Below are 143,836 nucleotides of genomic sequence, written 5' to 3'. Positions count from 1 at the left end.
TAACCTAACCTAACCTAACCTAACCTAACCTAACCTAACCTAACCTAACCTAACCTAACCTAACCTAACCTAACCTAACCTAACCTAACCTAACCTAACCTAACCTAACCTAACCTAACCTAACCTAACCTAACCTAACCTAACCTAACCTAACCTAACCTAACCTAACCTAACCTAACCTAACCTAACCTAACCTAACCTAACCTAACCTAACCTAACCTAACCTAACCTAACCTAACCTAACCTAACCTAACCTAACCTAACCTAACCTAACCTAACCTAACCTAACCTAACCTAACCTAACCTAACCTAACCTAACCTAACCTAACCTAACCTAACCTAACCTAACCTAACCTAACCTAACCTAACCTAACCTAACCTAACCTAACCTAACCTAACCTAACCTAACCTAACCTAACCTAACCTAACCTAACCTAACCTAACCTAACCTAACCTAACCTAACCTAACCTAACCTAACCTAACCTAACCTAACCTAACCTAACCTAACCTAACCTAACCTAACCTAACCTAACCTAACCTAACCTAACCTAACCTAACCTAACCTAACCTAACCTAACCTAACCTAACCTAACCTAACCTAACCTAACCTAACCTAACCTAACCTAACCTAACCTAACCTAACCTAACCTAACCTAACCTAACCTAACCTAACCTAACCTAACCTAACCTAACCTAACCTAACCTAACCTAACCTAACCTAACCTAACCTAACCTAACCTAACCTAACCTAACCTAACCTAACCTAACCTAACCTAACCTAACCTAACCTAACCTAACCTAACCTAACCTAACCTAACCTAACCTAACCTAACCTAACCTAACCTAACCTAACCTAACCTAACCTAACCTAACCTAACCTAACCTAACCTAACCTAACCTAACCTAACCTAACCTAACCTAACCTAACCTAACCTAACCTAACCTAACCTAACCTAACCTAACCTAACCTAACCTAACCTAACCTAACCTAACCTAACCTAACCTAACCTAACCTAACCTAACCTAACCTAACCTAACCTAACCTAACCTAACCTAACCTAACCTAACCTAACCTAACCTAACCTAACCTAACCTAACCTAACCTAACCTAACCTAACCTAACCTAACCTAACCTAACCTAACCTAACCTAACCTAACCTAACCTAACCTAACCTAACCTAACCTAACCTAACCTAACCTAACCTAACCTAACCTAACCTAACCTAACCTAACCTAACCTAACCTAACCTAACCTAACCTAACCTAACCTAACCTAACCTAACCTAACCTAACCTAACCTAACCTAACCTAACCTAACCTAACCTAACCTAACCTAACCTAACCTAACCTAACCTAACCTAACCTAACCTAACCTAACCTAACCTAACCTAACCTAACCTAACCTAACCTAACCTAACCTAACCTAACCTAACCTAACCTAACCTAACCTAACCTAACCTAACCTAACCTAACCTAACCTAACCTAACCTAACCTAACCTAACCTAACCTAACCTAACCTAACCTAACCTAACCTAACCTAACCTAACCTAACCTAACCTAACCTAACCTAACCTAACCTAACCTAACCTAACCTAACCTAACCTAACCTAACCTAACCTAACCTAACCTAACCTAACCTAACCTAACCTAACCTAACCTAACCTAACCTAACCTAACCTAACCTAACCTAACCTAACCTAACCTAACCTAACCTAACCTAACCTAACCTAACCTAACCTAACCTAACCTAACCTAACCTAACCTAACCTAACCTAACCTAACCTAACCTAACCTAACCTAACCTAACCTAACCTAACCTAACCTAACCTAACCTAACCTAACCTAACCTAACCTAACCTAACCTAACCTAACCTAACCTAACCTAACCTAACCTAACCTAACCTAACCTAACCTAACCTAACCTAACCTAACCTAACCTAACCTAACCTAACCTAACCTAACCTAACCTAACCTAACCTAACCTAACCTAACCTAACCTAACCTAACCTAACCTAACCTAACCTAACCTAACCTAACCTAACCTAACCTAACCTAACCTAACCTAACCTAACCTAACCTAACCTAACCTAACCTAACCTAACCTAACCTAACCTAACCTAACCTAACCTAACCTAACCTAACCTAACCTAACCTAACCTAACCTAACCTAACCTAACCTAACCTAACCTAACCTAACCTAACCTAACCTAACCTAACCTAACCTAACCTAACCTAACCTAACCTAACCTAACCTAACCTAACCTAACCTAACCTAACCTAACCTAACCTAACCTAACCTAACCTAACCTAACCTAACCTAACCTAACCTAACCTAACCTAACCTAACCTAACCTAACCTAACCTAACCTAACCTAACCTAACCTAACCTAACCTAACCTAACCTAACCTAACCTAACCTAACCTAACCTAACCTAACCTAACCCAACCCAACCTAACCTAACCTAACCTAACCCAACCCAACCTAACCTAACCTAACCTAACCTAACCTAACCTAACCTAACCTAACCTAACCTAACCTAACCTAACCTAACCTAACCTAACCTAACCTAACCTAACCTAACCTAACATAACCTAACCTAACCTAGCCTAACCTAACCTAACCTAACCTAACCCAACCCAACCCACCCCAACCTAACCTAACCTAACCTGACATAATCCACAATGTATAGAGTCATAGTTACTTCTGCCGTTTACCACATCTTTTTTTAATTTTTTTACATTGACATTTAGAGCACTGGGCAGAAATCACATTGCGTCAGCACCGACCAGAGGCGGTCGCAATACTTTGGTTTAATTAGACAGTCGGATTCTCCCTGTCCGTACCAGTTCTGAGTCGGCTGTTTTGTGCCGGCTGAAGCAAGAACCTCCGGGCGCGAAGCCCATGGAAACAAGCACAGCTGTGGCTTTCCACAGGAAGGTCCCGACGCTGGTCCAGGCTCGGCCGCACCGCCTCTCGAGTTATGGTTACGCCTGTCGTTTACCACCGCTTTTTTTAATTTCTTTACGTTGACATTCAGAGCACTGAGAGAAATCATATTGCGTCAGCACCGACCTAACCTAACCTAACCTAACCCAACCTAACCTAACCTAACCTAACCTAAAATAACCTAACATAACCTAACCTAACCTAGCCTAACCTAACCTAACCTAACCCAACCCAACCTAACCTAACCTAACCTAACATAATGCACAGCATATAGAGTCATAGTTACTTCTGCCGTTTACCAGATCTTTTTTTAATTTCTTTAACGTTGACATTCAGAGCACTGGGCAGAAATCACATTACGTCAGCACCGACCAGAGGCAATCGCAATGCTTTGTTTTAATTAGACAGTCGGATTCCCCCTGTCCGTGCCTGTTCTGAGTCGGCTGTTTTGTGCCGGCTGAAGCAAGAACCTCCGGGCGCGAAGCCCATGGAAACAAGCACAGCTGTGGCTTTCCACATGAAGGTCCCGACGCTGGTCCAGGCTCGGCCACACCGCCTCTAGAGTTATGGTTACGCCTGTCGTTTACCACCGCTTTTTTTAATTTCTTTACGTTGACATTCAGAGCACTGAGAGAAATCATATTGCGTCAGCACCGACCTAACCTAACCTAACCTAACCTAACCTAACCTAACCCAACCTAACCTAACCTAACCTAACATAACCTAACCTAACATAGCCTAACCTAACCTAACCTAACCCAACCCAACCTAACCTAACCTAACCTAACATAATGCACAGCATATAGAGTCATAGTTACTTCTGCCGTTTACCAGATCTTTTTTTAATTTCTTCAACGTTGACATTCATAGCACTGGGAGAAATCATATTGCGTCAGCACCGACCTTACCTAACCTAACCTATCCTAACCTAACCTAACCCAACTTAACCTAACCTAACCTAACCTAACCTAACCTAACATAACCTAACCTAACCTAGCCTAACCTAACCTAACCTAACCTAACCCAACCCAACCCAACCCAACCTAACCTAACCTAACCTGACATAATGCACAATGTATAGAGTCATAGTTACTTCTGCCGTTTACCACCTCTTTTTTTAATTTTTTTACATTGACAATTTAGAGCACTGGGCAGAAATCACATTACGTCAGCACCGACCAGAGGCAGTCGCAATGCTTTGTTTTAATTAGACAGTCGGATTCCCCCGGTCCGTGCCTGTTCTGAGTCGGCTGTTTTGTGCCGGCTGAAGCAAGAACCTCCGGGCGCGAAGCCCATGGAAACAAGCACAGCTGTGGCTTTCCACATGAAGGTCCCGACGCTGGTCCAGGCTCGGCCGCACCGCCTCTAGAGTTATGGTTACGCCTGTCGTTTACCACCGCTTTTTTTAATTTCTTTACGTTGACATTCAGAGCACTGAGAGAAATCATATTACGTCAGCACCGACCTAACCTAACCTAACCCAACCTAACCTAACCTAACCTAACCTAACCTAAAATAACCTAGCCTAACCTAACCTAACCTAACCCAACCCAACCTAACCTAACCTAACATAATGCACAGCATATAGAGTCATAGCTACTTCTGCCGTTTACCAGATCTTTTTTTAATTTTGTTAACGTTGACATTCAGATCACTGGGAGAAATCATATTGCGTCAGCACCGACCTAACCTAACCTAACTTAACCTAACCTAACCCAACTTAACCTAACCTAACCTAACCTAACCTAACCTAACATAACCTAACCTAACCTAGCCTAACCTAACCTAACCTAACCTAACCCAACCCAACCCACCCCAACCTAACCTAACCTAACCTGACATAATCCACAATGTATAGAGTCATAGTTACTTCTGCCGTTTACCACATCTTTTTTTAATTTTTTTACATTGACATTTAGAGCACTGGGCAGAAATCACATTGCGTCAGCACCGACCAGAGGCGGTCGCAATACTTTGGTTTAATTAGACAGTCGGATTCTCCCTGTCCGTACCAGTTCTGAGTCGGCTGTTTTGTGCCGGCTGAAGCAAGAACCTCCGGGCGCGAAGCCCATGGAAATAAGCACAGCTGTGGCTTTCCACAGGAAGGTCCCGACGCTGGTCCAGGCTCGGCCGCACCGCCTCTCGAGTTATGGTTACGCCTGTCGTTTACCACCGCTTTTTTTAATTTCTTTACGTTGACATTCAGAGCACTGAGAGAAATCATATTGCGTCAGCACCGACCTAACCTAACCTAACCTAACCCAACCTAACCTAACCTAACCTAACCTAAAATAACCTAACATAACCTAACCTAACCTAGCCTAACCTAACCTAACCTAACCCAACCCAACCTAACCTAACCTAACCTAACATAATGCACAGCATATAGAGTCATAGTTACTTCTGCCGTTTACCAGATCTTTTTTTAATTTCTTTAACGTTGACATTCAGAGCACTGGGCAGAAATCACATTACGTCAGCACCGACCAGAGGCAATCGCAATGCTTTGTTTTAATTAGACAGTCGGATTCCCCCTGTCCGTGCCTGTTCTGAGTCGGCTGTTTTGTGCCGGCTGAAGCAAGAACCTCCGGGCGCGAAGCCCATGGAAACAAGCACAGCTGTGGCTTTCCACATGAAGGTCCCGACGCTGGTCCAGGCTCGGCCACACCGCCTCTAGAGTTATGGTTACGCCTGTCGTTTACCACCGCTTTTTTTAATTTCTTTACGTTGACATTCAGAGCACTGAGAGAAATCATATTGCGTCAGCACCGACCTAACCTAACCTAACCTAACCTAACCTAACCTAACCCAACCTAACCTAACCTAACCTAACATAACCTAACCTAACATAGCCTAACCTAACCTAACCTAACCCAACCCAACCTAACCTAACCTAACCTAACATAATGCACAGCATATAGAGTCATAGTTACTTCTGCCGTTTACCAGATCTTTTTTTAATTTCTTCAACGTTGACATTCATAGCACTGGGAGAAATCATATTGCGTCAGCACCGACCTTACCTAACCTAACCTATCCTAACCTAACCTAACCCAACTTAACCTAACCTAACCTAACCTAACCTAACCTAACATAACCTAACCTAACCTAGCCTAACCTAACCTAACCTAACCTAACCCAACCCAACCCAACCCAACCTAACCTAACCTAACCTGACATAATGCACAATGTATAGAGTCATAGTTACTTCTGCCGTTTACCACCTCTTTTTTTAATTTTTTTACATTGACATTTAGAGCACTGGGCAGAAATCACATTGCGTCAGCACCGACCAGAGGCGGTAGCAATACTTTTGTTTAATTAGACAGTCGGATTCCCCCTGTCCGTACCAGTTCTGAGTCGGCTGTTTTGTGCCGGCTGAAGCAAGAACCTCCGGGCGCGAAGCCCATGGAAACAAGCACAGCTGTGGCTTTCCACAGGAAGGTCCCGACGCTGGTCCAGGCTCGGCCGCACCGCCTCTAGAGTTATGGTTACGCCTGTCGTTTACCACCGCTTTTTTTAATTTCTTTACGTTGACATTCAGAGCACTGAGAGAAATCATATTGCGTCAGCACCGACCTAACCTAACCTAACCCAACCTAACCTAACCTAACCTAACCTAAAATAACCTAACATAACCTAACCTAACCTAGCCTAACCTAACCTAACCTAACCCAACCCAACCTAACCTAACCTAACATAATGCACAGCATATAGAGTCATAGTTACTTCTGCCGTTTAGCAAATCTTTTTTTAATTTCTTTAACGTTGACATTCAGAGCACTGGGCAGAAATCACATTACGTCAGCACCGACCAGAGGCAGTCGCAATGCTTTGTTTTAATTAGACAGTCGGATTCCCCCTGTCCGTGCCTGTTCTGAGTCGGCTGTTTTGTGCCGGCTGAAGCAAGAACCTCCGGGCGCGAGGCCCATGGAAACAAGCACAGCTGTGGCTTTCCACATGAAGGTCCCGACGCTGGTCCAGGCTCGGCCACACCGCCTCTAGAGTTATGGTTACGCCTGTCGTTTACCACCGCTTTTTTTAATTTCTTTACGTTGACATTCAGAGCACTGAGAGAAATCATATTGCATCAGCACCGACCTAACCTAACCTAACCTAACCTAACCTAACCCAACCTAACCTAATCTAACCTAACCTAACCTAAAATAACCTAACATAACCTAACCTAACCTAGCCTAACCTAACCTAACCTAACCCAACCCAACCTAACCTAACCTAACCTAACCTAACATAATGCACAGCATATAGAGTCATAGTTACTTCTGCCGTTTACCAGATCTTTTTTTAATTTCTTTAACGTTGACATTCAGAGCACTGGGAGAAATCAGATTGCATCAGCACCGACCTAACCTAACCTAACCGATCCTAACCTAACCTAACCCAACTTATCCTAACCTAATCTAACCTAACCTAACCTAGCCTAACATAACCTAACCTAATCTAGCCTAACCTAACCTAACCTAACCTAACCCAACCCAACCCAACCCAACCTAACCTAACCTGACATAACACAACGTATAGAGTCATAGTTACTTCTGCCGTTTACCACCGGTTATTTTAATATTTTTACGTTGACATTTAGAGCACTGGGCAGAAATCACATTGCGTCAGCACCGACCAGAGGCGGTCGCAATACTTTGGTTTAATTAGACAGTCGGATTCCCCCTGTCCGTACCAGTTCTGAGTCGGCTGTTTTGTGCCGGCTGAAGCAAGAACCTCCGGGCGCGAAGCCCATGGAAACAAGCACAGCTGTGGCTTTCCACAGGAAGGTCCCGACGCTGGTCCAGGCTCGGCCGCACCGCCTCTAGAGTTATGGTTACGCCTGTCGTTTACCACTGCTTTTTTTAATTTCTTTACGTTGACATTCAGAGCACTGGGAGAAATCATATTGCGTCAGCACCGACCTAACCTAACCTAACGTAACCTAACCTAACCTAACCCAACCCAACCTAACCTAACCTAACATAACCTAACCTAACATAGCCTAACCTAACCTAACCTAACCTAACCTAACCCAACCTAACCTAACCTAACATAATGCACAGCATATAGAGTCATAGTTACTTCTGCCGTTTACCATATCTTTTTTTTAATTTCTTTAACGTTGACATTCATAGCACTGGGAGAAATCACATTGCGTCAGCACCGACCTAACCTAACATAACCTATCCTAACCTAACCTAACCCAACTTAACCTAACCTAACCTAACATAACCTAACCTAACCTAGCCTAACCTAACCTAACCTAACCTAACCCAACCCAACCCAACCCAACCCAACCCAACCCAACCTAACCTAACCTAACCTGACATAATGCACAATGTATAGAGTCATAGTTACTTCTGCCGTTTACCACCTTTTTTTAATTTTTTTACATTGACAATTTAGAGCACTGGGCAGAAATCACATTACGTCAGCACCGACCAGAGGCAGTCGCAATGCTTTGTTTTAATTAGACAGTCGGATTCCCCCGGTCCGTGCCTGTTCTGAGTCGGCTGTTTTGTGCCGGCTGAAGCAAGAACCTCCGGGCGCGAAGCCCATGGAAACAAGCACAGCTGTGGCTTTCCACATGAAGGTCCCGACGCTGGTCCAGGCTCGGCCGCACCGCCTCTAGAGTTATGGTTACGCCTGTCGTTTACCACCGCTTTTTTTAATTTCTTTACGTTGACATTCAGAGCACTGAGAGAAATCATATTGCGTCAGCACCGACCTAACCTAACCTAACCTAACCTAACCTAACCCAACCTAACCTAACCTAACCTAACCTAACCTAAAATAACCTAACCTAACCTAGCCTAACCTAACCTAACCTAACCCAACCCAACCTAACCTAACCTAACATAATGCACAGCATATAGAGTCATAGCTACTTCTGCCGTTTACCAGATCTTTTTTTAATTTCTTTAACGTTGACATTCAGAGCACTGGGAGAAATCATATTGCGTCAGCACCGACCTAACCTAACCTAACCGATCCTAACCTAACCTAACCCAACTTATCCTAACCTAACCTAACCTAACATAACCTAACCTAATCTAGCCTAACCTAACCTAACCTAACCCAACCCAACCCAACCTAACCTAACCTGACATAACACACAACGTATAGAGTCATAGTTACTTCTGCCGTTTACCACCGGTTATTTTAATTTTTTTACGTTGACATTTAGAGCACTGGGAAGAAATCACATTGCGTCAGCACCGACCAGAGGCGGTCGCAATACTTTGGTTTAATTAGACAGTCGGATTCCCCCTGTCCGTACCAGTTCTGAGTCGGCTGTTTTGGGCCGGCTGAAGCAAGAACCTCCGGGCGCGAAGCCCATGGAAACAAGCACAGCTGTGGCTTTCCACAGGAAGGTCCCGACGCTGGTCCAGGCTCGGCCGCACCGCCTCTGGAGTTATGGTTACGCCTGTCGTTTACCACTGCTTTTTTTAATTTCTTTACGTTGACATTCAGAGCACTGGGAGAAATCATATTGCGTCAGCACCGACCTAACCTAACCTAACCTAACCTAACCTAACCCAACCCAACCTAACCTAACCTAACCTAACATAACCTAACCTAACATAGCCTAACCTAACCTAACCTAACCTAACCCAACCCAACCTAACCTAACCTAACATAATGCACATCATATAGAGTCATAGTTACTTCTGCCGTTTACCAGATCTTTTTTTAATTTCTTCAACGTTGACATTCATAGCACTGGGAGAAATCATATTGCGTCAGCACCGACCTTACCTTACCTAACCTAACCTATCCTAACCTAACCTAACCCAACTTAACCTAACCTAACCTAACCTAACCTAACATAACCTAACCTAGCCTAACCCAACCCAACCCAACCCAACCTAACCTAACCTAACCTGACATAATGCACAATGTATAGAGTCATAGTTACTTCTGCCGTTTACCACCTCTTTTTTTAATTTTTTTACATTGACATTTAGAGCACTGGGCAGAAATCACATTGCGTCAGCACCGACCAGAGGCGGTCGCAATACTTTGGTTTAATTAGACAGTCGGATTCCCCCTGTCCGTACCAGTTCTGAGTCGGCTGTTTTGTGCCAGCTGAAGCAAGAACCTCCAGGCGCGAAGCCCATGGAAACAAGCACAGCTGTGGCTTTCCACAGGAAGGTCCCGACGCTGGTCCAGGCTCGGCCGCACCGCCTCTAGAGTTATGGTTACGCCTGTCGTTTACCACTGCTTTTTTAATTTCTTTACGTTGACATTCAGAGCACTGGGAGAAATCATATTGCGTCAGCACCGACCTAACCTAACCTAACCTAACCTAACCCAACCTAACCTAACCTAACCTAACATAACCTAACCTAACATAGCCTAACCTAACCTAACCTAACCCAACCCAACCTAACCTAACCTAACCTAACCTAACATAATGCACAGCATATAGAGTCATAGTTACTTCTGCCGTTTACCAGATCTTTTTTTAATTTCTTTAACGTTGACATTCATAGCACTGGGAGAAATCATATACCGTCAGCACCGACCTAACCTAACCTAACCTATCCTAACCTAACCCAACTTAACCTAACCTAACCTAACCTAACCTAACATAACCTAACCTAGCCTAACCTAACCTAACCTAACCTAACCCAACCCAACCCAACCCAACCTAACCTAACCTAACCTGACATAATGCACAATGTATAGAGTCATAGTTACTTTTGCCGTTTACCACCTCTTTTTTTAATTTTTTTACATTGACATTTAGAGCACTGGGCAGAAATCACATTACGTCAGCACCGACCAGAGGCAGTCGCAATGCTTTGTTTTAATTAGACAGTCGGATTCCCCCTGTCCGTGCCTGTTCTGAGTCGGCTGTTTTGTGCCGGCTGAAGCAAGAACCTCCGGGCGCGAAGCCCATGGAAACAAGCACAGCTGTGGCTTTCCACATGAAGGTCCCGACGCTGGTCCAGGCTCGGCCGCACCGCCTCTAGAGTTTTGGTTACGCCTGTCGTTTACCACCGCTTTTTTTAATTTCTTTACGTTGACATTCAGAGCACTGAGAGAAATCATATTGCGTCAGCACCGACCTAACCTAACCTAACCTAACCTAACCTAACCCAACCTAACCTAACCTAACCTAACCTAACCTAACCTAAAATAACCTAACATAACCTAACCTAACCTAGCCTAACCTAACCTAACCCAACCCAACCTAACCTAACCTAACCTAACATAATGCACAGCATATAGAGTCATAGTTACTTCTGCCGTTTACCAGATCTTTTTTTAATTTCTTTAACGTTGACATTCAGAGCACTGGGAGAAATCATATTGCGTCAGCACCGACCTAACCTAACCTAACCGATCCTAACCTAACCTAACCCAACTTATCCTAACCTAACCTAACCTAACCTAACATAACCTAACCTAATCTAGCCTAACCTAACCTAGCCTAACCTAACCCAACCCAACCTAACCTAACCTGACATAACACACAACGTATAGAGTCATAGTTACTTCCGCCGTTTACCACCGTTTATTTTAATTTTTTTACGTTGACATTTAGAGCACTGGGCAGAAATCACATTGCGTCAGCACCGACCAGAGGCGGTCGCAATACTTTGGTTTAATTAGACAGTCGGATTCCCCCTGTCCGTACCAGTTCTGAGTCGGCTGTTTTGTGCCGGCTGAAGCAAGAACCTCCGGGCGCGAAGCCCATGGAAACAAGCACAGCTGTGGCTTTCCACAGGAAGGTCCCGACGCTGGTCCAGGCTCGGCCGCACCGCCTCTAGAGTTATGGTTACGCCTGTCGTTTACCACTGCTTTTTTTAATTTCTTTACGTTGACATTCAGAGCACTGGGAGAAATCATATTGCGTCAGCACCGACCTAACCTAACCTAACCTAACCTAACCTAACCCAACCCAACCTAACCTAACCTAACCTAACATAACCTAACATAGCCTAACCTAACCTAACCTAACCCAACCCAACCCAACCTAACCTAACCTAACATAATGCACAGCATATAGAGTCATAGTTACTTCTGCCGTTTACCAGATCTTTTTTTAATTTCTTTAACGTTGACATTCATAGCACTGGGAGAAAACATATTGCGTCAGCACCGACCTAACCTAACCTAACCTATCCTAACCTAACCTAACCCAACTTAACCTAACCTAACCTAACCTAACCTAACTTAACCTAACCTAACCTAACCTAGCCTAACCTAACCTAACCTAACCTAACCCAACCCAACCCAACCCAACCTAACCTGACATAATGCACAAAGTATAGAGTCATAGTTACTTCTGCCGTTTACCACCTCTTTTTTTAATTTTTTTACATTGACATTTAGAGCACTGGGCAGAAATCACATTGCGTCAGCACCGACCAGAGGCGGTCGCAATACTTTGGTTTAATTAGACAGTCGGATTCCCCCTGTCCGTACCAGTTCTGAGTCGGCTGTTTTGTGCCGGCTGAAGCAAGAACCTCCGGGCGCGAAGCCCGGAGGTTCTTTTTTTTTCGCAACAGGTTTCGAAAAAACGCGTCCACTCGTCTTCAGTTGGCGCTGCTGGCTCTGCAAGAGCTTTCGGCTCAGAATTAGCACTGGCATCAGCACCTAAACGTCGTTTTTTCATAGTCGATGACGCGAAATCCATGGCAGAGATGGGCCTCACATCCACTTTCTTGATGTGCGTCGGCAGCCACGAGTTGGCGCCGTCTGTGCAAGAACGCTCTTGCCGCACGCGCACGCCGTACTCAATGTAAAAAAGCAGCGCCGCGACATGGGAGCATGCCTCGCCGTTCCCAGCCATGCAGGTACAGTGCGCGGCAACAACTTCACCGTCACTCTTGCATAGGACCCATGAATCGACAGGTGGCTTGTTGAGGCTCTGCGAGTGGTTGACCTGGGCAAAAAAGCTAACATTACATTCTGTTAGAAGAATAAAACACTGTAACGTACCTTTGTCTTGAGAACCACGGAGTGCGATGAAACTTCCTTTACCCATGGCTCGCGCACCCAACCGCTGGTCACGAAATTGTGGCCTTCTAATGCCTTTCGTGCCTTCAGTTGCTGGCGGGTGATGAAGCTGGTCCTCAAGACAAGGAACTCGCTGATGTCTGCGGCGTCGACTCGCGGCCACAGGTTGACGTCTCTTACGCAGTCGCTTTCGCTGAGCTCAAACGGGTCCACACCGCACAGGACAACTTTTTCACTGTAGCGCGCCTGGTCTTTCAGGCAGAGCGTCGCTGCATAAACCGTTTCATTTTGTGCCATTTTCCAGCAAAACAATGCTGCATTCTTGCACACGGACGCCAAACTGCATGCACGCGGATCAACTGGCTATGCTTTCCTTGTGAACGTTGTCTGCTTGTTATTGCTTCAAAATGGCGGATTACCCAGAGTGCACAGCGAGACTTGCCTGCATGTCGCTGTCGATGCCGCTCATGAATACACCCTATAGCGTGATTGCGCAATGGATGCTGGCGCGGATTAAAAATTTCTCGGTGCTTAACAAAATCATCGCAAAAGCACATATATTCCCGATGAACAGTAGAAGCTCTACAGGCGAATTTCAAAATGTATCTGGAACAGCTCCGCTGCTGCTACTGCCACTGCACAGTGTGCAGGAAACAAAAGCACATGCTTGCAGAGCGGATACACGAACACAGTGCCACTCCGCCTTGGTCGGTAGGAAAACCATAAGGTAAGCGGCGATGCGTTTGGGCATACGAAACATGCTCGCTCAGGCGTCGAGCACACCGTGATGCGTAAATAAAAAGCAAAAAAGAAGCGAACACATCAAGTCACGCAGTAAATCCTTTGACGATGAAATGGACGATCGCAGGTTCGGAAAGTTGGGCTGGGAATCTCGCACGGTTTCTCAGCACCTCACAATACAACGGCTTATGAAGCACATGGCGCACTTTCATCATAGTCACCACCACCCACACAACCCAGCGAGGGGTTATGTGGTAGCACAGCTCAGCGAAACTTTACGGCGCAGCAGCTACAGCATAGCACAGCTTGTTAATCGCACACAGTGCGCGACATTTTTCTTCGCTCAGCGGATCGGCTAGACTAGAGCGTGCAATGGATTCGAAAATTTTTCGGCGCTTAACGTAATCATCTCAAAAGCGCATGTGTTCCCGTTTACAGTTTAGAAGTTCTACAGGTAAATCGTCAAATTTATTTGGGGCTGCTCCGTTGCTGCTACTGCCACTGCAAAGCGTGCAGCGGATGTGACGGCGGCACGCCGTCGACGTCAGAGATGTCAGCGGCCCCGAAGGCCACGCCCCCGTTGGAAAGTAGACGAAACGTAATAGCGCGGCCGGGCCGCCGCGCGCCGGCCCCTGAAACGCCTGAAACCGACGCTCGCCCAACTTTCGCGCCTGCCGCCAGTCGCTCGGCAATGGCACCAGGCGCGAAAGTTGGACGAGCGGCGGCGATGACTCGAAATAGCCGCCGCCCGTCGTTTGTGATGTGAGCGGTAACGTGTTTAATATTTGAACGAAGAAAACATGTAAGTAATAGTATGTTTTCTGGTGTCGAATTGTTGTCTTTGTGGCGATAATAATTGGAGTGTTGCACAAACATTCTTTTTGCTTTGCGTTTATTCAAAATTCATATGAGGACGTCTTTGATTCGAAGTCATGAAAACACATGTACTACACTCGTATATTGCACATACATTTTATGTACACAGTATTGGACTAAGCAAAAATATGACATATGCAAATTTAGGCATGCAATATCGTACAATAGGAAAAAAACGTGCTACATACACATTTACAATAACACGGTTAGGTGGGCTAGTTGGTATTCTGAATTCATGGCTGTAACTTTTGCGCAACTTTACACGGAGACAGATACAGGCATTTGTGTCCCTTTTTGTATCTGTCTCCTTCTAAAGTTGCGCAAACGTTACAGCCATGAATACACATTTAGGTACACAATACTTGATTACAAAAGAAGAACTCCGAAAGTTCTAGTCCCTGCACAGATTTTTTTTTCGCGCACACCTCGGCCGGAGAAGAAAAGAACTTGAAAGTTCCACTCAATGTATACTTATTTCTTCGGCTCACCTCGAGACACGAATGTTCCTTAGACATTAAAAAAGTTGTTTCAGTTTAGAGACACAATAATTGGGAACCTATATGTTAAAAGAAAGCACGCACACGCATGCTTCAAGCCCTGACTTTCGGGCGAGTTAACTCAAACTCTGAAAGAAAGCGTTGACCCGCCAACTAACCTGCCTACACTTCCGGGAAATCATGTTCACACCGACAAAATGCAGCCATAAAAAACTGTTGCAACACAATGACCGCAATGTAGACACTCATTGCTGGATTATATCTACGTACAAAAACAATGCGCAACCATGTGCACGTCGTAGAACACAGAACACAAATCGAACGCACCCGTCTTTTCTTTTAATGGCGCGTGAATTAAGTCTGCTTACCGGGGGTGGGAGGGAAGGCGAGGGGGGAGAAGACACCCAGAAAAAAAAAGGCTTTCCTGTATTGTAAGCCACAGATAACGGCCAGGTTGGAACAAGCTACCCTCTAGCTTATGTCTGGGCAGCGCCTCTTATCTCATCCTGTCCGATACGGCAGGATGAACTATGGAACACCAAACCCACTCCACTACCGATAAGATGACATAGCGCGGGCGCGCATTTTAGATTGAACAGCAAAGCCGTTAATGCTACTTGGTTTTATTTATTTATTTTTTATTGAGCGAAACGCTTGCAATGGCGGCTGCAGACAACGCATGTATTTCGGTTTGGCCTTCCACTGCTTCATGTGAAAATCGACTCGCATTAAACACCACGGTGTTACGTCAGATTTTTCGGAGCACTGAAGCAACGCTTGGCAGTAGTTTCGCCGCAAATATACGTTTTGGAGCAAGACGGCGGAGGAAAAAATGCTTAGGGCGCAGCACCTCCACGCCACCAAACGCATTGGTAGTAGGTACGCCGTGAAAGGCAAGAAGCGCGTACAGTTGAGCTTGCCTTCTTTGTGAGCAGGTGCGTCGTGATGACATTGGATGGACTGAGGAGAGTCACCGGAGGAAGCGTCCAATGAAGTCGCAAACCGTCCTCGACTTGGGGCCCAAACCTAGACTCATACCTGCTGCACGAAACAACAAAAAACCTTGATAAGTATACTGAATCGACGTTCCAACAGTTACTAAGACAATCAAAAAACGGCAATTCCACCACAAATTGATCTTGCGAGCAAGAGTGTGCGTGCCAAAGACGCGGTTACTTCTACTAAATCTTTGCGTACCTGCACAGCTGGGATATACTTGCACTTAGTTTCCACTCCAAGACGAGTGGCATGTCTCATTAACTTCACGTTACATGCGCGAATTATTTTGAAAACAGAAGAGTGCAATCGGTCGGCTTTTAAGGAATTCACTATAACTTGTACAAAGCTAATTTGCTTACCTGTCGTCTTTGGAGAAGGCGAGAAACTTGGCCGAACTGTAGCGCCCTGTGTTGCTGCACCACAGAGCTGCGCAGGAGTGGTAACGCTCCTTCCTCCGCTGCCCCATATATAGAATACATTCGAATGTATTTTATAATGCAGCGAAACTTTCAGCCCGTGGACGCGTTTAGGCAACCCGCGCAACCCTTCGCACGCCGGATCGCTCACGCACGTACCGAACTGTCCCGCCGTGCGCTTCCAGAGAAAGAAAAAAAAAATACTGGCGCCGGTGAGCTGTTGCGCATGCGTTAGGAGGCGCGGAAGCGTTGACGGTGTGGAAAGAAAGAAACGCTGAGAGAAAGGGAAGGGCCACGCCACAGCACCATGCCGCTAGGATCGCCACAATTTCGGAAACCGAAACTAGCCAAAGTCGCCGACCAGTGAGGTCAGCGTCAACTTGCAGGCGCGCAAGAAGAGCGCGGAGAGATCAGGGGCTCAGGTACAAAAGGTTAACTTCTACCACATGTGCGTCAGCTTCCCCAGCGCCGCAGGCCAGCCCCGCCCACGGAGCGAAACCATCGGCCGCCCGCAAAGCAGCCGAAACGAGGCGAGGGGGAAAAAAGAAAAAAATCACCTCGCATCAAGTGACATCACTGTGCTGCGTCCAAGGAGGTTAAGAATTACAATTTTTTAACCTCATTGGCTGCGCTGCTGCCTAGGGGGTGTGGTCAGACACACCCGGGGAGGCGGTTCTGCGCGCTTCTTGGCTGCTCTTGCGGGCGTCGGCGACGGCCACAGCCGCACGTATCACCACTGTCACCTTCAAACACGCCAGCTCAAGCGAATTCTATTTATTCTCGCCTCGTTTACACCTGATATTGGCACCGTAAGAGGTTGGTTCGTTTTGCAGCGCAGACAACAAATGTATGTTTTGCTTCAAATATGTTCGCCGTGGAAAAATATGCTTCGGAGATGTGATAACCCAATAGCTGACAATAACTTGTGCCTTTTATGGGAATATAAGCCACACGAAAATGTTAAGTAGACTCAAAGGCTGTGCGTTGTTAAATATGTGCCCACTCACGCCTTATATATAGCAATAACCAAGGTATAAGTTAATGAAACCACGGAAAAATGAATGGTCTGCGCAAGTCAGACATAAATAGAATGGTCGTACGGGAATGAAAGAAAACTAAGTGCAGCTTCGGAAATACTAAAGACGTTTGTTTAAGCAAGGTAGTATTCACCAGACCACCTAGATGCGAAATGCACTCATATTTCGCAAGACATGGGGGAGGGGGGGGGGTGAGGAGGGGGACGCTCAACTATCGTTGTTTACAAATGCAGAGCGAAATCAACGAATGAACGTTTTAGTAATCACACACACAAGCTGAGTGTTCACTTTCCGTTTGTTCTTCGCCTTAAACGAACGGCTGATCACTCGGCGGACGCATTTTTTGAAGAATACAAAGATGGCACCGCAAGCGATACGAGGTGTCGTTGGAAGAGTTGATTGGTTGATTGTATACGGTTTAACGCGGCGACGCAACGGACGCAATGAGGCGCTCCGTAGTGGAGGGCTCCATATTAATTTTGACCACCTGGGGATCGTTAACGTGCGCCGAAGTAAGCGTGTGGTATCTGATTAGGCCTTCTGCTTTCGGTTTATGCTGGATTATGCAGTCCCCAGTGTCATATGACGGTGTTTCGAAGAAGAGTTCAGTCGCGGACGCGGATTACTCTATAAGGCCGTCTCCGCGGTTCTCGTGGAGGATAAATGTAACACGTGAATCTTTGCGAGCGCTCACCTCGCGACAAGACGACCTAGCATTAAATTTGTCGTCGTGTGCTGACTCCCGAGTATAATTTTGCATTATCCATCGTGCTTCTTTCATAGAATGTTTGTGAAATTTATGCCGCATTGGCTTGTCCAGGGCAGTGACCAATATCTCATATGTGATATTGGCAAGCGTAACTTGCGTGCTGTCAGGTATGAGTGCTCCGGTAGATTATGTAAGCGCACAAAGCCGATTTACATCATAGTGTATGGCCGCAACATGACCATCGGAGGAAACACTGCTTACGGAGACACTGCCACAAAATTTCAGGGCAGCGGAAAACCAATCAGCTGCATGCATATGCCTGCTTCGGGACGCCGGCCTGGGGCACACACCTGGCGCTCATACAGACCGAATGTACCACACTAAGATCACGTCATAAACGTTTATGCTCTCGTAAACACTACACGCTTGCAAGCAGAGTGCCTGCTCCACATTATTCTGTATTTCGAACGCGTACAAACGGTAAATCGCAGTCTTGAACGAGCCCCAAAAGCAACGGCGACAGGGGGGAGCCGGCCGGAGACTCCCGCGGCTGCTTTCGAAACGGGCCGCTAGGGGGATTTCAGTGGCGCCCCTACAGGCCGCCCTCGAGGCGTATAGGGCTGCCCTTTTGCTTCCACCAAATGCCCCTACCGACCGCCTCCTTCAGCTTGGCGTGCATGACACCACGTCTGAAATCATCGAAGCCCACCGCACGGCCCAAATCCACAGTGTGGCCCGCACCCACAATGGGCGTTCCATACTCGCTCGACTCTCCATCTCAACCCCTATACTGCCCCCATCCTACGTCCCCATCCCCCGAGAATTTCGCCAACTCATAAGAATTAAAGGGACCCCGAAAAGCTTTGTGAAGGTGGCAATCAAATGCATTCAGGTGGTAGAATACATAACGGGGGATTTTTGAGCCAAGTGTGAGCCCCATACGTTGTACAGATACTTTGTAAACAATTTTTGAAGATCGCCTTTCTCAGCCGATGAGCGCGACGCCGCAGCGAGCCGACCGCGGCTGACGCAACGGCAACCGCGGGTGACGCAACGGCGATCGCTGCTGACGCAACGGCGAAGGCGCCCCCTGATTCGCCCAATCGCCGGCAAGGTCGGCCGCCGGCGGCGTCACTGCCATTGGCTTCCGGCTGCTCTTCCTCCTTCCTGCGCGATCCCGAGGCAAAGGCGGCAAAGGCGGGTCCGCAGTGATTGACGCGAGCCTAGGCGCAGGAATGTAGCTAGCTGCTTTTGAAGGAGGCAGAGATGGAGGAGGAGTCGATCGGTAAGTGGGGAGAGGTGCATTTAATTGCTTCTGGCGCAGCTAATACTGAATGTAGATCAATAATTCCAACGGCATTGCATCGCTATATTGGTGCTACGTGACAATGCAGGCCTTTTGTAACTTTTACAGAAGGCTTTTCTGGGTCCCTTTAAGCCACTACCTCGCAACTCTCACCCCACATTACATGCGGCCAGACGTGCTGCACGCGCAGCGAACCTGCAACGCCTGCACCCACCCTCACCTCATACCATCTACGTAGGCGCTGCTAGCTACCCCTCCCCAGCTGCATTCTCCATAGTAGCGCTCTCCGAGGATAGCACACCTCAGGAATCCCTCACTGTCCTCACGAGTTCAGCCACAGCGGCGGATCCGAGGAGGCCATATCCCTCGCCCTAGCCCAAGACCCCCGTCCAGAGACCATCCTGTCAGATTCACTATCCGCAATCAGAAATTTCCCAGCTGGCCGGATATCCAAAATTGTCCTCCAAATTCTATCCCGAAAACCACCTCCCCACCCCGTGGTCTTGTTGTGGGTCCGCGCCCATGCGGGAATAGGTGCCAACGAGGCGGCCATCCTAGAAGCTTGAGCTATGTCTACCCGAGCAGGCCCTTCGTTGGAGACCAACCACGACCTTCCCAGCTCCCGGGACATTCTCATATCGTACCGGGAGATCACACAACATTACCGCCGCCACTATCCCCCACCCACCCGCACCCAAGCCTCACACAGGAGGAGGCCAGAACCTGGCGCCTCCTCCAAACGCACTCCTTCCCCTGCAGAGCCTCCCTCTCCCACTCACACCCTTCCCTGTTCCCCTCACCCCTCTGCCCACTCTGCGGCGCCCGGGACTCTCAACTACACTCTTTCTGTGACTGCCCGCGCTCCCATTATCCCCATTGCCCCACACCCACCCACTGGGAGCAGGCCCTGCGGAGCTCGACCCTGGAGACCCAGGCCACCCTCGTCTCCAGGGCCCAACAGGTCGCGGAGACCCTCTGGGCCCCCGCCACCTCCTCCCCCTGACCCGGCCGCAAAATAAAGTGGTTCTCTCTCTCTCTCGGGGATTGCTGCGTGGTGGTACTTTGCATGGTGGTTCTTGAATTGGGTCCTGTTGAGGTAACTGGTTAGTGATGAGCTGCATCATGGCCGCTGTCTGTGACGTATGGCTTTCAAGAAGAGCGCGAATTTCGCCAATGTCTTCTCGACGGGCTGCACATTCTTCTTGAATGTCCGATCGGATAACTGAAGGCAGTTGCACGAGTTCCGGGTCAAGCTGGGTTTGGGACGTGGGCGTATGCTTGATGCTTGGGCTACGGCAGTGTCTAGTCGAGTTGTTGGGGCTGGAGGACTGATTGTGGGGTGGGGGTGTTGGTTGTGTTTTCTCTGTGAGTGCCTTCTTGAGTTCTTGATTCTCTTTATATGTTCAAGTTCTTTGTAATATATAGAAGCCAATTGGGCGAGAATGCTCGCGCTGACTGCTTCGGCTGACGTCGATGGTTGGCGATGTCGTTTAGGGGCTCCGTTGGGTGCTGTTATGTTAGTCTCTCTGGCGTGGTTTGCTGAGTGCGCCACTATGTCGGCCCATGAAATGCCCTGAGCCGCGTCCTTACTCGGCGTATTGGAGGGCGTTGGAATGCGACTGGGGCATTGCGAATTTGCGGGCTAACTGTATGTGGCCAATCTCCTTACATGCAGCACAGTAGACTAGCTGTTGGGCCACATTCCTGTTTCATCATGGATTCTGCCGCATTTGCGACAGACGGTTTTGTGCGGACAGTATTTTGCCATGTGGCCAATGTGGTGGCAGTTGTAGCACACCATGCGTTTTGGGTGATAGCCAGTTTTACTATTGCCATATAATATTTGAGGCAGAGATAATTAGAAGGATCAGAATGGGGTGGGGTGTATACGGCAGACATTCTCAGATAATGAATAGCAGCCTACCATTGTCGCTGAAGAAGAAAGTGTATGACAGCTGCATCTTACCGGTACTCATCTACGGGGCAGAAACTTGGAGGCTCACTAAGAGGGTTCAACTTAAATTGAGAACGACTCAGCGGGCAATGGAGCGGAAAATGATAGGTATAACATTAAAGGGACCCAGAAAAGCCTTCTGTAAAAGTTACAAAAGGCCTGTGTTGTCGCGTAGCACCAATATAGCGATGCAATGCCGTTGGAATTATTGATCTACATTCAGTATTAGCTGCGCCAGAAGCAATTAAATGCACCTCTCCCCACTTGCCGATCGACTCCTCCTCCCTCTCTTCCTCCTTCAAAGCAGCTAGCTACGTTCCTGCGCCTAGGCTCGCGTCAATCACTGCGGACCCGCCTTTGCCGCCTTTGCCTCGGGATCGCGCAGGAAGGAGGAAGAGCAGCCGGAAGCCAATGGCAGTGACGCCGCCGGCGGCCGACCTTGCCGGCGATTGGGCGAATCAGGGGGCGCCTTCGCCGTTGCGTCAGCAGCGATCGCCGTTGCGTCACCCGCGGTCGCCGTTGCGTCAGCCGCGGTCGGCTCGCTGCGGCGTCGCGCTCATCGGCTGAGAAAGGCGATCTTCAAAAATTGTTTACAAATTATCTGTACAACGTATGGGGCTCACACTTGGCTCAAAAATCCCCCGTTGTGTGTTCTACCACCTGAATGCATTTGATTGCCACCTTCACAAAGCTTTTCGGGGTCCCTTTAAGAGACAAGAAGAGAGCGGAGTGGGTCAGGGAGCAAACTGGTGTTAAAGACATATTAGTAGAAATTAAGAAGAAGAAATGGACGTGGGCAGGGCATGTAATGCGAAGGCAAGATAACCGCTGGTCATTAAGGGTAACAGAGTGGATCCCTAGAGAAGGCAAGCGTTGCAGGGGGCGGCAGAAAGTTAGATGGGCAGATGAGATCAAGAAGTTTGCGGGGATAAATTGGTCACAGTTGGCACAGGACCGAGATAATTGGAGAATGGGAGAGGCCTTTGCCCTGCAGTGGGCATAGATAGGCTGGTGATGATGATGATGATGATGATATTTGACCTTTGGGAGTGTTGGGGAGTCAAAGGTAACGACCACCCTATTTGTCTTTCCAATTCTCTGCACATTGAGGACTTCAGCCTGTTCGCAGCGCAGCCATTTCCGGATTTCTTCATTCGACTCATGGGGTTCAACATCAATGACTCCACGTGTCGTGTTGGGACGGTGATGGGAACTCTTGATCTCAACAGGAATCGTGGTTACGTTGCCGTTTTGCCTTGCTTGTATGGTTGTTGTTTGAGCTATTCGCTTAGCATGTTCGTTGTCGCATATCGTGATGTGTATGCAGTTGCCTGCTATATCATATCTGTGGGAAGCTATTTCTGAGAGGTATGTTTGAGTGCCGTAATGCCAATGAGATGTGCGAACGAGCTTTTCTGTATGTCGCAGATGTTAGTCTTAGTAAGTGGTCTGAGCGTGAGCACCGAACGAGGCCGACTTACCCAGCCTGTCTTTGTGATTCTTGCTGCTGCGGCTGTTTGATTCCGTTGCCACGTTGGAAGGGGGTCACCACCTGGTTATCCATTTGATGTGGTATGCTCGTCTTGCTGGTCGTAGTCCATTATATCTTTCTGTCCAAGGCCTGGTAGTCTTTACTCCGATCCGTGGTAGAGGGTTCTCTGGAAGTCTGGGGTTATTGCTTGTGAACCGATTTGCGGCGCTTCGAGGCTGCATTGAGGCATAGGTGCGGGAGCTTGGAGGGATATTGTAGCGGCCGCCTCTTGTTGTGATCCCTGCTGCAGCCCCAACATGGCGGACCGCAGCAGCAGAGGATGGAGCAACGGCGTGGTGCTGGTAAGGCTTACTTCACCTGAGAAATTTCTTTGCTCACAATAAGTTCCCCAGGAGGTCTATTAAGGTCGGACTTACACCAGGGTGTAGCTCAGCACTTCACAAACACGATGATGCAACTCGCGGGTCACTGGCGGTAAAAGAACTGCACTTATTGAGGTCGAAAGGCGAAACCGATGTGGGAGCCATCCGCACCGTTCAAAGCGCCGTCTATGACGAACAGCAACTTCTGTATTCCGATTGTGACTTTAACGTGCCCAAGCTACACAGGCGATGACGCGCGCCGTAGTGGAGGGCTCCGGTTTAATTTTGACCACCTGGGAATCTTTAACGTGCGCCGAACCCTCGAACACGTGCGTTTTCGCTTTACGCCTCCATCAGAAAAGCGGCCGCCTCGGCCGGGAATCGAATCCATGTCCTTGGGCTCAGCGGCACAACGCCATAGCCACTGAGCCACCGCGGCGGGTTAACTTCTTGAACTTCGGTATTTCATCTCTTTGTGCGCGTGTGTGGGTGGGGTGGAACTGTATATGTGAGCATATGAAATACTCTGTGGAAATTTTATACTCAACTGACTTTACCAAGAATGTATGAAAATTATACTGACCGTCGTGTTGATTTTCATGACGATTGTTTCGTGGGTCTTTTTGTGGGACACTTCCCCCGAGCCCTGGTTTTTGTGTATTTCAACGTCGAACCACGCAAGCCTCACGTCGTCTCGTTAAACAAAACACAGTGCCTGGTTTTCCACCCCGTCGGGAAGGTCTTGCCACAAGGTGCTTTTTTTTTGTAAATACAATTTTTGAGCCATAATATTTGAATTTCTGAGCCAAATTAACTTGCACGGCCAAAGAGCTTGAACCTCTAGGCAACTCAAATGACATTGGTCAAGCTTAAAATACGCATGTTTTTAAATTGCGATTAAGGGGAGCTTCAAATAATTCAGCGTAATAAATGCCAGCAGCCACAGTTTCATTTCAGATCATACACTTAAAAAATTTTTTAAACCCAATTCACATTGCAACAGGCTGCACAGCCGTTCTCCTAAACACCGTGTGGCGTCATCGCAGCCGTCTTAAACCACAATTACCATTTACTGACGGCATTCCATGAGATCACGTTTTTAGAGAATGAAGAGTCGTCTTTCCGGTCACTGGTAATAGTATTACTTTTCTAATACGCCAGACATTACATTAGTTGAAACCACTTTCATGAGCGATGATCCCGGCAACTCCGAAGGCGCTCCTAAGCGGGAGCCAGGTGCGCCGTCACCGATGTGTGGCACCCCCGCCGAAAGTAGCGGCCGCAACTGGAAACTCCGCAGTCACGCGCTCGCCCATTGCGGACGTGCGATTCGGCAGGCCAGACTTTGTTTCCATCGAGCGGCCGTGGCTTCTCTACTTGGAAAACCCGTATCAGCAACTGCAATCTTCGTGAGAAACTTCAAAAGGGGGCCCCAATAGATTCCTGGTGTACCCTTCAAGAGGCAGGGCCTTCACTCACAAATAGTCGACGAATTTTGGACATGTTCGAAAGCACTTGAACCACTGACGCTAAGGGAGGTGGAGTTCCCGAATCTACTGTCTTCCTTACCAATATGCCCGTATCACCCAACGTATCGGCCCCCAAGCTAACTTGGAACGCACCGACAGCGGCCGAGAAACTTCTCAACGAGACCTTGTGCCGAGAATAAGATCGCACAACCACCAAGAGCACTGCTGCACAAACACTGCATGAACATACCAATCTCTTCCCGCTTTAATCAGGCCAACAGTCGTATAGCAGAAACCAAGTAACGTTTGGAGAGATCCACAAACTGTGACAACTGTACAGCACAAAAGATGAATCCAAGTATGTGTATGTACGTATGCACGTGTGTTTATGGCGCAAGGGCATGCACGGACAAATGAAAGGTCATGGGTGTTGAAACATAGGAAAGCATTTGTATTGAGTCAGCAGCACATTCAACACCAACAAACAAATTATACCAAGAGTGAAGGTAGGTTTTAAGCGGGCTACTGCATTCATGTTCACAACCAAAGGAAAGAAATCTTGGTGGTGCTGCAAAATCTAATACAGTGTTCTATCGGACCAAAGGCCAAACCAATTCACCAATGTTCATTTTCCACAGTCAGCCATACCAGTTACGCTGACAGTAGAACAGTTCACACAACACAGCTGTGTTACAAAACGAACTAATGTAGAGGCATTGACTGGAAAAAAAAAAAGGAATAACCTATCAGCAGGTGAGTGTCAAATTCACCTGTACATCTCCGCCTGGCTATCGGCCGTCTACACTGTGCTTGCCAGCTGGATGGAAGGCAGGCAGCGTTTCCATTCCCACTACCATCATCCCTCCCAGCCCGTCGAGGGAAAAGAACACCCGGCCAACAGCAAATGGATGATAGTGCATTAAGTAACTGCTCACCACATGCGCACACACACACACACACATGCCCACATTGTAGTAAACGTGCTCACTACAAACACTCGGTGAAAAGAGGTCTGAAGGGCGCAACAGCAGAGGTGCTTTATAGGGGGCACGAAGTAGCTTTTAGTCTGCCGCGAGTGGGGGAGGAAACGCTGCGTAGAAAAAATGAAGGACAAACGTGTCACAAACGGTGAGCCAACGGTAAGAAGTGCAAACAGCGTGTGAGCAGCGGACTCTTCGCTGCCGCCTCCGCACAGTCCAGATTCCCGTTGGCTTGCCTGGAAGGCCAGTGGGAAAGTGAGCTAACAGCCCGCTGAAAAGGAGACTAGGGCTAAAATTGTCCATTTCAGCTCCTGACAAAGTTGCAGTGACATTCTCCAAGCCAGTAGTCAACTCGCGGCTTTGAATACTCCATCCTTCCCCTCTATGCCCACGTACCATGTTCCACTCAGCACTGCCGCATTGCTATGTGAAATTAGGTGACGGCCCCATCCCGCCACTAAGCCAGACAACAAAGCAGAGTGTCTGGAGTACTAGCATACCAGCTCCAAGCCCAGTCAGAAAAGGCACCCATTAACCGCAATCCAACATTGTTGCTTCACAATTATCCAAATATGTCCAAAAGCGGCTCAAGCCACCAGTCCTTCAGGAATCAACGAAGAAATGTATCCTCTCAACACTCAAGGCACACACAACACAAGCACTCGTTTTACACTGCACCCAAAGTTTTCCAGTGTTAATGTTATTCAATCTCAACACAGGTATTAAAGTGGTGGCCATTTCTTATGAGACAGTCAGTCGCAGCACCTGTAGGTTCCAACCCGAACAGGCGACCGATTAAAAAACCACGCAAGCAGTACCTTCTTAAAGATCGCAATTTGTCTGCGCTCGTCACTAAAGTGGGGAGCATAAGGGTAATAATGGGCCAATGTTACCACTTCTTGTTGCAATGTGGTAAACCGGGTTAATGGGCCCTTACTACCACTGGCAAGCAATACATCAAACATGAAGAGAATTGAAAAAGTCATAATCGAAAACAGTATGCAAAACGCATGACGTACTGCAAAAGTTTTCAAAAGACATTAGGACTTTTCAACGTAAGCAGCCATTTCAAATGCCCAGTCTGATGCGAGTGAGCCTGACTGTAGTACACATAACGCTACTTCATTCGAGCCCACTTACGTGGCCAGAAGTTACTCGGCTGTCGTACCCAAGCTACCCCTCTTCCATTTCACTACAACACGTTCACAGTGGGAAACAAAGCGTGAAGTATCCGCTTTGCATAGATGGCAGCAGTGGTATTACTATGATGCTCATGACGTCATGCAGATGATTCCTTTGCACACAGAAAGAATAATGGTAATAAAGCTGTGCAACGGGCTTGCATACGTTCAGCTACCATTGAAACACTCTACTCTGCCGCAGACCAAGAAATAGAATCCTCTAAACAGATGACGCCTCCAGTGCAAATGACAGCAGGATCTGCAGACAGGCAGGGCGGCACATCGGCGCAGCAGCCACATCGTGCACCACCAAACTCCTATCGGCTGGTTACGATCAACAGCTTTTGAGAATTTCTAAATATTACAGCCAGACAAAAGTAAGTTGTTCTTATTCCACACAAACATTAAAATCTCAATCCTTCATCTTCATGCCAGCATTGCTCCATACTACAAAGTGCTCTCAAACTGCACATTCCTCTCAAATTGGCAAAAATGAGATAACACAAAAACAGGTCTAATTTAAAATGTCTAAAAACATGCTCAATCGCGGCTCAAAAGGAAACACAAACTTCCGTCGATCACCCACTCTTCCACATCACAGCGCATCAAAAGAAAAATGTCTGTAGCTTGGTGCACAGAGAACCAGGGCATGTACTCGCTGTCAGCTTCACATGTGAAAACAAAATGAGAAACTACACAGATTCGTTAGACTTAAGTACGAGCTCTGGCAGCAAGTTACGTGCGCAGCAGTGGCACTACACGCTCGGCCCAAAGTTTGCAAAGGTGACACCGGCTGTCGAACGTGAGCCGTCGGAGTGGCGACCATGAAAAAACACACACGAGGGCGCAGCAAGTCTTCGTACAAAACAGGTACACCGGCTGAAACGGCCGTTTTCCTAAGCACGGAGGTGGTGTCGGCGCCTCTTGCTTCGGGAGGAGGGGACACTTGGTATCAGGGGCAATGTCTTGCTGCCACTGCTCTGTTCTTTGACGGTTCGTTGGAAGCAGAACGACATTGACAGAGGTGGCGAGAAAGTCGCGGCAAACGACGTCAAAACCCACAGTTCCTTGAGAGGGGAAATGAGAAGTCGCAGGAGAGAGGTGGTGGTGGTGGTGGTGGTGGTTTGGGCAAACGGCCCCCAGTTCACATCAATTCTTCACATGCGGGCTGCCTTCTGCTGAATGAGCTGAAACAGAGGCAGATCACATATTTATCAGAAAATAAAGAACAAACCTTCCTTTGGTATCCCACAAAATACTTGCACAATTCACATGTGTGTTACCTGTTGCAATCCTATGGAGAAAATGTAATAAATCCTTATTACATTTCCTTAGTATAAAAAATGCCACAAGTGCAAAATAAACTTAAGAGGGGAAGGTGTGGATCAGAGTAAACTTTTATGATTTTTGGAATAGAGTAATGAAATTTGGCAGGCACACTGAAAGACACCCGAAATTTAAAATTTCATGATATCTCTAGAGGCGTTCCGGTGTCCGCCCCTAGGCGAGACAATTTACGCCTGTTGGTGGACCTTCCTTTCTTGTTTTTGTGCAATAAATACATACATATCTCCAGTATTTTTCGTGTTGCAGAGGTTACATGTCGCCCGCTTGTGGAAGGCCTACCAAGGTATTGAAAGGAAGAAAATTCTGAATAGTACTCTATTGTGGTCAAAAGAACACTACAGAGCACGACATTCCTGAAATTTTTTTAGGGGCGAAGCTCCTCTTGCTCGGGGCAAGTCCCGCGTCGCGCGGTCGCCGTGTCCACTAGTTCTCGAGGCGACTGCTAGAGGTGCAGCTGTGCAATAGTTCATAGGTCGCCCGCTAGATGGCGCACCGCCACTCAAGGTGACGCGCCACAAGCTACTCATCATGAACACCTTGGAAGCGAAGGCAGCGGCGCGGAGAGCTCGTGACGCGGCTTCAATGCAGGCCCGCCGCCAAGACCCCGCGGTGAGAGCTCGCGAGGCCGAAGAAAGACGCCAGCGTTGGCAGCAATCGCAAGCCAGCGCCAGCATCAATCCGGAGGCGGCGGCAGCGGCGAGGACTTGCGCAGCCGAAGCAAAGCGGGCTCGTCGACAAGCGGATCCCTAAGTGAGAGCCCGCGAAGCAGAGGCGGCACGCAAGCGGCGGCAAGAGAACCTCGAATCGGAGTGGGCGCGGGATAATTTCATCAATATGTAAATAATAAACATCGTGTATATAAGTGAAAGCAATCACCCCTATAACAACGTGTTGAGTCTTTATATGATGTGTGGGCGAATGCTTCACCGTTTTACCGATAAGCATTGGAGCTTCGCCCCACTCATCATCATTCACTTCGTGGAGATGGCGGGATTTTTTTTAGCCTTCATTTTTTTAGAGAACAGTATTTTCACCATACCACGTAGGACATAACTGACTCAGCCTTAAACATACCCACAGACCGGGGGGCCAGGGGGGGGGGGGGGGGGGGGGGGGTGAGAGGGGCAGCACACTTTAATTTACAAGTTTAAAAGGATTGACATTTTGTGACAAGAGTTCACATTTTCACAACCATACGTGAAAACTGTCAGCCTTGAAGGGTAATGAAGGGTCTTGAAGAGTAACAACTCCATTGGGCAGGAGAAGCAAATTCTGACATGTACGATGTCAAAAACACTTGGCAGTAATGGCGCGACTTCGTGCCCGCTATTGCACTGCGAATTACTACCGCGGTAGCACTGCATAGGATGCGGCAGTCATACAAAGAGTGACGCACACACAAAAGTCCTAGCTGGCCCCCGAACAACGTGCTATAAACAGGCTTGCCGAGGTAGCAGTGAGTTCTGGATATGGATGCGTAGTCCACCCCGAGAAGATGACAGAAATCGCAGCTTCTGCAGATGGTGACAACAAGAGTACGTATTGCCCTCTCATGGCGGCGCAAGGTACCCAACCACAGTGTCATTTTAATAGATGTTCCTATTTTTTTCGGAAATTCATAAAATTTCAGGCGCGATTCGCAAAATCGTAAGACGGGTCAAAATTCGTACATTTTACAGAAAATTCGGAAGAGTTGGCAAGTATGCTTATTTATCACATAAAAAATAGCTAGGTCCTAAAAGTAAAATCTGAGATTTTTGTGCCCCGCAGAACTATTCAAGGACTGAAATAAAACAGACAAGGTCAAAATCCACCCAGTAGTTGTCATACTATCCTCTCCACAAGCAACGAAGAAAAAGTTTACAGAGACTTCATGATTCTCAAACTGCACCTGCAGCATAGTCCTTGCTGTCCTTGCTTGGGGACAACCTCATAGAACTCTGCCTTTTGATTTGGTGCACTGGGATGTCTTCCTGACTCTTTTGGAGGTTTTAAAGGCCTTCTGATGGCAGAAGCGTTGGTTTTACACACAACGTACTGCAAAGTTCGCTACAGGCTACTCGTGTACCTATAGTTTACTATGGGGACAGCTATGCCTAATGAATAGCTGTCTCCAAAGTGAAGAGTAAAGCATGGACTTTCTTTGATACTAATTTTCCAACAGACTATTGCTGAAGAGCTTAAATGCATGCAGCTATTCATTGTCAAACGGTTGCATCCAGCGTATCCCATGTATAAAATGTGCAACTAGAAACCACAATATACAATGCCAATATTAATATTTAGCCTACGATGCACTTCTCCTTCAACCAAAACATTCATTCTTACCCATACGTGGCAGAGAGATGCAGACGCTACCTCGCACCCACGGAAAAGAGAGCCTTTATTATTGTTACATGCTATTTATAACCAGGCTGTGGTTACTTATGATGATACTGGAAATTGGCCCCCTTAGTACTGTGCGCCACCTGGTGGCATGAACATAACTGTTACACGAGCGAAAAGCGATCTGCAAGTAGTCTACATAAAGGGAGTACAAGACTGGCCGGGGGATAACCTTTGCTAGAGAACTTATCCTAATGGCAAAACGGGTTACACTCAGTACACTGCCCTGAGGAACTCTGTTTTCCTGACTGAATGTATGGGATAGTGTATTGCCAAGTCTTACATTGAAGGTTCGTTCCTGGAGAAAATCTTCAATACATGAAAACATTTGCCCTCCGATTCCCATTGCTGCTAAGTCCTCGAGAATTCCATACCGCCAGGTTGTATCATAAGCCTTTGCCATATCAAAAAATATGGCAAGACAGAACTGATTATTAACAAAGGCATCCCATACCATTGTTTCAAACCTCACCAAGTGGTCAGTCGTAGACTGAAACTGCCAAAACCCACATTGAAACCTATCTAGACGAGAACTTCTAAGAATAAAAACCAACCTAAAATTCAAAATTTTCTCAAAAGTCTTGCACAGACAGCTGGTCAGAGGTATGGGTCAAGCGCACTATGCACGACGATAACACGGCCAATATGACTGCGTCCACTGTGTTGCAACCGGGCAGCTCTGCTTTCAACGTAACTCACGTCAAGCTTTCAAGCTTTTTCTCATAGAGCCATGTACAACGCCACAGCAGAGGACCTCGCCCAGCACCAGATGACTGTCCCGATCTGCCAGCCAAGTGCTTGCAAGTGTCACTGTCCTCTCTAACTGCGAAAGCATGCTGCCTTCGAACGACCAGAACAATACGCAGAATCACGATGCGGCAGACGTGTTCCTGTCAATTTTTTCAGGAGCCATGGCCCCGGGTCTTGCTCCTCATCATGCTGAGGGCATGCCTTCAACCCTGCTCACAAGGCATATCCAATTCCGCCACAGGTCCCACAGCTCAGTAAACGTGCAGAGAGCAAGGACTTCCTTGCCAGCCCAAGATGTCGTCTCCTGCTGACATGGCCCCCAGAGCAAGCGTGGATGACGCTCCTAAAGGCCGAAAAACTGCCCATTTGAAGCCGCGCTGGACGAAAGTGAACCACCACATGCCAACCCGAAAGCAGATGGCGGGCAGAATAGTGGTGTGGTTTGCAGCGGCCCCATCCCTGTGAGGAGGCACCGGTTCTGCAGGTGCCTACCTGATCAGACTGCCATCGGTTTTGAAGGCCCATCGGGCACCCCGGTTCCATATTTGGCGCCTCCTGGTGAGATGTCGAACACGGCACTCCCCGAAAGCGCCGTCAGTCGAGGCTTGCAGGACCAGAAACTGTGATGGCAACCCGCCCGCCACTAAGAAGTGTGCTAGGCACATCCTGTTTGTCACAGCCACTCTCACTTCCCCACCGACAGACCAGCGCAGCGCCTGGCGCGTGCTCGCCACCAAGAAGCCCATGGAGCCACAGCTGAATGGATGCCCGTATGACCCGGGTGGCTGTCCCCTGGCGAGGCTCGTGGTCCTGCAGAGTTCAGCGTCGAAGCAGGCGGCATAGTCAAGCCACAAGTTGTGGCAACAGCATTCTTGGGAATAATGAGAGTTTGCAGAACTGTTTACGCGGCAGTGGCTCTCAGAAGAGCCACCAAGTGCCCGCACTGTGAAGTGAACCCCTTCAGGATGCCAGGTCCCCATCTTGGCCTCGGCAGAAGATACGCCTGCAAGGTCTTTCTCCCGTGCAACCTGGGCCTGATCTCTTGGAGGCTGCTAGTCTTCCTTCTGCAGGCAGGCCACAAGTACAAGCAATGGTGCCTGTGCAGCGAACTTCGCCCCAGTGTACGTCTCCAGTGGGGCTGCAGAACATGCATGCCATCATTGAAGCCCCCCGGATTCTCCCTAAATCGTCGTCAAGGTGAACTCTGCTGGACGAGGACGGTAACCGTGAGCAGCAACGGTGTAGATCGCGGTGGGGTGACAAAAGTGCCGGGCGCTTGCCACAATCTTCCCAATCATTGAGCAAAGGGTGCCACTGCTGGATCCCCTCTTCCGATCACAACACACGAGCACGGCAGCACTCCCACCGAGATCAGCTGCTGCCCCTTACGAAGCTGGCCCTAACTATGCTTTCCACTCTGCACGGCAGCATCGTGCTCCGCCTGCTGATCACTGCGACAGAAATTCACACGCCGAACTTGTGGGATCCTTGCTTCCCTATGCCTCGCCTGCACATGTTTTGGCGAGCTGGGTGCCACCATTTTGGGCAGCTGGCACGTCACGTGAGTCATGACCTTTTCGTGACCCCATGCGATGCGCTGAACCGGCTCGCCGCGAACGTGTGCGCAAGGGCACGGGGGAAGGAGGACCAGCTTGTCGCCTTCCTTCGCACCACCCTCTCCCCTACCAGAGGACGACCTCCTCTGCCCCAGAGCTGACCTGCGGGATGCGCAAGCATTTCACAGGGAGTCGACTGGGTGATTTGGTCGGAATCAGTTGGCTCGGTAGTGCCTACTCCGAATGCCCCAATGATGGTGAACCCAATTGGCTCCACGGGACTCTGCTGAGATATTCGGTTCTGAACGGTCGCAAGGGATGCTTCAACACTCCCACGACTACGATGACAGATATCGAGGTCCGAGTCCCGCGGCTTGAGCAAACAAACGGAGCCACTGTCTCCGCAAGCGATAGTCGTGTCGTCTGGTATATGCCCTGTATCTTCCAGGCAATAAAGCCTCACTTTGGATTGCCAGTCTGTATACCGCATGTTAGTACCCGAACCCATGCGTGAGTTTTCGGATTCCACTGGGGCTAGTGTACGGCGCGTAGCACTTTCTCTTGCGAAGCTAGCTGGGGCCCTCGCTATCCCATACGTTAGCCCACAGTGTCGTGCTCGGCGCATGCGGCAGTTTTGCTATGCAACCATGCTAGCCACTCTCCAATTCTGCAGTGTGTTCTATTGACACCTAGCTGACAAATATGAGATGAAACGGCACTTTCCTGGCAACACAGCACATAGCACAAGGCATTTTAAGTGCCCAGCATGGTTTTGAATTCAGCTTTTAATTTAACGCCAAGCAAACAGGAACAAGAACCGAAACCTATGATAACTAGCCACCGATGTTCAAGGCCGGTACCTTTCAATATACTTCTCAGATCTTAATTCTGATAATGCTATGTCGTCTAGACTCATTGCCACTGTTAACATCATTGAAAACCAAAGAAGATGTCACGGACCCAGTGATTTGTGGCATTTGGTAGCTATGGAGCCCATAATCTTCCACTTGAGCCCTTAGTATCCCTCTAAATGTTCACATATAGCTCTGAAGGCCATTGACACATTGTTTCAACAGTAGAACATTTGGTAATCATAAAAAACACCAGTGTTTGTTATAATCTTACCAATATTTTTTCTAAGACGTCCCCATCCTGCTATAATTGGCAGTAAATTTCAAACGCACTTTGCACGCCTGCTTAGTATCTGAATGCGCTGTTTGATTTTGTACAATGCCTGCTTCTAGCAACCAGCATTGTTGTGTGCAGTATAATTCCTAAACAGCGAATGTTATTAAAGATTTTATTCGGGAAAAAATGCTGTTTGCGCAGCTCACGAATTTGAATCCACCACTGTCCGTGGTTCCAGACAAAGTGCAAGCACCATATCGGAGTTTGTGTTGACCCAGAACCAGATTCCCCTCTAGGTACTGTATGAGACTGTTTCCAACGAGGCCTGTCTGATCGAAAAAGCTACGCTGGCAAAGATGACACGGGAATTTGTGAATTGAGGAACCATGCCACGAAGCACCATTGTAAATAAGATTACCAAAGTGATTGTGAAACTGTGGAAGCACTAGTGTTTGACTGCCGAATATGTCCTTTTATCATCACCATCACCATCATCTCCCCTTTCTCTTCTTTTCTTGGCGACTGACTCCGGCACATGCCTTCATCTGCATCCCCCATCCAAGAAGACATTGAGCAGGAACTCCCCTAGTGAGTGTGCTGAAATCCCTCCTGCGTGCATTCACTTGGTCCACCTGTGGTGGTGAGTCAGAGGCTGTGGTGGTGTGGGGGATGCGCAACGCCCCTGCTTTGCGTCCCACCCACATTAACGCAATTTCTTTCACTCGTACGAGCTTCCGAGAGAGAGAGAGAGAGAGAGAGAGAGAGAGAGAGAGAGAGAGAGAGAGAGAGAGAGAGAGAGAGAGAGAGAGAGAGAGAGAGAGAGAGAGAGAGAGAGAGAGAGAGAGAGAGAGAGAGAGAGAGAGAGAGAGAGAGAGAGAGAGAGAGAGAGAGAGAGAGAGAGAGAGAGAGAGAGAGAGAGAGAGAGAGAGAGAGAGAGAGAGAGAGAGAGAGAGAGAGAGAGAGAGAGAGAGAGAGAGAGAGAGAGAGACTGGGGTTAGGGAAGCGTGGTGGCCGCCGGTTGGAGGTCGGCGGCGACGATGGCAGCTCGTTCCACCAAGGCGATCTGAACGCCCAGGTCGGAGCTACCCAGCGCACCCTCCCATTGCTCGTCACGGGTGATTAAAGGGAAGGGATTGGAAAGAGATGGGGACCTTTTGTCTGTCCATTATCCTTAGAGCCATTGGCCGTTCAGTGTGCAATCTTCAACCTAACGGATGATGACAGGAGTACTGGCCCCAAATTCGAAAGCTGAGATAACTACCATAGTTACTCACACAATGAACCCACTTTTTTTTTTCAGAATATTTGGCTGAATTTGGGGGAGGGTTCATTGTGCAAGAAAAAGTTGCAACTAATTTTTAAAAGTTGATATTTCATACCATACAGATGGTAAGAGAGGTGCTATCAAAATCCTACCTTTTCAGTAATAACACGTACGAAATTGTGTAACCCAATTATTCTTTTGTTAACATGCTAGTGCTGTCCACCCCTACTCGCCATCCCAGCTGTCTCTCTCACTGAAGTCGCTTTCAACATCCCGGTCATCGTGAGCCCACACTTCCGTGCCGTCAAGGCCAATGGATGTTCCCTCGGAGGGAATCGTGCTCCATGCCTCCAAAATCCATCAGCCTCTTCATTTTCGCAGCTGGGGTCAGGTCGCAATTTCCCTCGGCCATCCGTTCCATGTACAGCCACCCCACATTATCCTGGAAAGGATTGTTGATCAAGACATCGAGCGGTTGCAGCCTGGAGGTCAGGCCACCTGAGACGGATGCCCTCAGTGCCGGATGCTCAGCGCCGGACATTCTAATCAAGATGCCCGCGAAAACGGTCCACAACATGCAGCGATGGCAGAAACAGGTCGCCATCCCCACACACCAGGCCGATGTTACTTTTTCTAGTTTCGGTTCCACTATTGCGCTCCTATACTCGGGGCCAACTTTCTGTGGCAATAGAGCGAAAGCTACAAAGGGAGGGGGAGGGGGAAGCTAACTGCTCTGTGTTACTGCGCGAAGTAGTTCCCAATAAACTGGTTTCGGTTTCAGTTTCGGCGTGACCGATACGCATTTGATACAGTTCACTTCTTCGCATAAGTTCCGTAGTTCAGTGCGCTGAAGCACGATCACCGAGCATGCAGGCATTTTGGCGTCTCCTTCCACACGCTTCATTTGTTTGTAAACACGGGCCAACGCTTTGACTGGACACGGCCAGAGCGGCCGTGAACTGGAGAACTCAGACCAACTGCGGACTCTGTATCGTTCAGAAAAGAAGTGAAGTTTGTAAGAAGCGCTGCAGTTTTGACGGAATGCCCCGGTCTGTAAACTGTTCTACTGGGCAGCACCATCGGCATGTGCGGCGTGCTTACCTAGCGCGGTCGCGGTATACCGAATGAGCAGCATGCACACATGCTTACGCACACGTTCGCTTTCGCCGGGAAACAGGCTAACCGAACGGATTGCGAAAACAGCGGAGAATCCCGGTTGCATCAGTCTCACTTGGGCGTACACTTTGCAAACCACTCGCTTCGTTTGTTTAGACAGCGAAGCTTCTTACAAATCCTGCGCAGAGAATGAAGTGGCGAGCTGCTGAAAGCCGTTGACAAGAACGCCATGTTTTTTTGTTTTTTTTCGGGAGGGAACCCTTGCGACGCCAGCGGCGACAGCCACAACCAAAAACATCCGAAAATGTAAAAAAAATTCTCTGTTTCATATATTTTGGCTAGCAATTTAGTAGCATTATCACTGCGAGTCTAAAACATAAGAACTAAATATTCTTGAATTGCTGACGTCACCGCCAGCCAATTATTTTTGTTGAACTACTTCCAGGTGTGCAGTGAAAAGGCGTGGTCCGGCTCCGTAGCCTTGACTACATTGCCACAAAAAGTTGTCCCCGAGTATAGAGGCAGTGGCGCTGGGGAAACACGTCTCCTGTCATTTTGTTTTTCCTTCCGCTTCTCTTTGGCGCGACTGGGGACGTGCATGCGCGAAAACGGTCACCGCAGCTGCTGCTTCCGCAAATCCACACGGCCGCGCGTGTCATGTAGTGGGAGATTTCTCGTGTGTGCTCCCTCAGACATTAAGGTGCTGCAAAAGGATGCTAAGAACACTAGTATGAATCGTAACGCGAAGTCTCTTTGAGTGCTGTTAGCAAAAGGTGAGAACCTCGTTCATATGCCGTGAAGCTGAGCTGAAGGATAGGCCTTGTGTCGTGCGTGTGCTATGCTTTGCTGTGTTGTATTGGGCATCGGTGTTTCTTGCCGCATGTCGCACTCGCGCACGTAATGCGAATAAAGTGTTCAAGTGATATTCGAGCTGGTGTAGTTACTGCCCAAACGGCGCACCCCGGGCAGCGTAGCTGCGCTGGCTGCACGCCGGTTGCAGCGGGTCTGGAGGCTGGCCCGGTGGGGGCAGCGGAGCGGCAGTTGCCGGGTGGGAATGGGTGGGGCAGAATCCAACCGGCATGAGAAAGGAGAGCACCACCTAGTACCACAATTAGCCCGGACACTGGGTTGAAGGCTAAGAGACCGCCTCCTGCCCACACCGTCTTGAGCCAGTCAACCACCAGCCCTGTTCGTCGCCTGAAGCTCTTCTTGTTTTCGCCCGATGATGATGATGATGGTTGGTGTTTTATGGCGCAAGGCCAACGAGGGCAAAGAGCGCCAAAACGGTGGTTAGGTATGAAGGATGTAACCGTAAACGCTAAAACCGTTCAACAAAAACCAAAGTGAATTCAGTAAAAGACAATGAGGATGGCTGGTGTAAAAGGCCAGGTTGTGATGGTGCGTGGCATGAGATCGGGTTTAAAAGCAACTACGCGTGATAGGAAACCAGGTGTAAAAACTTGATGTCTCTAAAAACTTAAACGTGCGTTGTACAGGAACCATGGGGTCATCCGCTAAAAACAATGCTGGGTGTAGTGGAATGTGTTGTCTGTAGAGGTCGGCGAAGTGTCTCTGTCGTGTTGTGTGGAGTGCTTTGCATTGAAGTAGCACATGGATCACGGATAGGCCGTCTCCACACCTGCTACACAAGGGTCTTGGAGATCCTGTGAGCAGGTATGAGTGTGTTGCATGCGTGTGGCCTATCCGTAATCGAGCCAGGGTAACTTCATTGTGCCTGTTATGTGTGTCAGTGGTGTATGCTCCCAAGAGTGTCTTTATAACGTGTAGCTTGTTGTCTGCCTGTTCATTCCAGTGTGCTTGCCATGTATTGCGAAGGTGTTGTCTGATGTGTGACTTAAGGTCAGTGTACGGTATTGTTGTTATGTCCACTGTGTTTGCAAGTGCAGCAGCAGCGGCCATTTGATCTGCTGTCTCGTTTCCGGCGATCCCCGAGTGACCTGGCACCCAGCATACAGTTACTTCAAGACTTAATGCATAAGCTGACATAATGGTTTTGTAAACTAGATGAATAACATGGTTTTTACAGTACTGCTTAGATAACAATGCACGTACTACACTCAAGGAATCTGTGAAGATGATGGACTTGGGAATTTTATGATGAACTATGTGCTTTAAAACTAGAAATATCCCATAGCCTTCAGCCGTAAAAATGCTGCTTTTCGAGTTTAAAGTGTTAGATACCCTAAAATCAGGTCCGTGTGCAGCACACGACACGATACAGGCTGTTTTTGACGCGTCACTAAAGAATTCTGCACACTTGTATTTATCTTGAAGGAACAAGAAGTGCTGAAGGATTGCAGCTGTGGGTACTCGTTTTTTATCAATCGCTACAAAGGACAAATCGCACGACACGGGGCGCAGCTGCCATGGTGGTAAAAAGTCGGAAAGGGTTGATTTGTAGGTGTCTGAAAAGGTGACCGATAATTCTGACACTTCCTGTCTCACCCTATGTGAGAACGGAGCAGAGATAGATGGACGATTAAGAAGAAGTTGGGACATGGGTGTATCACAAATAAATGGTTTGACAGGATGGTGGGTTATTGACGAAATTTTAAAAGCGTACAGAAGATCTATGTATGTTCGCTGATGATCTAGGGACCATTTGTCGCACTCGACGTATAGGCTTTGTACGGGGCTTGTACGGAAAGCGCCCGACGCGAGGCGAAGCCCCAAGTGAAGCACTGGGTCTAGCATTTTCAGCGCTGTTTTTGTTGCCACCCCATAAACCACGCTCCCATAGTCCAAGCGGGACCCCACCAAGCTTGTGAAGACACGTAAGAGGAGTTGCTTGTCCGCGCCATAGGAGTGGTGTGAAAGGACCTTAAGTATGTTTATTGCTTTGAGGCATTTATGTTTTAGTTGTCTGATGTGAGGGATGAACGTGAGTTTCTCGTCAAACACCACACCCAAAAACTTGTGTTCTCTTTTTACTGGAATCGAGTCACCAAAGAGTTTTATGTCGGGATCGGGCAGGAGGCCCCGCCTTTTTGAGAATACAACGCAGGTACTTTTAGAAGAACTAAGTTTAAATCCATTTTCATCTGCCCAGCGGGAAAGTTTGTTTACCCCAAGCTGGACCTGACGTTCACAAATGGATATGTTACATGATTTGAAAGATATTTGAACGTCATCTACATACATCAAGCAGGATATGGTTGGCGGCAGTGCCTTTCGGAGAGAGTTCATCTTAACTATAAACAAGGTGCAGCTCAATACGCCACCTTGAGGCACGCCATTCTCTTGCACGTGAACGTTTGAGAGTGCCGTACCGACTCTGACACGAAATGTTCTTTCAGACAGGTAACTGGAAAGAGTGTTCAGCATGTTACCTGTTACACCATAGGATTTTAGGTCTGCAAGAATGCCATAACGCCATGCCGTATCATAAGCTTTCTCGATATCAAAAAATACGGTCATGCAGTACTGTTTGTGTATAAAGGCATCCTTAATGTAAGATTCCAGTGCAACTAATTGATCGTTTGTGGATCGCCCTGCCCGGAAGCCTGCCTGGCAGCTCTCGAGAAGACCATTGTACTCAAGAAAGTACATGAGCCTCCGGTTAATCATCTTCTCGAAGAGCTTGCACAGGCAGCTTGTCAGGGCAATAGGTCTATAGCTTGCGGGAGAAGAAGGGTCCTTCCCTTCCTTCAGAAAAGCCACAACGATGGCCTCCCTCCAAAGCCTTGGAAGGTGCCCCGATAGCCATATTTGGTTGTATAGGTGCAGGAGTGTCTCAAGGGTGTCTGCGTGTAGGTGTTGAATCATAGTGTATGTAATGTTGTCTGCACCTGGAGCAGAAGGTTTACAAGTGGCAAGAGCAATCTTCAGCTCATGGAGTGTAAATTCACAGTTGTATCCAGACTTTGACTTGTTCTTGTCGCGTATAGGCTTCTTTTCGGCAGATGTTTTGTGTTGCATAAAAGTGTTTGTATAGTGCGCAGAACTAGACACGTGTTGGAAGTGTTGTGCAAGTGTGTTAGCCTGATCTTCCAGAGTGTCCCCTGTCGTGCTAACCAGGGGCAGGCTATGTGTGTGTTGTCCTTTTAGTTTACGTATTCGGGTCCATACCTTGTGGGTGTCAATGTATGAATTTATGGATGTGAGAAAGGCGCGCCAGCTCTCCCTTTTTGCCTCACGGCGCACACGCTTACCTAATGCCTTCGCTCTTTTGAAAGAAATAAGGTTACAACTTGTGGGGTGTCTACGGAGGATGCCCCACGCCTTGTTCTGGGCCTCCCGCGCACGCTTGCAGTCGTCATTCCACCAAGGCCTTCTCGGGTTGCGCGGGGCCCCAGAGGCCTGGGGTATTGACTTTTTGGCGGCGGCGAGAATGTGCTCCGTGACGAGCTGTGTTGCCTTCTCTACAGGTAAGTGTGTTATGTCTGTGTAGTGTAGTTGAGATGTCTCTGTGAATGTGTTCCAGTTTGCTCTTGCTTCTATAAACTTGCAATGGGAAGGGGAACTGCTAGGGCCTTGATCTATGTATGTCAGTGAGGTAGGGAAGTGATCACTACCATATGGGTTAGTGCCAACATCCCACTCAAGTGATGGAAAGAGTACTGCAGAGCCAATGGCCAAGTCGAGGTGTGAATAAGTGTTATGTGCTATATTATGGTATGTAGGCTTGTTTTTGTTAAATAGGCATGCTCCTGAAGATATTAGAAATTTTTCGATTAGGCGACCTCGGGCATCTGTGCGGTGAGAGCCCCAAAGAGTGTTGTGTGCATTGAGGTCACCTATAAGAATGAAAGGTTCTGGTAGCTGATCTACAAGACCCTCGAAATCGGAGCTTGAAAGCTGGAAATCAGGGGGGATGTAGATGGAGCACACTGTTATTAGCCTATTGAAAATTATGGTTCTAATGGCAATAGCCTCAAGGACAGTCTGTAATTGGATAGGGTGGCATGCCAATGATTTTCGGGCAATGATGGCCACACCACCTGAAGATGTACCACCACCAGCCCTGTCCTTCCTAAATACCATGTAACTATTCAAGACATTTGTGTGTTTGGAGTTTAAATGTGTTTCTTGTAGACACATCACACTTGGCTGATTGGAATGCAATATTTCGTAGACATCATCAAGATTGTTAAGGAGGCCTCTACAGTTCCACTGGATGATATTTTCTGTTCCCATTATGTACCTTTAAGAGCTACTGGAATGTGTGTGTGGGTTCATGTTTTGTCTATCGGGGCTTGTATTCTTGGAGCGGGTTTCTTTGGCTTTTCTGTTGGTTTGGACGCCGCAGCCCGTTCCTTGCGGAGCGATGCAGACAGGAACGGTCCGACGTCCATTTCCTCATCAGATGTTCAGGGGGTGTCCGGCGGACCGGGCCCCCTGGACTTGGCACCCTTACGGGTGCCTTTGGTTCCAGCCGCAAGCGCCGGCGGGGCAGGCAGCGGGGCTAGGATGGGCGCTTCTGTGGGCCCTACCGTGTCCATCTCCTCCGTGCCCTCAGGTGTCCCTAGGGCCTGTGGAGAGGACACAGTGAGAGCGGCAGAGCTCCCAGCGGCGATCGCACTCGCCACATTCGCTGGAATCGCCACACTGGGCGATTCCTGACTACTCTGGACTACCGAAGGCAGTCCGGCAAGAGACGGGGCCCCCGCAGCCTCTACAGGTGTTGTAGAGGCAGCAGGTGGCTGCTCAGCTGGGGGTTGGGACAGCAACACGTCAGCAAGAAGGCTGCACTGTGTTGCCGTGCTGACCAAACGCCGCCCCAACCCCCGGCGGGCGGCGTCTGCGTACGATGTGGCCGAAAGCAGCTTGTGCTTTTGGCGCGCTTCTGGATAGGTGATGTTTTCATTTACTTTTATGTGAATTATTTCCTTTTCGGCCTTGAATTGTGTACACGCACGCGAATAAGCAGCGTGCGGTCCGCTGCAATTCGGGCACTTCTGAGTGGTGCTTTCACAAGCTTCTGAGGAGTGACCTGTCTCAGCACAGTTGGCACATGTCAACTTCCCTCTGCATGATTGGGTTCCATGGCCGTATCGTTGGCACTTAAAGCAGCGCCTCGGATTTGGGACATACGGTCGTACGTTGCAGCTAAGAAAACCCACTTTGACCTTTTCTGGAGGCGTTGTGCGATCAAACGTTAGGAGTAGATGCTTTGTCGGAATTTCTTGGTTTGCTCTCCGAATTACGATTCGTTTCACTGCAGTTACATGTTGAGGTTGGAGCGCCTCAAGAAGATCTGCTTCCGTCTCAGACTCTAGTTCTTTCTCTGATATGACTCCTTGCGAGGAGTTGAGGGTCCGGTGTGGTGTCACAGTGACAGTCAAGTTGGCCAACGTCGTCTGTTTCAGTAGGTTCTCACTCTGATTTTTCCTTTTTACTTCGACCAGTACATCACCTGAGGCGAGTTTCTTAGCATCATAGTCTGAACCAACAACAGACTCAATGCACTTTGCCAACAGAATGACAGACTTCTTTGCAACGGGAGTGGTTTCTGCAGAGTGAATGACAAGAAATTTGTGGAAATGTTATGGTTTACCTTTAGCTAGTACTTCGGTGCGGCCCCTTTTAGGGGGCCGATCATTGGATTGGGGGGATAAAGAAAAAGCCATGCGATATTGAAAAAAGCAGGGGACGGGGGTACTTTCTTCTCAAACCTTACCCTGATAGCCTGAGAGGTCCCGGAGCTCCCTGCCTGGTAAACAGACCGGGAGCCCATCCGCCGGAGCTTGACCTGGGCTCCGACGGCCACCGTTTGTGGTTTCTGCCCTTCACCTTACAACTCGTAGCCACGGTAGATTACAGCAAGAGTATGGGGGCTCGGGGTCCGCGGTGTCGCCAACACCGTCACCAAGATAACTCAAGGTGCCCCGTGCGGGGTGTTTTCGCCCGAAGCGAACACGCACGGCGGCAACACTGAAGTGCCACGAAGTTCCCATGATGCTTCAACGCATGCTCCACCACCTTCAGCTTAAAACGGGCTGTGTAGCTCCTGTGCTGGCCCATCGCACAACGCGCACCAAAGGCACAAAAGAAGGTCGGAGCACGGCTGAACCAAAATATGTGGAGAAATGGCAAAGTCGCAGAACAGCACAAAGCAGGGAAGAAATGTGCATGCCGCCGTGCTTCTATTGCGCTATACGCAATAAGGTTTCTTTTGCAATCGGCAGATGGTGTTCCGCAAGCACGCAATTTTGGCAAGTTGTGAGCCACAGCATTTGTGCTCGCGTCACTGGCTAGTGTTCAGAATGTTTTTTGTTATACAGTTGAACCTCGATACACGAGACACATGGTTATAAGAGACATTTAAATGAAAGCAATTCGGTTGGTTTTCCAATGTTCGCCATGTTAGCAACAATACATACAAGAGACCTTGGTTACAAGAGACACGTTTCCGGGGTACCTTGAGTGTCTCTTGTAACGGAGTTTTACTGTAATGCTTTTTCAAGACAAGAATTTCCATCGTGCAATGGGTGCCGCTATTCTCTAACGATTGAGGCACCACCTGGCAGGAATTTCTTTGGGACTGCAGGGCGAGCAGACGACGCCGCAGTCCCACACTGTTGCTTCGTGTTGTGCATGAATATCAGACGCCCTAACGGCATCGAAAATCGGCGAGCGTCATTTATTCGGTATGTCAGTAGCGACAAGTTTAACATTGCTTTAAGGAGAACATTCAAAGCGTCCAAGAGCTGTCAGGTTTGCCCATAAATTCCGTTCGCAACCCACTAGGGTGGCGGGCCACCCCACACGCGCTGCTCTGTCCTGACCAGGGTTGCCTGTGAGGCTACGTTTCCCCGTGCCAACAGGACCGCCGACTTTTCATCCCTAATTGATGTTTATTTTCTTAATTCTAGGCAGGTTGCCGTTATTGCCTTTACTTGGCGAAGTACAGAGCCGTTGTTGGCTGCACCAACAATCAGCGTAAGCGCAAAGTGCTCGTGCAAGAAACGTGTGCAGTGCAGCCCGCAAAATAAGTGTGTGCATGTGCGGAGTCTATTCGCTGCACAAATTTCCTGCGTCCCTTGAGTGCCGCCGCAAATGGGTCGTTGTGCTGAATCAGAAAGACTTTGAACCTAGCAGATTTGCTAGATTGAGTACGGTCATATGCTGCTTTTGGAAGCGCTGTTTATTCACCCTCATGCTCAGTCCTAATCACACGTTAGTGTTCTCTGGAGGTATGTTGCTTATTTCATCGACGAGAAGCCGACGAAAATCAACTAGACACTTATGCTGCATCTTGGGTATGCTAAAAAGTTGAGCCGGAACCGAAATAGGGGCGTTGCGGTTAAAGCACTGCACGGGCCTGATTTTAAGGCCCGAGCCCGGCCCGAGCCCGCTTCGCGAAGCCCGAGCCCGACCCGGGCCCGTAACACCTAGCCCGAGCCCGGTCCGGGCCCGGGCATTCATAAGTGAGCCTGGCCCGAGCCCAGCCCAGGCCCGCCACCTCAAGCCCGGGCCCGCCATCTCAAGCCCAGGCCCGGCTCGGTAATTTATTTTTTGGCCTAGGGAGGGCCCGCGCATGTGTGACCAGGCCCGGTATTTGATGCTGAAGAAAGTTTGTTTATTATATATTCCGGGCGATTACACAGAGCATCTAGTCTGTACAAGCACGTCATGAACTGAAACGCAAAAAATAAGGGTTTAAAAGTGAACATAGTTTAGCTTTCACCGCCTGCAGTTCACGCCACATCGGCATAATAATAGCTCGTATTCTTACACGAGAGACACCGACACCTTTGATGACCACACTCTTGGCAACTTCATGTGTTTGTCTCGGCCACAAGTTGGTATTGCTGAAATTTTTGATCCGCATTTGAATCAACGAGTATGTACGTGCGTTGAAATACTTCACCTGCAGTGGTTGTTAAGCGGTGGTGTTTCTCTGGCAGGCGAGTATGATTCCCGATTACGGCAGCCGCATTTTGATTGGTGCGACATCTAAAACATGTGTACATACATAGACAGGTGCACAGCTCCAGGATGCCTGAATTAATTCCTTCTCCTCTTGGGCATTCCTTGTAATCGTATTTCTGGTATGTTTATACACCAAAATATAAAATCTTGATGCAGTACAGAAAATGTAAGTGAAATTGCAGTATAGTGACCATCAGACCTAGCAAAACAAGTTTTTAAAACAGTGCGTACAACTAACAGCAAGAAGTGCGCAAAAATAAACCAAGAATATTCATTTTGATGCTCTTTTCTACACCTCACGTCGGACCTATGAATGGCCAATGAATTCAAGCGCGAGCCCGGCCCGAACCCACGGCATCGAGCCCGAGCCCGGCCCAGGCCCGCGGCATTGAGCCCGCGCCCAGCCCGGGCCCACTGATAATCGACTTCGGGCGGCCCGGCCCAGCCCGCAAGCCAGGTTGGGCCCGGGTCCGGCCTGGGCTTTCGGGCCGGCCCGGGCCCATGCAGTGCTCTAGTTGCGATGGCTGAGCACGTCCGGTTGTGTCGGCAAATATGCTTCCTGCGTATGCTCGGGAGTCAGCGGGTTGGCGCAACCAGCGAATGCTTCCGATCGCAGCACGGTAGTGCAAATTTCTAAGCATGGCTTGCTCCTGTCAGTGCACGAATGGGTTGTCATTTAATATGCGCTCTCCTACCTCATACTGAGTTTGTAGTTAAACCAGGCCCTGAAATATTCACTTTAGATGTGTAGGTCGTAGACGACACATGCTCATAATAGTAAAATATGTTTTAACAATATTTGCCGTCGCATAACACCATGCCAAACAGGGTCAACTTATTAAATACACCAAGATATCACCGCCGTTTGCTTGCTTAAAAGAACCGTTGCATTTCAGCGGCAACTGGGAACTGCGAACAGCTACGTCCCGACCCGATTGGGCATGCTCCGCCCCGCGATGCTCCTATTTCGCTTTCGGCTCACCTTTTTCGTGTACCCGAGCTGCAGCATACATGTCCGGTTGATTTTGTCGGCTTCCCGTCGATGAAATGAACCCAACGTACCTCCAGAGAACACAAATGTGCGATAAGGACTGTGCATGAGGGTGAATGCACAGCGCTTCCGAAAGCAGCGTACGACCGTATTTAATCTGGCAAATTAGCTAGGTTCGAAGTCTTCCGATTCAGCGTGACGACCCATTCGTGGCGGCACTCAAGGGACGCAGGAAATTTGTGCAGCGAATAGACTCCGCACATGCACACACTTCCTTTTGCCGAGGTGCACTTCACATGTTTCTTGTCTAAGCTCTTTGCGCTTACGCTGATTGTTGGTGCAGCCAACGGCATAATTATACCCGGCCGAGTAGCTTCTGTACGTCGCTAAAGTAAAGGCAATGACGGCAGCCTGCCCAGAATTAAGAAAATGAACACCGATTGGGCATAAAAAGTCGGGCATCCTGCTGGCACACCAAAACATAGCCTCACAAAGGAGCTGGTGGGGTGGCCCGCTGCATTAGCGGGTTGGGAACAGAATTTATGGGCAAACCTGACAGCTCTCAGATGCTTCGAACGTTCTCCTAAAGCACTGTTAAATTTGTTGCTGCTGACATACCGAACAAACGACACTTACTGATTTTCGATGCCGCTTGGACGCCCGATATCCACGCATGGCACGGAGCAACAGCATGGTACCGCAGCGTCGTCTGCTCGCGCCGCAGTCCCTAAGAAATACCTGCATGGTGGCGCACCGATCGCCGGAAAATGGCCGACCCGGTAAAATTCTGGTCTATAGTTTCTGCTGGCACTGCGGCATGAATGAATGAATGAAATGTCTTTATTGTAGGATGGCTCTTTGGCCTAATGGGGGGAAGAGGGGTGTAGGAGAGAAGACCGAAAGAAAAGAAAGAAGTGCATACACACATGCGTGTATATGGTGTACGTTAGCAATCGCATGCGGCGATCAATGCCTGCCTCGTGAGCGTACGCCCAGAGGGAGAGCAGTGTGTCGCGGCTGCTGTTGTTGGGGGGCGGTCCATTGGTGCAGGGTGCAGATGTGCGGTGGCAGGTACTGGGCACGCAGGTCCTGGTAGCCAGGGCACTCCCACAGCAAGTGGGTCACTGCTGGGCACACTTCCATGGTGCATGCGGAACAGCTCACCATGGGGCCCTGTTCCTGGTCGCGTCGGGCCTGCATCGGTGGTGGGCCCGCCATTTGGTGAGCACGTCTTCTGTCAGTGCGGCCCCCGCACATGCCTTGTGGATGAGGACCTGAGCCCCCCGTGGCAGTCCTCGGGGCCGTGGGTGGTGGTTGGTGGGGATGCGCTGCCAAAGGGGCGCGCCTTCGCTCCTTCTAGGCTGCCAGAATTTTGGCTGCTGGGTCGGAGTCGTATGGTGCGGGCATAGCCTGGTTCACCAGGGCGGAGCGGTCGTTCATTTGCTCGCTCGCCAATGCCTGTGCGGCTCCATCGCCAATGCCACCGGCGTGACCTAGTACCCAGTCCACCCTCACCTTCACTCCATAGTGCCTGTACAGCCCTGTGCTTGCCATTTTGATCCCGTGAGCAAGCGTGCCAGTCCTGGGGGTGCGGCCAAGGATTTTTATGGCCTCTCTACTGTCCGTGTAGATCACCACCCTCTCCCCTGTCTGCCTCGGTCCTCGACGGGTCTCCTCACAAACCTCGTCTACTGCACACAGGATGGCAGACAGAGAAATCTCGCCTGGGCTGGGTTGGTGCTCATACACGTGGATCTGTCTGCATGTGCCGATTGGGGAGATCGCAGCCATCCTGGCTCTGTGCTTGATGGGGTCCCAGGTGGCTGCCGTGAACACAGAGTTCCAGGTTCTGTCAGTACGGGCAGCTGCTGCTCTACGCTCAGCTTCATGATCCTGCTGACGGCACTTTTTGGAGAGTGGTTTTGGAAGCTCGAGGAGCACATCGAGCCAAGGCTCCAGCAGACGTGGCACTTTGGGTGCATCGGGGGGTAGTTCTTTTGTGAGGGTGAGGAGTCCTCTGCCCGCTGTTGTGTTTTGCCGTTGTAGTTCCTGGCCTTCATTGTGTGCCTCGATAAAGGCTTTGAGGGGAGGGAGGCCAGAGTACCTCCTCGTGTGACGCGGCAGGCCAGTTATTGCGTGGAGACATTCGAGACAGAGGACCTCCAGTTGTGCGTAGTGTGTTTGGTTCAATGTGAAGCAAGCTGCTCCGTAGCATGCCTTAGAAGTGAGGGTTGCCAGGCATAATGTCCTGATGGTGTGTGTGCCGGCACGGCCAAAGTGGTTGCCTATGCGGCGGATGAGGTGGAGGTGTCGACGCCACGTTGGCTTAAGCTGACGGACCCATTCCTTCGGTCCACTAACCTCACTGAGGGGAACCCCAAGGATCCTCACCCACAGCTCCGCTGGTCGGGGGATGGTCTTGCCGGCCAGTGCAAGGCTTATCTTTGCTCGCTCCGAGTCGTAGCCACCTACCAGGAGGAGGTTACTTTTTTCCGGTGACGGATGCATACCAGTGGAAGGGATGTAGTTATCGATGGTGTCCAAGGTTTGCTGTTTGTTTCCCTGTACATCTGCTGTGTTCCAAGTTCATGCCCTAGGGGTCCACCCACAGTGTGATGTCATCCGCACAGAATGTCAAGCCAGGTGCAGAATTTTCCGTAGCTCTACAGCCAGTCCTCACATCACGATGTTAAAGAGGACTAGAGACAAGATGGCACCCTGCGGCACTCCCCTCGCATTTGAGAACATCCTTGGTTGGCCTGAGCTGGATTAGATCTCAAGCGTTCGGGCTACCAGGAAGGATCACACAAAGTTCATGATCCGTGTGCCAACTCCAGCCCCATCGAGAGCCGCCAGTATCACTGTGTGTGCCACTGTGTCAAAGGCTTTCTGCAAGTCTACTGCCAGGAAGATGCCAGGAACCTCAAGGCGACCCTGATGCCCCCTCCCACCAACTGACGCAGTAGCAGAAGGCTGTCTTGAGTGCACAGCCCTGGCCGGAAGCCAGTCTGGGCTGGATCTAAAAAACCTGGGTTCCCCTCCTCGAGGCGGTATGTGAGCAGAGTCAGCACCATGCGCTCGAGGAGCTTGCATAGCGTTGATGTTGGCAGCATCCAGGGCCGGGGTCAGCTCTTGCAGCGTGAATGGTGCCTCAGCTCCCAGGTCACTGGCTGGTTTCCTTGGTTCATAGGTGAATGGGTCTGCTGGAATGGCCGGTTGTGGGATGATATTCAGTTACTGTGGGATGATATTTAGTTCAGCCACTGTGGGATGATATTCACAGGGGTGAGACAGCCCAAAGAGATTTGGGAGCAGTTTTTGGAGCAGCAAAATTTCGATTTTGGAGCAGAAGAAGCTTGATTTGGAGCAGGTAGGGACATTTAATACATCGTCTTGTGAGCTTAAAAAATCACAATTTCAGCAATTTGAAGGGTCAAGTACACATTTCAATCAGTTTTGAATACACGTACACTGAAACAGCCTTACGCGAAAGAATTTTTAAAGAGTATCACAAAGTTCTAACTGCACTACCTTTTTCCTAACTGGTGAGATTGTGTTGTGGCTGTACGCAACACTGACAACAAAACTGCCGTTAACCTTATCAAATTTAAGGGCTCTGCAATTGTGGCGTGTTTTTTTACCGTTTCAATGCTAAAATTATTATTTTTGTAATCCCAGACTGCATTGTACGAACGAGTGTAGTCACGGCAACAGTTGAGCAACTTCGAGCTAACGGTCGCATGCCTACCCGTTGCAGTCCGTGGGGCGCACGTCCACCCGGTGATCATTTGAGTAGCGTTACTGTTTAGCCACCTAGTTTTGGGCATTAAATTTCACTTCGCATACATCAAGTGTTATTAGTCGCGTGCTATGGCAACCATGCAGTCCTGCAGCTATTGGGCGCTGCCTGGACAGGTCGCGGCGCCGCAGCGCCCCGCAACTTTCGTGCCGACCGTTTCCTCCCGGGCCGAAGCTCGCGATCGCGCTTCGAAGCATAGCAATACCTCAGCATTTTATAACACCACAACGAGCCAAAAAATTCAATTCATGAACCCGATTATAGACGCACGCACCGCGTTTCGCACTCAAGGACAAACCACGCCGAAGTCGTAGGCCCCACATTTCAAAATTTTTTTTACGAGCCGCGCAACTTCTCGTAATCTCGCACCAATCTCAAACCATATCCCCGCGTTAACGTCACTGTTCAGAGCCACAATTGATAGAATGAATAGACTGGAACCCAGCTGATAGCGTAAAATAAACCAGGGAAAATATCGGCGATGCGCAGTGAGCGCGTGAAGTAGGCAGTAGCAGGCAGATCAGGCGGCGGCCATGTTTGTAGCCACAGCGATGCCTAATCGGGAAGGCCGTTTCAGCGAACCCGGACAGAAAGCCAATCGTGTTTTAGAAGCTATCGTTTGCTTCATTTCTTCAGTCTTTCTATTTTTGTCATTTCTGTGTTTGCAATTGACCGCCAATAAAAGCGGTCACTGGGATGCGGGAGGCTTTCGTCCCCACCGGAACTGACATGAGCATCAAAATCCGTGCCTTTCAGGCTCTTTTGGAGCAGTTTGGCGCAATTTTCGCAATTTTCATGCTTTTGGAGCAGCTTGGCGCAGGAAAATGGAATTGTATCAAAAAGGCGCAATATGCGCAGCTGTCTCACCTCTGTATTCAGTTACTGCGATCGTCGACAGCCTTGGCAATCATGCCGAGATAAAAATATTGAACAGTACCTTTTCTATTCGCGCCACATCTTTTATGCAAGGTAACACAAAAAGTGAGTTCTTAAGAATAAAAGTCGGGGGTGGGTTCATTATGTGAGTAAATACAGCATGTAAATAGCTTCTTTGATATGTGGAGTTATCATAAAAACCTGCATATAATATGAGGTTTTCTTTTCCAGATTTTAATATGTAAAATTTGTGCCTCGTATTATTTGTGGATCCCAAAGTTTTCAGCCGAAAATTTGCACTTTCGGTTTCGGTTTCAGCGGAGGGTGCGTCATCTTGCGGTGGCGTTAGCTGGCTGCTGCTTCTCTCAGCCAGCGCCATTTTGATTGTTTTGACCACGCGAAGGATCGGCACGTTCACCGCAAGTCTATCACAATGTCGGGTGCACGAAGGCAGTATTCGGCTGCAATTAAAAGAAAAGTTATTTAATGTGCCGAGACCATCAGGAATTGCGCCGTAGGACGGCAGTTTGGCATCACCGAAGGCAGCATTCGCAGGTGGAGAAAGCAACTGGTGCTTGACTGGACAAAGTCTGTGTGGTGTCGGCGGCCTGGAGCACTGTTGGGGGTTCCCGTCAGTGCTTGTGTCGGACGCTTTTCGCTGCCACCTGGCCGATTCCGTGAAGAAGTGTTGCGCGAACCCCGCACCGAACTCATTGTCATTCCAGGAGGAATGACATCCCAGCTGCAACCGCTAAACGTTTGCATCAACAAGCCTTTCAAAGACTGCATCAGGTCCTGCTACCAAGAGCGGATGAGGTCAGGAGACCCGTAAGTGACAGCTACTGGATGGCTGACGCGGGCTTCTCCAGCGGTGCTTTGTGGCTGGATCGTGGATGCGTGGGCCAGCATCCCAGGGGAGCTCGTCAGTCGCTCTTTTTAAGAAATGCGGCATCTCGAATGCCCTTGATGGCACTTAGGACCACTTTCTGTGGGAAGACATTTCCGACAAGGCGACTTCAGGAGACAGCGGCAGCGAACCTGACGATGACTGAACGGACGTCGGAAGACAGTGCCAGCGAAAACTTACAATGACTGAACGGTAACTGCAGTGCAAATAAATGTTTTCTGTGCTCTTTACCTCGCATTATATGCGGATGAAAACTTTTTTCTGATTTTGCTGTCCCCAAATTGCACCTCGTATTATACGCGGGTTTTTACGGTATCTCCGAGAAAGTTTCAACGGTAACCGTTTGGCATAACATATGTTAAATCAATATTTATCTTTGCCCCCAACATTTCAACCCTGGCATCGGCATGACGCCCCAAACTGCCAATGCCAGGGCTCCCGTGACGAAGCCAAAACACTGGGTGCTGTTGACACAGGCTGCTCCCCTTTGTGGATCATGGCTCAGTGTTGAGACCGACACCATGCTGCCTGGGCACATGCAAGAGGAAAACTACATGTCCCGTGAGTTTTCCTTGCCCAGCTTGTGTTTTTCCTCGAGATACCAGAAAGTGGCTACATATTCCTGCATCAGAAAGGTCTGCAGCCTAAACAGCAGGAATGTCAGTGCTGCACTCGCACAGCAGTCCCTTCAGAGCCGGCCAAGTGGCGCACGTCCGTGACAAGGATGCACGGCAATGACAGCAGTGCCCCCAGCCACGTCAGGCCCTCCTCGTGCACCAGCTTCCTGGCATTTTGCCATAACAGCTTTTCCCTCATCAGGCAACGTACAAACCTCCAAAGCAGAAATAAGCATGCACCCGAAACTGCGCTTTGTAATGCCATTTCCAACCTGCTCACTGAATACTGTCCGTCAAACAGAGAGTTTGATCCCCGCCTTCCCTTCAAACATGAAGAACTGCTGACAACACTGTGGCCTCACCCTGCAAAGAGGCCACACAGCCCTCCCTGCCCCCTCCTTCTTCTTGGTGGCATGCAAGGCTGGGAGCGACGCTGCTACGTCAGATGAAAATGTGATAGAAACTGCACTAGGCGAAAGAAGGAAAGTAGAGGGTGACAAGGCGCCCACTGAGCGTGATAATAGCGTATGGCACCATTCCGAACAAGCAAGGTGACGAGTGCAAAATAAAGGACAACAATGATTCACAGGGGTAGCCTGATACTACACCATGTTGGAGGGATTTCAAAAGGGCAGTAAAAGAAAATGTGGCACTTGCAGGCAAAAACACACTTCTCCACCGGCCCCCGAGAGAGAGAGAGAACAAGCGCAGTACCTGTGCCCGGTCAGTGGGCTCGAACTCTCGCTCCATGGTGTGGGAGGAGGAGCTGGGGTACTCCCGCGACACCACACACAGGAACTCGGCGTGGTCGTCATTGCCATAGTTGTACGAGGAGCCGATGTTGATCAGCTGGCCGTGGGATGGGAAGGAGCGAGTGGAATGGAAATCAATTCACGGAAAAATTCCAACAAGGGGCTGATTTTTAATTTGACAGCCATGATCACATGACCTCCATATTTGTAGTTTTCTTACACCCATAACACTGTTCAAGAAAAGAAGACGGTAATGCCCTAACCAAACAATTTAAAAACAGAATTCAAAAATGCACGCAGACCAAGTCGGCAGTTCTTGAGATATTGAGTTACAGAGCACTAAAATGCTAGTAATAGTGATTTTTGGTATCCAAGCGGGTAATTGTCTGTTCAAACAGTTGCGCATCAGAGCAAGTATTTTGTTATTACAATAAGAAAACTAAAATTACCAATCTCTGAAAGGAGTACTGATACGGAATTTTCCTGTTACGCTTTTTTCGCTGCTATAGGTGCCTACCAGCTGAGTAAGCACAGAATGGCACATCGGATGGTCCATCGCAGCATAAATTATTATTTACAGCCTCCTTTCTCCGTGTCAGTTTCGACGAAACCAACACCAAGGTGACCACCATTACAGGGGGGTGTTTGTGACAGCACCCTTCGCGCCACACTATCCGGACACCTGTGCACGCAAGAGTGAACAAGGCGAGCACATCCACACTGGCCATCACCCGGGGAGCATGACGTCAGTCCCCAAACCGAAGGCACAGTGGCAGCACAAACAGCAGCCAGCGCCTTGGCCACGTCACGGGAGCCCCAACATCGGCAGTTTGGGGCGAGGTGCTCAACGCGCCGTGCTGACGCCAATGCTGAACTTTCCCGTGCGTGCAAAGATTAAAATTGATTTAAAATATGTTCTAATGAAGGGCTACGGTTGTAACTTCCTAGGCAGCTTTTACATTTCGTGCCAGTACTCCTTTAAAGGGACACTGAAGTGAAATGTAAACACTGCGGGATTACTAGCGCAAATTGTGGTCCGGAGTCCCCAGGCCATGTTTCGACCACTCTGGGAGCGTTTGCGCGATTTTATTTAGTAAAAAAAATTAATTCAAAAATGCTGTCCTCCTCTCTTTACGCTGGCCCATTTTCTGTGGCGTTTTCATGTGACGTCGGGAGGAGCTGAGCTCGCAATTGGCTGCGCTACTGCACGGCCTTCAGACAGAGTCAGTCGGCCCAGCGTTTCGTCCGCCGGCCGCCGACGGGTCGTCGCAATTCGTTCGCTCAGTTGAAACAAAGCCAGGACACGTTTGTGAATGGAAGAATGTGCCTTTCTTTACTTGGTTAGTTTGTATACACTGTATCTAGCTCCAAGTCAAGGTCGCTTCACACAAGCGCTGCACAAGCGCACATGCGACGCTTCGCTGACTGGTATGCCAGTAGGAAAATATAAGGCCTCTTGAAGGCGGGAGAAGAGTCAGCGAAGTCAATATAGGTACTAAGGAAATAAAATCAACTGATATTTTTACCATACAGCGTAAAATTAGGGTGCGGAAGCACTTTTTTGCGCTGGGTGAACAAGCACAGCGGCCAGCAGCACGACTACGCATCTGCGAACGCTTTTCCCTCTAAAAAATGCAATTGCTAGACGTGAGATATTGTGGAAACTTGGGGGATGCTTACTGCACGAACGCAAAACAACAAATAGTCACCTAAGCTGCTTGGAATGCTAAAACTAAATAAAAGTGTAAACTGGTATATATTTCCAAGGTCGGCAGCGCTCGCCCGAGGCTGAGTGGTTTGGAGCGCTAGGTATGTCAGCGCAAGTGTTTTGCAAGTCACAAGTTCGAATCCCCGCGGGTACTTTTTTTATAAGTTAACTTTTTCGTTTTCCACCGATGTTTTCTATACTGAGATCACCTTTTTTTGGGCCGCAACATTCATTGCTCCACGAATTAGTTCACAGAACGCCAGCAGGCTGGCACTGGCGCGCTAGCGAGTTCTCGTTGGCGTGCTGTTGCCATAAGCACCGACTGCTTGCGGGCAGTGGGCACAGGCCAGAATCAACAGACCCTTGGCCTGGTGCGAACACGCTTTTTACGATAGAGGCATGAGTGAGGCAAGCTCCAAATATGGGGGAAAAGCGCATGGCATTTGAGCGTCTGCGGGGACGCGGAGGGTGTTCATGCACTGCGTAGGCCTCGGCTAGTGAATGCTACGATTCCAAGCCGTCCTGGGAGGCTTATCTTACGCATTTTACAGCCGACAACATGGCAGAAGCGCGGTACGATGATTACTGAGATATTGAGAATGCCCATCCAACAACGCCATTGGTTGTGTTTTACAGAACCGAAACCGAAACCAAAACTTGTTTGATTGCTAACCTTGGGCATCGTCCAATCACGGTGCCCCCTCTTCCCAACGTCACAGCCTTAGTTGGTGCGGCCGCCGCAAACCGCACATGGTAGTTTTTCTTCTTTCGCGCTTTGTAAAATAATTACCGATTTGTCAACCGGATAAACGATGAAAAGTGTGCTAATTTGAGCCAGTCTATGCAGTGCAAGCAAAAACGGGAGCTTGACAAATTCACTTCAGTGTCCCTTTAAGCATGCTTCAGTAACTAGCCTGGAGCAGAATAAAAGGCTCGATGAAAGGGGTTCGTAAACAGTTGCACAAGACATCTACGTCCAGGTCTGAAGACGTGAGAGACGGTAGCATTACTTGATTCTCGAGGCTGCACTTTGGAATGGCACTGCTAAGCACGCACCACCTGTGCTCTTGAAGCACTGAAGGTCAGTTGTGAAAGTGAGAGACTAGCCGAAACAGTTCTAAAGACTGTACAGAAGCCACTGAGAGAGCACCACTTTGTCTGTTAAAAAACCTGCCTCCACTGCCTGCCAGGGCTTGGACAAATATGCAATATGCCACCCAGTGGGTGGCATATTGCAGGGCCCACCGTAAAGTGCCCCCCACACCAGCACGTTGCGAGAAACGGCACTGGTGCTCAGTCGGCAAACATCAGTGCAGCGATGTGCCTACACAAACACAATGAAGGGGAGAACACTGCTGAAACCACCTGCCCTCTCTCTTTTCTCCATCACAGTATCACTGTCGCCTAGCCTACTGGCCTGCTGTGTCTTTTGCACACTCAAGCTTCAGGCGGTCAATGAGCACAACTGATAACCACGGCAGCTGCAGACAGCTAGCCTTCCCCAAAAGAATCCCTCAGGGTGCCCATTAATGCCAGACATTTCTCAAGCTATCCTACTGCTTTTGGATTTGTCGAGGGTACTGTACTTCAGATGGGGGAAGCTTTTCACCTCATGTGGCGACCTCAACTGTTTATGTACTACAAGTGTAGCGAGGGCACATATTCTGGAGATTAACACATTACTCTTTAGAAAGCAAACGCACACGGCAGTTCCATGAGCATTCTAGGAAGGGATCTCGGCACATAGGGCAATGTGCCCGAGTGCCCTCGGACAGAATGGCATGGTGGCACCACTGCCGCATGGCACTTTCTCGCAAGTCCCTTTCCCGCTGCTAAGAGTGCATTAGCGTTGCTTTTGAAAAGAACTTTTGCCACAATACTGAAATTTATTGTTCAGTGCAGTAGCGTTAACTGTTTCACAAAATGGCTGCTAACACAACTGCAATAACTCCTTTACTGGTAGGGCAGTAGTGCTGCCTGCAGTCTTTGTAAACAAGCAAATAAAAAAGAAATAAATGTCTTGCACGCCCGCAAAATAACCTTGAACATTACAGGTGTGCGATTATTCAGAACTTTCCGTGCATAGGGGCCCCCATAGTTTAGGTTTTTTGCCCCCGTTAAAGAAACAGCCTGAATGGAACCTGCATCCTTGTGCCATGAAGCAAGAACAAGACAGGAAGGGAAACGTTGCTTCCTGGGGCGGCCAGATAACGTCACCAGCGCTTGGCCCGCGCAAGGCCAGCGGCATCTGTCCCGGGGGAAGATCGGCATTCCACAGGCCTGGAATGAACTGTGGGCGCCGCTACCCGCTCCTAGGCTGTGGCAGCTACTAAGCTGGTGCCGTGACGGCTGCCCACCTGCTCAAAGCGCCATCCGTCGGACATGGTGGACACCATCTGGGTGAGCTCGTCCTCGTGGCACTGGAGCACACGGTAGACGTGCTTGCGGGCGTCGCGTGCCTTGTGGTGCTGGTTGCGCTCCACAATCAGCCGCTTCACCAGCTTCACCAGCTCCGCTATGTTGTAGAACTCCGCCTCCTCCAGCACCCCTGCGCTTCCACGCCACCTCTTATGCGTGTGCCAGAGGGCAAGGGCTGGCACTGCAATCGCGTGCCACAGCAGCTGGCTTCTTTTCGCTCTTGAAGCCAACATCAACAAACAAGGGCACCACTTCCTTTTACCCGTTCGCCTTGCATGGAGCTCCCGAATAGCCCTTAGAGCAACGCTAACTGCCCACTTCCAATACAGTGCTGTTCTTTCACAGCCACAGGCAAGTTGAACGCTCCTGCCCGGTGTGCTCATGACGGCTCACTCACTGAAGCGCGGCTCACCTAGGCACCAGTGCCACTGGCCTACCCAACGCCATTTAGAATGCCTCGGGCTTCCCAGACACGTAAAACTTCACGAGTTTTCATTCTTGGACACGAAAAATACACGGAACACTAGCCACATAAGCTTCGCCTCACAATGAAATAATGCTTTGACGAGACACACTGACAGACAATAAACAGTGCTCAAATAAAAGTGAGCTACCAAGGGCTAGCACTTTCAAAGTGAACAAAGTAGAATTTTCTCTTCATGGTCCCTTTTCTCTTCATAGTGCCCACCATGAGGGCCAGCCCTTTTGTTTTTTCAAGGCAGACTGCATGCAGATTAACTATTTCCTTTCTGACAAAATGTTCCTTCAACACTGTACTACAAAACACATAGGTTCTTGCTATTCTCTTGCAGGATATGTGTACACATCTAGAAAAACTTTTCACGTGGCCAAAACATTTCCACCCCTAAACATTCTTTTGGCGTTACTTATTGCACTTGCTATGAACTTGAGCCATTAGGAACAGTGTTGCAGTTTTTACATTCTGGTTTGCAACAATGCATGCCATAGTGTTGACTGCAAGGGAAAAACATCTGCTTCTTTGGCCCCCTGGCCCCTCTTGAACAGGACAAAGTGCAGTGCACTGAGGCTTGTGCCACGACCCAGCATCCCGTGATCCAGGCCATCTAGCCTGTGGCACAAGAAGACGCAAGCCTTGCAGAAATTCACACGGCTACTGGAGCCGGCTGACCCCCTTGCAGAAGAGCCCCGGCCTAACAGGAAGCGTTCACAGTGCTTGGACTCTGCTGACAATTACCTTGTCTCTTCACCCCATTCACCCCATTCCACTGCAGCAATTGAGCAGAGTTATCCCCCGTGTTATCACTCCCCTGCCAGGTCATTTCTGCCCTGCCCAAGGCATTTTCTGCGACTAAGCACTGCCACTGACTGGGCCCTCTGCTGAAACCAAAATAGAAGGCACAAAACACGGGAAAGTAATGCGTCAATCAGTGGCTGCCCAAAGCCTCCTTCGAGAGCTGACCAGCTGGGCTCTGCTCAGCAGCCCCTCACATGCCGGGGTCAACCGTGCACGAAGACGACCCAGCCCCCCCTGCTCACCTTCTTCGGCAAGGTCCTTGTTGATGACCAGCTTGCCGTGCCGCAGGTAGTTAAGGATGGGTCCAAAGTAGGTCGGGTCGCGGTCTATTAAGTAGGCCCCCGTCTCGTCCTGCAAGGGAGGGGTGACAGCTCTGCAAGGTCTCCTGGTTTTCGCTTCGCTCCCCGGCCAGCCCGCTTGGTCGCAGTAAAAGCTTGCCCCGCTTTCGTGGCCCCGCAGCCAAAGGTTGGCAAAGAAGGTTTCCTACCATGTGTGGCACGGGCTATCCGAGTCACTGAGCTTCTGCAGGAGTACATTAAAGGAAAAAAGATGTTTTATGCCTTACAATCACGGATCCTCCTTTTCGTACTGCAACCACGTTTAGTTGTTGCCCACACCATGGCCGCCACTGCTGATGCCCACACAACTGCATTTGCACGATGTCGCACTTTCCATTCTTCTTTGGATTTACAGTGCCGCCGAAATGCCTTCCAGCCACCACGGATTTTATGGCAGCCAGTAGTGAAGCCATCGCTTGAATGACACCACCTTTGCAGCTGTTGCCATTGCCACAGCCATCCCCACCAGCGCCACTGCATATGTGGGACGTCGTGCCGTGAAGTATGTCTATAACTTTCGAAAAGGGGAAACTGTTTGGGAAACGTTCTCTTTCCCCCTTGGCTTAAGATTGCTCCCATCAGTGAAAAAAATCTGTCAGAAGTTTGAAATAAACAAATTGAACCCCCGATCAAAAGACTTGATTCTCCAGTGTATTACTTGCATACAGCAGAACATTGCTAACGGTACCACTGAAACTCGTCATGTTTATTGGTAGATCAGGTAACAGCAGCGCCGAGCCTGCACGAAGATGCACTTCTGCTGCCGGCTCTCCAGCACATATACCCTTCGGGGAAGTTATACATGGCAACTGGATAATCCTTTTAGGCCTGCAGTGTGGGCCACTGGTGGGGCTTCTCCCTCCCTTAATTTCTTCTTTTGCTTGCTACTTGAGCCTGACCGTGGCTCCACAAAATGTCGCAACAGCATTGGTTAACAACATGCATCAGAAGCTACGCACAATGGCATCAGTTAAAACCTGTTCACAGTGCGACTGCGTTCATTCCAAAGCTACGCGAGTCGTAGTACGACGGCTTACACAGCAAACCTACTCTTCTAACGGTTCAACTTATCATTTTTTTTTCTTCTTTTCTTCCACTCTGTGCTGAGTGTTCATAAATGTTTACTTTGGTTTTAAGAGCTGCATGCAGTTGATACTAAAATCTCTCCTTCACCGTTGCTTATCCTTTTTATGCATTACATATCAGGCAGTTCTACGTCTACGGCCTCTAGTGACAAAGCATTTCTGTATTTGCAGAAATGGACCTCCTTGGTACTGCTGCCTTTTGTGTAAACAAGTTTACTGCTCATCATCCCATATTTTGCACCTTGCTACAAATTAGGTATCACTTATTAAAGTTATCAACTTCCCACATCTTACCAACAGTATCGACATTGAGTAGACTTCTGCAGGAGGACAACAAACTCGAAATGCTCTTGATAGTTTGCTCCACATTTCGTTTTCTATAGCATCTGTTAACAGTGCCTGGACAGAAATGCAACCCCGACATGCCGAATGTACTTAAAGGGCAAATCTGCCAACAAGATACCTAACGTGTCCTACCCCACAATTTATAAAACCTATGCAGCACAGAAATGTGCCCCCTTTTCACACCACCTTCAAAATTTTGAGGCACATGCCATGCGGGCTCATTTTGAATGTATTTCAATGAAAAGGAAAAAAAAAAGCAACAATAAAATAATGATTTGCCTCACCCTTACAAAAACCAACGTAGCGAGGAACCTTCCAAACTCTCAGCCATGATGATTTCAGGTTTAATGGCGCGAGGCCGACAAAGGCAAAGAGCGCCATGACGATCGTGAATGAGATGAGAAAGATTTGTAATAAGGCACTAGTATAAAATTTTCTAAGAAAAATGGTGTACAGGGCCATGTTAAAACATAATGAGTATACTAAGAGAAAGGGTGCCTATATGGGGTGACATTAAAACACAGTGAATGCAGGCACCTAAGTAAAGCCTCAGGTCCCGCCATTGTTTTGCAACACGTCATGAGCACAGGTGAGGTTATGGGCAGTAAGATATGTGTTTTAAAAAATCTACGTCTGCGAGGTAGCTAAAAACTTTTTTGTAAGAGAACATGGGATGGTCTGCAAGAAATAATGAAGCGTGCAAGGGAATATTATATGTGTAAACTTCATCAAAGTGATGTTTCCTTTCAATGTTGCACATCTTGCATTCAATAAGCACATGAAGGACAGATAGTTGCCCTCCACATCGATGACACCGTGGCTTGTTTGTGTCAGTCAACAGGTATGAATGTGTGATGTGTGTGTGGCCGATTCAAAGTCTGCATAAGGCCACTTCTATTGATCTAGCATGTTTCTCAGAAGGAGGTTATTCAATTTTAAGTTTAATGACATGTAATTTGTTGCTTATTTCTTTATCCCACTGTTGTTGCCAGTGCTCTCGCAGCTTCCTCCTCACATAAGGTTTGAGGTCTTGATATGGAACTAGCTTAAAGGGGTCCTGAAATACCTTCCGCCGATGCGTGGGTGTACATGTAACCAAATAAAGCAATGTATTAGCAATCTCCTCCCGCAAGAATTTTGTTAAAGCGATGAGTATTAGCTGAGAAATCGTAAATCAAAAACCGCGCATTATCGTCGCGCCGCGTTTCCTCTTCCTTTCAACTTACTCTCCGCTGTTGACGGCGAGCGAGCCTTCCCTCCCATGATGCTGCGCTCTTCGGCGGTGACGTACTTCCGCTATTGCGCTGCTCACACTGCCGTCTGCTACGGGCAAGCTTTGTTGACACCATGAATCCCGCACTCCGCTCAAGGCTGGAAAAGCGAACGAAAAATCTGGCCGCATGTGTGCGGCGGCCTGGGCTTGCCCTTTCGCGGTGTAAGTTGCGGCAGAACTTTGCTATCGGCGGCACGTGACTTTTTATCGGCGGCGAACTCGCAGCCGCACGGGGAGGATCGTGCGCTCGCTCCCTTGGATGCACAGCGCACTGTTTATCCAAAAAGCGCCGTATCAGATGTGGCCCCGCTGGTGCCGGGTCTTATTTTGTGGCAGTGGTAATTCCTGCCGGCGGCATGTGAAAAAGACATTTTAAACCGATACAGAACCCGTGTGCACAAAACGCCAGTTCAGCTTGGGGCGAAACGTGGTCGAGAGCGGCAACGTTGGCAAAACATGCTCCGCCGCGGCTCTGAGCTTTCTAGCGCTGGAGCGAGCACGATTTCTTTGACAATATCAAGCATCGGTTGCCCTGGCAACAAGGCACAAACCGCTCTAGAAGTCAGTTACGGTTGCGTGATCCCGGTTCAGCTTGGGGCCCCACCTCGCGGCATACGGGCACTGCAGGCATACTACTCACTCCCATTTGGAAGTGCGAGATGCGTTTGGCATTATAGGAGGCGATGGTGTGTGTGTTGTGGACGCCTTTGTTTCGCGATGAAATGCGACGTTGTGCTTCTGCGGGTGGATAGTGCTTCCCATGGTCTGGATCATCTTTCTCGAGCGGTGTACGACTCAACCTCGCATGGGGTATGTGCAGTGTGCGTGGCTAAAAGCCATTTCGGCTTGTACGCCAGAGTTAGTGACTTGCTGTTTGTCCCCGCAAACCACGCGCGAGGTGAGTGCCGAATTTACGAGGGGCAGGAGGAGGCAACCCATCGTCTGTCAATCGCGGTTCGGACTTGCAACGCATGTGGTGACGTTGTGTTCGTTCGAAACGCATCTCTGGATTGTTTGGAAGTTAAATAAAATGTATGCGTCAAACCCGGGCATTCGGCTCAGGGTGTTCTCTGCGATTGCAAAAAAGAAGTGCCACGGGGCTTCAACGCTTTCTTTATGGAACGTACTCAAGTAAGAGAATATTCATGTCGTGTTATGGCCCTGTTGCATTCAATACAAACGGTTAAGCGTTTGTTTACACTTGTCTCGTTTGTCGTAAAATGTCCAAGCACTCCGCTGGCAGATCAGCCGGCGAGCCGACGCTGAGCAGATGACTCATCTCTTTGCCGGAAGTGCGTGAAAAAGCCGCCCAATAGCAGGATGTCTAGCTCATGACGAACATCTGGGAATCGATGACGTAGACATGTGAAGATGGCAGCGTCCAAAAACACGAAGGGAAGGGTGAGAAAAAAGCGACAAACTTTGCAACAAAAGTGTGAGCTTTCCTCTGCGCGTAAAAGAGTAATACTTGGCACAGATGATGTTGATGACCCAATCTAACGATTGCGCTAGTCAATTTAGTGTGCTCAAAACGCCTTTCAGGGCCCCTTTAATATCTATGCTCTCACGAAGGGCAGCAGCTGCAGCACTTTGGACAGCGGCTTCATTTCCAGCAATGCCACAGTGGCCCGGAACCCAGCACACTGTGACAGCAAGCTTGAGACTATAAGCCGAGTACAGAGCTCTTAGAACAGCATTAAAAGTTGGGTTTTTACTAGCCTTCAGAGATGAAAGCTTTGTAACAACCCTCAGCCAAACTCTCAGCCACATTCCGTAATAGCTGCAAATAAACCGCATACACTAATAATACTAGCATTAGTCTTGAAGAGCAAAAATACATTTGCCACGGTGGCACAGTAGCTAAGGCATTGTGCTACTGAGCCCAAGGACAAAGTTCGATCTCAGCCAGTGGCTGCTTTTCAGATGAAGGCGAAAAGCGAAAAAACCCATGTACCGAGGTTTTGGCACACATTAAAGCTGCCCAGGTGGCCAAGGGTAACCCGGAGCCCTCCACAACCACGCTCCTCAAAAAACAGGTGTAGATTCTCTGTGTTAAGCCTCATAATCTGAACGGGGCCTTTCCCTTGTGCTGCAATTCTGGTGGGCAGGCACATTTTCCTTGGCAGAATCGCTCCACCTTAGGGGCTTCCCTTAGTTTACTTAGCCATGCTGTTGCACGCGGAATTCAGCTAGCTTCAGCACCCCACAATCCAATCACCAAGGATCCGTCGCTACGCACTGGCTATTTCAAGTTGGCTCCACTGTAAAAGAAACCCGACAAAGCCTAGACGGGATTGCCTCACAGATAACTGCTGCATAAACATTGCAACTGCCGAGCTTTTAAGGTTCAACCGGCAACTTTATACATTGGGAACACACATCCAAACATGCCAGTAACAATCATGGCTATGAAATATGCAAGGTAAGAGAAGGCCGATAAAAATTCTGGCACGATGCTGAACCACCACCAAGCTCTAGTTACTGCCAAACACAGTTGTTTTAGTTCAGCTGCTTTGCAATCATTTTCAGCCTACGGTAAGTTGCACTCCCCCTTCTGAACACTTAATCTCTTCTTGGCAATTTTAGTTGTCTTCTTACTCAAACATGCTTCACAGGCTGCATACTGCGATTCAATTCCTCTAGCATCAGTCATAATAAATTTTACCTCTAACTCTGAAGCCTGTTCTAAATGGTGAGCTTTTCGTCTGCGAATTCACTGGAACGAACATTCGCACTTGCAAAGTTCACAATGCCTGGAAATGTCGCCTACATGGCCTGCGAACTTCGCGATTTTCGCATTTCATATGCACATTGTTTGCAGACCGAATGAAGTCTGCCACGAGCAAAGCTGGTTGTGATTTTAAAAAATAGGCTTTCTTTTACTTTCTGGGCAAATTGTTTCAGACTGTTGTGCAGTAAATATGAGTTTATTTGCGGTTTCGCACAACAATCGCCAATTATTTATTAATATACGCCCACATAGCAGAGAAGACAAACACAGCAAGCAACCCTGGGTTCACTTGTTGTGCATGCCATAGTTTCATACTAATATTAGTATCAAACTATTGTGCATGCCCAGCACACCTCGGTATACCCCGGACAGCGCTTCTTAAGTTCTTCCACATTTGGGTTCTACCGTATTCCACAGATAGGGCCTTTTTGCCACTTCACCGATTAAGCATTCGCTGAAAACGGCACGCGACACCGTGTTGTGCAGGCACATGCATTTGTTTTGATGCGCCCTCACTTATACAAGCAACGCCACCTGGTTGCCAAGCTGCAGATGGTGATGCCACACCGTTCACCTAGCTGTGCTCCCACTGGCCACAGGTCACGCCCCTCTACACTGCAAGAGCTGCGTTCACAAGGGATGCTTGATCATTCCAAATATTTGGCACTTTGCGGCCACAACAAATAAAGGTAGTTTTGCCGCACGAGCGGCGCTACATCTGCAAATTCTCAATGTGTGTTGTCATGAGTAACTTCACCCTAGAAAAAGAGAATAGGCTACACAAAACGGTCTGCTTGTCCGTGTTTCCTTCCCGGTTCTTGTTTGTTTTTGCGCAATCATAACCATGAACTGCCTACAGGCCAAGTTTGAGTGCTACCTAGTGGGAAATCAAAGTATTCCAGGAAACAACATGACACATCAGTGCCCAACTAAGAAGGAAAGCTAAACCAATCAAAGATGCAAGCACTTCCCTGAGAAGTTTGGATGGTCAGCATGGCAGTTTCGTTAGAAGCTGCTGCAAGAGACTCACAAAAACATGCAACAGCTATGGCAATCTTCGTCAACCTATCAGTGAGCAAACATGCACTATGCTGTTAGTCAAATCCTAGCCATTTATGCAATTACGGATCTCCCTTTCTGACTACCCACATCATAATGTAACCCAGCCACACCGGTTAACCTGCACTTCTTTCTTTTTGTACGCCCGCCAAAGTTGGGCACATTACCCAGACGGGCTTCAAAGGAGTGTCTAGCTTGCCGACCAGAAAGTCTGAAGAGTGTAGAGTTGAATCCATGCAGAGCAAAAACTGCTACATACTTCTGATCAGAAAACTCTGCCACTGTAGTCTTCGACGTCATTTTTTTACCCAATCGGCAGAACCATTCACTACACCACGACTAACGTGGCCATCGGCAAAATTACATTTCATAATTCTTAATTATAATAAGTAATGAATAATTTATAGTGACCAGTGAGCGGAAGAGTGGCCGGTTGCATAAAAATCACGACAGACTGCTCTCACGATGAGTGGTGAGGAGGGCGGGAAGCAGTGGATTGGAGTTCCGTCTGGACGGAGCTAGAGTTACAGCCTATCACTTTTAATCATAAGGAGTGATTTTTATTTCACAGTGACTCTGGCTAGCCAGTGAGCAGAAGCAGTTTTGGCCGGTTGGGTAAAAATCTCGGCACACTGCAAGTTGTGATGAGGTTGGTGTTACCTCTGGACGCAACTTCAGTGATGAGTGTGGGAGGGAACGAGGCAGTACACAGAGCCGCTCGAGAGCTTACCTTCCGAGCGGGTCTGAGCCTTGATCCCTTACAGGGAGCCCTGTCAGCTAGAGATCGGCTCCTTTCCTTTCATGAGGTTACGTCTAATTACCGCCTCTCCCGCCGTCTACTGCCCCCTGCACACCCGGCGCTGTCTCACGCTAAAGAACGCCCATGGCGCTTAGTGCAGACGTACACCCTTCCTTGCCTGTCCCGCCTGCACCGCAAGTACTCCTCACCCCACTGCCCCGCTTGTGGGGTGGTCCAAACCATCGATCACCTCCTCTGGAAATGCCCCCACATCGAGATGGTGAGCACTGGGCGAGGGCTTTGTGCAGCTCGGATTCGGCGGTGCAAGAAGCCATCGTCGCTCGGACTGCTAAAGTCAGCAGGGATCTTCCTCTCTCAGTCACCACCCCTCCCCCGAATTAGCCCTTGCGGCAATAAAAGTTTTGTCTCTCTCTCTGTGTGACAGTCGCCCTTCCCTCTGGCCGGCCCTCGTACACACTTCCCACTTTGGGTACGCACTAGACGGAACGCTAGACACGGCCATCTCTGAAAGGTCACAGTCTAATCAGCTCTGTGGCCCCAGAGGCATACCGTTTCGGGTGAATTACGTAAGCACACGATCTAGCAGTCCCCATAAGAAGGCCGTTCGCGACAACCGAACACGGGCCAAGTGCCTAGTACAGTGCCCTTTTTTTCAACGGTTCCGCGCGACGTTGGTCAAGAGAAACCTAAGCAGTTGACTGCTTGATGAAGACGCACGTTACTGAAGTCGTGTATTCCGGCGCTGCATTCAGGCCACGCACTTCGAAGAACCTACTCGTTTGCCAGCAGAAAAGCGACCGCTCAAAGAGAACATGTATTGTAGCGGCGCAGTTCCACCTTCGTACGACCAGCATTAAAGAAGAAACAGAACACACCCCGGTGCTTCCGTGCGCCAAACACGGCGCCCGATCATTCCGCACGTAGAACGGCCGGCGAAGGAAGTTTTGTTTCCGGGCACGTCCGGCGCAAAACAAAAGAAAAAAAATGTATCCCGCAGAATATACAAGCTAGGAGGAGGGGCACATCCAGTAGGCTTTTTCAAGCGTTCCTCTTCGACTGGAACCACCGGGGAAGGCTCAATCAACACCGCGAAATCGGTCCATCCAGCTTTGCGCCACTGACATGAGGAGGGGCGCGTTTGCGATTGCGTTACAAAAAAAAAAAGCCGGCCAAGAAAAATCGAAAGGCTAGCCCCAATGGCCAAACTGCGACGCACATTAATCGGTGAAATCAGGAAGTGCTGCGGCTAGCGGGTTTCGGCGCGAAACGCGCTGAAAGGAGCAGAAAAGAGACGTCGGCGGGGCAGTGCGGAACGCACCTTGTCAGAGTCGAGTTCGGGGTCCTCTTGGCAGAGCCGGTACAGGAATGACTTGGGGTCGCGGCACAGGGTCGTACGCGTCGTTAAAAAGCACGTCCCGCCGACGTTCAGCTTGACCCATTGCGTGTTCCTAGGCTGCTTAGGTGAGGTCGCTTTGGCGTTTCCAACCGACGGCTCCTCGGTGCCGTCGGCCGTCGAGTTGATGTCCCTGCCCGCCATCTTGAGAGACAAACCCCGACGGCCGGTTCCAAGTGGGGGCATCAGGTGGCGCCATGGGTGGCGCAACCAGCGTAAACGCAACCTTACGTACTGTTTCACGGTTTACGCCGTTTTGTGTTTGCTAATTTTTTTGCTAAGGTCACAATAATTTCGCACATTGACCAGAATAGGCTTCAACGTTTTTACACGAATAGAAAAACATGTAGTACCTTTGCATGAAATTGTAAAAGGCGGGTGCGGTGGTTCGGTGGTTTCGGTTTTCTTTCAACAAATTTTATTTATTAAAGATTGTTCTTAATTTAAAAACTTAAAACTAGCAGTTACAGAAAAAATTTTAAGTTAGAAATAATTGACCGTGTTATTTTGAAAAAAAAAATTTTTAAAAGGTGTTAGTGCAGTTTGCTGGCAAGTTTGCCAGGTTAGAGAGTAGATCAGCCGGTCACCTTTCCTGGGAGAAGATGGCAGCGCGGAGGATCGCGAAGTCTGCTGTAGATTGGGCCGCTTTTGCGGAGCGCGTGCCCGCTGAACAAAAACAGTTTTTTCAAGCCCTGAAAGCGCGGTCTGATGGCTACGTTCGCAGGTATGTAGGTCTACATCTTCCCTTTTCAGGCAAAACTGCCTTTGCCGGCACTTGGGGCCGTGTCCGTCCCTAACCATGGGGTCAAAGCCGGCACGTCTCTCCTGTGGGGCTTGTCTTCCTCACCGTACGCACCGAGCTGGAAAACAAATACTTGCCCTAAGGGTTCAAACTCCTTTTTGCAGGGTACTAAGCCTTCCCGAGAACCCGCCTCCAATCGACTTTTCCATGTACCGAACCCGTATCGGAAACCCTGCCCTCGTTGAGCAGTTTGAAAAGCAGGTAAGTACTCTAGAGTCAGTTTTCTGCGTTTACGATCACCCGGAAGTAGAAATTTCGGATAGTTACAAGGAAGCATTTGAACCAGCTACCAAAGGGGCCAATGCCACCTCGTAATGGTCGGTGAGCGTTCGTGGTTGATGCCTGAACTCGATCGGGTCCGTCGGTGAGTATCTTCTCTGCCTGTATCTGATACAAAGTGACGGGCGAGGTTATGCGCGGCTTGTACAGTACGCGCGCAATGAGGTCCCTCGGCGTCGAGGTGTTGTGGGAGCTCGCAAATTCAGGGTCGTCGCTGAGGAGCACGGGCTTCAACCATTGATCTGGAAAACATGCGAAAAGCTGTCCGAGATCTACTCGACTTCCGTAATTATTTGATGAAGGAGGAGTTTAACGAGATTTATTCTTGTTTTCAATTTCCTAGTTTCGTGGTGGGTTCTGCTGCTGAGCCCAAGGACGCGGGTTCGATTCCCGGTCGGGGCGACCGCTTTTCTGATGGAGGCGAAAAGCGAAAACGCCCGTGGGTTCGCGATTTCGGTGCACGTTAAAGAGCCCCCATTCCCCCCCTCCTCCAGGTGGGCAAAATTAAGCCGGAGCCTTCCACTACGGCGTGCCTAATCGCCTGTGTAGCTGCGGCGCATTAAACCCCATGATCAATCGTCGGTTTTGTAGTGGGGGCCAGTGTGTTGATGCAGTTAACTTGCACCCCTGCTAATTGGAGTCTCAAATGCCTTTGGTCTGAATGCCCGCCACGGATGGCGTCCGAAACTCGCAAATGCGTTCAAGATCTAAATGTTCTCACCCTTATCCCGGTCCTTTCGCACAGTTAGTATCAAAAGATAATGAGCCAGCTTAAAATTTTTTTTAAATGGCGCATCATGCAATTGTTTTTTCTTAAACTTAAAATACTGTTCCATACTTGACTGGTGTTATACTCTTTATCCCAGCAAGTGGAGAGCAGATGCTTTAAAAGTGATTCGCAATTTACAAAAAAAAAAAAAAAAACGCTGTGTAATTGCATTCAGAACTAATCAGGAATTTGTGTAGGGATGTTTTTATTGTGACAAGTTACCTATGAGGCAAATGTAGTGGTACTGCATGAAAACTGAACTTGACGGCAACAGTGCTACTGCAGAGTAGCGAGTAAATGTTAAAACTTTCAACTGACATGGAAATAGTAGTGGAGTCCAAGCGATATTTGGAGCCCCTAATGACGTTCCGTTTGAATGCGTTTTAAAATGCCAGTGGCGCACGGGTATAGACCGTCATGCTAGTGCATTATTTTGAACTCGTGTGGTCTACATAGCTTCTTTGGTGCTAATTACTGGTGCTTCCGTTTTTTTTTTTTTTTTTTTTTTCAGTACAAGGCCTTCTCTGTGCCCTTCCCTAAGGAACACCTAACACCAAAAATCGATGCGGAGGAACGAGCTGCGGTGAGCTTGTTTGGATTCTTTCGTTTCATTGCGATCGTGTCAATCTGTGAGATGCACCCGAAAGCCATTTTAATTTTTCCTGTACAAATGCAAATTCACTGTACAAACGGAACAACATCACAAAAAAATACAAAGATGCAGGCCTGCTTTGACTCAAGTGCAGGCATTTTTAGATCTACTTTAGAATCATTGCGAAACTGTGTTCTTATTGATATGTTTAGGACGTAAATTTTGCCTAACACATTGTAGAGCTAGTTGATTTTTAGTTACGTAAATGTGAAAGCACATAAGAAAGGAAAAAATAGGTTCTTGGCTCAGCACAAGATATACTGAAAAGGGCACGTTAGAGCCTGGTGACAATATAAAATGCCAATGAAGCGGGACAGCAAGAGAGGGAGAAAACATTTATTGCCAAGTCACCGGCCTATGTCCAGGTCAGCTAAACGATTGATCCTGGGGCATCACTGTCTTCACAGTAGTCTAGAATGTTCTTGGAGATCTTCTGGTTACGAAGGCAGCGAGCCTCCTGGGCGGCCCGAACGTCTGTTCCGGGTGGGGGAGCCAGCCAAGTGTCGCATGAGGTGATGCGGGAGAGGGAGGGAGGAAGAGTGTGGGGTAGAGGGGTACGCACCACGAGAAGGGCAGGTTGGGGGGACCGGAGCACTTGCGTATGCGATGGGAGGGAGCAGGTATGAGCCTGGCGGAGAGTGAGGCGCGGGTCTGGAGAAGGGTAGACTTGGCGGGCAAGGCAATAGGAGAGGAAAGTGAATTTATGGGTCGCGCGATCGTGAGGATGAGTGGAAAGAGGGTGGTATGAGGTTGACCAGAGCATAGATGGACCCGGGGAAAGCGCGTTTACTCTTGCGTTGCCGTCCATGTTAGCATGGCCAGGTACTCGTACCAAGACAAAGAGGTGAGAAGGATGTCTGTTGAGAGTGTCAGTCACTAACTGGTTAGAAGAAAAGGGGTTGACGGCATAGCGTGAAAAATTTAGGATGGCGGATTGCGAATCTGTGAAGATGTGAGTGGGGTGTTTGGTGGAGCAAGAGGAACATGGCGCTGATTTAGAACTGACCTTGTACTACCACCCCACTCACACTTCTATGCTCCATGCTAGCGAACAACGCGCAGAGTGAATGGATGGGCAGTTTTACACATCATTATTGTTTTATAGCCTCTGCAAGAAGTCAAGTTTCCTTCTTACGGAAGTTTGCGAGGGTATGCTAGGGTAGTTGCAGGGAATTTTCGAAACCTAGCACCCACAACTTGATCCATGTTTTGGCATGTTTGAAACAACTGGCATGCTTGTACCGCGAGTGTCCTGCAGTCATAAACCACAGGGGTACCGTTCGGATAATTCAAGCGGCGGTGTCCTGCTGTCTTGCCTTGTCAACATGCACTGTAAGATGATGCTGCGCTCTTCTTGAAATGTTTAAATGCGAGATTGTGCAGTAATTATTGCAACTCCATTTTGAAGTGTGTTGTTATGCACATTTGAGCCCCTATTCAGAAGATTTTGTCACGACTGCAGATCTGCTTACAAGGATTTCTCAGCTTTTGCGTCAATTGTCGTATTCAATTAATGCACTTCTGCTTTGCTTTCAGGGTCATTTTAACATAACAGTTGTTGGGCGAGTTGGCTTATGGTTATAAAACAGTAATCCTGTCGAGTCTCTTCATCGTTCTTGTCGTAACTGCACTAAGCCTTGTTGACGAACTGCAAACAACAGTCAGCTTGGTGCCAAATTTCACTAAATGACAAAGGGTACAAGGCCTAGGGGTGCTAAGCAGCTGTTGTGGCGAACAGAGTAATGGAAGCAGAGCAGGCACGTAGTTATACTCGGGCGAGATGTGCTCCTCTGTGTTGCTGTGGGTGCAGCTGGGGCAAGCCTTGCCTCATGCTTCCTTTTCTCTTTTTTGCAGAAAGAGGAAGTCGAGGGCTTCATACTGGAGTCAAAGGAACGTGTCGAAGGGCACAAGAAAGAGGTGACACTGGGCGCTTGCTAATCTTTCTTTCAGCGCTGTTGGCTGACACCGTGCCGCTGTTTTGCGCATGTCTGTTGAAGGCACGCCTCCTTGGACGAGCCCAAATGGCTGCAGGGAGCCTAATGCCATTCAGACGTGTCGTATGTCCGTGCACCACTTGTGCTAGAAATCAGGAGAGGGCATTCGTCGCGATTGTTTCGAAACGAGAACCGTTAAGTTGCTTTGTCCTGGTTATCACTGAAACGCTGGCCGATCCTCCTTCGGAATATCCCCTTCACTTGCGTTTGTGTATGCAAACAACTAATTTATAACTTTAAAGAAGTGGTCCTTGGGTGTTTCTTGACAAAGTCATGTCATTCTCATTGATGTTTGCGTTTAATGTGCACCACGCCAAGGCCCGGTGTTGTTCCTGTACTCCACAAAGAAGTGCTCAAACTCAGTGCCCACCTTTCAGTTCTTGGGCCACTTAGTTCTCGACGTCATGTGTAGCCCCTTTCATGACTGCGTTCACACAATCGGGCAGCCCGGTGAAACTCTGTTTTGGTCTCAACGGCACTGCTCATGAGTGCTTGCTTGCGTGTTGAACAGTATCCCAGCCAAGGGTGAGAGTGTAGGCTGTAGCTGGCCAGGAACGACTGATAGCAACGAGCGCAAGGCACGGCATGAGGGACGAGTGGGGTGGCAGCTCGTAAGCTTCCGTTCGTACGCCTAGCAGCGTGGGTGTTGGCCTTGTCGGTGCGTATGCATTGAGCGTGTCCATTGATGCCATAATTTGAAACACCAGCTTTCATTTAATTTTTTTGCAGTATTTTTACTGCTGCTTTAGTTACTACTCTTCCATTTCATCTTGTTATTTTATTGCCTTTGTATTTTGCCAGGCTGCAGCTTGCACTTGACATGTGTGCTGCAATGATTTCTTCTTCTGGGGTGGTGGAATTTGATTCTTGTTGCTAGGTGACCGTTTCGACTTCTAATTAGACTCCCCTCTAAGGCAGTGCAGGCCAAACTGGAGACTCCTATCCAGGGAGCTGTTTTATTTTAAGGGGAGACGTGGGTCTGAGAATTCTGAAATTCGGGGAAATAGTCCTTTTTTTTTTTTTTTTAACAGCCATTTTCGGTAAGTAGAGCTATTTTTCTTCTGGCCAGCCAAATATTCAAATCCAGCAGTGCGCATTTTAGTAATAATATCAATTGATAGCACCGACAACCACTAAAATCGACCAAGATTAGACGCCACAGTAGCATTTCTTCGACGACTTGTTGCTCGTGTTCTACATGCACTATGACGTCCATCTTGCTATCATTTGAAAGTGCGTCTTTTCGTTTTCAATTCCCCATCAGAACCGCTTCATTTCGTCCATTGGTTACGAGTAAAGCTTGGGTAGACAAAAATTGGCTGGCGATTACGATACTCCCTAATGCAGTATTTGGGCGCAGCAGCAGTGCCCTGAGGCAGCACTCACTCACTCGTGGGTTCTCTCGATGGCAGCAATGATGAGCCTATGTGTCGGCAGCGCGAAGTGCGTCTCGGGAAGGGACCGCAGCCCGCATCTTAGGCAGGGAACGCACACCTTCGTCACGCATTTGCCAGTGTTGCGCAGAGACGAGCGTCTCGTGCAAGCAGAGCGTACTGCCCCCCCCCCCCGCACCCTGCCCCACCGTACTTTTTCGGAGACGAGTCTTGCTACGCCGCCACGGCGAACCACCCTCCCCTCACAATTTTGCGACACTCTCCTTCTTTGCTTTCTTTCACTGTTCGGTCTTGCCATCGTTCACTTGGTTACGACGGTGACGCGGCTCAGCCCTGAGACGGGCGCCAAAGGGCTGCACCCTAAAAGACTGAAGACGCCAACCTATTGGGTACTCGCTGCATGTGACCGCTGGGCGTCGTGGGTCGTCTGCTCAGCACTCCCTTCACGAGGACCGGCAAAAGCCCTGCTCGACGTAAAAATTAAGAAAACATGTCTATCGATAACCAAGAGGAAGAACAAGCAGTATTCGAAAGCGCTTGAAATACGTTTTTCTGCGTGTGTGGCGGCAACATATCGCGAAAACAGCGCCGGGATGAAGGTAGGCTTGTGCTCCCGCGGGCTGCCGAGACAGTTGTGTTAGTGATATGCTTTGCGCCTTTGTCACTGCGCCTGCTGTTCTATTGAGCTCCAGTTAAAAGGAATCACCTGTTTGTTCCATGTCATGTCGAGGTTGAGGGCTTGGTTCAGTGTGCTGAAGTCCTGGGTTCGAACCGCAGCACGTCAGCTTTCTGATTTTTCTTTATTGGAACGTTTTTCTACATTCAGTTTCTTTTGTTGTGTGTTAATAATGATGATACGGTATGTTTTAGGTCTGTCTAAGGCTCAGCGTGCAGCCTGTGACAACGTTTGATTGACAGTCTCCTTCATGCGATAGGGCGCTGTGCCGCAAAGTGTCTGGAAACGCGCGTTCAGGAACAGGGTGTTGGTGCCCAAGGAGAGGGTGTGCGTGCAGCCCTCCCCCCTCACGCTTCCTCCCTTCTTTCTGCCAGCTGGCCCGCTTTGAGGCGATGATCCCGGCCCTGCACATGACCATGGAGGACTACTACGAGTACTTCCCCGAGCAGAAGATCGATGTGGACAACCCCACGTTCTGGCCACACGATGGCAGCTGCGACGTGGACGACAGCCACGAGTACAGGGACGACGAGGACGACCATTAGGGCCTCCCCGTGGGGCGCTTGCGATTCCTCTGCGGAGAGTAGCAGGTTACAATAAAGGGCTCACCTTAGTTGCACACCCGTAGTGGGGTCCTTGTTGCACTTCTGGGGAGGTTTAGCTCATGCTTCCTCGCCGCTTACCTCGGGGAACAGCCTGAAGGGGTTGTCACCGAAAAGACAGGACGAGGTGCTGAACGGCAGCTGTTTTTTTTTTTAATTCGGAGAAGAATGCACACACATGCCCTGACCCATCCGATAGGACGGCTAACAAAGCCATACATAGACATATCTTTTCGCTCTCTGCTTGCTGTACATGTTGGTCGAGATATTCTATTTCTTTTTTGGAGAGCACAACCGAAGGCATACTGATAAAATTGCCAAAATTAAGACGGTCATTTTGAGTGCCCCAATCACTTCCCGTGTATTCTTGTCCTTTTCCTTCGAAATTACTGCGCACTCTCCAAACAGCAGAGCACAAGCACAATTTTTACAGTGCAAAGCTAAGTGTCCCGAAACAACAGCCGGCATTTTGTTCCGTCTCTTCTTGAGTGTTCGTCTACATGCACTATCCACATGCACTACATCCAGATGGTGTGGCTCGTGTAATCATGCTCAATGAAATCGTGTGGCTTCTTCATTTATTATAACTGTCATCTTACACGCTCGTCACCTTGACCACATTGTGTGTTCTAAAATGACTCCTGATGTGACGTGATAGCGCATTCCTGCCTCAATTATTTCCACAGCCAGCATTCTACCCTTAGTTTTCATAACAGCGCTAGGACAGGAGGCGACACGAGACAGCACCCAGTCCCGCATCTCCTCCTATGTGTCCTATCCTAGCACTCTTGCCAAAACTAAGTATGTACCAACAAGCCCGTAGTAACACCGTTTTTCAGCATTTCTACCCACACGTCGCAATCGTACTGATTCCCATCAACAGGAGTGCAATGCTGAAAGGCGGTGTGAAGTGCGGTGACTATGGCATCAACGTCGCAAGTAATGCGTCGTACAAATCTCCACGGGACCGCCCAGCAGGAGAAGAACCACCGTCGCGAAGAATGGGCTACTGAACTGGTAGCCCACCGTGCCAGCCTTCCAGGGATGGCTGATCTAGATGCCCACACAGTCCACCTTCCCCCCACCCTTTCCTCAATAAAACTTACGATGATCAGACTACCTAGACAACAAACTGGTGGAGCCACGTGTACTGAGCACCTTGCTCTCTTCAGGGCACCCAAGTGTGCTTGCATGTCCCGAAGGCGAGAGCCTTGCAGTACTTGGACTGTTGGGCTGCATGCGAGTGTCTTTCTTTGACCGGCAGCTTTTCTGCTACACTGTTTGCATCTTTTTCTTGGCTTTCATTTCTTTGTCTTCCTGCGCGAGTTACTTCAGCAGGGATAGTACTGGCACATACCACAGCTTCCTTAGAGCCTGCATGGTTGATGTGCACCTGTGCTACTCGGGTGCCATCACGTTAGGAGTCGCAGGCCACGCACTATTATACAACTTTCAAGTTTCCATTGTGTAGTGTTGTGAAGTGGCCACATTAGCTCTCAAAGTTACCTGGTCAATCCCCCAAACGGGCGTACGCCACAAAGAAAGGAACCAGAGCAGTGACAACGTTTGGACTACCGCTCTCAACGTACCACAGTGGTAGCACTTTCAGCTGCTACTGTGATGACCTGGGATTAAACCCTGTCAGATTGCACGTGTTCTTTATGTTCTTTTTTACAACAGCGGCCATTTTCTTTACAGGACAACTGCAGTTCATGGCAGATTGAGCCACCTAAGGTCGAATCCGCGACAAATTGCGATACGGCCCCTTACAGGGGCCGTGCAGACAAAGTACAAGTGTTTTATTCAAAGAATCGGGTGTTATATAGTTCTCCCGGCGCTTGTCTGGCACCAAACGATGCTTTATTCACTGAAAAATTAAAATTTAAGCCGTAATTTTGATTCTGCGGCTGAATCGTGTTTTGTGACATCTTCGATGACATATGCGGGGCAAGTACTGAAGCGAACATTAGTATGCGGGCTAGGGCTTCAGCGAATTCCGAAACACTTTGTTCGGTGCCAGTCCTCCTAGGTGGAGCAACCACACCGCTCGGGGCAGCTGCCCATCCTTGCTTTGTTTTTGACCAGATTTGTGCGCGGATACTGTTTGTTACAGATTGGTTTGGCGAAACATCATGTATTCTCGACAAACAGAGTCTCAGGAGACAATGTCACTATGCCAGTTGGCCGGTGCAAGCTCAACTCGCCGTACACACAGGTGCTTCTATGTTTATGTAAGCGTTCATAACCTAAATTGTTTACCCCACCATACTTACTGCTATAAAAATAATATGCATTAAATTTAAGCACTAATATAGCTCATTCTGCAAGCTTGTAGCCCATTTAATTTGCACTGTATTTTGCCAGCTCCAGCCCATGGCTCCATAATACGTCATAAGTTCTATTGTGGGAAATGAGCTGCAGGGTCACATGGCCTTTCTCTTTTTTCCTAATTATATAGCGACGTTTGCGTTAAAAGTGGTGCCAGTGTTATTCCTCCTGGGCAATCTTTCTGTTGAACCGAACTTGAATTTCATCTTCACGAGCCCTTTAAAACTATGCAAGGTGCATGTCATATACTGTGGACACTCGGACACGATTATCTGGAAGGAAATGAACTCAAGAAAGAAATTGGTAAGAAAAGAATGTTTTATTGCAGTTATCTGCTATAAAGTTTACTAAAAAAAATGACCAAACTGCAATTTAATTCAGGTATGCACCATTTATTCAAGTAGAAAACTGCTTAGCTCGGCACTGTTTTTGGCAATGGAGCCAGTAATTCCATTTATTCAAGTGGAAAACTGCTTAGCTCGGCACTGTTTTTGGCAATGGAGCCAGTAATTACATTGTCATTTATTTATTTGCTTACCCAAAATATTGGAAAGGTAACAGCTCCTGAGGAATAAATTTAATAAGTATCATTTGTTATGTCTCACACAGACCTTTGGAAACCACTGCAAAGACGAAAATTCCCCCCCCCCCCCCCCCCAAGACAAATGGAGGTTATTACTTCTCAGCTCACCTCTGCTAGGGTAATAAATTTTTGAACCATATCCATAAGATTGAAAATTGTCAGGTTCCTTTTGGGGTATAATTGCCCTATTTCAGATACCCAGTGCTTTAATTGGTTCTTTTCCGGTTATCTAGTCTGATCAAATGCAGTTTCTGGAACACCTGATGTACGTTTCATTTCACCCTCACTTTCATTTAACCGGGGCAAAATTGCATGCTGTCTTCATTGTTGCTTGAGTGCCAGATTTCGGTATTTGACACCCTTTTCAGTGCATGCAAGGAGTGGAAAAATGGGACACATGACGCTACAAAATGCATTTTATTTTCTGTCTCCCTCTCTCACTCTATGTACACAAAACAAATGGGAAAAGACAGCTAAAACGGCACAACAGCAAAACAAAACAACTTTGGCAACTGGTACTTAAAAAATGTCAGCGAAAAAGAACCCATCAAAGTGACCCTACATATAGTTGGTCCCTTGTTCACTGCCCTTCAAAAATATATGTGCACAGGTTTATGTGACTCGGGTCCCAATACTGTTATCAACGAAAATGATGTAAAGAGAAGAAAAAAGTAAAAAACTTCACTTCGCTGTACACTTTGGTGCTTTCCATTCTTATCGTCACCCACAATGTCATTGCCGCAAGCGAATGTTTCGTTCTTTTGGAAAAACCATTCATTATTGTACACACTCCTCAAGGCGAGGTTAGTCACAATTCCCTATTTGGTCCCAGTTGCAAATACCGAGAACACAACAGTAGCAGAACATGCAAAACTGCGTGCTGCAATGTGTCAGCAATCAGGGTTCAACAACGTGCTCCAGCTGGAATTGGACAACAAGACATGAAGGTGTTTGCCTAATTACCGAAGGTACCGGACATGCTGCCCTCGCAGAGTGCAGCTTTAAATGTGTACAGCGGCTTCCATTTTCTTGCAGGCAGCCTCGACATCCAGCCAATGGATGCCCGACGCTGCAGGATTGCTCGCTAAACCAGTCGCGAAGCTTGTATTAACGGCAGGGTTGGCCTCCACAGTGCGCAGAATCCAACGCCACGAGAGATATCTCCAACTTGAAACAAGCATCGCCACAGCTTGGAATGAAGCATGGTAGTGCTAGCAACACAAATCCAGCTGCGTTTATCACTCGACCCGTTTGCGCCACAGGGATGTGCATTGCATTTACTCAAACAGTGAGGCAGTACTATTCCATCATCACTGTGTGCTCCCAGCAGCAGCTACAGTGTAAATGTTACACTGCAGCGAGACTGGTCGAGCCAACCAATGAGCCTATTATTGGCTTGCGACTCGTGAATCGCAGACAAGACCCCCCTCCTCGGCTGAGACTCGTTGCAGTGCATGTCATTTTGTAAAGAAAGCCCGAATTACCGCTGCCTATGCTAACAGGAGGTCTTGCCATGCTCTCGGAATTCTTAGCTGTGATAGACGTTGAGCAACTGAAGCACCTGCCACGGTTGGAGTTGTTGCCTTGCCTACAGGGCTCGGGCTGCGTGCCTCCCTCAGTGAAGGAGCGGAAATGAATCTTCCGTGAAGGCTCCTCTGCCTGACCCTGGCGATAAGGCAACAAGAGCAGTGGTTGCGCTTCTTTTGCTACTCAAGAAAGTCGCATTAGCATGAATGGCGGCACGAGTCCTGCAGCCTAGACCAGCACAGTGGGGCATTTGTTCCTCATGGCATCACACTCGACGCGAAGCCATTTCCATGCCAGGGAAAGCTTTGGCGAGGCCTCCCTAGGGAGCAGGGAAGCGTATCCTAAACACACACAAGAGCAGTTGGTACAGGGTAGTTAAATACAAGCACTGTTTGCTTCAAAATGACCATAATGCAAGTCTCAGACACGCTTGATGCAAGCTGTTCTTTACATTCTATGCACCAAGAAAAGCCGACATTTTCATCACGGGCTGCCATTCATGCAAACTGGATGTTATTGCTACCACTCAGGAAATGGTCAAAGTTATTGCTATTGCCACCGGGAGAGAGTCTCCAATGTTTCGGAAATCGGTCTCGCAAACAAACTCAGGTTGTCATTTGCACTTGAGGGAATGGTGTTTTGGACTCTCCGGCTGGGTTCAATATTATACACATAAAATGCGAAAGGCACAGCCTTGGATAGGAAGGCCACCAAGCAAAGGCACACATGACCACGGCGAACTGCCACAGTCAGCCACTGGCGTCAACCATACCAGAGCTTAGTGCAGTGATATGCCAGCTCCACCTCTGGGTACGAGGGCTCCCCAGTGTGGGACATTTCCGTGGGCACAGCATTCACAGCACTGGAATTTCGGCTGCGCAGTTTTTTTCATTTGACACGTCAGTACGCACAAAAGAAAGAAATAGACCAGCATCTGCTGTTTCTGCACAAGGCTGTAACACCCTGAACTCTCTTGGCATGAACACTGCAAGGCCAAGTTCTTCTAGGCAGGTACACTATTCCACTAAAGGCCCATCTAACCACTGTTGCACAAACTGGAAGCCATATTACAGAGCCAGATGGTCTTTGCGGTACTTACGACAGCCACCTAATGAGTACGTGAGCCGCACTTTCAGAACACTTGTCCTTGGCATTTTTAAAGGATTTTTTTTTTCTCCACTGACATCACTTCTACATTTACAGGCGTGGTTCTAGCTTTGTACACTAAATTCTTCATTCTTCTGGGCACATGCTTTTCACTGCAACATAATAAGAACTCTTTGTAGGTCGTTGATCTCATGTTCTTTTATAAAAGCTTCAAAACATTTTTGACAAAATAATTTGTTGTGCATCTGCCAGCCATTGCAAACTAGCAGATGACAACCTCACGAGTTGCATTCTCATGTAAAAAAATAACATTTAAAAGAGAAATGCACCCACACTTCTGATTGCACATGCTTTTTTATAGCAGGGCTGTGCAAAACCTACAACAGGCCTGCACAAAGATTTTGTTGGCGACTCTATATCTAGCAGCTCAGACAGTTTCTAGCCGATCAAGCATGCAGCATTACGCAAGGGCAATATTTTCACGAGATATTGTACTTGCATGTAAGTACAACCGGAGGTTTTTTATGCGCGTTTTAAAATGTGTTTTACGTTATATTACTATGCCCCGCACTGGTGTGCAGTCGTTACTTTTTGCCACTCTGGAAGACTGTATTACAACAGGCATTCAAAGACACATTATGCAAGCAAAAACATGGTTTGTAGGAATACACCTCTAGACTGAACGTGCACTGAAGCAGCCATCATTTCAGTTTACAATACACTACTCTACAATATGCTTACATTACTCTATCACACCAGCACCTCAAATTGGTACACTTGCTGGAAAAACAGCATGGTTATTGCAAAGAACATGCAGACAGTCATGTCTCAAGAAGTTTTTTCGAAACCGCCAATATATGCACACTGTCCCAGTTTTCTAAGCCACTCTCGCCACTTGTGGCTGCTGCACCTGAGCACAGCTCCCGGCTGCCACAACGGACGGCCTCTTTCACATGGGCTTCAATGTTTTGCTTGGTTGCTCTTGGCAGCCACAACGCAGTGCTGTTCTGGGGACGACATTACCCGTCTGATGGCTAATAAAATCCAGCTGCCACAGGGGCTCTCCCGAAGCACCACTCTCCAGCATTCTTTGTAGCAACACAATAACCTCCAAACTTTAAAACTGGCATGAAAAAATATGATACAAATAGACATTATTTACTACCAGACCTCTCGACTTCTGTTGAGCTGCAACCCCTTTTTCACACAGCATGGCTCAATGTCACCTCAGTTTAAGAAAGATAGCTTGGGGGCAATGTTTCGAGGTGACAAAGCTTAGAATGGGCTTAATAGGGCAATTCCAAAAAGTTTGTCAATGTATACCGCACTTGCTGGCCATGCAAAAACTCGTCAGCTCTGTGTGCGAGGGGGCACAGTGTAACGATTGCCATGCAGTCACGTTTGCACCCCAGTGTGGCCAGACCCTGTCAAAAATGCTCTCTGTACAGAATGGCGCGACTGTTTGTCGGACACAGGCACTTGGATCTGCAGGGTTCTACACTTCGACGGTGCTTGTTGAACATGTTGTGCGCGTTTGTCACCTCACTTATTGCTTGGTCGGTTGGCGATCTGGTGTCCAGCCATACGCCATGTCATTTTTTTGCCCCTTAAAAGGCAGACACAGCTCGCAGGAAAGGCCGTCTTCTCTCCCAAGCTGTCCGCCACACGAACAAATGCACTTTTTCCCAGGCCCCGTCTCTCGATCCCTGGCACAGTGCCACTCGTTAGCACCGTGGTGGGAAATGCATTACGACAGCAGTCCTCACCAGACACGGGCAACTAGAAAGGCTTGAAGAGGCTGTTGCGGCGGCCACCTCGTGCTGGGCCGTCCACGCACCAGGGCGCCCTTTGTTGAGAAGGCGCTGCTCTCCTTGGTGGACGGTGTCAGCAGGGCACCGCAGAAACACGACGCCTCGTCGGCGACACACCGCCAGAGAGGCCTGTCACTACTATGCGCTCAGGAATTGCTGCACTTGGCAGGAAGGCACACTCATTTCAAGGTTGGTCTACACTTGAGAAAGGCTCCAGGTTGGGGCCCTGTGCAGAGTGTCTGAAAAGAATGGGCACAAAAGAAAGGAATGAACTTTTGGCGAGCAGCCATTTGTGTGCAAAGCTAGCTGCTGGCCCTCTGATTTGGGATTACTCTGGAACAATTCTCATGGGCCACTCAGCCCGTAGAGGGGCCGTAGAGTTTTCTGCTGATACACTTAATCTGGTTGGTTATGGCTTTATGCACCGAAGCTACACTCGGGCTATGAGGCACGCCGAAACTGAGGGCTCCATATTAGTTTTGACCCCCCCGGGGATCTTTAACGTGTGCCGCAGTCTCGACATACGGGCGTTTTTGCTTTCCACGTCCACCAGAAAAGCAGCAACCGTGGCCGGGACCAAACCCATGTCCTTGGACTCGGTAGCACAACTCCTTAGCCACTGTGGCAGGCCTGATATTCTAATCTGGCACTAGTGTCTAGGCGAGCTGCACTTCAACAAGTGTGGCATCGTGGACCATCTCGAAAGTTGCCTGCGGCTGCAAGAGTTTTAATACGTCGTGTTGCCAAAAAGACCCATTTCAACTTGTTTTATCAACATAAAGGTATAGCTAGTCAAGTCAGGAATTTCTGGAAAGCTTCCTGCAGACTGAACAAGAAAAAAAAAAGTGCCCCCTTGTTGATAAATTGGCTGTCACAAGGGACAGACAGCCACACGCATGCCAGGCCAAGTGGTGAAAAGAACGCGGTCAGCTGCTGTGGCCGTTCCCGGGACAGCACACAACTGCCACCTCCCTCTGTGGCAGCGTGAAAGCGAGCCCTTCCCCATCAGTGGCCGCTAGGTCACCCCAAGTGAGCGTGCAGTAGAACTGGAACCCCTACGGGAGACAATTCCTTCACTCACACTGGCTGTGCAGCCAACAGAGGTGGATGGGTTAACTGGCAGTCGGGTGAAATGATACCTTATCGCCCTTGAAAACGAGTGGAATTATCTTTGTCTTTGTGCTAGCATACCCTCAGTCCCGTTGGGCACCACAAAGGGGTGGCCTATCAAAATGCTACAGCACACAGAATGACGCAGAAAAAAAAAAGTGAAGTAAACGCACATAAAAGAATGCACTTTGTTACAAGGAGTGCCGAGAAATTGCTGTCTCGTCGTCAGGACGTGTTCTGCAGGATCCTACTTTGCAGGGGCATACTAAGTTTGAACCCAAGGTAGCTCCGAGTTGGGAGGAAGTGGTGTCCACCTCACGCTGTGCTGCACAGAGGCTGTCTACCATCGCTGGGAGTTCGGCAGCTGCCCCTGCTGATTTCTCTGACCCAAGCAACAGTGATGACTGCAGCAACAATGCGGGATCATCAGATTTTAGTTCCGATGAAGCAGACATGTGAGCACAACGAAGTGTCACAAGGATACGCCCCCTTTGTGCCCCCGGATCCTGTACAACACCAGCCAAAAATGGCGGATAAGAGAAGGAGCTGCAACGTCTGTAACGAAAAAAGAAGGCACAACCGTCAAGGCCGTCAAGGCTGAGTGGAACAACCGTCAAGGCCGCTAGATTGACGGGCCTTCAAAACTCCGGAACATGGTGCACAGTATTGATGTATATATGAATGACAGCTAAGGTACATACAAACAACCTGTATATTTCAGATTTCCTAAAATAATTTTCTGGCTTAGTACGATTGCCTATTTCTACAGTGTTTGTGCATTTTTTGTTTTGTTTATTTGACAACTGAACTCTGAATAATTGTACCTCCCAGAAAACTGCTGCTATGCATTTTAAAGGGCAAACTATAAGCTACAATTTCGTGTATATAACAATGCTAAATGTGTCCCGGTGCTGAAGAGAAAACAATTTTATTGTGGAAGCACCAGCCATTTTTCTGCCGCAACAAAAGAGTTAATTTTTTTTTAAGCGCCCCCACCCGTGCAAGCGCACCCCTGCCATATTCCGAGTATTTCGAGCTTTTGCGTACTGCCAAACAAGCGCTCCCCCTCCCCCAACAGCTCCGATGGCCAAAACCAGTGAAACCGTTCTGACTGCGCTCTTGTCTAACACAAAATCCACTCCTCCAAGAGCACACGGCATGCCGCAAAGTCTACGCACGCTCGCCATTTGATTATTGTCACCCGACATTGCCAAGTGTGCTTCGCGGAGGACGTGCATGTGTACACAGATAAGAAGGAAATTGAAGTCGTGGAATGGCATCGCCACACCGTAAAAAAGAAATGCACGCGACTTCTCGTTGCTTCGGTTAAGATCGAAACAGGATAAGTGAGTGGGACAAAAAGTGTGAGAGTTTGCTGCAGCAGAACACCGGCAAGGCCAAGCTTCAGCGAAAGTTGAGCAAAAAAGTGCCAGTGTTCAGTGAAGATGAAGATGACACTTTTTTTAGTTTTATTAGCAAAAGAGAAGTGCAGGGCGTGCTGTGAGTAACAGGCTTCTGTCAGAAGAAGCTGTTAAAATAGCACACGGCTTGCAGCACAAAGATTTTGTTGGGTCATGGACCACATGATGGTTACAATAGATAACAGGACCAACAATGGGGTTGGCGAGAACACCGTGCAAATTGCCAGCACCGGTTGCTCCAAGAGGGGCTACACAGTCTTTACCTTCATTAAAAATGTGTTTTTCTGCAATGCACTGCATTATTTGTTTTCTGGGCGGGGGTAGGGGGGTTAACATTCCCACGCCGCCACTTGGAATTACGGGGCTTTTCCGAACATGGGCCCACTCCCCAAAATTCCCTGAACTATCCCCATGTCAAGTGGGGGCACTTGCGCAATATTTCACGGTAGTGCTGCTGTTGTGGGTAGTATATTTGTATTCACAACACTGCAATCTACCGCCAACTTGCTATTTTACACTTTAGTGCCCCTGTAAGATCAAGAGGCTGAAGTCACGATACAAGCTGGTGAAAGGGTCAGCTAGCATTCTTCAGTCTCACGAAAGCTAAACTCAAACTCATATTCTGGGGGTGTAACACGCCACAGCTACATCTGGGCTATGAGGCGCGCAGTAGTGGAGGGCTCCGGATTAATTTTGACCTCCTGGGGATCTTTAACGCGAGCCGAATTCTCGTACACACGGGCATTCTCGCTTTTCGCCCCCTCCATGTGAAAAGCAGCCACCGCAGCTGGGATCTAGCCCGCATCCTTGGGCTCAGCAGCACAGTGCCTTAGCCACTGAGCCACCGCGTTGGGCAGACAGGGAAGATGAGCCAGGAATGTCACCCTGATAGCCAGTACCATGCAACAGCTTCCAAGTTGGACGACTCATGTAGCAAGTTCAGCCCACATGCAAGGGTGTCTATGGGGCGACTAAATGAGTGCTGGGCCTAGAGACGGCCCCTGAGGCACTCCTGCTCACCAGAGCTCCTTGGGCAGCTGGAGCGGTATCAGGTGCCCAGCTGTGTTGAGGAACTTCTCGGGCGAGACCCTCTTGAGCGGAGGCTGCTGCTGCTGACCGGACTGCAGGTTCCGGTCCTCGGGGGCCATGGCTGCCAGGGGCGTGCCACCCAGGGTGACCATGCGGGGGGCACTGCGCAGCATGCGCTGGTACTCGTAGAAGTCCCGCGCACTGCACAGGGGCGTCTCCACCTGCAGCAAAGGAAGGACACGCACTGAGCTGAAGCAAGCGCGTCCTTGTACACCCTGCTGATGCATGGCCCACAGGAAGCAGCTCCCCTTTCTTGCTACTCCGTCTGCCTGCATGACTCCGCCTGCTGTGTGAGCGTCAACAAATGGGCCCTGTAAATGGGCCCTGCCCACTTCACTGCAAATGTCATGGGAAGATGAAAGCCCCCACCACGTAAATGCATTTCTTCTCAGCTCGCCCACCCCTCCCATCTCACTCCTCCCACGATAAACACAGTGCAGGTTTGGTCAAGTCGATGGGCTTTTGCCACATTCCACTGCTCGCGTGCCATCTATTGGAACCTTTTGTTACTGTTGGGCTCAGAAGGCCGCCATTACCCAAACAACCACGGAAGTCCTTGGTACATCTGGAAAACAGCTGAACATCCAAGCTCAAGTTTGGATGGCCAGTGTATGTTCACTATATGTCCATGCTTGGATGTACATTTGCAGGCTTTCAGTGGACATCCAGCAATGGATGTACAAAGGATATACATTTCTGTACATCCAAAGAATGTACAACATGTGGACGTACGAAGTTACCACGAAGTGTCAAATTATTGCATAAATTGATTATAATAAAAGCAAAAATGGAGAAGCTCCTCCACTATTCAATTAAAAATATTTTGTACATCAACACCCTGATTTGGATATTGCGAGTTTAATCTGTATATTACTAAACTTCAGCCCAATTTTTTTACATTCTTAAAGCACCTCACCAACTGCAACGATGATCTCTTTGGGGAAGGGTATACAGCCGAGTGCACTTATAACGATGCCATGTATAACAATATACCGGACATAACGATGAACAGCTATGGCACTGTGTACTTTTGTATGCGTTCTACGGTAAAATAAACCACTTATTACAATGCGTGCAACTGACCGGCGAACGAAATGAAAGTGCTTCAGGCCTGGTGTGCTGACCTTGAGCCCACTCAGTCGGTTCTGCTTTGGCCTCCGTCTCATCTTTCGATTCTCTCCCCTTCAGCAGCCGCCCGCTCCGCTGCATGATCGCTTTTCCGCTCATCTCGCTGGCGTCTTCTCTTGTTGCACAGCGGTCACGGGGGCAGCGTTCATTTCTCCCACTCAGCAGTGAATCGCCAACGAGGTTGTGCTGACAGGCTTATGCTTCCACATGTGTCCGTCGTGATCGTCTGTGCCACAATTAGCAATGGCTTGCGGGAATCACAGCGGTGGACTGCGGTACAAGGTTTGCTTTAATGCAGCGTGGTTGGCACCTGGACCACACTATCCTTTTTGCATTTAGTTTTTTTAGTGCCTTGCAAAGCATTAGTTCGTAGTTTAGAACTAAGTTTGTTACAAATCCGTCTCGCGAAACTGTATTTATAGGCGCGATTGTTGTTGTTCGGATTTTGTATCATCATCCTCATCACCAGCCTACCTACGCCCACTGCAGGGCAAAGGCCTCTCCCATTATTCTCCAATTACCTCGGTCCTGTGCCAACTGTGACCAATTTATCCCAGCAAACTTCTCGATCCCATCTGCCCATCTAACTTTATGCCGCCCCTTGCAACGCTTGCCTTCTCTAGGGATCCACTCTGTTACCCTTAATGACCACCAGTTATCTTGCCTTCGTATTACATGCCCTGCCCACGTCCATTTCTTCTTCTTAATTTAGGACGCTTTTTCACGGCCCCGATATAGTGGAATAATTGGGGTTCTGATTGATTTGATTGTAGGGTTTAATGCGCCACCGCAATGTAGGCGATGAGGCGCGCCGTAGTGGAGGGCTCTGGAATAATTTTGACCACCTGGGGATCTTTAATGTGCGCCGAAATCTCGTACACATGGACGTTATTGCTTTTCGCCTCCGTCAGAAAAGCAGCCGCCACGGCCGGGAATCTAACCCGCGATCTCGTGCTCAGCAGCGCAACGCCTTAGCCACTGAGCCACCGCGGCGGGTATAATTGGGGCACTATTGCATTTACCCAGAGCCAAACTTGCACAGCATGTTTTTTAACATGTACAGTCATAGACAAATGAAACGTGAGCACAAAAATATAAACCAGAGCACACCAATAGTGCGATTTTTTTCCATGGGAGTCAAATGGATGTGCGATTTAGTCACAGCAACAAAGTTGGAAAATGTGGCTTTTCAAATATAGCAATAGTGAGCCAGTAATGAACTCCCACAAACAGTATTTTTCAATGTTGTGTGTGCTGGTTCATATTTTCATGCCCACATTTCATTTGGCCATGACTGTACAAAAGAAAATTAGGACACCCAAGTCAAATATCTGTATTTGTTAAAGATAACTCTTAAGTGCCTTTGTTTTCCTTTTTTTATTGCACCTATGTTACGAGACTTGCTGCACATGCTCAGCTCTCGGTAGTGTCGCCCAAAAACGAAAGGTGATCATGCGAGCGAGCGGCCTCCAGTTCAGGGCGCAAAAGCGAACGGTGCATGCTTCGAGACATGCTCAAATTTTTGAGGTTGCATGTCCTACTAATATGAATTTGAGCATGCCTCGAAGAATGCACTGTTCACTTTTGCGCCCTGAACTGGAGGCCCCTCGCTCGCATGATCACCTTTCGTTTTTGGGCGACTGTACATGGTCAGGGATATGGCGCCAAAATAAAATCAGTTGCAGTGGCGCCCCCTCAACTGTCAACTGTCTCTCTTGCGTCGCGTCTGCTCTGTGCTACCAACGTATGCCACCAAAAAATCCACGCACAATACCCCACAAAATGATCTGCACATTGCAGCCCCAAAGCAGATGTGATAACACGTACCGATTGCGGCCACCTTGCACTTGGTCTTGAGGACATTTTTTTCTTTATTTTTTTACCTATGTGCCACACATTACGTGTATTTTAACATCCTGAGCACAAATATGCAGTCAGTTTTCATCGATGTGGTGTAAGTTCGGAGCTGTTCAACATGTTATGCCATTCCATTTCGGGAAATTTTTTCATTATCTATCTGCAAAATAATACTTGTTATCCCTTTGTGCTCTAGAAGGACCAGGAAGTGCAACTATACCACTGCAGTAATTTTAGCATTGTTTCGACAAACACTAAACTTATTAAAGGCCAGGTCATCAATTAACAAAGTTTTCGTAAAAATAACTGCATAAAAAATTGTGCTAGCAAAAAAATATGCTATACTTTTGTGGTTTTATTGCACTGTTCAGTTCATAATCTTTCTAATGCAGTAAAAATGATATAAATCTGATCAGTACATCCCAAGCTAGCTATTGTACCCGACAGTTGATCTTGCAGAAAAAAAGTTGGTCCTGAGAAAACAAGGCACGAAGTTTTGGAACATAGGTGGAAGTGGTCATTTAGGCAACTTCAAAGGGCGACAGCTCTGCAAATACTTATGGTTCAGCTATAATATTTTGCAGGTACACTCTTTGAAGGCTCTAGACTGTAAATAAAATTACCGTATTTTCCGGTGTATAGGTCGCGGTTTTTTTCTGAAATTTTCGTTGGTGCGTCTTATCCACCGGTGCGACTTATGTATGGAAGAATTCTGGGTCGCAGTGGCCGCGCCTGCGCAGCGCATGTTAGGAGACACAGCTCTATGGTCAAAATGAATCCGAAGCCCACCGCTACTGTGTTTCTCATAGCCCATATGTCGCTTCAGGGCATTAAATCAATGAATTAGCAGTTTATTCCAGTCGAAAACAATGATAATGGCCTGCGACAACCGCGCGTCACTTTCTGCCATGCGCAGTAACTACAGTTCAGAATAAATTCAAAGTAACATCAAACTGGATAGCAAAAATAAAATGCAGCTTATAAATTATCACACAGAGTTACTCTGAAGGAGGTAAACGTGCTGCTAATTTTTAAAATGACAGCTCGCTGATAAGTTTCGATTTTCAGGCCGCTTCCGGTTGCGTCACTTCCGTCCGCCATGACACCTTAATTGCGTTTATTTACGGCAGCACGCAAGAGACGCGCGACGTTTGGAGAGGTGTCCAAATGGGTTTCCGACTCTTGGGACTCCATTTCTACAAAAGCAGCTGTAGCCGGGTTCATAAAGGCTGGAAGGATCCGTTCCGCGAGTCGTGACGATGTTGGCGAAGAAGATATCAGCGAGTCGGAGGGTGATAGTGATGTGCTGGTGGAACTCCCACTTGAAGTTGCTGAATTGTTTGTTAGCGAGTCGGAGGAAGAAGACTTTGATGGTTTTGCCTAACACCGTTTGTAAGTACATGCCATCTGTGAGTATTAATAAATCATTTTTGAGAACTTTGTTCTGTCAAGACTTTGGACGGGAGATGCACGTGTCTAGCCCTCCTCACCGGGCAATGCGTTGATAGGCGGCGGCCGCCGCAACCATGCACTTTCGCCGCTCTTTCTAACGATCTGATTCACTGTGAGTTTACCTAATTAACAAGTGCGTCTTGTACACCGGTGCGTCTTATACACCGGTGCGACTTATATACGTTTTTTTCGGAAAAACTGTCATTTTGAGGGGGGTGCGACTTATACAAAGGCGCGACTTATAGACCGGAAAATACGGTAATACAGAAAATAGATTGTTTGGCAAATTTTCAGTCCTCAAGACCAGCATCCCCGGGGAATAGTCACTGTCTATCTTCTTTCTTTAATGGAGTTTATTGGCATAAGTGCGTTTCAGGTCAAGAGCACCATATTATGATGGGATAAAATTACTCCCACCTCCCGTCGCGGGAACCCCTGTGTAGATGCGACGCATAGGGGGTTCCGTTGTTGTTTCCGTTAGGTTGATTCTCCCATCGCATGAAACGTGCTGTGAACCCCCTGCCGCGGCTATGACGCAACACAATCCACTTTAATCCAATCCAAATCCAAGCCAAGCCAAGCCAATCGAATCCAATCCAATGACCCTCGCGAGAGAGTGTTCGCTATCGGAGAGGAGAGGGGGTGAGCGGCGGACAGCGCAGCTCGCGCGGCGAGGAGAATGGGGGAGGGGTGTGGACGGACAACAACAACGCCGTATGGAGGGACAAGGCGAGTGAATGAGATGCAGTCGCATCTAAAAATGTATCGACAAAATTGGGGCAAAAAGTGCATAAAATTACATTGGTGTAAAAGACTGCAACTAACACCCTTACACCCAACCAAGAAAACAAAAAAACACCCTTTCAGGGTGCATAGTGGGACTAACGCCCTTACACCCTAGCAAAACCACAAGAAAAGGGGTGCTTTGTCATTTAAACCACCCTTGAAAGGGATGTTTTTTGTTTTTGCTAAGATGAAGGGCGTTAGTTATTGACAAAAACACCCTTAAGAGTGTACATCATTTCACAGTGTACACCGTAATTGTGTCTCACTATTTGTCTATAACACCCTTACTCCCTATCAAAAAAAAGAAAAATGCCCTTAAAAGGGTGTGTGTAAGGGTGTTACAAATGCCAAAACACCTCTCAAAAGGGTGTTCTTGTGTTTTTGCTAGGGTGTACGGGTGCCAGTTACAAACAGTTCCCCTTAGGGGTGCAAATCCCTTTGCACCTTTACGGTGACCGCCAGAAGCAGCACCTACCTCGTAGGTGTTGTTGAACTTGCTGTAGTCCACGAGGTACTCGGAGGAGTCCTTCTGGAAGCGCACGAGCTGCTCGAAGCGGTGGCCCCACAGCAGCTCCGAGGGCAGGTACGAGGAGCGTGCCTGGATGGACTGGCCCGTGGACTCGATGGTGCCCTCCAGGATGACCACGATCTCAAACTTCTCGCGCAGCACGTCCTCGGCGGACATGTTGTAGAAGGGGCTCGTGTCGTTGATCTCGTGCACGATGGTGGCCGGCCAGATGAACAGGATGCTGTCCGTGCCCGCGTCGAAGCGCACGTCCAGCTGCGTGTGGTAGTACGGGATCACCTCGCCTTCCGCAGTCACCTGCACGGGCGGAAGGTTGGGCCAGTTGGTTACCAATTGATGCCACGGACACTGTATTCTAGCACTGAAAGACAAGACACAGAGAGAAAAAGAAAACACGGGACGAACGCTGGACATGTCTGGCGTTTGTGTGTTTTTTGTTTGTTTCTAGCATTTGTCCAGTGTTTGCTTATCCTGTGTCTCATCTTTCAGTGCCCTTGGTGCCAAAAAAAGCTGCTCGTCATGCTCGTAAGCAGTTAAAATTGCGCACTCGTGCATTTGCACACAGACTCATCTGTAAAAGCTCCTAGTTGGCTTCCCACTGCGAATGCCTGCAGCAGCATCAACAGTTCTGCACATTTAAGCCACTAAGGATCAATGTCTCCATCCCTAATTAATGTAGCTTATTACAAGAGCTTTTTTTCTCATGAGTCGTTAGGATCGACTACTGGAATAAGTAGCAATAATGAGGCATAGAACACTCGCATGCATTTGACAAGCTGCAGATAAAAAACTCTGCTCAAGGGGTCACTGAAGATTGCAGCCTTTTTTCAGGCTCAAAAAAGCACGCAAAGCAATTTAAAGCGAGGTGAATCCGCCCTGCAGTGGGCCTGAGTAGGTTGTGGATGATGAGAATGAGGATGAAACATACAGCAACATATTCATTCCCTGTGCATAGGCAGCCCCTAACATTAGAAGTGACGTGCTAGGCCCTTGGTCAAACTCTAAATGAGCAACTCGAGCGAAAAAAGCTCTACTGTCTTTCCTGCGAAGCACAGGACTTGATCAGACTCTTTAACCAGGACTCCATTAATGAGCGCATCACAGTCATTATAATCATCTCTTCATCGATTTCATTTTTTTTCATACATCTGGTGTAGCAAGCTAGGCGCCTTGGCCAGGCTAATCTCACCAGTGGCAGTATCATTAAAGGAGCCATGAGGACAAAACACAAGTTCGGTTCATTCGAGAGATTGCTTTGATAGAATCATACTGACACCACTGTTAACGCACACTTCGCTCAAATAAGCTACATAACTAGGAAAAAACGGAATGGCCGTGCGACCCACTAGCTCATTTCTCGCAACAGAACCTATGATGTCACACGAGCCCAGCTGAGGACGGGAAAAGCAAACGTAAATTAGGTTCGGCTTACAGGCTTTCCGAACGAACTATTTGCGCTTAAGTGTAATGCATATTCATTTTTCAGCAGTAAGAACGGTGCGGTAAACAATGAAAGTTACGAAAACGCACGTAAGCATAGAAGTACTGATGCGCACTGCTGTTGGTACTGGGCACACTACGTTTGTTTTAGCTGCACAGCACTCCACCACTTTGAAGTTGTTTTACAGGACACTGGCCGATTGGCGTAAGCGGCGTTGTCTTACGTGACCCTGTTTGTCGAGGATACCCCAGGCTTCACAAGACGATCACTTTTTACAGTAATGAAAACAAGCCAGGTGCAAATACCCTCAAAAACAAAGCAATGGTGGACAACGGTTCGTGATGATGATGATGATGATGATGATTATGGGGCTTCTCCCTTTGGAACGGGCGGACATGAAATGCCCTAGCCTAATGCATACATCAAGCGTACCAGCACTCAAAATAGAACACAAAATAGAACACAGAACACAACATAAAACAAGGTACATAAGGAGAGTAAAGGAACAACATAGATAAAATGTCCTATGCGCATAGTGATACATATATATATATACATACCTACACACATGCGTTACATACCCCTCTACAAACCCACACTTCCCAATAACTATTAAATCCAAAACCACAAAAGTCGAAGGGCGCACGAGCAGCCAGTACGCTGTTGTCACCCATCACTCAACACGACTGCACGACAGTCAACGGCACAACACGCACACTCTCGAAGGTAGTCTCGCCGGCGGGTCTCCTTGAACCAGCGCAGTCAACGGCACACCACTCACAATCCCGACGCCATGTCAGTCTCGCCGGCGGGTCTCCTTAAACCACCGCTGGAGCCTTTCCTTTGTCACCTGCAGCGCAGCGTTGCGACCGGCGGCGGCACCTGCAGCGACGAACCCCAGCGCCTCTGGCAGACTCACGCCATCTGGGTGCTTCGGCTGCAGCGAGTCACATAGGAGCACGATGTGTTCAATTGACTCCTCTGCTTCACCACACACTCTGCACCTCGCGGCTTGAACGTCAGGGGATGACTCGTAGCGGCGCCGATACGTTAATGTCCGCAGCGCGCCCGCTCGGGCCTCGAAGAGCAACCCGCCGTCCGTGCTGTCGTGGAACATAGCCTCCCTGCATATCGCCGTCTTGTTGTCGCGGTACAACTGCAGGGTGCTTTTTTCACCCATAGCCAGTCTCCATTCGGCGGTCTCTGACGTGGATGACTATAGCAGCGCCATCTGGGAGGGCTGACGGACAGCGAGGCCGCGAACCCGAATGACGCAGTGGAAGTTCGCTTGAATACACGGGCTTCTGACATCATTGCTGACATTACGAAAACCCACGATTTGGCGCGAGAATCAAAATTTTAACCTAAATTGATCAATTTCTCAGTGAACGCGGCAGCATTTGCTGCCGGACAAGCACTGTGGGCACAATAAAACGCGAAATCTTTCGAATAAAACAAACTTGTATTATGTCTTCATGGCTCCTTTAAAGACTATTCTCTCTCTCTCTCTCTAACATTAGAAAACGAATGCTCGTAGGCCACGCCCTTCTCTTTAAAAAGTATAATATGGTTATTTGTGTGTGCATATTTAAATGTATTTTGTGTGTACATGGCATTCCCAGTCAAAAGTTTAAAAACCGAAATAAGTTGCGGATGATGCAACCACCGCTGGTGCTCCTAGTGTGCTTGTCCTCATATGGTAAGGATATGAAGGGATAAATGGAAAGTATGAATTGAAAGCAGTGCACGTCCACACCGACAATAATGCGGTAAGCTTTTAGCTACAATAAAATTTAAGTCAAAAGGTAGAGGCAATTCAAGAGAAACCTCAATTGACGTAGGCAGCAGAACTCTAGCAATGGCACTTCGGGGGGTAAAGGGGGAGTAAAGCATCAGCCTCGCCGCAGGAGGCTCTGCCCCTCGGTACCTAGGTCTGTTTCCGTAAATATATCCATTATTTGATGGAATTTTGCGATAACACAATCATCACTGTTATCAGGGCAAGAAAGACTCGTTAATGAACAAAAATTGCAGTTTGTCTTTACAGCCCCTTCAACCAGCTGCATTACCAAAGCTGAGCCATTTCTGGAGAGGAGGCCAATCCAAAGCATTCTCCCCATGCTCGCCACATGTGCAAGCACACTGACCTTCCTGCGGATGATCTGTGCCGAGATGGAGGTGCCAATGATGTGCGACTTGCGCATGTCGCCCACCCGGAAGAGCAGGCACAGCTTGCCGTCGCGCAAGCACACGACGGCGTTGCGCGAGAAGAGCAGCGTCTGCGAGCGCTTCTTGGGCCGCGACAGCTTGGCAAACACAATGCCCGCCATGAAGCACTGGATCATGACGCCCGTGATGGACTGCATGCACAGGATGAACACGGCCTCCGGGCACTCGGGCGTGATGGCGCGGCTGCCGTAGCCAATGGTGTGCTGCGGGGGGGGACGAGGCCAGGGCGTGAACAGCGCTCCCCAAAAGAGGAGTCGAAAAGCCGCCAGCACTCCCCAAAAAAGCTCACTGTGCTGCGGGGCCCGAGGCCAGTGCGCGAACAGCCCGAACTCCCCACACGAGGAGTCAAAATGGGGCTAGAAGCCAGCACTTCCCGAAGAAGCTCAAAACAGAGTCATAGCTGCACCCTACCCGCTAAAGGAAAATCATGGGCCAGTTGGTAAGACATGGTGAATGGGAACAGTGCAAACAAGGGCACAAGTGCAACAAGGCACTAACACGCAAACCATCCACCCGAAAGAACGCAATTACAATGTTTTGAAGCTACACTGGGGCTACACCATCGAGACTGCAAATGCAAACTACAGTTTTAAAAGTGTTCAACACTCGTTAGAAAGCGCAACAACTAACTGACAAATAATTACTGAGGTAGCAGGGGCTGCCTGCATTTTGACAATCTGGCTGAGATCCTCCACAGTCAATCTGCAGAGGCCTTCATTCAGAATGTCCCCTCTGCTAATGACACAAATGTTGCAGAATCCAGAGCTCTTGCACTGTCAGCAACGTGCATGCAGGAAACACCACACATCCATACCTGTGTCTCGAGAGAAAAGAGGAACGCAGAGGTGAACGAGGTGACATCCACGATGCAAGGCGTCCACTTTTCGCCCTCATCGTGGGGGTCGAAGTCGCCGTGTGCAAACATGATGAGCCACCAGATGATGGCGAACACCAGCCAGCTGAGGATGAAGCCCATGGAGAACACCATCAGGTTCCACCTCCACTGGATGTCCACCTGTGCCAAAAGCAGAATGTGCTGCAATGCAGTGCACTGCACCCCACTGCCGAAAAAGTACGCACCGCCAGTAAAGTGCTTGTGGCCGTCTTGCCTCAGCGTGAAGCAAGGGCTCGCACATTCTGGGACGGAGGGTGCTTTTCACGTGCAGAGAACAGACACTAAAAAGAATTCAACATACAGAACGAGTGAAGCTGAAGCGCACAGGATGCATCAGCCGTTATGTATGTTGAATTTTTTCTACTATTTGTCCCCTGCAAGTCAAAACCACTTTCTGTTCCAGTATTTACCAATACCAACCATCCCAACATCAAGTGTTACTGAACTAATGGGCATGTACTATGTCCCCTGAGCTGCTGAGACCATTCTAGTTTATGTTGTGGTGGTACTGGTTATAATTAGTAATCTGCAATGAGTAAATAATCACAAGGAGAATTGAGACAGGCAGAGGCATGAACCTCACCCACCCAGACGTCGTCACCTGTACTCGTACTCTTAGGCGTACGTTGTGATGTCAATGCTGTAAGCATTGTACGACGCAAGATAACGTGTACCTATGCTAGTTCAATCAACACAGTGAAGCACCTGAAGTAGCTTGGTGATGCATTGAGTCTGTCAGCGTATCCATGGTCACAGTTCAAGATCTCTATAGAGTGGTTGCAAGAGCACAGCCTGAATGTTTGTAACCACTTTGCCGACCACATTTTCCCTTCGCCTTATGTGAATCCTTGCCAAGTTACCGCCGTCAGGTTCCGTTGTTTTCTTTAGCTCAAAAATCTCTGCCCTCTAATGTCCTGCTCCCTGCCTTGCGCTGTTTCCAGGAGGAGGAAGCTCCTCTCACACAAATGCAGTTTTGACCAGCCGACCTATTGCTGAGGAGGATGCTGATCATCCACTGTGGGACCAAGGCCATTCTTGGCAGTGTGTGCAGTGAAGGTAGTCTATTGGTTGTTGACCTGTGTGAGGGACTGCTGATAGGACGCACCGTTCCCGCTATGATTACTCTTCACTGTCCTTTCCTTTACTGCCTTTCGTACCCTTTTGCTCACTTTCTTCTCAATCCCTGTTTAGGTCTCCCTTTTTTACTCTAATTATAAATGGCAACCCGTGAACGAAGAAAAAAATGCAAAGGGGGAGTAGAAAAAACTTGCAAGCCAAATAGTGCTCAACAGAAGTCGTTATGCAACAACAGTAGGGGTTTTCAATTATCAGTCCCGGACTCTCTACGAACTCCCTGAGAGGCAATCTGGCATTTCTTGCTCACATGTATTCCTGTGGTGTGGAGAATCTTGCGACTACCCGTAAACAACGGGTGAAATGTCACTGTAAAGACCCAGTATATGGTTCAGGAATTGTCAACTTGATGCATATAAATGAAACTAAATCTTTGTCACTTGAAAGATCTTGCATATTCTTCACATTTGGCCTCATGTTAGCTCCTTCTGCACAGGCAGGCTTCGTGAAACTATGTATGAACTCGCTGCACATTGGCTCCAGGGTACCATTTTCGGTCGAATAGCCTGCTGAAAAATTCCGAACACTTCCCAATATCAACTTCAGGTTAGCTGTAGTGCAGTGGGGAAGTTTGTCATGCACTCAGAAGCCATAATGTTTTTCATGGCTAAAGCTATGGCTACGTGATAAATCCAACATGTGTAACATGAGTTGTTAGACCAGCGACCGTCCTTACGTTTCTTCCCCTCTCTTCGTTTCGTTTGCACTGATTCCATCCGAAAAAACACCCTCTAAATGCCTGCACAGCTTCACCTAAAAACTAGGCCATAAACTACAGTTGAGGCTAACAGCAGCCATTTGGAGTTAACATCTGCGGGGGAAAAAGTGAGGAGCATGATCCACAAAAAAAAAATGAAAACAATATGAGGCTGTTTGGGCAAAAGCTTTATTGTGCTCAGTTTCTTTTGGAAAAAAGTTACCAGCGAGTGAAAGCGGATTTCCGAGATTAGTTCAGCATCTTCAGCATTTCTTTCAGTAAAGTTTTACTAAGGCTGCTCTCATTTCACAAGCTGACATCACAAGCACCGTGAGTAAGGCAACAGCACTGCCTCGACATTAAAATTGTACCATGTAAGGTGTTTCAACTGTGGTGATTCCGGCACTCCATAAAGTGCTACAATAATGTGTTTAACAATCACTCCACATTGCTACCCCTCCCTTTGCAAACACCACCAGAAGCTACTGCATTCTACCTGCACTTGACATGAATGAAAACTATTTCCGGGCACCTTTCTCTGCCACTGATGTCACCTGTTTCCCTTTTCATTACAAAATTATGAACAAGGTAATGGGCCTTTCATAGCAACCTGAAACGAAATTTTGTGTTTACTTCTTTCCTTTGTGCTGAGTGAAGAGTGGTGTTACTAAGGCACCTATGTCGAAAGCAGCCCTGTTATCTTTCTTGCCCCTGTGAAGAATAAAGGCAATTTAAAGGACTACTGACATGAAATTTCCAATTTGAGCAACTATGCAAATAGCTTCTTGTGTATGTAATCTTTCAGAAGTTGGAACTTTACTGTTTCATAAAACAATTTCAAGCTTCGCGCATATTCAAAAGGCGAGAACGCAGACACTTTAAGATAAGCGTCACATGATGTACGCCATGGTCACCAAGAGAAAGATAGAGGGGGCTGTGTAATGTGAACTGGTGAGGTCAGCCCTGCTAGTGACAAGGCTTGCTACGCCAGACTACAATGAGTGGTGAATGTTGGACACAGGGGTACAGCAGGGAGAAGACAAACAAGAAGCGTTAAAAATCAGAAACAAGGGAATGCTGCCAGCAGAGTCCAGACATAAAAATAAATTCGAAAAGGAAATCGTTAATGTAAACTCTGAATGAAAATACAAAGTAAACGGTGCAAAAAAAAAAGGCAGAACACCAACCCAAGAAAAAGAAATTGATAAACACCACAACACGAGCGAGTACATATCTTGAAACACTTGCACTGCCTATGGTCTAAAAAGATTTGTCCAGTTCAGTCTCGTAGGAAGAATGGAACATTGTGAGTAACTACTCTTTTAATATGTGTGCCGTCTCATGCACTCATAATACAAAATATTAACGGATACATCCTCTCTGGAAAGAACTTTCAAAGGCACACGGTGTGGTGACTGTGATATAATTCCCCTTCTCAAGAGTGAATATATACACTGGCGGCACAGGTTGAAATTATCAGCTTTTGAAGTGTTTGCTTTTGGCTCTAGCTCCTCTATTACCATATAGAGTATATTGAACAGAAAAATTTTGACCCACACATGATGCACGAACAGAGAATTTTTGGCTAGGGGTCAACACATATCGCATCATGTGATAAAATATGCAACAGTGGCAGTGTGTTGGTTCTGAACAACAGGAAAAAACGGCATGGCTGGAACAATGACAAAGGAAAGACGTGACACACCCAGAACTCATGTGTGATGAAATGCTTGCCAGTGCCCTCTTTGGCATCATAGCAGACCCCGAGTTGTGTACAGTTTTGCTGAGAAGCTTTGTATATCCAAGCCCACATATTGCACATGTGCTAGTGCCCGTAGGCAGTCTTTCCCGGTCCCCCACCTCACCCTGTCTTGTGAAGCCGCATCTATGGTCCGAAATGCACAAACCCCTTCCCTTCTTGCCCCGCCGCGTGTCCACTATAAAAATGGAATCCTCCTGCTCCACTTGCCCGACAACCAACTGCCCTTCACAGCCCACCAGTACTACCCCTCTGCTGGGGGTGCCATCCACCATACCTGCCGCCACACGCTTCCTGGGAAGACTGGCTGAGCGCGCATCATGGTGTGGACGTGAAGTCGATGCAAGAACTTCTGGTGGCCATGGCATTCGGGTTAGTGAGGAACTCTGGGAGATTTGCAGACTGGCCGTCTTCTAGTGAAGATTAGGAGACGGCCAGGCAACCTGGACTATGGCTGCCTATATAGTACAGATTTCTCTCTCTCTCTCTCTCTAGGTATGAATACCACATTTATAATGCTTTAACGTGCTCATAATAGCAGTGCATACAACGTGCCGCTACCTAGAAAGAATGTGGCAATGATGTGTGTCGTTTAAATGCATCCGACTCACTTCTCACAACAGCAATTTCCACCAAAGGGTGTGCTTTAAAATGGAGCGCTTGTAATTTCGAACTAAATTTTTATATGCAAGAAGTCGACTGATTTTTCATACGCAGTGTTTTCGAAGGGTCTCTGATGCCTCATCACATCTAGCACAGCTAGGGCATGAGGGGGCCAGCTAGTGAGTAAACCATAATGCTCACAATAAAAAAAAAACGGGCAGATTAAAGGACAGCAAACAGCGCTAGTTTGTTTTCCTTTTCCACAAGTTGTTTTTATTTTGTGCTCTGGGCATTATTCCACAAACCCTCATGTTGTTTTCAAAACCAATGCATGAAAACTTGATTCAGTATCGCTTTCGCACTGTGCCTGTTCCTCTAGCCCGAAAATTAATACGCGCAGTAGCAAGCAAGCACCCGCAGAACAATACTAAGCACTCAAGGTCTGCACAGAATATACCACACACGCATGCTCAGGTTATCAGTGCCGTGCGATGATCGCGTTTTTTTTTTCCTTCAATGTTACGCGGGTAGCAGCTACGTTGAAAAAAAGAACCTCGGGCGCTAAACAAACGCCAAGGCGATCGTAGCTGACCAGTGCAACCGCGCATTGCCCCCAACGGCTGCCTGCAACAATCGCTGCCCGTGCAAGCATCGCACTCAGCCGCCGAATGCGCTGACATGAAGGGCGATAGCGCAGAGAACAGACCCTGCACTCGGCCGCACCTCATTCGCGCATTTACCATGTGCTACGCCGTCACCGCAATCACAAGCCGAATGTGGTAGTATGTCGAACTCTACGCCCCGATGCACATCATCTTCACCTCACAGTATCCGCCATGGGTCTAGGTCTTTTCGGTACAGGGCGATTCGGTACAGGGTGTTTCGGTACGGTCTTTTCGGTACACTGGCGTTTCGGGACACGGGCGTTTCGATGCAGGACATTTCGGTAGAGGACATTTCGGTACAGGGCGGTTCAGTACAGGTCGGTTCAGTGCAAAAATGAATTTGGGCGAGCGTTCGAGGCAGCAAAATTAGCGGGCATTGTTAACATGAGAGTTGCAAGCACGCAAATCGAACCTGTTTATTACAACTGTCGTTGCTCGTATTTATGCTTTATTCTAGGTCAGTAAAAATTCATGCGGCCTTGTAAAACAACGGCCAGAAAATGTATGGCTCGTTCATTACTTCGTTTCTTTAACGATCTACCCTGACCAGCATTTTATAAAACAGATCAGTGCCAGTAACTTTTTTTTTTTTTTCACCTTCCAGAAACTACAATAACAGCTGCGTAATTAAGTGCAACTGCAGGGGCAAACGAACCTGTGTCTTCCTAACGTAATGAAGAAGATCTTGCTATATTTTGGCATTCCGTATTTGTGGGCGCTGCTTTCTCAAATGCACATACCGCGTCATTACCAATTCATTACCGAAGGCACCTGTTGTACGTACGTACCTTGTCGCACGCTTCTGTCCCGGCCTCATCGTCGTTAACAGTTACTATGCTGGGTTTACTGTTTGTGAATTGGTAGTTGAAAAGACTCTTGTGTAATATTCAAAGGTATATTTTTGCCAGGGTTGCTCTCTTGTGATTTTCAGCGTTCTGCCGGAAATATGCGTATCATAATTTGGTGGGGTTTTATTCCTATCAGAGATAAATGGCACCTGCCGCTCCCATCATCAGTATTTCTTGAAGACGATAGCCTTTCTTGGGCTCATTAAAAGCGAAAAGTTTGGTCTCTCTATGCCTGTTTGTCTGCCTTTCTTTCAGTCCCTCGATTCAGCCGCCCGGCCAAAGTTAATGCAGAGGAGAGCCATTCCTAAACATCTAAGTCCGATGGCAATGTCAATGCTTGTCATCATTGTTGAGCCAAAACAAAACATTGCGCATATTTGAAGCAAAACATCAATACATAACAGATATTTGCATTGTTCCTTCCAAAATAATTCCAAGTGAGTAGTCCTTGAGAAGATGATTATCTGTATGTATGCTGCAGAAAACATTTCAGCGTTCTCTGAACCTTATTACACAGCATTTCCAACTTTTGATTCACAAACCCTGTACACCCGCCGCAGTCCCTGCTAACTACGAAGAAGTAGGGGCAGAAGCGTGCGGGAATGGGGAGAGAGAAAGAATAATTTATTGCATGGAAAGAAAACGCAGAGAGGTCGGCCTGGTCGTATAGACTCTGAAGGCTGCTACTCTGGTGTGGAAGTGGGAAGGGTGAAAGAGCATAGATGAAGAGGGTGAAAGGTAGGACGATTATAATAGGCGCCTTCCGTAATGCATTATTAAAAACGCCTTATTAAGCACTTCCGTTATAAACAAAAGCAACGCAACAAATGCGGAATGCCGAGAAATCGCCCTTCATCATTAAAGGAGTACTGACACGAAATTTCAAAGCTGAGATAACTATGTAAAACGCTTCCTTTTTATCAGGAGATATCTCCCAGCAAGTTTCAACAGCAACCGTTCAACGAAACATATTTAAAATCCATTTTAATCTTCGCCCGCACGAGAAAGCCCAGAGCGGGCCGACGTGACATCATCTGCTACGTGCCCCAAACTGCCGACGTCGGGGCTCCCGTGACGAAGCCGACGCGCTGGCTGTGGTTGGCGCGCGCTGCTCGGGCGTGTGTACACGTCGTGGTTTTTGGACTGACGTCATGCTGCCCGGGCCTGTGGGGACGGCGAAGACCTCGGCCGGTCTGGGCGCGCGCTTCCAGAGAGGCAGCGATACGGCAAGAATGGTGGCGCCATGTGATACATGCTGTCATGGCGGCCGCTCGGCGTTTTTTTGTCGAAACCGAAACTGGCACGAATAAACGACGCCGTAAATGAATGTTTACGCTGCGCTCGACCGTCTAATCTGTCATTCTATGATTAGTGGGCTGGTAGGCACGCATAGCAGCGAAAAAAAGGTAACAAAAATTTCGTGTCAAAAAGGCACAGGTTTCTTTCCCCCGTGCGGTGGCACTCATTTCCGCAGCCATTGTCATAGGGACTCTGCAAAGTGCGCGAAAATAGAATAGTTACTCTCACTGATTTTTGAAAAAAAAAGCGATAATAAGTCGTCAAAAAACGAGCGAGGAAACACGGTGATACTGTCACAGATTTGTTATATGAAATACTGGTGATAATAATTAAGTCGCTAAAAAAGAATAATGAACAATTAGGTTTTATAAATGCTACAAATATCCCAGCTAATATTCAACAAATAAACAGAAGTTTTTTTGGCAAGGCCGCATGACCAACTGCTGGCCTAAACTTTAGGCCACCCCGTAAACAACGCGCGCAGCCTACAGCGCTCGGCGGAATTCGTCTTTGTACCGAAACACCCGTGTCCCGAAAGGTCTGTGTCCCGAAACACCCGTGTCCCGAAATGTCCGTGCACCGAAAAGACTGTAACGAAACGCCCTGTGCCGAAACGTTCTGTACCGAAAAGACCAGAGCCGATCCGCCATATCACAGCACGGCATTTGTTCGTGTGGTGATCTCTGGCACATTGTTGCAACGTGGCTTGTAGGATAGGAAGTGCAGAACTATAGCGATGGTAAACTTCGTCCTCGATTCTTCAGGAGATGGGTCGGTGTCGTCGTGGTCGCCGTTTCTCCGACGAGGGCTTAGCACGCCGGCTTCACCCGTGAGCTGGCTGGCTCAGGACAGCATAGGCACCGGACACTGCAGTTTGCGCGCGACTCCAGCGCCGCCTCTCGCCACCGCTTAGCAACTCTGGGTCGGTGGATGTCGCGACCGGCCGTTCAGCGCACGTAAAAACACGCGCTGCGTGCGGTTCGACGTTGTGTGCGGAAGATTAAGAAACATAGTTATAATCGCAAGTTGCAGGGTCCGAAAGGATCAAAAGGCTGCAGGAAGGAATTAGTGGCAGCGCCGCTACTGCTGCGCGAAGGACAGCCACAATCGCGAAAGGCAGCCTGCTATCGTTCTGTGCAGGTTTCTCGCTCGGGCAGCCGTGGGAGAATACGCGTCGCAAGAAATGATTTTAGCAGCAAGAAAAGTCAAGTAAGAAAGTCATGACATTTTTTGTCAGTGGAAGGAGTAAACTTATGAGTACGATTACCGTTTATGAGCAGCGCAGACACGTAGGGCCGTAAAACTAAAACGTTTTCTTTCAGTGTTCATACACATCACGCGCTGCGATGAATCGCATGCCGTCATAGTAGTTGCATAACACGAGGTATTACCGCTTCCGCCGCTATTGTTTCATCAGCAGTAACCTTTTTTTAGCGACATTCATGGCACCGAATGGATACCAAAAGGCGGCACAAGAATATGCATTCACAGCACTTCGCGGGTGATGCCAAAAGCAATGTCAAGACGGTCAATACGCATCCCGCTCACTGCCCTACTTTGTTCCCCGAAGTGTTCATAGTTCGGCCACGCATTCCAAGCGAGAGCGTGGAAAGCTATCAAAGGCAAGGTTGCTTTCACTCGCGCTGACTGATGCGTTTTGCGTACTCTGAAAGTTGAGGTTATTATTGTTCAAGCAGAGGATGGGGAGGAGAATTCTTTTATGTGTTTTGCGTACTCTGAAAGTTGAGGTTAGTATTGTTTAAGCAGAGGATGGGGAGGAGGAGGAGGAGGAGGAAATACATTTTTGGAGAATTCCGAACAGCCTGAACAAACGGTATCACAATTAGCCGCTAAGACGACTCTAACATTACTTACAAGATAGAAGCCGAAACTAAACGGAATCTTCGTAGAGACAACCGCCGCTCCGCAGCAGATTTCGAACTGTGTGGAACTGTGTTTACTTTGTCAACAGCTAATAACGTTTGGAATGCGTTGTTAATTAGTGACAACACCAACCGAGCTGAAGAAGGGCAACCGAAAAAGTAACTGTAGTGTGGTTGCGCGAACATAGGAAACAATAAAACAAACACCTCTTTCGTGGAGCGCCGTTGTATACGCTGGCTACTGACCTGAATTGGCGCTGTAAATAACCTTCCCTTGCTGAGAATGTCCCTTGCTGAGAATGTCTGTCCCATAAATTTCTTTCACGGCGCACACGCGCGCGCGAACGTATGAACCAATCCCTGTAACTTCTCGCGCACGCGAGGCCGAGAGTAGTAGTTCAGCCCCGTAATTGTCCGGAAATCGCACAGAAGAACTTGAGACACGGGGAAACTATTTGCCAGAACAGTTTTCAAGGTCGAGACACCTTTCAAAAACAATTGCAGAATCGCAAAAACACACCGAGAGGTGCCGAATATATGAACGCGCGGCCGCTGTCTGCCTCTCACCGACCCAAAGTTAGCTCAAGCTTCCGCGGGGCGGCGCTGGGTGTATATATTCGTCGCGCCCTCTGAGCAGTGACCGGTGCCTATACAAAGCGAAGCCGAGCGTTAGCAGACCGACGCTGCACTTGGTTTAAGTAAGGAAATCATCGTACTAGCGAACACCAAAGTAACCGGCCACGACAACGTAACACGCGGATAGCATCCAAGTTGAGAGCGGAAGAAACTGGGGCGTCCATAATAACACCCGGAAAAAGAAACTTAGCACACGGCGCTGCATTGGCTGAGGCGTGCGGACAATTTTAAAAGTTATCCGCGCGAGGCGTGCGGACAGTTTTAAAAATTATCCGCGCGAGGCGTGCGGATAGGGACAGCCGCTTCGCGACCACGGTGTAAGAATACACCGTGTTCGCGACGCAGGGACCAAATGGCAGGGACGGAACGCGTGTTCTCGGAAGTAGCGCGCGCGCGCGCGTACGCGCGTCATCGTCGCGCAACGTCGGTGATGCTGGCACTTTTCAGTGCACTGTCGCACAAACAATAAATTGGCCTGTGCACTAAACTCGCTATCAGTGCATCGCATGCGAGATAGCGCTGTGCGTTTACAGGTTTTACATTTTTTTGCGTTTACAGGTTTGTATTTTGGCCTTGCTGCTCACGCAAGATTGCTTACGCATAAAAGAAAATGCCCCTTTTATTCGCTCGTACCGGCCGGTTTAAATTTGACCGAAAATTAATCGCGAAGGCGGGATCTTCAGCCAACGGAAGTGCAGAAGAGCGCACACACTCTCGCTTCGGACACAGAATGTTTCGGCGGCCCGGGGGATGTACCGACGCGATGCCGCGGCCGGGTTGGACTGGGCGAGCGCGAACAGAACGCGCGCCGGCCGTGGCGATGACCGCGCACTTCCTTCGCTTGCCGCCAGACGCCGGAAACTTGACGTTCGCCAAATGCTTGTGACGTTATCAGGCTGCCCCAGGAGGCTCAGTTTTCCCTCCTATTTTATTCTTGCTCCGTGACCCAAGCGCTGCTACTTTGGTAATTCATGACTGAGTGAGTGAAGAACCCCAGGGAATATTAACAGAGACCGACAGCTCATGTGAGTCATTCATGTCCTCAGCTCTCGCAATTTCTGCTGTGATTCTTCACTAATCACTTTACTTCTTCACCATCGCGCTCAATCAAGTTGTATCAATCCGGAACCGACTGTGCTTCAACAAAGAGGCCAGGCGACCAAATGCTCCACCATTTCATCATCCACTGATTTCCAGGCAACGGCATGCATTTATACATAGGTTACCCCTCACAACAAAAAACACTCTGCGGCCGTAGTTCTACAGGGGGGAAAATAAATGCATGTACAATAGGCCTCCTGCGCTGGAGTTTTGGCGACATGCAGCGCCCCTAGCGGCCGACGCCTCTGGGTAGTACAAAAGCAGACGACCCTCGCCGCCCTTCATGTGTTTTCAATTACAAGCCAGAGTGAAAGTTGGTTGTGGCGCTTTGTGGCGTGTTTAAATGACTGCATACTGTATGAAATAGCACTTAAAGTAGCTGCAGAGGCTAAACAAAATAATACCCGATAAAAGAAGCCGATTTGTCGGCTTTCTTTTGAGCGAGCTGTCGCGGTGGTCGCGGCGTGGGACAGTATCGCTAGAGTGTACTAGAAGTTTTAGTTCTTCTTCTAGTTCACTCTAGTATCGCCAGGTCGGGTGGTTTAACTGTTTGACGAAAGTTAGTTTTTTCTTCTTGCGTGCGGTCGACAAAGGAAAGTTCACGAGTAGCATGAACACGGAACGCTGCTCATCTTACATCTTGAGGTAACTGCAAAAGGTTGCTTCATCGGGAGCATGCAAGCGAACGCAAGAATTGCGCAGCCGACTCAGCTGACAGCTGGCCTAGCACCGCCTTTGAAACGAGTGGAAATTTTGTTTCGTATTTTCGCAAACTAAATGATTCTTGCGTAACGTTTTACGCCGCACGATTTACGAACGGCAGGGTACATGTATACTAGCGAGTAGGTGGGGCAATAGCGCCAATTAAATAATCAAATTAAGCGCTATTAAAGGACGCAAAACACGCACCAAATCACACGCCCGCTGCCTGCAGAGATGTGTACTTCTATAACATCTGTTGGTTTTCTAGTGCAGGGGTCGTCGAATCTGAACGCCGACACGCCAGTTTTGACTTCAAATGGAGTTAGACAGCGAGACAAGAACGGAGAATTGGCGTCCTCCAGTTGAATTGTCCCCCCCCCCCCCCCCATCTTCACACTTCGCCAGATTATTGTCAAATATTAAATTTTTTCTCTTTGCATTCAAAGTCCCCCTCCTCCTCCTCCTCCTCCCCCCTACACCCATTTGCCGTCCAGCCCTCCGCCGTGTCGGCTGCATGGAACTCGGCCGTTGCTGACCCTCATTCTAGGCTATTAAGTGCGAACTGGGAATGTATACTGCAAGAGCGTAATTAAGTAAAGTGAGAGCAAACAAGGAAAGCGAGCGGCCTCTTAGTTCGCCCGACCACTTTGTTTTACGGCCACTAATTTCGGAATTGCAAAACAGATTTCACGCTTCTGACGGTCGGGGCATTTTGTCACTGAGACACGCAACAAAACGGCAAGCTAACGATGCACCATGTATTCGTAACGGCGACGCAAACGAGCACTGTTTAATGAAAGTGCACGCATAGTGTGCAGGTACGCAAAAGAGCGGCGCACCGCAGCAGGCGAGCCTGCGGTCCGCCAGACTCGCTGGCTTTTTAAAGCGCGATGATCGCCGATTGCGTCACTCTTCTTTTTTGATCGGCTGTTTTTGAGAAGTCTTTGTCACCCAGAGTATTAGTTTAAACTAGACATTTCACTTAAAATTTCACTTCGTACGACCATCGATCCGTGAACCTGCGAGTAGCAGACGCCGTCACGGTCCCGGGGCTTTCGTCGGCGCTGTAAACGTGTTTAGCGCTGCAAAGCTTTTCCCCCTAATGCCAAGTTGATCGCTGAAATAGATCGGACGCGGCGGGGATGAGCTGGTGACCACGTCGCAAAATAATCGGGAGCGTCGAGCTCATTTTGCTTCTGTCAACATGGGACCCGCGCAGCTTTGTACTACCCGGAAGTACTGCCCGGAAGCCGCTTGCGCAGCGCCCCCTGGGCAGCGCAGGAGGCCTATATGGAGAGGAACATACAGAATAACACCAGGCACACTGGGTCAACAATCAGGGTGATTTGTTCGAATGTATGGTGGCCCGGAGACTAGTTTATGGGTGAAGGAGGCTCTTCACTTCCCAAACGATCACCTAATCACTGTGATAGTCATAGGTGTTCACTTAAATTGCCACTACCAAACTTGTCCCCCCCCCCCTCCCCAGTAAAAGTGCCACTCGTACCTGGCATGTGTGCACTTCTGCATAAAGGACCGTGCCACCTACTCAGTTCAGCAAGATCATGAGCAATTAAGCTTAGGATAGCGTGTTTCAATGAGCATGCTGAATTGGCTAAGTTTACAAGAAATGAAACCAGATAAAAGACAAGGACGAGAGAGGGAACAGGACGAGAGGGGTGAACAGGGGGCAAGTGGACTAGCCCACCATCCGTCCACAGAAAGCATGTAGTACTCGAGTGCTTGTGGCTGCTGCTCTATGTGCAAAGCTGTGTAAACACAAGTAAACAGTACCTAGTTTAGGGTTTCCTCATTTGAAAGCAAGCCTTATCTTATTAAGTTGTGCTGTCAAGTAAATGTTCAGCAAAGTCCAGTTTCGGCCCCTGGGTACGGTGTACTAGAAGATAAAGGTGTGCCGTGCAGTGGACAGACCGATGGAGAGTGCGAGTGCTTTTTGGGATGAGAAAACTATGGAGCGCAGGCGTTCCCTGGAAATCTCCTGTTGCAGCCAGCGCCACCTAAAACTTTTTTAACCAAACTCAACAGAGGGGATTTATAACACTTTATGCCATAAATGGAGAAATAAGACCATTTAGAGCAATAAATAAGGATGAATTTAACAAACAAACTTTTGAAGCCAACTGGTAAGCAGCTGCAGCCAGGGGCGCTGCTTACAACAGGAGTTCTCCAGCAGAAATTTGCATCGCAAAATGGACCCCTTAACCAGACCTGGACGACACACCTCTCTCTCCTCGTACACCATACCCTGGGTGCTCGGCAGCACCTGGGAAGCAGGGGTGCTTGTGGGACCTGGACTCTGAAGTAGAGTTTACCAACTGCGTGCACGCACCAGGGTGGTGAAGATGTCCTGCAGGTAGCGCTGCGAGCGCTTGTAGACGTGCTCCTTGGAGAGGTTGACGCTGCCGTTCTTGAAGATGACCCTCTTGCGCACCCGGCTGGGAATGATCTTGGCCTTCTGGTAGCGCACCACGGGCGAGTCCTCGGCCCCGTTGGCTCCGTTGGACGACGGGTCGGCGCAACGGGGGAACCCGTTCAGCGACAGGTGCTTGGTCAGGATGCGCCGGCTGCTGGTGCTGCTCTCGCCCTGGGGACAGTGGGCAAACATCGCTGATAATCTCGCACTGGAAGCTGCCCACACGCACTGGTGGCTCTTGCGTTCACCTGCACTCACCTTTTTACTTTGCTCGTATCGCAAAGCGAAACATTTCAATGAAATCAGAACTGAAATAAAGCGTACTGCCTGTGGCCTATTTTACACTCTTTGCTGGCAGAAGTTAGTGTCATTATAAAGTATGTTCTCACCAAAAGTTGCGCTTACGTTTATTCTACATTTACATGTCCCTGCCTCAGCATTTATTTCAGAAAAACATTTGCACAAATTCCACCAATCTTGTTTCAGCATTCAGGATTTGTGATGTCGGTTCTTTCAGGAAAAAGTACCGCGCCTACTTTGCTGCTTGTAGCACCAATTGCTGTGTAAATAAGCAACTGCTGCAACTGTGTGTTTGCATTCACGGCAGCACTACTTCATGGCCACTTTAGCACAAACTCCCACACGAAAGGACAAACTTTTGCTCACAGCCATATTCTGCATGAAACGGCACGGCCAAGTACCTTGGGGGAAGCTTCCAAGGTGGAGTGATTCTGCCAAGTAAAATGTGACATTCACCCAGCGCTACGGCTGCACACGGGAAAGGTCAAATTATATCATGCGGTTTGAGGCCCCGAAGCTACACGGTCTACGAGGCGCACCGTAGCAGAGGGCTACGGATGAATTTTGACTCCCCGGCAACCTTTAACGTGCGCCCAAATCTCGACACACGGGTGCTTGTGCTTCTTGCCCCCATCGGAAAAGCGACCACCACGGCCGGGATCGAAGCTGCCCCGTCACTGGGCTCAGCCACTGGGCTCAGCCCCCCCCCCCTTCCCCCCACAGGGTGCAAGGGACAGAGGCACTCGCCTGGTTGCTGGGCGCCTCGTAGTCGGAGTCCCCGGCCACCCCACCGCCCGACGCATGGACCCCATGGCCGCGAGAGATGAGCTGCTGCCAGGCCTGGCCGTTCTCCATCTCGACAAACTTCATGGCCCCGCCGGTCCTCGCTGCCTCGGCCACCACTCTGCACCACAAGGGGGCCCTGCACACCTTCCCCCAGGACTGTGCAGCGTGCACAGAGCAGAACACTGTGGCACCGCTATGGCCCCGACCAGGCTCGTTCACGCCAAGCAGCAGGGTTCTTTTAGGAGGGGCTGAAAACAAGGGCAGCCCAGCAGGTGGCGCTGGGTGCACCAGGAAGTGGCAGGCATGTGCGGGTGGACAGGTCCATACAAGAATGCTTTGGCGGCACCTACCACTGAGGATGGCACTCACAGCCTCAGCTGAGGACAATGCGAGGACAAAATCTAAGGGCTGACAATTTCCCCCGGCTCACCAGCTCTCTCACAAGGGGTGCAGCTGGTGAGGGCACAGAACTTTTCAAGCATGCACAGCGCAACCTCACGACACATCTTGACCCTTACCGCCCTATTCTTTTTACGGCCGACATGAACCAACTGCAAGTGTTGATCCGCTACAAGATTGGCCTTGCTGCAGTGTGGTGCTGACAGTGAAATTGGACGCAGCTATCACTGCAAGAACACAAGTCCTCGTGCACTGCTGGGCACCCACCTTTCCACGTTCAATGGCTGTGGAGCTCAGGTGGCCACCCAGTCGGCTCAAGGAGCCATGCTGCGGTGACGGAGCCACCACACACTGGGACGCTTGGTGAAAGCGCAGAGTTCTACGGTTCTTCCGTGTCGACTGCCACTGAAGTTCTTCACACAAAGGCTGCAGGCAGACCCGTGACTAGCATTTCTAAGGTCTGGTTACGTCCTCAGGACTGCGAAAACCTTGATGTCGCGCCGTTTTTCAGCAGGGCTGTCCTGCAAACATTGGAAAAGAAAACAAACGGGACAGTGATGAGACAAATTATTCTGCGGAGTCACAAAAATTATCACACGGATAATTTACGCGTCTTATTCTTACTTTATTATTTATTATTTGTGGAATATTGCAGGCCCAGGGCCCAAGCAGGAGGGGCACAAATACAACCATAGAATCAGTACAGGAGTAACACAGCTTGAGTGAAACAAATCTCAGTAAGGGGATAGCGAATAAATAAATTGGAACAGTGCAACGGGGTGAATACGCAAGAGACACAGTGCTGATCGAACTATACTCAATCCGTCCGTTTGTTGTGACATACCATTATTTCAGCACGCATCGGCCTTTTCACACACACATGCGCACGCACGTGCACGCATACAACTGAGTAGTTGTGGGCAGCCACAGAACATGATCATATACAAAACAAAAGAGCAGCATTTGCTCTTACATGAATGAGCGTGCCATTCGCATACCTCTTGGGCAATACGTGTGCTATTACCGCTCGTCAATTTCACCGGGACTCGTTCAAATATGCATCATGCCTGCTGCCGTACCGGAGTCAGTGCAGAACGTTCACCAGAGGCCGAGTGCACACCCAAGCAGTGGCACGCACGAATCCAGCCCCTTCCCCTACCCCCATCTTTTTTTTTTTTTTTTTGTTGTTCTTTGCTAAAGTCTCACAACGTTTAATTGTAAGTGCGCCCGCCTCTAGCGGAGCGTACGTGCGCAAACATCACTTCGAGGTCGCACCCGGGGCAGTAACGGGGTCATTGGTGTGCCCGTGTCGAATGCTGGGCGCGTCGCTGTCGCCGCTGCAGCCTGCAGCCGCCAGTTCCGGTGCGGACCGCATCAGGGCGGATTTGGCGGCCGCCGATGAGTGCTCCAGTCCGCTGCCACTTCGGTTTCGCCGCCGGCGGTGGCCGAGTTTCGGTTTCTTTTGTGCACGCACCCAGTGCGCGTGGTACGACCTGCAGGGAGTTGGATGGCCTCGGTTGCCCCGGAAGGTCCCTCGAGAAACCTATCGCACGCTGCCAGCGGCGCTGAAATGAAAACCTCCGCGATGTTCCTGTCATCGCGCCCTACGGGGGCCTGCTCCATCCACGCTTCTTTTTTTGCTTCGTGCTTGTCTCCGCCCGGCCATTGGTATCGAACAGACCTTGAAATCGAAGGCGGTGTTCGACCTCGGATACAGATCTGGCCCCGAACAGGGCTGTCGTCGAAAGAGAAAGCAAGACCAGTGGGCCGTGAAATGCATCCACGTCCCTCGCTTTCATGCATCCATGCCATGCGTACACGTGCGCATTTACCTGCGCGCTATCTAGTCCGTCCTTCCGCAGCTATCGATGTCTGCGGGTGACACAGATCACTAGTCGAATTTCCACGCTGTAAAATGATTTGCACCCTGAAGGGGAATTTACGACTACAACTAACTAGCTTGTGGACCGTGAAATCATTCTACAATGTATATACGCAGTGATAGCCTCCCGTTTACGAACGCAATTTCCAGCGTTCGCTTCGGCAGCAAAAAACGAATTGCGCAATTTGTTTTTGCCGCCGGCCGCTGCCTGCCCCTCGCTCAGAGTACGGTTGGTACGGTAGTAGCGATGTACGGCGCTTACCACCACACTCGAGGCGAAAACATGCCCGCAAGGGGGTCCGGACAGTTTAACGCACGCCGTTTTATCGAACGCGGTTATATCGAAAGTGTTTTTCCCGGCCTTTTTTGCAACAAAATTTTCAGTACGTTTTTTTAGTTTCCTCCTCGCTATGTAATTTGCAAATATTTTCTCCACAGCGAGACTAATTAACAGAATTTGTAGCCTTTTATTTCGAGCGTGCTTTCTATTGTTTTCGTGGTGCGCGAAATTTGTCTCCACAATTTTTTCGTTCTGTTCATTGCGCAGATGGTACTGCCATAACGAATCTCCTTGTATCTATATAGTCCCTCCTCTGATACGAAACATTTTACAGCATTGTGACAAGAATGCCTCGATATGCTTCCTACTTTTTTGTATACACCGCTTCCGTGTCGACAATCTAATTATTTCGCCGCGTATGTTGAGGCACTTCTTGGCGCTCGTGAGTCCAATGTCAAAACCCTATCTGGAACGCTAGCAAAAGCCTTTCCCGATTTCTGCATTCCTATTTCTTAATGGGGACTGAGTTCAGTTACTAAGCGGTTATTATCAAGCCTTGTCCTACTGTTCTCGATGCCTTGCTTAGAACTAACGAGAAAAAAGTTAGTTACAAAACTAGTCACCACACTGCAGGTTGGTTAGTTTTCATCTCTCTCTCTCCCCCCCCCCCTCGTTGCCCCCCAGCATGTCTGGGGTTTTTAGCTCATACTCTTTTACCTTTTTATTATGAGGCATAAAAACAGTAAGGTAGAAATAATAAACACCAGAATAGCGAAATCGTGAAGGTCTGCTCAATACAGCGACGTCACCCGATTACCTAGAAATAAAAATGTAAAATTGAAAAAATTTAGAACGAGCAAACAAAATCTAATATGACCCGTGCGATTAGCTGAACAAAGCACCCAAAAAACCAACAAAATGCGCTGTCTGGTCTGTCAAGTTACGAGTTTCTCTACTTGTCCTACTTCAAGTTCACCCATGACCCATGACGAGTTGACTGTGACGGGTTCAATAGTGACGAGTTTTTCTAGACTCCACCACCTCTGTTGGGGCCTCACTTTCACTGCCGGAACCCCTCCCCTGTTCCATTCATATAGCACTAATCTTTCTGTTCTTGGCACGATATTTTTCCAGATGCAAACAATGTGACCACATATATATATGGTCCGAGTAGGAGTCCCGTGCAAACCACGTGACTAGAAAAATTGGGGGAGGACATGACTTTGGATCACGTAATGATAAGCCATATATTTGGCAACACCAACCTAAATACACCGATACACATCTAAGGAATATTGCGCACTGAGTCAGGCTTGCTACTATAGTGGCAAATTCTATAATACAAACAAGGGGGACATACATGCCTGAGTGCAATCATTGAAGCCGCAAAAATAAAAAAAAATGTAATAAAACAGAGGTGATAGAAAGCACGGGAAAGACGCCTTAACATATACAGGCAGGTTTTTGTATAATGCACGGCAAAGATAATATAGGATGAAGCTAACTCCAGCTTATGTTAATACGATGGCGAGTTAAACAAAATAAACCCCGAAAATTTCAATGAAAGCCGAAAACCACACTTTCGATAAAACGGACGTAGGTGGTTCGATAAAAAGGCATTCGATAGAACGGCGTTCAATAAAACGGGCATTTTTTCGATAAAACGGCGTTCGATAAAACGGCGTTCGATAAACTGTCTGGGAACCGCCCGCAAGCACGTACGCCCCAATCCATCGTCATCGCCATTACCATTGCGGAGAGCGCTCCAGAACGCGGCCTGGCTAGAGTGCACTGCAAAATGATTCAGAGGCTGAAGGGTGAATTTCGTCGCACCCTTACACCCTAGCAAGAACACAATAAAAATACCCTCTTACAGGTGTTTTGTCGCTTATCACACCTTGTAAAAGGGTGTTTTTTTGTGTTTTTGCTAGGCTGCAAGTAATCGACAAAAATCACCCCTCATCCGGGTGTAAATCATTTTACAGTGGGCACCAGAAGCAGCTCCCAGCCGGGACCTGAAACGCCAGTTGCCCGCTTGAGGGGATATGAGGGATTGCGTGTCCAAGTTGAACGACGAGGGGCATAATTACCCCGTGAGCAGGATCAGACCAACAGTCCATCGAAGAGGAATTAGGGCCGACATTTGTGCTCGCACACTGTAAAAGGACTCACACAATCGAGGGCTGTAACCACTAACACCAACTGCACCCTAGCGAAAGAACAAAGGAAAGCACCCATAACGGTGTTCTGTCAATTATAACACCCAATAATACGCGCTTTTAAGGAAGGAGCCTTGTGCCGTTAATTACACCCTTTCAAGGCATGGCCTTTGTATTTTGATAGGGTGCAAGGGCGTTAGTTATAGACAAAAAGGTGGTCCAAATCATTTTACGGTATTTTTTTACGAGTGTAGGGCAATACGGTCCCAAGTGGAAACCCGGACAAAATGGTGCGATTACTTCTTAGGTGAGTGATGGAAACAGCAGAACCCTGCAAATGTTTCAGCATTATTTTTAAGGTTCAAGGTGTTAAATGAAGCTCAGCAAGATGGCAAGGCATTCATCATGTTTTCATGCGGATTTAGGCCCGTTCGCCACATGGTGTCTCCTCATAGGCCGATTTGTAATAGGTCCTCTGGGGCCAAATCGTCCAAAAAATGGGCGTCGTTTTGAAACGACGGGGTGTTGGCATGCAAATGCATGTCAACACCCCGTCCGAAGCGTCTGAGAACATAACGCTGGGCGGCGTCGGGTCGTCGCTTTGAGGGGAGTGAAACTGTGGAAATCTCGCTGCGCACGCTTTAAAACAACGCCCCTTTTTTGGACGATTCGGGCCCTGGTCACATAGGATAATTCGTCATTTAGCGAGTCATCACATCCGAAACTTCGTCCTAGAGTGCGAAAAGGAATTTGACTTTTATTTCCTCTTTATTCCTATTCGTTTTGTTTTCAGGGGTCAGCCTTCGGTGATGTGCTGGCACGCACTGCTGCGGCAGAAAATATTTTGTATCAGTAACTGCTACTACAGCCTTCTTTATAAATGTCAACACCTCACATCAAAGAACGCGGAATGGCTCATGACTGCACTTTAAAAAATGCTTGTGTCTTGTAACTTTCGTCTTGCGAACTTACCTTTTGTCTTGATACGAGCGTAGGAATAACCGTTGAGCTAAAGCAAAGCACTCGCTCTGTTGGTGATTAACTCGAAGCCAAAATCAAGAGTAAAATGACCTCTTGTTAATAAAAGGCAGACCTTCGTCATGATAAGGTAAAGTCAGAATTCCTTCACATATATGCACGAGAGAAATCAGCCGGCCCAGACATCGGGGCAGGGGGATTAACCCTCGTCCCTCTTCCCGGATCGTTTAGTCTGCGATGAAAGCGCCCTCTTCTGCATCCTCCCCTGCCTCGCTTCCCCTCTCTTGCTGGATTGTTCTTCATTTCCCCTTCCCACCAGCAGGCCGATTCCAAGAGGCCACATGACGAACGAGGCCGTATCCAGCAAATCTAGGTGGTGTTGATCCAGCTGGCTCATGCACGCCTTCGTCTAACGACGACGATGGTTAAAAGCGGAGCTTTCTCGCGATGGATTCTCTAGTTGGCCAATCCCACACTGCGAGTGTACGTGCCGCTTAAACGTACTCGCCACATTTGTAGAATACCCACAGCGACTCTCGGGTGCGCACTCCCTAGTCCTAACGCTTGGGTTTGGGGTGTACCTACATGCTGCTTGGCGTTCAGTCAGCAATTTTTTGCAGTGGGTGCCGATTTGAGGTGCCAATCCCCAGGATGCGACGTTAAGCCTAACGTCCTAACCTCGGAATGGGAAGTTAGGCCTAACCACTTGTGGCTAACAGCCTAACGGCACGCAGGGCAACGCCATTCTTCTCATTACTGATTCTTTGGTTGTCATCTGAGTTTTCCAAACCGCTTCGACCATGTCGAAATAGAGCAATCCCAACGCGAGGGTCCCAGGTTCGGTTCCGGCCACGGGAAGCGTTTTCAACAGCGAAGCTGTTTAGCAAGATCGTTATTTTGCGCGCGCGCCAGCCAGATCTTCGTGGATCCCGGCATAAAACGCCTCCGCGTTAAAAAAACTCCAGCGTTCTCCGCAATCGTGGCAACGCATGCTCGGAACGAGAAAGACGCGTCATAGCGTAAGGCCCTCCATGGCGATGTCCAATGATTACCACTGCCAAAAAATGACGCAAGCTCACAACAATGACGGAGTAAAAACGTTGCAGCAGCGAAGAAGCAAATCGGCTGCAGTCGTGGATTTAAACCGTCGTGATAGTCATGAAGGTTGCGTACAGCTTCGCTACCTTCATGTCTTGCGCGTTAGTGCGACGTTCCTCCATTTTTTTCTTTCACTCCCCCCACGATCATTCATCATCCCCGTCAGAGAAAGTTGGCTTTCCTGCAGGGCGTACAGACGTCCAACGGCATCAGTGAGGACCCTAAAGCTTCGTTTTAAAGGAGTACTGACACCAAATTTTGACGCCTAAAAATGATATAATTGGCTTCAGTAGGTTGTACTAGAGTTCCTGTATATAGCTCCCGCAGGGAGCTATATACAGGAACTCTAGGTTGTACAGATGCCTCACAGAAATTTTTGCAGCGATCCGAGGCCGGAATCACATCTAAAATCAATTTTGATTGTCCAGGCCGCGAGCTTCCACAAATCGGCGGCACTAGCGAAATCGCTTTCGGCGTGACGAAACATCGGCCTACGTGTCTGGCCGGTTGAGGGTGACGTCATATAGTCGTTTTCGGAACCGGAAACGATATCCTGCGCTGCTGCTGTTGTCGGTGGTATTCGTTTCGGCAGGAGACGTGGGCGTAGCTGTGTGAGCAATGCTTGTAAACGTTGCGTGTTCGACGTCTTTGCTCTTCAGTTCGTGGCCGGCTCATGGTGTTCCCTTGCACTGGTGCCGAAAACTGCGCGGTGCTGGCGCCGCGCGGTGCGCGATGTCGACGGGCACCGCGGCGACACGGCGGTGCGCGTCGCCGAGCTCGCCCATGCTGTGCTATGGCAAGCTCGCGGTATGCGAAGTACTGCTCGTGGAAGCCTGTCCGAGCAAATCAACGACGACGCCAAGATGCATTATTTTCCACGCGACGACATGCAGCGCTAAACGTGGACTGAGTTCGTGCGCGGCGGCGGCCGCAAGAACTGTCACCCAAGCCAGCGGGCTCGGGGTTGCACGGGTCACCTTGGGTGTTGGAAACTTTAGGCTTAGTATCTGGCGACTATTTTATCGCTGGTATCTGTACAACTGCGAATGACCATCCCTTACACAACTTTTCACCACATTATCATCCCCTTATTCGCATATGGAGCTTTATTTTGGCAATAATTTCCGTTTCAGCGATCGGTGACCAAGACATCTGCCGCGGCCTGTTTTGATTCTAGCGCGCAGGTGGCGCCATCTTTCGGCGGCTCGCCGCACCACGCTGCCGGTCGGCGTAGGCTTACCATCGCGGAAAATATCTGAACGCCACTTTTAAATTCAGCGCTGATAACAACCCCTAGCACAATTTGTCAACACACTAACCTCTACTTTCTCGCATGTGGAACTTCTTTTTCGCGATCAGATTGATTAGAAGAGTGGCTACAAGCTGTTGCTATCACGGTCTGCGCCGGTTCGAGCCGCAGTGATATTAAAAAACGGACGACGGCGAAGACATCACCGGCCTAATCGCCTGGCCAAAAAAAGTTGTTCTGTCTGTCGGGTGGCAGCGACTCATCCGAGTCTGACGATTCAGACGACATGTCGACTGCGCGGACGACTGTGGACCGTGTGCAATCGTAGCAGACGATGCGGCGAACGCAAGGAGGAAAGAAAAACGTCCCTGACGTCACGGGTGAGACCGTGACGTAAGGCTGGCCCGCTTGCAGGCTGACCTTCGAACGGCCATTTTCCCGCGCGGCGACCAAATTTGAAATTGGTTGCAATAAACGTGCTATAATTAATTCTGTGTTGGCGGTTGACGGCTTTCGGTTCGATTTTCGTAATTACTGGGCCAATAGGTATCCTTTACAGCATAAAAACTGAAAGCAAGAAATTTCGTGTCAGTACTCCTTTAATAGAGAATAAATACAAAGAAACATGCCAACAGTTACCACTTTATTTTATTTCATTTTACCTTATTAAAGCAAAGCTTTGCTACTTTGGTCCAGCGATTTCGCGGCGGATGCGCAAGGTGACCTTTTGACCGGAAACACACCCCCGGCGACACACCCCTCGGAGCGCATCGCGTGATTCACCGGGACCTAAAGGCGAAGCTAAAGTTTGCCGGGCGAGGGCAGCGCTGATTCTATGGCGAAGCGGCGTCCTTTTCGTATCGAGGGAGTCAGGGGAGTTCCCGCCGCCTTTTGTACGTGCTGGGTTCAGTGGCTCGTGCGGCCGGCGGTCGCTTTGTTCGCATTCGTGAGTAGTGGGGCCGGATGCCTCAGGCAGTGCGGGAGGACAGAAATGGGTCTGGAAGTGCGACAGCGTGCACCCCGAGCTGCATGTACACTTGTCAGACGTGACGGAGCGGGCCGGCGGGCGTATGCTTCCATTAAAAAGCCGTCCACCAAACGCAGTCGTTTCGCGATGTCTGAGCTAGGTGGTGAAACTAAATGCCCAGGGTCGCCCACAATATATTGTTGCGTGGTCGGCAGCCACAACAGTAGCAAGAAGATGAAGGATAAGAATCCGCCCGTGAAATTCTACAGATTCCCTCGAAAAGCTTGCCAAAAGGGAAATACGGCAAGCTGGATCACTGCGGTTCGAACGGCCAAGTAGGTGGCTCATTTTTTTTTTACTTCCCTACTTTCACTTTACATTTCCCATCTTTGAAAATGCCAACTAGTGTTCTAAATTTATGCTGAGTTCCCGGCTCCTTATTTTTAAAAAATGCGGGCTGTCAATTAATGTTTCCCGTTATAATAAGTGAACTTGGGAGTTCTTCAACTGGTGCCGTTCGATAGCGTCCATATATGGCGAGTTGATTGCTGTTCGTGCGTTTTTTTGTTTTTCCTACATTTGCGAATAGTAATTAAAAGAGCTGTAAACCGCATTGCGAAGATAGCGGGGACGTCTTTGCCTATACCATGACTCTCGGAAGGAGGCTCCCTCAAAATTCCTTCAATGACAAAGAAAATGGAAATGCAGGTTTGTCAGCGCAGCCCTTTAATAGCATGTGCCTCTTTAATGTGTCTCTCATATGAGACAGCTGATCATTTCAAGGGTTAGAAATAATTCATTAACGGGAATCAATCACGTCTATGTCCCAATTGTTGTAAGCCTCAATGTTCCTGTAGTCCATAAAATCCAAATGTTCGAAGTGCGAACACGTGAAGAAAGTACGGGTGGTGAAAGGACGAGTGGTGAAGAAAAATGCGCTCTGACAAGTTGCACAGCTGCCACCTGGACGACAAAAATACGGCAGCCGACGACCACCCAAGAGCACGTTTTATCCTGTGAAACCGCCGGCGCACTCGGCCGTTCGAGCAGACGACAAGACAAGCGCCGGTAAAAATGGACCCAGTAGCTACTCTACGTGTACACCGAACTTGCTGGGCACGCGTTAACGTTCATGCTTTCATAAGTCGAAAGAAAATTTCACGTGGACCTCATCGCAGCGCGAGAAATGCAGCATGCGCGCAGCGAAAAAAGCACGCGCCGAAGCGGCGGCAGCCCCCGAGTACTCCCGCGGAGGGAAATTTATGGGCCTTAGCGGAGGGTAGAGCCACTAAATAACCTTTATTTAGTGACGCTAGAGGAGGGGAGAGTGCAGCGCCCTCCTGCGATCGTTCCGTAGCCTATCGGCGCCCGCAGTGGTCTAGAAGAACTTGTCGTTGGGCGAGTTGGTGCACTCTATGGTGCACCTCGGTGAATGAACACGGGCTTTGCGCGAAAAAGACACCACACACAGGACGGACGGGACGAGCGCGAGAATGAATGCGCTCGTCCCGTCCGTCCTGTGTGTGTCTTTTAGAGCACTGCACGGGCCTGATTTTAAGGCCCGAGCCCGCTTCGCGAAGCCCGAGCCCGACCCGGGCCCGTAACACCTAGCCCGAGCCCGGTCCGGGCCCGGGCATTCATAAGTGATCCTGGCCCGAGCCCGGCCCGGGCCCGCCATTTCAAGCCCAGGCCCGGCCCGGCCCGGTGATTTATTTTTTGGCCTAGAGAGGGCCCGCGCCTGTGCGACCAGGCCCGGTCTTTGACGCTGAAGAAAGTTTGTTTATTATATTCCGGGCGACCAGACGGAGCATCTAGTCTGTACAAGCACGTCATGAACTGAACGCAAAAAATAAGGGTTTAAAAGTGCACGTAGTTTAGATTTCACCGTCTGCAGTTCACGCCACATCGGCGTAATAATAGCTCGTATTCTTAGACGAGAGACATCATCACCTTTGATTACCAGACTCTTGGCAACTTCACGTGGTTGTCTCGGCCACAAGTTGGTATTGCAGAAATATTTTTATCCGCATTTGAATCAGCGAGTATGTAAGCGTGTTGAAAAACTTCACCTGCAGTGGTCGTTAAGCTGTGGTGTTTCTCCGGCATACGTGTTTGATTCCCGGCCACGGCAGCAGCATTTTCATTGATGCGACATCTAAAACACACGTGTACATACATAGACATAGGTGCACAGCTCCAGGTTGTCTGAATTAATTCCTTCCCCTCTTGGGCATTCCTTGTAATCGTATCTTTGGTATGTTATACACCAAAATATAAAATCTTGATGCAGTACAAGAAATGTCATTAAAATTGCAGTACAGTGGCCATCAGACCTAGCAAAACACGTTTTTAAAACAATGAGTACAACTAACAGCAAGAAGCGCGCAAAAATAAACCAAGAATATTAATTTTGATGCTCTTTTCTGCACTTCACGTCAGACCAGGCGCGTAGCCAGGATTTTTGTTCGGGGGGGGCTAAGGTTGTTCTCCGCCCCCCCACCCAAGAAAAAAAAGCGTGGTAGTTTGCAAGCACCCTTAAAGGCTATGAAGATAAAATTCATGTTTGGTTCATTAAAAAGTCTGCCTTGTCCCGACAACAATGATACCAGTTTTATCGCAAACTTCAAAGGAATATTCGATATATTAAATTAAACGTTTGAAGCAATGGCGAATCCCCGCCCACTTTCCGGCGGCGATTTCACTATGACAGTTCAGCATCTTGTTTGTACGATTGGCGCCCAATGACTTAGGTCACCGCCAAGGAACATGATTGCGCGATTGTAGAGGGGCCTCCATGGATCTTATCCTTTGAATTCTAACGTGCAGTTAACACACTTATAACTACGTTTTAGTGCAAGCCTATATATATACCACTCCTGCCGATATCACTTCACTGCAGTGCTAAATTTGAAGATTTTTGACATTTGTTGCATTGCTTCGGTTGAAAAAACGCCTGTGATTGGAATGGAGCTGTGCGAGTTACCAAAGGCTAGTTGCTATTCATTTGAACAAGGTTGTATTTTGTCTTTAAAAGGCCCTTTAAGGGTCTCTCATAATATTGGTGTTTATTGTGATTGTATTTGTGCCAGCTGAAGTTGTAAACTGGGCGGAAATCCGCAGACCGCGTGATACAAATCTCTGCCCGTGATACGGGACGTACGGGAACCTTGTGCAGGCATTGCATTAAACGGCCATAGTTTCATGCAATTACTTGCTTTATTTCAACATGTGGAGTATGATGAGTGTGACATCCGCAATAAAATGGCGTAGGCCGTAAGAATTAGATTTTTTATTTAGTTGTTTTTGTTAACAATGCAAAATAACATGTTTTGCATTCAACGCCCGTACAGTAGCGGCCAGTGTAAGGCCACTGGGGCATCGAATCTATGCGCTTGCGTTATGTGTAGCGCAGGTCTCATCTTTAAAAAAAACGAGAGGCTATGAATTATGCATACAAGAAGCGTTATATATCTAGCAATAATTTTAACAAATATCAACCCTAAATACACAGACATCACGCGCAATAACAGCGCTGTTAAGGGCGAAAATTACACGAACATGGCAGGATTAGTCCACACGCAAAGCGAAATAATTCAGCCATCGGTATTTGTTAAGTCATGCCAGTTTAAATTTGCGCTTCTGTTTTGAGTCTCAATGCAGTCCATTTCGTAGCTTCTATCAGGTCTCCGGGCGGACATGAGAAGCTTGTGCTTTGTAACATAATGGATCTTGTTTACATTTCGGCACAGCCCAAATGTAGAGTCTGCTGTAATGAGTTTGGTGTTCTCAAATAGTTGCATTATTACCTGTCAATTTTTCAATGCTTCGTGCATAAATGCCCTATAGTCTGCGTGAAGGCGCGTACTATCCAGTAACTTTTCTGGAGCAGCCACCCCATTTAGTTACCACTCCCAGATGAGGTAGAGCAATACACTGCAAAGTTCGCCATTCAATGCTGTATCTAACTTTATATTTAGCAAGAAAAAATAATAACGCAAATACGGCGATGTCTGACCATACTCTTGTGGTTAGGCATGTTCTGTGCAAGCTGAGCAAAATATTGCTGCGTTTTGAATTTCGTCGTTAGATCTGAGGAAAGAGTTATAATGCGGTCCTACCATTTTGGTTTCAAACTTTAATGAAACGACATACTTTTGTAGCTGACGCGTGCACTGCCATTTTTCAGCCGAGTACACACTGCCGGTTTTAAAGCTAAACGATAAAAAATTATCAGTGCATGAGCATGGGCGGCTCTGGAATGTATATGGCGCACAGGAGTTTTGCAGTTTTCGTTAGAGACGCGGGAAATGGAAATTATGTTGGGGATCTCCTTGGACCACCAGAAAACGGAGGGTTGGGCAGCTGCGCAGAGCCAGCATGACATTCAGGCATGGTGCGATGCCCGAAACAAGTCAGCATTTTGTTTTCCGGAGTGCACCAAGAAAACATGCGTATTGGCAAGGCCCCGCATACAGAAAGCCCAAAGTCCGCTTCATGCTTCAGCATGAAGCGGACAGTAATGACACAGTTAAACTATTTCCTTGGTTGACAGCGACCGTGATGTTGAAACTGAAGCATGTGGTTTCAGGCTATACGACAGGATAGATTGGCAAAAAATTGCAAAGTTGTTTACCGTGATAATTCCTCGGTCATTTCGGTTACTTAAGAAATGCTGACGATTGCTCAAAATGTCCTTCATGCAACATTTTAGAATGTATACGTAGCAGTTGTGGCTTCAGGAAGAAAGACAACAGCGCGCACCCGTATGTAGGGGGTGGGGGGAGGAGGAGGAGGGCGGAGGTGTGCTGGTGCTCTTGAGAGGGCCTGCGGACTGTAGCCCGTTTATTTAATTAGGAAATTCTGTTGTCCTGCACGACCGATCAAGCCTTGAAAGAACGATACTCCTGCGTCCACAGAACTTCAAAGAAGGCCAGGAAGAGTTAAAGGAAAATTCTACCAGAAAGGCACGTTCGTTTCTTCGCCACCAGTACGAGGGTCCTTCACTTGCGCTGTGCACGCTGCTATGGGTTTAAAATTGGGTGTAGCAGTGGATGCACGCGTTGATATGAAACGCGGCAACAAAAGTCCCGATAACGCGCACACAATGCGACAGCGGCTACCTCACATGGAGTTTCGTCCTAGTAAAAGCAAACTATTAAAACTGCAGCCAAAACAAATATATTTTTCACTCTTCATGTACTTATACTAACGCTGTCCCGACACTCTTAGTAACTCTCTCCACCTTCGCGCATAATAAAATATTTAGGCGTTTACAGGGGTTGAATATACGTTTTCCCTCATTAAAAATCACCTATCCGCTCCACCGTGGGCGCTTTTAACGACCAATTCAAACGCAAATACTGCATTCGAAATAAAACGAGATACACATTTCTAGCTCGCAGACGCAAGGTACTGTGGCATTGTGTAAATATAAGGAAATGATTATTGAAATATCAAAGAATGCATAACGATCTTCACTGCACAACTTAACGTACAATGCAACTTCCATCGCCAAAAGACATCAGTGATCATGCAAGGATTAATCACTGGAAGAAAATGACTTACAATTCGAGGCCTTTTTTGGGTGTTGGCAGTTGGAACATGAGCTTCTCAAAACCAGGGGCGCTTCTATCCTTGCGGCATATTGCCGTTGTGTTTCAGACCCTGAATATACACTGCTCTGGGCAGCCGCCGTCCAGGGAAAAAGCGGCCGGGGACGCAATGGAGGGGCTTTAGTTGTGATCGAGGTACACTATGCCATCTGATCGTTGTTACTGTCACGACGCCGTCTGCCTGTAGCCGGGCTGGTGACCGTCGTGCCTTCACATTTAGGGTAAAGTCTGGGACTGGCTCGGGGAGCCGCAGCGCGCCTTTTTTGTCGACCCGCTGTTCTCCAGTTTTTCCCAGGTTAGGGGAGAATACCGCCGAACAAAGCTGCCTAATCGCAGGGGTGAAATTGATTGTCGCAACATCGCCGTCGGAAGGGGACACTCAGTGCGCGCAATCTGAGCCCACTCCAACAATACCCTCCCTGGCTCGACAGAAAGTTGAAAAAGGAAGAATGAAGGGCTGACGCGAGGAAGAGGGGCATACCTTGCTTTGTGTCTCATTCGCAAAGGCCCTCTGCCCGCGCACGACATTCATCCAGCTAAACTGCATGTTTCATCCATTACGTAGCCCCATCGCATTCTTCAGTTACCTTGCACGAGTCTTGAATGTGTGCCCACTGCAGCTTGATCTCCCCCTTTCTAGGAGATTGAGCAGCCGTGGTCAGCCACCGCCGCTTTCACGTTGTTCTGCTTAATCGACTGTTCCCTTTCGGGCCTGCATCCTACCAGTCTTCAACCATCAATGGCCGGCGTCAATCTCCTCTGCTGAGAACGACTCAGCCGGCCAATTATTCTCTGTGTTGCCACATGTCTCGCACAAAGAAAGGGTCACAACGCATGCCTTTGGCGTCCCGTGCGCTGAGCTTACCCGAAGGCGTCGTGGCTTTCGGGGCTGCCCCCTCCGCGATCATCCCTCAGCGGTTCGCACCCCTCAGGCGCATCGTTTTGTCACGGCCGGACTCGACTCCCTTTCCGCAGCGCGGAAAAAGAGTCGAGTCTGGCCGTGGTTTTGTGTAAACACCCTTGGGTAGGGCAGACATTGAGTCGCGAATGCTTCTATTAGTGGCACTTTCGAAGGATATGCAGCTTTGTTCACAGGCGACGTACCAGGCATACAGGCAGCACGGCGACGGCCGGAAAAATTTCGGGGGGGGGGGGCTGAAGCCCGGTCAGCCCCCCCCCTGGCTACGCCACTGCGTCAGACCTATTAATGGTCGTGCCTATGAATTCAAGCCCGAGCCCGGCCCGGGCCCACGGCACCGGGCCCGGGCAGTGCTCTAGACACTGTCTTTTTCGCGCAAAGCCCGTGTTCATTCGCCGACAGCGGTCGCCGCTGTCGGCGACCGCTGTCGTTCCCGTAAAAAATGGAGGAGGGAAAAACAGTGACTGCGGGCGTTGTTGGCGCTATGGGTTGTCGAATAACTTTGTTGTGGCTTGTTCGCGAAGAGTGATTAAAGGGCTCTAAGAGATAATCTTCTTGTGGAATTTGGAAGTGGCCGTGGTACAAGATATATAAATTTTAGTTTGGGTGTTATTCTGCGGTGTGCGAGCGAGGGAATTTCGGATGTGTTCATGAAATTTGTGACGCCGCTTTGTCAAGAATATTCTGAGAAGACAAACAGAACGGCCAAGTTTTGAATTCGTTCGATATCTTTATTAGATATTGTTGATGTTGGTCCCAAATGATATCTCCATATTCTAGGGCTGGTCTTATAAGGGATTTAAGGGCAGTTAGCTTCACTTCAGGGGGCGCTTTACGTAGTGTTCTTCCTAAAAATGCGAATTTTCCATGCGCTTTAGAATGACATTAATATGCGACTCCCAAGTAAGACTGGACGTAAGCGGTACACCCGGCACATATTTCCCTTGATTACTTTTACCAATTTCATTATTATCAAGAGTGTAAGCGAAGTTAGCGGACTTGTTAGCAAAAGTTCGGCTCAGTTTTTTAGGCACATTCCCCACTTTTTACACCATGCATGAATTAACTACAATAATGTGGGGAAACTGATTAGCCGCGATAATTTGCACCAAAATGCCTTGCATGCTTACACCATGCATGAATTATCTACAATAATGTGGGCAAAGTGATTAGCCGCGATAATTTGCACCAAAATGCCTTGCATGCTTCAGGCTGACTGGGAACCACCTCATTCGAGTTTCCACTTTGTACCATAACGTCCGTGTTTCCACTTGGGACCATTTTGACCGGGACCATTTTGTCCTGATCCGATTTTTAAACCCCTTTTACACTCTTTTACAGCTGTGTTTTGTAATTTATAGCACCCTATGTGTCTTCCTTGTGTTTTGGCTAGGTTGTAAGGGTATTACTTATAGGCTAAAATCACCCTTCAGGGTGTAAATCATCGTACAGCGCAGAAGAGCTTCCGACAGACAAAAGCGAAATCCGGTTTGCTCAATTGGTGGCTGCCACGTTTGCGAGCTCATGACGGCGCAGGACAAGGAGAAACACTGAGCGGCTGTACTTTCTTTTCTGTTTAGATTTTCGTTTCACGTCTCTTTTGAGCTTCCCGAGAAGCGCAGCCACGCGGTACGACCGTCCACTGCACTCGCCTTGAGACAACGCGGCACGTCGAACGCCAGCAGACATTGCGCGTGGCTCTCGCCTTGACACGAGGCAAAAGAGAATTAAGATCAGTTCGATAACCACTCAGTGCGCAGATGCAGACAAAGGTGCACAGGCAAAGAATACACTGCTTTGTTTCCTCTTTTGACGATGCCCTTCGGCAAACCGATGTGCCTCCCAGCGGCCTGACAAGCTCTTAAATAACAGGATTTTTCAGATCATCTTCACCGGAGAATCCGGTTTACGCAAACATTTTCATTCCGTTACAACGTCGTTTTTGTCACATAAACCTTCCATGGCGGTTCCGCGAACCTACCCTGTCGCTCAACGCGCAAAGAAGCGGGAGACAGGAGGGAAAAAAAAGTTGTTGGCCCACCGACACAGCTAGTAGAGTCACCGCAGAGGTACCCCCCTCCTGGCGGCGAACAGAGTCCCCTATGCTATCCGCCAAGCTCGTTAGCGCGAGACGTTTCAGTTCTGTTTTCCTCGCTAAACAGGGGCGTGGAGTCGACGTTGGAAAGGCAACAGAGAGAAGAAAGACAACAGGGGCTGGTACCGACCGGCCGTCGGCGTCGTCGAGAGCGTCGCCTCTCCAGGCCGCTTCTCAAGCCAGCAAGAAAACCTCCGACATCTTGGAACGATACTGGCTTATTTGGAAAGTTCGGAGAAGCGGCGAGGACGGTTTTGCCGCGTGCCTACATTACGGACAAAAAGAATTACAGAGAAGGCTTTAATCAAAACTCAGGGGGTCAACCACACTAATGACAGTGCTTAGGTGAACAAAGTGATGAATATCGGGCCCCGTCGTGTTTGGAAAAAGCGACTGCAGCGTACTTTTCAGGAGATGGTAGCAGCCCGCAGTTCTCAGGGTATTTTCCTGTGGCAAGCAGAGTCCTCTGCAGCTTTGGCCCGACATTTCTGTGGTTCTTCTCTGAAGTCCAGATGCACATGTCATCAGCGTACAGAGATGCGGATACCTTGGGGCAGTACCTTGGTGATGCGGATCAGGCGTATTCAAAACAGAGTTAAGCTCCGAACGCCACCTTGAGGGACACCTAGTGTGATGGCTCGTCGCGTCGGGATACCGTCCTCAGTTGTCACGTAGACATACCTACTGTTGAGGAAGTCGCAGAGCCAGGCATGCATTGCCTCACTGGCAGCTCCACGAACGTCATGTCCATCCGAACTGCTTCGTGGGCAGCACTGTCAAAAGCTGCATTGATGTCCAGGAAAACAGCTGTGGTGAAGCTTCGAGTTGCTTTTGCCGCACGAAAACCTGTCACCGCGGCAATGATGTTAATGCTGCTCCTTCCTCCCCTGAATACTGCCTTTGGTGGGTAGACATACCGGTTTTCAAGGTCCCAGACAAGCGCCGCAGCACCGTCTTCTCCATTACCTTTCCAATGCTTCTCAATACAACAACTGGTCCTGGCTGGAGAACCGGCACCATGAGCAATTTTTCAGCTAGCCTCAATGCAGCCTGTCGGCCACGATGCGTTGTATACAGTGAGCAACTGCTGGAAGGCCTTGCTGTCAAGCTGTCCGAGAGCCGAGCCCCAAGGCGAGGAAACGAGATTCGCGGACGCTGCCACTGCAGTTAGCTGACCGACGGTGAAGAAAGAGTTCATCCATCATGACAGCATACGTGGCTAAAATCCAGTCAGCCTATTCCTACGAGACAGCTGCAGACATCTTACGAGCCCAGACTTTTGCAAAGAACCCCTCTGCAACGTCTACCTCACTGACACCACGCTGAAGGCCTACACAAGAAAATGGCTCGATCTGGCTCCATATGGGTCGCACTCTTTTAGGCTGCGGAAAATTTGCTACGAGCGTGCCAGTAGCTCGAGTGGATCGTTTCGAATAAAAATTAGCCCGGCGCTTTCTGGAGAGTTGGGTCGCAGGGCTCTACGGAGAAAAGCGTTCACTCTTCGTCGCATGGTGACCACGACTTTGGCTGTACACTTTGCCGTAATGTCGTCGCATTAGACCTTCCAATAGAGCGCCAACGTTCCGTTTGTTGATAGGGCATCAGCGTTGTCTTCGAAAAAGTTTTGAAAGTAGCCCAGTTCACACTGGATAGATTCCCCTTACGGCATCCTCCACAAACATTTTCAATCGTATACTATATGTGGCCACATGGTCACTTTCAGTATCGGAACGCCGGGACCAGGAGGGCAGCACGGAAGCAGAGGCTATCGTCACGTCCACAGCGCTCGCGGTCTTGCCACGGACTTATGTGGGACAACCAGTCTTTAACACGCACACTCCATGCCGGCTGGCAATCCGCAGCTTTACGGCCCTTGTTGTGTGCTGCCCCAAAGTTGGTTGCGTGCATCGGCGCCCCGTGAAGGCCGGTTCAGGGTAGTGTGCAGTGACGGATTAAGTAGTTTCGGGCCGGCCCGGGGCTAGATCCGTCTCTGGGCCCTAATGACGACGACTGGGTTAGGATACTCTTATCTTTCGAAGCCCACATATGTCCTACGCTTGCTATGACCAGTAATAAAATAAACATAATTTTTATGTGTTCGGTAGAGTAATTTAAATTGAGTTCTAACATTATTTCACGGTTATGGTCTGACGTACATGTTGGTGTTTTTTAATCGCCAGTCCATCACAAATTCACAATTAACCTAAGTACGTGCGGTATCAGCATGCAAATCAGGCCAAAGAACAGAAAAGCGTTTTCTTCAAAACAAGAAAAAGATTATTAAGCATTCAAGTTCTAAGTTATAACTGCATAAAATTCAACAAAACTTCTGTGCAGTCGTATCTTCGGAACATTTAAGTAATCAGAGATAATATACAATGATTTCACACTTAAATCAAGACAAATCGTGTGAGACTCAAAGTTCGTCGCTTGTGATTATATGAGAACAAAAAAAAACATACCTCTGGTTTACGTTGATTAAGAACAGGAAGACGGGGGAAACTAGTACTAAACTAACACAAACAAAATAATACCTAGAACGCCGCCTTGCGGTTTTTGAAACTCGAAATTCAGATATTGCTTCGTCAAAATCTGTGCGCACACACATATTACGCTATGGGGGTCGGCCAAGAACTCGCTGGCGAGATGAGCAACGGAAATTTGGGAGAAAAACATGGACTCAGCTGGCACTCGATAGGCGTGGCTGGAAATCTTTGGGAGAGGACGTCCTGCAGTGGACACAAACAAGCTCATGATGGTGATGATGATGATGACGATGATATAAGCAGTTTTTAGTTAGTTTTAAAAAGGCGCGCTCAGTCTCACAGTTTATTACAGGAATAGAGAGAGAGAGAGAGAGAACAATCTTTAATGAAGTCCATGTCAGATGGGCTAAAATGCCCAAGCCTAACTTGCTACGCCAGTTGATGACGTGATGAAGATGATGGCGATGACGTTGAAGAACTCGATGCGCACAGAGACGCTGAGTTATTTACAGAGACTGGTCTAGACCTGTGTGTTGCAAGTACTCTATCAGAGCTTTTGTAGCCCGTAAAGCACGTTTGGGACATGTGCACGGTCCTAAAACGTTTTTTAGTTGAATGTCCTCGGAAAGCGGCAGTCCCAAAGCCACTGCGAGGGAGACTCTTCGCGCACTAAATCGAGCACATTCCCACAGCAGGTGCTGGAGGGTTTCTCGCACATAGCAGTGTGGGCAGAGTGGCGACATAGTCCGTTTTACCTCAAAGAAGTTACGCGTGTATGCGAAATTCAACAGCATGCAATGCAGAATTGCTTCTACCCGCTTGGAAAGTCCTGGTGGCATTTTGAATTTGCAGTTTGGATCGATGGAAGATAGCGGCGCGTAATGACGTGATACGTCATCCCAGGTTGCTCGCTACATGTTCCATGCCACGCTAGATGCATTGCATTGGGATTTGCAGCGAAGTTCCCGCAGCTCACGCAATTTTTCCATGTGTCGTAGGCACTGGCGTCGTTGAAAAGCAAGTGACAACACGAAGACTGCATCGCTCCAAGCCGATAGCTGCTCATCGGACCACCGGAACAACTGCCTCGTGGCTTCAGCCTGATCGCCTCCCACCGCGCATGCGATCTGCGCACGAGCTCACGCAGAAGCTACCGACATCACCGGCAGCGCCCTCCACTGGATCGTCTACAAAAGGTATCGACCACAAGCGCTGAACGGGATTTGCAGCGAAGTGCCCGCAGCTCACGCAATTTTTTTCATGTGTCGTAGGTGAGTGGGTAGAGCCCAGAGCTCTTTCAACCTTGGTTCTCTTTACGCTGCAAATCCCAAGTGTCACTTGATTGAGCATGGGCATTGATCTGTGTACCTACCGCGCACGAATAGGGTGTTTTGTGGCCCATGGCCAGAGGACCAGCGATTGTTCGCCAGTATGGCTCAGACCTGCATTGGTTACTAGTTGCTTACGCATGGGGGGACGGTGTTCTGATGTTTTGTTTTGTATTGCTCATTTGATCATTTGTGCTGGTGACGTGGAGACCAACTCAGGCCCTGACAAAGTCGAACAAATTCTCGCGCTTGAGAAAGAGTTCACCCTGTCAAACGAAAAATTTCAGAAGGACACATCAAACAAACTGAAGGATATTCAAATCAGCGTCACTGACATCAAAAGGCGATTGAGCACTGTCGAAGAGCGACTAAACGGAGTTGAAAAATTGTGTCACGATGTCACCACTGTGAACTCAGTCGTTCAAGAATCGCACGAGCAGCTGAAGACCATAGAAACGAAGCAATTGGAACAGGCCAATCTGGTCGTTGATGACTTAAATAATCGCATGCGCAGAAATAACCTCATTTTCAAAGGCATTCCGAAAGAACCGGACGAAAAATGGGTTGATACTGAGCGCATCATTAACGACTGTGTGAGGACTAACCTGGAGAAGGGCTTGCGTTCGGGCTAGTTGGTGTTCCATAACTACTTCTTAAGCGCCAAAAACTACAGGGACATAGAATGTCCCTGTCTCATTCTATGTCCCTGTAGTTTTTGGCGCTTAAGAAGTAGTTATAGACTAACCTGGGTTTCAACGCAGGGGAAATAGAGCGCGCCCACCGAATAAGCCGACCTAAAGCAGATCAGATTCGCCCAATTATTGTGAAATTCTTGAATTTCAAAGACAAGACCGTTATTTTAAGGAATGCTTCGAAACTAAAGGATCTGCAGAAACCACGTGTGTGGATTGAAGAAGATTTCTCGGTTCGAATGCAGCTGATAAGAAAAAAGCTGAGAGATTTCGCACGAAAGGAACGTAATCCTAATGAAAAGTACGCTGTGATTTACGATAAACTTCTCCTAGGGAACAAGTGCTACACATTTGATTCGTCAATAAACGAAGTAACTTGTCTTTCAAGACGCGATGAGGACGAAGTTCCTGCGGCTGGGGATTAAGGTGCTATTAGTGCAGGATGGAAAGAAACCAGCCAGGATGATTGACACAGACAACCAATTCAAAATAATTCATTATCACTCTTGATGTGCAACTTTAGAAGTCTGTTCCACAAGCAAGATCAGTTATGCGCATTCATTGAAGCATGTTGTGTAGATATTGTTCTTGGGACAGAGACGTGGCTTACACCATAAATTGATAATAAGGAGCTTTCCCTCTCTAAAAACTTTATAATATTTAGAAAAGACAGGGTTGGCGCACGAGGAGGCGGAGTTGTAGTTGCAGTGAAATCTAATCTATGCGCTTGTGTTCTTGACATTGAATCAAATATTGAAATGTTGTGGATTTTACTTCAGTTGTCTCCGTCTGTGACTTGCGCAGTCGGAGTGCGTTACCGCCCGCCTGATTCTACAGCTGAATTTATCGATAGCCTTAGTAGTTCAATTCAAAACATGTACCCAACATCACCAATAATTCTTGCCGGCGACTTCAACTACCCCACAATAAATTGGCAGACGCGTACGCCCGAAGGCTGCGCAAGAAAAAACGAATGCAGGGAATTTCTTGACGTCCTTTCATTGTTTGATATTCACCAAGTGGTGCAAAAGCCAACTCGTGGAAACGCAATTCTTGATCTTGTCTTGACAACCAAACCGGATAATATGCTTGTTCACGTCTTAGAATGTATTAATGACCACAATGTGGTGCAATGTGAATACCTTATAAAAAGTAGTAAACCAGACAAAGCCGTGAAAATTATATGTTATTACTCTCGTGCAAATGTAGACGCAATTCTTGAAGAGTTGTCATCTTTTTCGGAGTGGTTCTTGAAATCTATGGTTTATCTTGATGTAAGCGATAACTGGCTCGCTGTCCGAAGAAAGCTTACAGAACTTAAAGAAAAGCACGTCCCCAAAATTGAAATCGCCTCATCAACACACAGCACATGGTTCACGTCCCAAGTGAAAAGAGCAATCAATAAAAAGAAACGTCTTTATTCTAAAGCAAAGTTGTCGAACTCGGATGGTGATTGGCAGCGCTATCGTGAACAATCGCACAAATGCAAAGCAGACATTGAAGCGTCTAAAGACAAGTTTTTTAATGGTGACATTGTCAGCATGTTAATTAGCAATCCAAAAAAGTTTTGGAAAGTAGTAAATCCCAAACACGCTTCGCAATCCACAGTTCCAATAGTCAATAACGGTGTGCTGCTCTCACCATCTGAAGCTGCGACGGAATTAAACTCATTTTTCATCTCTGTATTCACAAAAGAAAACCCATTACCGCATGATCTTGTGTTTGCATCGATTAACTCATCTATGGATGACGTCATAATCACACCGGAGGGTATAGAACGTGCCATTGATCGTCTTTCAAACAACTCAGCACCCGGTCCAGACGGCATCTGTCCGAAAATACTTAAAATTACAAAGCCTGTAATATCTATCATACTAGCCGCACTCTTTCAGCAGTCACTCGATACGGGAATCGTACCGGACGACGGGAACATTGGTCGCATCACTCCTATATACAAATCAGGTGACCGATCACTGCCCTCAAATTACAGACCAATTTCCTTGACTAGCATTCCTGGTAAATTACTTGAACATATAATATGTTCTTCAGCTACGAAATATTTAGATCACCATAATTTTTTCTTTATTAATCAACATGGATTTGAACGGGGACGTTCTTGTGAAACACAATTATTTGAACTCGTTACAGACCTTCACCAAGCTGTTCACGACTCGGTAAAGATTGATGCCATATTTATTGACTTCAAAAAAGCGTTCGATAAAGTTCCTCACACCCGCCTACTGATGAAACTAAGTCGGCTCAACTTACATAGCAAAATTATTAACTGAGTTTCAAGTTTTTTAACCAATCGCTACCAGTTCGTTTCCGTAAATGACCAGTATTCCGCCTTAGCACAAGTTAAATCTGGTGTTCCGCAGGGTTCCGTACTCGGACCAATTTTATTCCTTATTTACATTAATGATATCAGTACCAACCTACTTTCAACAGTTAGATTGTTTGCGGACGATTGCGTTCTCTACAGACAAATTATTACCCCTCAAGATACTAACATTTTGCAGGCAGATCTAAACAAAATTTTCCTTTGGTGCGAGCAATGGCAGATTGAATTAAACCTTTCGAAAACTAAAACGATGTCATTTACTAGGGCTAGCAACGTTCAACTCAGCTCATATTATATGAACAACATGTGCATAGAAAATGTGTCTACATTAAAGTATTTGGGCGTTCACCTATCATCTAGCCTTACATGGAATGATCATATTGACGATGTAATTTCAAAAGCAAGTAGAACTCTTGGCTTCATTAGACGACATTTGTATTTAGCAAATCAATCGACCAAACTTTTAGCTTACACAGCCTTAGTTCGTTTGAAGATGGAATATGCCTCTTTAATTTGGAATCCAAATCAGACATACCTAATAAACAAACTGGAATGCTTACAGAACAAAGCAGCACGCTTTGTCACTAAAAATTACTCCACGACATCCAGCATCACAGCTATCAAAGCATCCCTCCAATTACCCTCTCTAGAAAAACGACGACTGATGGCATTGCTCTCTCACTTCCACAGACTGTATCACACCCAATCATCCTTTACAGCATCCCATATCAAGCCCGCGAATCTCATTTTTCCTCGACTCGATCATCCGTTCAAAGTCCGCCCCATGTTTGCACGCACAAATCTTCTTCGACAGTCGCCGCTATTTCTTGCCATTTATCATTGGAATAAGCTGCCGCAACAAATTGCATGTATTAAAGATCACGACTCGTCCGTCAACCATTTGAAGGGCAGTTTAAACATGCTTGTTTAGGAAAGTAGTGTTGTGCTTTTGACAAGATGCAATTGTATTGGGTGATTTTTCATTCTTGTATTCCTTTTGTTAGTGTTTGCTAACCCTTACTTGATGTTAAAAATTACGCTTGCTGTTTATTTTGAGCAACTGTGTTGAGATCGTTGAGCTATTTTGTAACCCCCCCCCCCTATGTAATGCCTGCAAGGGCCTTTAGGGTATTTGAATAAAAAAAAAGAACAGATGCATTTTTCCTGGACAATGGTATGGATATTGCCGATGCGCGATGGTTATGCGCAATGGATGCAGCAATGTCCGCCTTCACATTGCCAGTTATCCCACAATGGGCTGGAATCCACTGGACTGCTATGTGAAGGTGCGCTTGTAGAGCTTGGAGATGTAGGGCGTGTATGTCAGACACAGGCTGGTCTTTTGGAAATGACGCTAGACATTGAAGTGCAGCCCTGGAGTCTGAAGATAGCCCACCCTCGTGCGGGCTGGTTGGTGATGTGAGCGAAAGCCACCCTCACAGCTGCAACTTCTGTCGCCGTAGTTGACGTTTTGTGACTGAGCATGGCACTGATGGTGGTGCGTGATGACGGTATCCACACCCCGATAGTGGGTGATGTGGATGACACCGACCCATCAGTGCACACATGAGTGTGGTCTTTGTTCTTCCGCGAAATATAGTCCAGAGCGAAGAAATTTAGGGCGGGAACCGGAATATATGCTCCTTCCTCGTGATGCCGGGCACAGCAGTCGTGACTAGTATGGGCAGGAACATCCAGGCTGTTGATAGACCTTGCAACAAAGACATTTGGTAAGACGCATACATCCCTTTGCTCTAGCATCTTGAGCAGATCGCTCGCGCTTTTACCTTGGCAACTGCAACTCTCCGAGTATACTAAAAGAACTGTACCACTTCCGTGCGAAAAGTCCAGTAGAGTAAGTAAGTTGTGGTTTTTTGGCACAGCAACCTTTCGGTTATAATGCGCCAGACGCAGGGTAGAATAGTTAAGCGACGATTAAACGATGTTATTCAGTGTGTTGTGAGGATTAAAAACATTTTAAAAGGACTCAAAGAGGCACATAGCTAAAACCGGTGTAGAAGGCCGGCGTCCTCAAAAAATTGGAAAACGTTACTAAAATCCACCAACGGTTCATCACTAAGTAAAAGCGCAGGGTGTAAAGGGATGCAAAAGGTGTATAATGCTTTGAAATGTCTGATGCGTGCTGCTTCAAGGTGTGGGCAGCTTATTAAAACATGAAGTACAGTAAGAGGTTCTCCACAGTGGTCACACATGGGTTTCTGTTCTTTCTGGACCAGGAAGCCGTGTGTGAGCACAGTGTGACCTATTCGCAGTCGGCATAAAATAACCTCATAAAAACGATTTCTGTGTCTGCAACTTTTCCATTCAGATAGGTATGGCTTCACTAGGTGTAACTTATTTCCAGTCTGTCTGTCCCATTCAGTTTGCCAGTACATTGTAATGGACTTTCGTATGGTGTTCCGAAGGTCCTGGTAAGGAACCTTGGACTTCGTTATTGCACAATGCTTAGTATGGTATGCTGCTCTATCGACAGTTTCATTTTCTGGAATGCCGATGTGGCTTGGTACCCAACAAAAGACGACACTAACCCCTGCCGATGTGAGGCAGCACAGTTGATTTTTTAGCATACCTACAGCCGCATTCTTTGAAGGGACAAGGGAGGTCAAAGCATGTATGGCGCTTAAGGAATCTGTAAAAATTGCCACTTTTTGTAGTCCATTTGCTATTACGTCTTCAATAGCTGAGGTTATACCAAAAACCTCTGCAGTGAAGACACTGCCCTCATCAACTATCCTCTCAGCTACAGTAACTGCCGACGAGTTTACAAAAGCATAACCGGTGTGACCAGCAGTTTTTGAACCATCAGTAAAGTAGTGGCAATAGCTACTGTATTTATCCTTAAGTGCAAGAAATTCTTGGCGCAAAAGCTGGTGTGGAAAAGCTTTCTTGTCGTATTTTAACAGCGACAGGTCACATTTGACAGCACTATAGTCCCAAGGGGCTAAAGCGTCCGAGAAACTCAGAAGAGTTGTCGGGCATATCTTGAAAGAGTACAGAGTCATGTGCTCCTCCAAACGGAGGGCAAGAGGGCGGACCACTCTTGGTTTGTTCTCATAGAGCTTCTTGTACTTATTTTCAAACAATTCTCTGGCACAAGGATGGTCATTTATGCATGCTATTTTGGCTGCATATACTCCACTTAGGTACGCTCGACGGTACTGCAGAGGCCACTCATTGCACTCAACGTAAAGACTATCAACCGGGGAGGTACGATATGCACCTGACGCAAGTCTGAGGCCCAAGTTGTGCACTGGATCGAGTGAGGTGAGAACAGATTGGCGAGCTGACCCATAAACAATACAGCCATAATCAAGACGAGACCGTACAAGTGAGCCGTAAATTCGGAGCAAACATGCACGGTCGGCCCCCCATGACTTGTGCGACAAAATTTTCAATATGTTAAGTGTCCTCACGCAGGTCATTTTGAGTGTCTTTATGTGAGCCCCAAACGTTAATTTGGAGTCATAAATGATGCCCAAGAATTTGTGCTCACTGTGTACTGGAACGAGCATATCCCTGATTTTTATTGTAGGTTTGGCATGAATACCTCGTTTCCGCGTGAAACACACACATGCACACTTCTCAGGAGAAAAGCGAAAACCGTTTTCATCTGCCCATCGTTGCAACCGATTGACCGTAGTCTGGATTTGTCTTTCACAGACTGATTGGTTACATGACGAAAAGGCAATCTGCAGGTCATCGACGTAAAGGGAGTACATAACCGGTCGAGGAATAACCTTTGCCAAGGAATTTATTTTAATGGCGAAGAGTGTCACACTTAGCACACTGCCCTGAGGTACTCCATTTTCCTGGCTGAAAGAACGGGAGACTGCATTGCCCAGTCTCACAGTAAAGGTTCGTTCTTGAAGAAAATCTTGTACACATGAAAACATTCGCCCTCTGATTCCCATTGCTGCCATATCCTGCAGAATTCCATACCGCCAAGTGGTATCATAAGCCTTAGCCATATCAAAAAAGACAGCAAGGCAAAACTGGTTGTTAACGAAAGCATCTCGTATCATTGTTTCAAGCCGAACAAGGTGGTCAGTTGTAGACCGAAACTGCCGAAAACCACATTGGAACCTATCTAAGTAACCTGAACGTTCGAGAACAAAGACCAATCTAAAATTGACTATCCGCTCAAATGTCTTGCACAGACAACTGGTCAACGTTATGGGTCGGTAGCTTGATGGACAGTCGGGTGGCTTGCCATCTTTCAGTAACGGAATTACGACAGCCTTTTTCCATGCTTTGGGCAGCCTACCCGTTTTCCAGATTTCATTAAAGAACTTCAGAAGCACTTCTAAGCAGCTATCATTTAGGTGTTGTAGAAAGGCGTAGTGAATAAGGTCAGGGCCAACAGAAGTAGCCTTGCACTGAGCTAGTGCTCTTTTAAGTTCGTACAATGTAAATTCTTGGTTATAGTCTTCAGTGTTGTTGCTAGTATTTTTAATCCTGAGCTTTTCAGCACTAGCCTTATGTCTCATGAACTCTTGTGTGTAATTTTTATCGCTAGAAACATCTGAAAAGTGGGCACCTAAAACATCCGCTTGCGTTTGCAACAAATCGTTCCCACCGTCGGTAGAAAAAAGTGGTACCGTAAACCGTCTGTAGATGCCTTTGACTTTGCGTACATGGTCCCAGACTTTTTTTGCGGGAGTGGTAGTGTTTATTGTGCTTACAAAGTTTTGCCACGAGTTTCTTTTTGCTTCTTTTCTGATTTTTCTGGCAGCAGCTCGGGCAGCCTTAAAGCTCAGGCAGTTGTCCATGGTAGGGTACCGTCTGAACACACCCCAGGCCTTGTTTTGCTTTTTCCGAGCTTCGCGACAGGCATCATTCCACCACGGCTTTGGCTGCTTAGGGATTCGGCCAGATGATTGTGGGACGGCTACTTTAGCAGCTTTAACAAGTTCCTCGCAAATGTAGGCGTTTGCTTCGTCTATGGACATACTGCTCATGTCAAATCCCTCAAAACTGACCAGATCCTTAAACTTTCCCCAGTCTGCTCTCTCGAGCCTCCATCGGGGTGGACAGTTTTTGAGGGCTGGAAGTGGCTGCACGTCTCGCAACAAGGCGGGAAAGTGGTCACTTCCGTGTGGATCGTTCACTACACTCCACTCAAAGTCCATCTCGAGCTCTGGCGACCCAACACAAAGGTCTAGCGCAGAAAAGTTTCCCGTACCCGCAGAAAAATATGTCTTGTCTTCATTATTGAACACAAAGAGGCTGTTATTCATCAACCATTGTTCGATTTGTTTTCCCCGACTGTCGATTTTGTCACCTCCCCATAGGCAGTGATGGGCATTAAAGTCCCCCATAATAACAAATGGTGCAGGCAGTTGCTCAACAAGGTCATTAAGTTCCTGTAATGACACATTATCAGAAGGTGGCAGATAAAGTGAGACAACAGTGATCAGTTTGTTGACATAAACTTGTGCTGCAACAGCCTCCAGTGTAGTGTCAAGTTGTATTGACTTTAGAATTGTGCCCTGTGCCACAACCAAAGCCACACCCCCTGAAGCACGGGTGCTCTCTTCTCTGTCCTTTCTGAGGAGGTGATAACTGCGGAGAATTTTATCATGCTTTTTTTGTTAAATTTGTCTCCTGCAGCGCCACCACTTGGGGCTCATATTCGTCTATCAACTTATGTATATCATCAATGTTATGAATTAAACCTCTACAGTTCCAGTGTATGAAGGGAACCGGCATTTTAGTTTTTTGGATGAGGTACAATTACTTTTTTTTTTTTTTTACTTTTTGTCAGGTGGTTTCCTTGCAGGAGGTTCACTCCTTGCAGGGATCTTGGATGCATTCTTCCCAGTACCTTTAGAAGGCACGGGTAGGAGAGATGTAGCGTGTCTTCCAGTGCCCCTTTGCGGCCCTGAAAGGGACGAGGTGGAGGGAACAACGTCCATGGCCTCCTCAGCCGGAGCAGAGAGGGCCGGTGGTTGCACAGCCTCGGGGGCCGGAGCGCGTGCAGTCGGCTGTGGCTGTGCTGGCTGCTGCACGGGGGGAGACTGGGCAAGGGCCAGGTCAGCAGAGCTAAACTGCGTCCCTACCGATGCCCGAGGCGGCCCGGCTCCCCGGCGCGCCACCTCGGCGAAAGTGCCTTTTTGCACAAACGAGAAGCGTCTTCGCGCTTCTTGAATTGACAGACCTTCTTTTACCTTGATAGCCATTATTTCTTTTTCATTTTGGAATTTCTGGCATTTTCGTGAGTACGCAGGGTGTGGCCCTGCACAATTGACACACTTTACTTCCTGCGCTTCGCAGGAGTTCGCGTGATGATCAGTACTCGCGCACTTGGCGCACGTCTCTTTGCCCCGACAGCTCTGCAGTGTGTGACCAAACCTCTGGCACTTAAAGCACCGGCGTGGGTTTGGGATGTATGGACGGACTCGATGGACTACATAGCCAAGTTTCAGGGATTCAGGAAGCTTGGTGGAGTTGAAAGTCAATACAAGGTGATTAGTGGGGATGTCAATGTCGTTACGTCGGATCATGATACGCCTGACAGCAGTAACATTTTCCTCTTGCAGGCCCTCTAAGATTTCATCCTCCGTGAGGTCTGCGAGGTCAGGATCTGAAATCACTCCTTGGCACGAGTTTAGGCTTCGGTGAGCCGATACTTTTATAGTTAGGTTTGCTAACCTTTGCATTGCAAACACTGCATCAGCCTGGGCTTTGTTTTCGCATTCAATGAGGATACCTCCAGAGGACATCTTTGTAGCTTTGCATTTACCGCCGAGGACAGCTTCCAGTTCTTTAGCGACTACGAATGGCGAGGCCTTTCGTAGGGGGCACTGGCTGTCGGTCGATTCGATAACAAGAAATCTTGGAAAGCTTTGTTCTTTTAGTTGGAATGGGACCCTTGATACAGGGTAGCTTACTGCGGTGCGAACTCGTTTCCGAGCCCGATCATGAGGAGGTTTTGTCGTAGCCATAAACTAGCAAATAAACATTCAGCAGCCATGCTGGCCACCCACCTCGGAGCCCAACACGGGAACGCAAACTTGCGTTAGCCATACGTGGCCACTATAACCCTGCATAAAGAAACCTAGGGTGGCCATTCACACAGGGTTAACCCTTGCCGCCTGGAAGAGGAGATCGGAAAGCAGAAAAAAATAGAGGACAGGAAAGATGGAGAAAGAAGACAGGAAAGCGAAAGAGTGGAGAGGGGGACAGGAAAGGGCGACTGGCTGATTCCCCCTCGGCCGGGTCAGTCCGGGGGTGCCGTCTACAAGAAGCAAGGGCCAAAGTGGCGTGTTGCCTCCACCAAGGGGCCCTAAGGTCCACAACAACCTCGGTGTCGGCTCAGCCACCAGGATCCCCTTTTCCCTGGACACGGCTAAGCCACGCACAGCCTAAAGCGTGGGTGGGTCCAACCCACATGGGCTCGGGGTCCGCGGTGTCGCCACTACCATCACCTTGAACGAACAAGGTGCCCCTGCGGGGAAAAGTCCAGTAGAGATTGCCCACAATGTGCGCTTCCACTCGCTTGATTGACCAGGTCGTCATCGCAATGAACTTCCTTGAGAAGCGCTATACACACTGCAATTTCTGGAAGAGACCGGTTTACGCAGGTTTCCGAGCCCATAATGTTCAAGTTTATTTCACTTTGTTGGACAACATAAGCGAATGCAGGAACAAAAGAGAAATAATGACGGGCGTAAAGGGGCCATGAAGACAAAAAAAAACTCCCACCTCCTCTCGCGGGAACCCCTGTGTAGATGCGACGCATAGGGGGTTCACGTTGCATCGTTGGACAGCGGAGGAACGGCGCTGGAACGATGGAGCGGAGCGGCGCAGGCACCGCGTTTTATAGCGCGCATATATAACGGTGAGGGGACGCGCCGGCGCGTCTGCCGCGGCTATGACGCAACACAATCCACTTTAATCCAATCCAAGCCAATCCAATCGAATCCAATTCAATGCCCCTCGCGAGAGAGTGTTCGCTATCGGAGAGGAGAGGGGGTGAGCGGCGGAGAGCGCAGCTGGCGCGGCGAGGAGAATGGCGGAGGGGTGGACGCCGACGACGACGCCGGATGCAGGGACAAGGCGAGTGAATGAGATGCCTTCGCATCTAATACAAGTTTGGCTCATTGCAGAAACTGCTTTGTCTCGATGACAGCGATGCCAATTTTATAGCAAGCTTCAAACGAACAATAGAGTTATTACGGAAAACAGATAAAGCCGTGGCGACTCCGCAACCACTTTCGGCGATACGGTGTCGCAGAATCTTGTTCGCGCAATCGGTGGCCGCCAACATAAGCGACCGCCAAGCATCGTGCACTGGGTGATAGTAGTTCTAGT

The 143,836-nt window shown here is 48.4% G+C and overlaps 4 protein-coding genes across 7 annotated transcripts; 1 reads left to right on the top strand and 3 right to left on the bottom strand.

Annotated features, from left to right (window-relative positions):
* Positions 1–12,208: 12,208 nt before the first annotated feature.
* LOC144138970 (uncharacterized) lies at positions 12,209–13,221 on the bottom strand. The gene is made up of 3 exons (XM_077671475.1): positions 12,907–13,221; positions 12,487–12,850; positions 12,209–12,213 (listed from the first exon to the last, which is right to left on the bottom strand). Exons 1-3 carry the CDS (start codon positions 13,219–13,221, stop codon positions 12,209–12,211), a joined length of 684 nt encoding a protein of 227 aa, XP_077527601.1.
* Positions 13,222–25,210: 11,989 nt separating this feature from the next.
* Positions 25,211–67,895, bottom strand: LOC144137758 (BTB/POZ domain-containing protein KCTD5-like). Of its 4 annotated transcripts, none has more exons than XR_013315729.1 (6): positions 67,638–67,894; positions 58,971–59,079; positions 57,392–57,582; positions 53,289–53,423; positions 49,447–49,578; positions 25,211–28,130 (listed from the first exon to the last, which is right to left on the bottom strand). XR_013315729.1 is itself a non-coding variant. In XM_077669703.1 (6 exons), exons 1-6 carry the CDS (start codon positions 67,854–67,856, stop codon positions 28,101–28,103), a joined length of 786 nt encoding a protein of 261 aa, XP_077525829.1. In that variant the 5' UTR covers positions 67,857–67,894; the 3' UTR covers positions 25,211–28,100. The 4 variants fall into 4 exon arrangements, 3 of the variants coding, with proteins under 3 accessions (XP_077525829.1, XP_077525830.1, XP_077525828.1); XM_077669703.1 differs by lacking the exon at positions 49,447–49,578 and adding an exon at positions 47,012–47,113; XM_077669702.1 differs by lacking the exons at positions 25,211–28,130; positions 49,447–49,578 and adding exons at positions 46,348–46,446; positions 47,012–47,113 and having other exon boundaries at positions 67,638–67,895.
* A 380-nt stretch (positions 67,896–68,275) lies between these two features.
* On the top strand, positions 68,276–74,897 carry LOC144137759 (ATP synthase subunit d, mitochondrial-like). The gene is made up of 5 exons (XM_077669706.1): positions 68,276–68,436; positions 68,619–68,715; positions 70,074–70,145; positions 72,069–72,131; positions 74,653–74,897. Exons 1-5 carry the CDS (start codon positions 68,315–68,317, stop codon positions 74,821–74,823), a joined length of 525 nt encoding a protein of 174 aa, XP_077525832.1. The 5' UTR covers positions 68,276–68,314; the 3' UTR covers positions 74,824–74,897.
* A 3,294-nt stretch (positions 74,898–78,191) lies between these two features.
* LOC144137757 (ATP-sensitive inward rectifier potassium channel 12-like) lies at positions 78,192–111,670 on the bottom strand. The gene is made up of 7 exons (XM_077669701.1): positions 110,979–111,670; positions 109,848–110,102; positions 96,090–96,290; positions 95,194–95,478; positions 91,555–91,902; positions 85,788–86,017; positions 78,192–82,475 (listed from the first exon to the last, which is right to left on the bottom strand). Coding segments are annotated over exons 1-7 (1,443 nt in total). The 5' UTR covers positions 111,102–111,670; the 3' UTR covers positions 78,192–82,474.
* Between the last annotated feature and the right edge of the window lie 32,166 nt (positions 111,671–143,836).

This window comes from Haemaphysalis longicornis, unplaced genomic scaffold, assembly GCF_048455015.1.
Source record: "Haemaphysalis longicornis isolate Haplotype H1 unplaced genomic scaffold, Haemaphysalis longicornis Haplotype H1 scaffold_5, whole genome shotgun sequence".
Lineage (NCBI taxonomy): Eukaryota > Metazoa > Arthropoda > Arachnida > Ixodida > Ixodidae > Haemaphysalis > Haemaphysalis longicornis.
Note: the sequence above shows the minus strand (reverse complement) of the source record. Positions and strands in the feature narration are given on the sequence as shown.

What these genes read in the sequence shown, in the direction of transcription:
- LOC144138970 (XM_077671475.1), bottom strand. Translation starts at nt 13,221, where the DNA reads ATGGCACAAAATGAAACGGTTTATGCAGCGACGCTCTGCCTGAAAGAC. An exon ending in CCGTGGTTCTCAAGACAAAG is followed by an intron (nt 12,851 to 12,906) that starts GTACGTTACAGT and finishes TTTTTTGCCCAG; the next exon opens with GTCAACCACTCGCAGAGCCT.
- LOC144137758 (XM_077669702.1), bottom strand. Translation starts at nt 67,856, where the DNA reads ATGGCGGGCAGGGACATCAACTCGACGGCCGACGGCACCGAGGAGCCG. An exon ending in CAAGGACCTTGCCGAAGAAG is followed by an intron (nt 57,583 to 58,970) that starts GTGAGCAGGGGG and finishes GTGGAAGCGCAG; the next exon opens with GGGTGCTGGAGGAGGCGGAG. An exon ending in AGCCCACTGACCGGGCACAG is followed by an intron (nt 47,114 to 53,288) that starts GTACTGCGCTTG and finishes GCCACCATGCAG; the next exon opens with GTATTTCTTAGGGACTGCGG.
- LOC144137759 (XM_077669706.1), top strand. Translation starts at nt 68,315, where the DNA reads ATGGCAGCGCGGAGGATCGCGAAGTCTGCTGTAGATTGGGCCGCTTTT. An exon ending in TCTGATGGCTACGTTCGCAG is followed by an intron (nt 68,437 to 68,618) that starts GTATGTAGGTCT and finishes TCCTTTTTGCAG; the next exon opens with GGTACTAAGCCTTCCCGAGA. An exon ending in TTGAGCAGTTTGAAAAGCAG is followed by an intron (nt 68,716 to 70,073) that starts GTAAGTACTCTA and finishes TTTTTTTTTCAG; the next exon opens with TACAAGGCCTTCTCTGTGCC.
- LOC144137757 (XM_077669701.1), bottom strand. Translation starts at nt 111,101, where the DNA reads ATGAAGTTTGTCGAGATGGAGAACGGCCAGGCCTGGCAGCAGCTCATC. An exon ending in ACGAGGCGCCCAGCAACCAG is followed by an intron (nt 110,103 to 110,978) that starts GCGAGTGCCTCT and finishes CACTGTCCCCAG; the next exon opens with GGCGAGAGCAGCACCAGCAG. An exon ending in TCTTTTCTCTCGAGACACAG is followed by an intron (nt 95,479 to 96,089) that starts GTATGGATGTGT and finishes CCCCCCCCGCAG; the next exon opens with CACACCATTGGCTACGGCAG.